This window comes from Musca autumnalis, unplaced genomic scaffold (genome assembly GCF_047663935.1).
Source record: "Musca autumnalis isolate F117 unplaced genomic scaffold, ASM4766393v1 scaffold_3, whole genome shotgun sequence".
Taxonomy (NCBI): Eukaryota; Metazoa; Arthropoda; class Insecta; order Diptera; family Muscidae; genus Musca; species Musca autumnalis.
Genome location: NW_027411866.1, coordinates 167,639,802 through 167,783,980, shown reverse-complemented (window position 1 = coordinate 167,783,980; position 144,179 = coordinate 167,639,802). Strand labels below are relative to the sequence as shown.

The window sequence follows — 144,179 nt, the reverse complement described above, 5'->3', positions numbered from 1 at the left end:
TTCCGGTACCTCCCCCACAAAAGTTCGAAAATGTTGGGAAAATTTGTGCGCACGATAACTCTTGAAGGAAGTAACAAATTTGGTCCATACTTTGCACATCGTAAAATTTCTACAAGACTTATATGAGGTTCGAATATGGACTCAATCGGTCCACTCCTTCGGGTACCTCCTACACAACATTTCGGAAAAGTTCAGTTTAGGACCTGGTCTCGAATCGCTTTGATATTTGTTGTAACAACTTGTACTCACCGCCCCCCATACGACGGTACAAGTTTCATCAGGGGCAAGCCCAGACTTCCTGAGAAAATAGTCTGAAAGGTACAAATAACCTCTATGACACCCGGTATAGTGCTTGGAGCGCAATAACTCTCGAACGGATCTGCAGATTCGGTCCAAAATGTGGCCCCACAAAAGTTCAAAAATGTTCGGAAAAATTGTGCGCACGATAACTCGATGGGAGTAACCGATTTGGTCCATAGCTTACACATCTTTATAAATCTACCAGGTATAGATTAGTTTCGAATATGGACTATATTTGCTCACTCCGGTCCGGTCCTTCCTGTACCTTCCCCACAAAAGTTCGAAAATATTCGCTAAAATGGTACGCACGATGTATCATAGACTTTGCAACCGATTTGGTCCAAACTTTAAATCTCTAAGTATTGTCAAAACTTAGTTTACGTTCAAATTTGGGCCCTATCTGTCCAAACCCACATAAATGTTCAACATTTTTGTGTGGTTAAGGGTCTGTTCTATGATCCTTTGGACATTTTTACCAAAGTTTCCTAGTGGCCCTGTCATAAAAAGCCCTATCTATCGATGTCCCCGCAAATGTTTGAGCTTTAATCCTATTTATACTCTTGTCGCTTCATAAGGCCAAAATTTTTGAAAACCCCCTCTAAATACAAAAGTTTTTTGGAAAAAAGTACTTCAATCCACACAGGCTGAGGGTATATCTATGTCGGCAAAGCCCACCGATACTTTTTTACTTTTATGTAATTTGGATTCATATTTGTCCATAGAACATTTAGGGACATTACACACAAGCACACAACATTTTTGACTAAGCTTCAGTGTAAGATCTGGTATTGGTTTAATAAACTTATAGCTAAAAGCACTAGCGACTACGGCTATCGGCTTTTGTTAATGTATTTAGGCTTATTAATCTGATTCATTCTGGTATACGTCAACAACAGAACGCCAGCAATTGCAATCACTGTATAGTTGATAAAAGTCAAAGAAGTTGTGCGTCAATCTAAATTCGAATCATGGGAGGAATTTGGAAACTTCATGGAAGAAAATTACAATCAGAACCTAAAACTTTTTATAAAACCCTAAAAAACCCAGAAGTCCAAACGAGTGTCCGATTAAATTCATCTGCAGTAAAGAAGATAATAACTCACGAACAAAAGATAATGACACGTTGACGGAAATATTTTAGTGAGCTGCTAAATGGTGACTGCACCCCGATTACAGAACAAAAACCAGTTCCCCAAACTCAAATAAGAATTCAAGATCTTACAAAGGCATTACAAAAAATTAAACTGGGAAAGCAGGACATTATGGAACTATTGAAATTCATGGGTGAAACATGTCCTAATAAATGCAGCATGGACGACGGCCACGATACCCAACGACTGGCAGGTATCCAGAATCAACCTGAAATTCAAAAATGGTGATAATCAACTGTGCCAGAACCATATAGGAATATGCCTCCTATCACTGGCTGGGAAAATCTACTCCAGAATTTTAACACATAGACTGATGGAAGGATCGAAGGCGCTCACAACAAAAATCTAAAGCAGAATTCAGACTGCAGAAAAGAAATATCTGCGGCGAGTTGCAGGAAAAACTAGAATAGATAGAGTGCGAAATGACACTAAAAGAAACACTCTAGAAATTGAGTCCCTATAAACAGATTTAAACAAAATAGTCTAAGATAGTTTAGACATGTTTCCAGAACGCAAGATATATCCGATATATCGAAAAATAAAACAAATAAGAAAGCTGACTGATGTCAGCTGTGCTGACGGAGATACAACCTCAGCCTCTGATCAAAAAAAAAAAAAAAAAAAAAAAAAACAAGTAAAAAAGTATCAGTCAGCTTTGCCGACAGAGATATACCCTCAGCCTGTGTATATTGAAACAATTTTTTCCCAAAAACGTATGTATTTAGGGGGTCTTAAACATTTTGGATGTATGAACCGACAAAAATGTTCATTAGGATTAAAGATCAAAAGTTTTGCGGAGGAGATTCTTAAAGGAATGGATCGACATTGACCATTATGGAAGTGGATATTCAGCCATTACATATGGTGCCATAAGGGGTTTTTGCACCCTTCGGACCATCGTTATTGAGGCGGCGAATGCAAGTTGCTTCAACAAAAATCAAAGTGATTCGATTGCAGGTCTTAAAGTGAACTTATCCGAAATTTTGTGTGGGAAGTACCGGATGGAGTGGACAAATATAGTCCATATTTAAACCTGATCTATATCTGGTAGATATATTAGGATGTGTAAAGTATGGTCCAATTCGGCCACTCCCTTCAAGAGTTACGGTACGAACAATTTTTCCGAACATTTTTGAACTTTTGTGGGGGAGGTACCTGAAGGAGTGGACCGATATGGCTCATCTTTGAATTTAAACTATTTTTAGATAAAATATTACTAAGGCCAAATTTTGGACCTATTGAGCACATCCTTTCGAGAGTTATCTTGCGCTCCAACCACCTCACACGGTGTCATAGGGGTTTTTTGCAACTTTCAGGTTATTTTCTCAGGAAGTGTGGACTTGCCCCTGATGAAACTTGTACCGTCGTATAGGGGGCAGTGAATACAAATTGCTGAAACAAAAATCAAAGGGATTCGAGAGCAGCTACTAAACTGAACTTATCCCAAATTTTGTGTGGGAGGTACCAGAAGGAATGGTCCATATTGGAACCTCATCTAAGTCTGGTAGACATTTCACGATTTGCAAAGTATGGACCAAATCGGTTACTCTCTTCAATAGTTATCGTACGTACCTAATTTCCGAACATTTTCGAACTTTTGTGGGGGAGGTACCGGAAGCAGTGGACCGATATAACCCATCTTCGAACTTAAACTAAGTTTGGACAAAATATTACGAATGCCAAATTTTGGATCGAATCGGTTGATCCGTTCGAGAGTTATCGTGCGCTCCAGCCTTGCTCAATCGACTCCAAATTGTCTGAAACACATTTCGTCCAAACATACTTGGGGTCTAAAACCATTATTTCGAATAGGCACATTTTGTCCGTATGAAAGTGTATATACCCTCGTTAGCATAAATGCTGAGGGTATAAAAAAAGAACAAACACTATAATTATGCCGCATATAAAATAAATTGATTTTGTATCACGAGTTTTCTTCAAAATGCATGGAAGCTGTAGTTACCGGAATGTGCGGATATACTAAATCATTGATATACATTGATTTTTAGTAAGTAAACTTCTGATTCACTCTGGATTTTTGGCCATTATCTCAGAAAGTATGGACTTGATCCAAAAAGTACAGTCGTAACGGGGGCCGCAATTATAACGTGCTGAAAAAATTCAAACCGATCCGAGAAGAGCTCTTAAGCTTTACATTCTTCGAATTTTGTGTGGTAGGTACCCGAAGTAGTGGACCGATATAATCCATATTCGAAACCGATATGATGTGCAAAGCTTGCACCAAATTGATTGCTCCCTGCGAGAGTTATCGGTTACAGAAAAATTTCAAACTTTTGTGATGTAAAAGAATACAAAATAAAAGTAGAAGAATGCAAAATGAAGACTACTCTTCCAATAATTCATTTTCTTAAATCTCCACTACATCCACCTTTTATGGATGCTCATATTTTGAAGCCAGATTTTAGATAACTTTTCTATTTTTGATCTAAATGCGAAGCGCAATAGTATGATTAAAGTACTTGCGATTACGCATAATTTGATATATATATTGAGTATGTATAAATATTTTTGAAAATGTAGGGACTATAGCGTTTTCTGTGGATCTCTTTTTCAATGAAGAAACTGACACATCACACGTTTTTGCGGAAACATTAGCTTTAAAACTTAATGGTATGGAAGCTGTATCCGATATATCCCAAAAATAGATTGCGAATGTACATCCACGGCTTTTGATTGATTTACTAAAACTATTACCTATTTAACCCAAAATTTATTTGAACGTCTTTAATATTTTCCTCAAGATGTTTGCGTTAATGAAAAAATAAATTTAAGAATAACTCCGACCTATTTCCCTATATTTTAGTGGAAACTAACAAAATAAATTTGAAAAAATATTTTTTTCTTACAAATATTTTTTTAAATTTGCCCAATTTATTTATTTTTTTCTGCGATTATATTCGAACTGGTAAACAGACTTTTATATTTTTGGTTACATTTGAATCTTAGCAATGTTTAGATTACGTACATATTTTTTATTACATACAGAAAGTAACAATATCGAGGTGTATAAATTTACTACTGGAGGCTACAACGTTCATTTTCTTCAAATTTTATCACGCTAATATCATTATCTAAAAAAAACAAAAAACATTATCTTTAAAATCCATTTTTATTGTTATTGGTGTGATTAACATTATGGTGGATAGTTTATTTGCTTTTATTAAGTTATTTGTTTGAAGGGTTTATTAGCAATTCTACTCAAATTAATATGTTAAACTTTCTTAAGGGCAGTGGTCCAGCACACATGGTAAAAATCAACCAATCCGAGTTTGACCCATTCAGAATTCGCGAACTGTTTAAGTGTCCTATATAGTATGACTGAAATTCTTTTAAATGAAATGATTTAGGAGATATTCCATAATGTCGACCATTAAAATTAATTTTGGTGGATAGAAGCTGTGTTGGCATCAATGTAGAAAAATGGGTAAAAATGGTTGAAGCCAACAATTTTTTTATGTTCCTTCCGATTTCTGTCTTAACCCTACATTTTATCGACCAATGTTCAAAGAAAGACTCAAGGAATACTCCATGTGCAACAAGTTACTACCCAGCAAAAATCCTCATTAAAAACCTCCATTCCCACCCATTATTTTAACAAGGGCATGTCGCGCGAATTTTCTGGTTATTTTGTAACCACTGAAATATGTAGATACTGAGTAGATTCTGAATACTTATTTCAGTGGTTACAAAATAACCAGATACTTCGCACGACATGCCCTTGTTAAAATAATGGGTGGGAAAGGAGGTTTATAATGAGGATTTTTGCTGGGTAGTGTATGATGTATGACTACTTATTTCAGTGGTTACAAAATAACCAGATATTTCGCGCGACATGCCCTTGTTAAAATAATGGGTGGGAAAGGAGGTTTGTAATGAGGATTTTTGCTGGGTAGTGTATGATTTTTCAATATAATCACTGCATCCACCTAAAATTCATTCTGACATTTTGAAGTCGGAATTTCGGGATTTTAATGTGTGTGTCATAAGTGAGTTCCGTACAGCATCCTAGTAGTTGGAGTCTAAAGGCCAAAATTAGAAGCGTGAATTTTCTTAAAAAAAACTATTTTTGCGTTAAAATTTACAAGTGTCATTCAATTTCCTTTGAATCCCGCGTAATGAGCCCTTTCGCGATCGAATCCATCCACTAAAACGGAGGATATAAATACCTTGGAAGTAGGAAAATCAGCAAAAATATATTTTGACAAATCCGCTTACTAAACCGCGATTTTCTTTAACATTTTTTACATAACTGGAATCCTTTATAAGCGATTATAATATATGCAAAGACGCGTGTCATAAATTACAGAGATACGCGAGCAATACGGTTCTTTTACGAAAAATATAATGTGGATGAACATCCGCGGTTCTATTTGAAATAGGTGTATATTACGTACGTATTTTTGATGGGCGCTAATGAAACCGGATGCGCATCAAAATCGCGATTTTACCCACTTTACGGCTTTTTAATTTTCACATTTTATGAATGATTGTAATTTCAATATCACTCTTAGTATTCTATCCTTATATTTTGTTATTTTTAAAAATTTCAATAGAAAAATTTTGATATTTTTGGGTGATTTTATATATACATATGTTTGACATATTTGCATATAATATGACAAAATATGTAAAAATGTGCCAAAATATATTAAAAAACTCGCAAGAATATCAAAGTATTCCTGTTTGAATTTTTGAAAAATATGCAAAATCCGATGTCTACTTTCGCGTTGGTAAAACATATTTCTTGATGAAGTTTTAGCAGTATATGTACATTAATTACACTGTGCGACAACAAAAAAATGACAAGAAAAACTGAATAGATTATAAAAATAGAGCTAAAAATATGAGACACGTGTATCGGCGTTTTTAAAGTTTACATCGGAAAGTAACCAAAATAGGCGGTGCAATTTCCGCCCATTTATAGTTTTCTTTTTCGAAATATTCGAGTTAAGATATTATGGAATCCTTGCATTTAAGGTATATAGTGTCTTTGGCAACTGTACAGAGGTGGATGTGAGCAATATTTTTTTTAAAAATTTTAACCCTCATCCGGTTCATCAGAGGGGTCTTTTTGGTCCTTTTTTCGAAAATCTTTCAAAAACTTTTTAAAATGTGATCACATCAAATCCAAGTATTATACAAAATTGTTTGTTATAAAATTTTACTATAGGTCTCAGAATACACCAAATCTGTAAATCTTATCTAATCCCCAGAAAGGGGTCTTTTTTTTAACCGGATGAGGGTTAAAATCTTTAACAAAAATATTGCCCACATCTTCCTCTGTAAAGTTGCCTAAGACATTTAAATCTAAAATGCAAGGATTCCATAATATCTTAACTCGAATATTTCGAAAAAACTAGAAATGGGCAGAGTTTGCCCCCTTTCATAATCTAATCGGTTCTTCCCATCATTTTGAAAAAAAAAATTGAATTTTGTTGCACAGTGTTATTGTATGGGATTTTAGCGAAATAGTTGGAGAACTCCCAAATACTTTTTTTCTAATTTTTCTAATCGAACCAAAAAATATATTTGAATAATATTTTAACAATAACTTTTTTTCTCTTTTGTTGTTGTTATAATATGTAATTTATAAAGCCAATGTTTATAATTTTGATTTCATATTTTTACGCGTTGCCTAGATTCTTTGCGTATTTTTAATTTATTTTTTAGAGGTTTATACGGACACTGAGGTAGTATAATTTAGATTTGCTCCTAGATTTTTTTTATTTTCCGCGAAAATGAAAACAAATTTTAGAAATTATGGTGCATCTACGAATGGATATCAAATGCTGTTACTGATATATGCATACATTACATACATGAATACAACAAATAAGACATTTTAAAATATTTTTCTTTGTAAGAGAATAAAAACCGCTATAACTTTTGGGAGCAATCGTAGATGTGCTCGCAAAATGTTTTTAATTTTTTTTTTCAATTGGAATTGTGAAGGAAAGTTTTTTTACCATATGCAGAATTCCAAATAATATGCACGCTTAACAAAATTATATCAAAATGTTCAAGGTTTTTAAAACAACATATTCCGTTATGAATTGTAGATACGCAAGTGCGATTCAATAAAAAATAATATGTAAATATTTGCATGGCCTCTTAATTTTCAATAGAATTTCGCTTCTTTCTAAAACAACATATTTGTTCATTCTCCAAAAAAGACATACACATTGTGTACTTATATTTGAAGTTTTGTATTTGTATTCCAAGTGTTTTTTTAAACAAACAGTTTTAGTTTAACGTATAACTTTAAATTGCCATCTGCAAATTATAACTAAATTGGCAACAAAATTTTTGTATAAATAGCGTTAATTTGGAGTTGTTTAGTATCAGAAATTAATCGTTTCTTCAAAGTCAAAGTAGAGTTTAAACATGAAATTCTTTACGCTATTTCTTCTTTTGGGTCTCTTTATGGTGGCTTTAGGCCAACCTATCCCAGAAGATGCAGCTGCCACTGATGTTGCAGCAGCTGAAGAAACTCCTGCTCCTGAACCATCTACCGATGCCGCAGCTCCCGAAGAAGAAGCAGCAGAAGAGCCTGCACCTGAAGAAGAAGCGGCAGAAGAGCCAGCACCTGAAGAAGAAGCTGCAGAAGAGCCAGCACCTGAAGAAGAAGCAGCAGAAGAGCCAGCACCTGAAGAGGAAGCAGCAGAAGAGCCTGCACCTGAAGAGGAAGCAGCAGAAGAGCCTGCACCTGAAGGAGAAGAAACTGCTGTCGAAGAACCAGCTGCCGAAGAACCTGCTAAAGATGATACTGCTGTAAAACCTACCGAACAGGCTCCTGCTAAGGGAAAAGCCAAGGGCAAAGGAAAGGGTAAAGGTAAAGGCAAGGCCAAGGGAAAAGGTAAACCAAAGAAGGCCAAGGGCAAAGGCAAACCAAAGAAGGCCAAAGCCAACAAGGGCAAAGCCAAGGGCAAAGCCAGGAAACAAGGTTAAATTCAACGCTATATAAAATGTTAAATTTTGTAACATTTTTCTAAAAATACTTGAATAAAGTGTCAAAGCAGATTAATATTTGGAGTTCTTATTTTAAAAAGTTTCTTTAACGGTTGATTCCAATAAAATGTTGATTTGATATTTAGGGAACAGATTTAATGGTACAATTACAAACTTGTATATATGTATGTTTACGTTACTTTCTTACAGTAAACACATCAGATTAGACTATTTTTTCGATATCTGCATCCATAATGAAGTTATAGTTCTTTAAATCTGTACACGGAAAAAAGTATCAGTCGGATTTGCTGACGGAAATATACCCTAAGCCTACATGAATTGAAACTTTCGCCTACGGACAGATCGAATGTATTTGGGGTCACAATTTTGTAGCCCTTTTTGGACATTTGAACTTGTTGACAAAAATGTGGAGTAGGATTAACGTTCAACAGTATTTCGGTGGAGTAGCTTAAAGGAATGGGCCGACATAGTCCACTATGGAAGTGGATCTTTTTTTTTTGAGACATATCTTTTCGATAGATACCGCACCCACTAGTCATTTCAGTGGGTCATAGTATAACGTTTGGACCAGTATGCCAGGAAGCATGGACTTGTCCACGGAAACATATATGTATACATATAATATCACTGTAAACAGGACAACAACGAACAGCATAGGTATACATTTCCAAAGAATATTCAAACATACCATAAACTGATAGGGTCAAGAGATATCCTGCATACCTTTTAGTGACATTTTTTATACCCTCCACCATATGGAGGGTATAATTAAATTTGTCATTCCGTTTCTAACACATCGAAATATTCGTCGGAGACCCTATAAAGTATATATATTATTGATCAGCATAAAATTCTATGTCGATTTGACCATGTCCGTCTGTCCGTCCGTCCGTCTGTCTGTTGAAATCAAGATACAGCTCGCAATTTTAAAGATAGAGAGTCAAAATTTGATACAGAAGTTTTTATTGCTTAGGGATGGTTGGTATTGAAAATGGGATATATCGGTCCACTTTTTGATATAGCCCCCACAGAACGGTACCTCCCGATTTTCGGTATTTTTAAGGTTTTAGCTTCATTATCGTACCAAAATGGCTGAAATTTGGTACGTAGTCCTATTTAGGGGTATAAAACTTTACCCCAGAATTTTGTCGGTGTCAGTCCACACCTTCATATAGCACCATAGAACGGTACCTCCCGATTTTCGGTATTTTTAAGGTTTTAGCTTCATTATCGTACCAAAATGGCTGAAATTTGGTACGTAGTCTTATTTAGGGGTATAAAACTTTACCCCAGAATTTTGTCGGTGTCGGTCCACACCTTCATATAGCCCCCATAGAACGGTACCTCCCGATTTTCGGTATTTTGAAGGTTTTAGCTTCATTATCACACCGAAATGGCTGAAATTTGGTACTTAGTCTACGTTGGTGGTATTAAACTTTTCCCCAGAACTTTGTCGGTATCGGTCCATGCCTTCATATAGCCGCCATAGAACGGTACCTCCCGATTTTCGGTATTTTGAACGTTGTGGCCTTAATATTCCACCGAAATGGCTAAAATTTGGTATTTAGACTTCGCTCAAACTTCCCCCTTAAATTTGTCGGTATAGGTCCACGTCTTCATATAGCCCCCATGGAAAGGTACGTCCCGATTTTTCGTATTTTGAAGGTTTGTCTTCAATATTCCACCAAAATGTTCGCCAGAAATATGTCTGTACAGGTCCACGCTTTCATATTGCCCCATTTCTGACTAAAATTCGTCGGTATAAGTCCACGTTTCGATATAGCCCCCATAGAACGGTACCTCCGGATTTTCGTAATACTGAAGCTTGTGACGTCAATATCCAACCGAAATGGCTGAAATTCGTTATTTCGTCTTCCAAGAGTTATAAAATATTCCAGAAGAGTATTATCAGTATAGGTCGACGTCTTCCTATATCCCCATAGAAGCGTACTTCTTGATTTTCGGTATTTTTTAAGTTTTAGCCACATTCTCTTACCGAAATATAGGAAATTTAATATTTAGTCTTATTTAAGCCTAAAAATTTTTCGTCAGAAATTTGTCGGTATAGATCGACGTTTTGAAATAGCCCCCATAGAATGGTGCCTCACATTGTTTTACCGAAATTGCTGAAATTTAGTATTAAGTCTTCTTCATACACGAAAGGAAACTAATTATTCCATTTTACTTATAATAACAAGTTCGGCCCGGCCGAACTTAACGCCGTTCTTACTTGTTAAATATTGACGGGAAGAACCGGAAGTTCTTGACCGGTATTGCCCATCTTCGAACTGAAACTAAGTTTGGACAAAATATGACGAAGGCCAAAGTTTGGACCAAACCGGTTGATCAGTTCGAGAGTTATCATCCTCTCCAAGAACAAAGTATGGTGCCATATGGGTATTTTACAACTTTCGGGACATTTTCTCAACAAGTATGGATTTGCCCCTGAAAAAAACTTCTACCGTCGTAATTGAGGCAGCGAATGCAAGTTGCTTCAACAAAAATCAAAGTGATTCGAGAGCAGGTCTTAAAGTGAACTTAGCCGAACTTTATGTGGGGGTACTCGAAGGAGTTACAAATATAGTCCATATTCGAAACTGATCTATATCTAATAGATATTTTACGATGCGTAAAGTATGGACCAAATAGGTAACTCTCTTCAAGAGTTATCGTACGCACAATTTTTCCGAAAATTTTTGAACTTTTGTGGGGGAGGTACCGGAAGGAGTTATACCAATATCGCTGAAATACGTACATAAATGGGGTCTATATCCAAATATGAACTGATTTTTGTGAAAATCGGAAAAGCTACTCAGGGGCCTATGAAAATAACACATTTTCGATTTTTGTTAAAATCAGTAAACCTATTCAAGGCCCTAAGAAAAGATCACATATTAAATTTTAAGGCTATTCGATCACAATTTACCGAGTTATAGCAAAATCAGGAAAGATATAAATGGGGGCTATATCCAAATCTGAACCGATATGAACCAAAGTTGAAAATGTTCATTACTATGCCATCATAAGTACTTGTGCAAAAATTCATCAACCTAGGCCAACTCCTTCTATTTTTGTCCACTTTTGTATGGAAGCGGAAACACTGTGCTACGTCAAAACGGCCACTGTATCTTTCGGTCAAAAGTACATAATGTCCTCACAAATATTGGCTACTACTCATAAATCTGGGAACGATAGTTAGTTATATTGGACCCAAATTTATTCGGTCGAAAATATTTATGAGTTTGTGGTATCAATTGCGTGAAATCGGCCGAAAATATATATGAGTGCCATATCCAAATGATAACCGATTTCAGTATTTGGCGGAATTATTTGTTGACCAAAATTTGTTACATTTACCAATTTTCGACGGACGTAGGGTGTTTGGGGCGTCAAATATATGAAATCGGGCAAAAATATATATAGAAACTGTACCCAATTCTAAACCGATTTCATTATAATTTGGAGTATTGTTTTCTAGAATTTTCTGAAGTCCGACAAATCTACCAAATAGTAAGACATCAAACTGATGGATTTGGCACAGGCACATCCTCCTGTAGAAACCAGCAAGGTAATTTAGTAACATATACAGATAGTTACATAGGATATGGAAATAACATTTCTTCAAACTTTTGGTATCCAGTACTACACGCAGAGAAAAAAATATGATTGATCCAACAATATTCGAAGAGCAAAATATGTATTGTAAAGATATTGTTAAATTCCAACAATTGGGTTTTGTTAAATACAAAAATTGTTTTTGTCAACTGGACTATAGTTCTCTCTTTTCTTCGACAATTTTTTCTCTTTTCTCGCTATTCGATGCCGTGTTGAAAAAAACAATTATGGTGAGTTTTGTTTGTATGACATCATGCCTTTATCTTTGTTTTTGTGTGTATGTATACCAACAAGGAGACTCTTGTTTTATTTGTTTCTGTTTTGTTTCATTCTTCTATCTTCATTGTGCTTTGAGGTTTGGTGTTATACCGGAGTTTGTTATGGTGTTTAATTATTCCTTATGCTGTGGTGGGTGCTTGTTGCTTTTTGTTTGTCTTTGTTGTCAGCCAATGCAGTAAACCATGTATTGTGTTCATCAATGTGTGCAATATTATACGCGACATTTATATCCAAGTTATGTGAAAAGTGTATATGAGAAGTATATACACTCAAATCAAAAATTTCTGGGCTGGTTTTCTGGGTTGACAATACTTTTTGTAAACAAAATTAGATTATGATAGTTCCTACAATCGGTATTGTTAACGATTTTTACAATATTGCGGAAATTCGAAAGTTGTTTTTGTTTTCTATGTTTGGAACAAAAGATGGTATTTTTGGATTTGGATTACAATGTTTGAACAAAACAAATACATTTTTGGAACCAAAACAGATATTTTTATTCCAACAAAAGCGAAAAATATTTTTTCTCTGCGTGTAGCGAAGACGACGAAAATACTACAGATCCAATACAAGAAGATGGTACTGATTGTATAATACCCACCCAAGATGAGGTAAAGACAGCAATTAATAGGTTGAAGAATAATAAGACAGCAAAAACAGATGGCTTACCAGCAGAGCTCTTCAAAACTAGAGGCGACACGCTAATAGGGAGTATGCATCACCTGGTTAGCACCATCTGGCAGGAAGAACACGTACCCGACGATTGGAACTTGAGCATTCTGTATATGTCCACAAGAAAGGAGATAAGACTGTGTGCTCTAATTATGGGGAAGGTATTATAACTTGGTTTTGGCCAAAAAGTTTGTAACGAATCGAAATAATGGTCGTAGACCCATACTTATATAATAATTACAGGTAGTCCACAGCTAACAGTTGATTACATTTTTTTCTTATTGTGTCCTATTCTGTCAAAAGCAGGGTTGACATTTTTTACTGTTGTTGACATTATGCAATAATAAAGGTAGATGCATCAGAGAATTGTTCCACAAAAAACTTCTGCTGAAACGCTATATGTTAAAATTAAAAACAAATATTGATATTAATTGAAATTTGTTCCAAAAGTACGGGAATGCCAGCAATCACGTTGTTAGATCAGCTAAACTTGTCAAGTAGAAAATCAGAGAATGAAATTTGTTTCACTGTCATAAGCTTGGGAACAACTTTTGCTATTTTTGGAACACTTTTCTAGTAACAATATTCTGGAGCCCCACTATGAGGGGAGGGTATTATAAGTTGGTTTTGGCCAAAAAGTTTGTAACGAATCGAAATAATGGTCGTAGACCCATACTTATATATATAGCAAAATGAATGTCTCGACGAGCTGAGTCGATCTATGTGTGTCCGTCCTTCCGTCTGTCCATCTAAACCTTGTAATCACGCTACAGGTCGCAATTTTGATCAGATCGTCACCAAATTTTGGGTGTTGAAGAGACTCCTGGAGGGGAAGAAGCCTATTGATTTTGGTGAGGGTCAGAATGGGCAAAAAACTTATTTGGGGAAAAGCCAACGTTTTATTTCAAAGCGCATATCTCCGCATCTATAAGGCGTATATCAACCTGCTAATGAAAGTACTGTCATACTGTGCGGACGTGGTTTTGACTCGCTCCAATAAATCGTTAATTTACGCTGCTTCATAACATATAATAGCAATAACAATCTGAAAAACAACTTGCGTCGTGTCTCTAAGTCGAAGTGTTTTCGAGTACATACTTATTCTGACGCTGTTAGCTTGTTATTTATCAACCAACATACTATAAGGAATTAGTGTTTTCAATCAGCGTTTTTCCTTTGTGCTTCGTTTTCGTAAAAAGAACATTCTAAAGTTTAACAAAAGCTTTTTCTTCAACTTGTCATCAATCATTACATCAATTCCCATTCGTTGTTTTGCTGTTATCGTGAATGTTGCATTCACATTGAACATTTCATTGGTTTATAAATATACTAAAGCTCTACTGTTATTATTGTGATTGGTTGCTGAACTCGATAAATAATCACCATAAGCTTTTTGATCCTGCAAATTTACAGTGTCACGCAAAAATTTTTAAATAAAACTACCAATATGAGTTGTTCTCAAATTAATTGCAAAAACCTTTCGTTAAACGATCCTATGGTAAGCTTACCTTGATTCCTATCACTCTAAATGTATTGATTTAGCCTCTAGAACTGTTGATAATTTAAGAGAAGATAAAGGTTTGCGTTGGTGTTGCCGTAAATGCCGATCTTATGATGCTGAATTTTATTCATTTTTTTTTAATACACGCTTAAGTCTTTTATGGATAGGTTCATGAAATATAAAGAAATGCTTGAGAAAACTACCTGTCTGGATCAATTTCTCCGTTCCCCAGATGATTCATCTCGCAAAAGGAAAAAAACACAAAATATGAACAACCAAGTAATTCGATTGCCTCTCCCGACTATCAACATCCAAGATACTGAAGATTCTTCAATAAATAATACACCAAACACTGTGCCTACAATTGATAATAACAAAATAAACGATGACACTCCGTCTTGTTCAAATGTTTTCTATTCTCCGATAAACACACCAAAATCTCCAATTCCAAGGTCTCCAATATCACAAGGTCATAATTTGAAAGTGGTTGTCCCTAAAAAGACTATATTTGCTGGTCGATTCTCCTCAGATACAACAGAAGAAGACGTTTCATCTTATATTAAAAACAAAATTAATAAAAATCTATATATTAAAGTATATAAATATACATATGCTACAAAACGTAGTAAGGCTTCCTTTACAATAACGGTTGATGAAATAATTTTAAAACCATTGTAAATCCATCTTTTTGGCCTGATAATGCTATAATTCATGAATTTATTTATAAAGACATCCCAAATTCTGATATTGCTTATTTACCTAAAGCTCAATCAAAAAACTAAATAGTATACCTTCCATCAATGATATTAGTATAGCATATGAACTCGAAATTATCATCCCTTTTTATCGAAAGTTTTGAATTAAATTTTGATATAATAGCATTTACCGAGACTTGGGTTAACAACAATGTACCCGATACTGAAATTCTTTGTCATAAATTTCAGATCTATAGACATGATCGTTTTAACACTTTTAAAAGCAGAGTCGGTGGAGTCCTTCCCAGTTTCCTTCTGAAAAAATTTGTTTGCCTTTAGCATGTGATATAGAAATTGTCGCTGTTAGAGTTAGTTTACAAAACTTTTCAATATATATATATAACTTGTTCGTATGTACCACCATGTAGGTGACGTAGGGGATGGAAGATACCAAGGAACGGTCTTGACCGGTTATAACATGGCAAAGCCCAGGATTCATCTTGGTCCCTCTTTCATTTCAAGTGGACACTGACCTCCCCGTGGTGTCACCTGGGGAACTACCTTTAACACCCGTTAAAGGTAGTGAGCTAATATGTACCGCGCGTTCACCCATAAGAACGTTAAAAACTTGGGTTTGGGCGTCGGGTTAGTAACCCTCCCCTAGCAAAAACAGCCTACTATGAAAAAAACCGAAAGAAAAGGAAAATAAACCCCTCTAAAGTTGACAAACCTCGCAAACGTTTTAAGGACCATGATCTGCGAATCTGCACCTGGAATGTTCGCACTCTTTATAGAGAAGGTGCAGTCTTCGCATTGGCAGACGTACTTGAAAAGTACAAGACCGATATTACTGACATACAGGAAATACGATGGATTGGGAAAGGCGTCACAACAACACCTAAAGGTGACGCACTGTATTATAGCTGCCATGACGTAAAGCATGAGTTTGGTTGCGGATTTGTAGTTAGTCGGAAGCTAAAACATCTGGTATCAAGCTTCACCCCAGTGAATGAAAGACTTGCTGCAATTCGAATAAAAGCTAAATTCTTCAACATCAAGATAAGGACGAACAGACCAAAGATATATTTTACGAGCGCTTAGAAGAAACATATGACCGTTGCCCTGCCCATGACATTAAAATCATTCTACGCGATTTTAATGCCAAAATTGGAAAGGAGAATATCTTTGGCCCAACAGTCGGGAAATTCGGTCTTCACAGTGAAACATCTGACAATGGTATGAGGCTGATAGACTTTGCAGCTGCAAAAAACATAATGGTCGTAGACCCATACTTATATAATAATTACAGGTAGTCCACAGCTAACAGTTGATTACATTTTTTTCTTATTGTGTCCTATTCTGTCAAAAGCAGGGTTGACATTTTTTACTGTTGTTGACATTATGCAATAATAAAGGTAGATGCATCAGAGAATTGTTCCACAAAAAACTTCTGCTGAAACGCTATATGTTAATATTAAAAACAAATATTGATATTAATTGAAATTTGTTCCAAAAGTACGGGAATGCCAGCAATCACGTTGTTAGATCAGCTAAACTTGTCAAGTAGAAAATCAGAGAATGAAATTTGTTTCACTGTCATAAGCTTGGGAACAACTTTTGCTATTTTTGGAACACTTTTCTAGTAACAATATTCTGGAGCCCCACTATGAGGGGAGGGTATTATAAGTTGGTTTTGGCCAAAAAGTTTGTAACGAATCGAAATAATGGTCGTAGACCCATACTTATATATATAGCAAAATGAATGTCTCGACGAGCTGAGTCGATCTATGTGTGTCCGTCCTTCCGTCTGTCCATCTAAACCTTGTAATCACGCTACAGGTCGCAATTTTGATCAGATCGTCACCAAATTTTGGGTGTTGAAGAGACTCCTGGAGGGGAAGAAGCCTATTGATTTTGGTGAGGGTCAGAATGGGCAAAAAACTTATTTGGGGAAAAGCCAACGTTTTATTTCAAAGCGCATATCTCCGCATCTATAAGGCGTATATCAACCTGCTAATGAAAGTACTGTCATACTGTGCGGACGTGGTTTTGACTCGCTCCAATAAATCGTTAATTTACGCTGCTTCATAACATATAATAGCAATAACAATCTGAAAAACAACTTGCGTCGTGTCTCTAAGTCGAAGTGTTTTCGAGTACATACTTATTCTGACGCTGTTAGCTTGTTATTTATCAACCAACATACTATAAGGAATTAGTGTTTTCAATCGGCGTTTTTCCTTTGTGCTTCGTTTTCGTAAAAAGAACATTCTAAAGTTTAACAAAAGCTTTTTCTTCAACTTGTCATCAATCATTACATCAATTCCCATTCGTTGTTTTGCTGTTATCGTGAATGTTGCATTCACATTGAACATTTCATTGGTTTATAAATATACTAAAGCTCTACTGTTATTATTGTGATTGGTTGCTGAACTCGATAAATAATCACCATAAGCTTTTTGATCCTGCAAATTTACAGTGTCACGCAAAAATTTTTAAATAAAACTACCAATATGAGTTGTTCTCAAATTAATTGCAAAAACCTTTCGTTAAACGATCCTATGGTAAGCTTACCTTGATTCCTATCACTCTAAATGTATTGATTTAGCCTCTAGAACTGTTGATAATTTAAGAGAAGATAAAGGTTTGCGTTGGTGTTGCCGTAAATGCCGATCTTATGATGCTGAATTTTATTCATTTTTTTTTAATACACGCTTAAGTCTTTTATGGATAGGTTCATGAAATATAAAGAAATGCTTGAGAAAACTACCTGTCTGGATCAATTTCTCCGTTCCCCAGATGATTCATCTCGCAAAAGGAAAAAAACACAAAATATGAACAACCAAGTAATTCGATTGCCTCTCCCGACTATCAACATCCAAGATACTGAAGATTCTTCAATAAATAATACACCAAACACTGTGCCTACAATTGATAATAACAAAATAAACGATGACACTCCGTCTTGTTCAAATGTTTTCTATTCTCCGATAAACACACCAAAATCTCCAATTCCAAGGTCTCCAATATCACAAGGTCATAATTTGAAAGTGGTTGTCCCTAAAAAGACTATATTTGCTGGTCGATTCTCCTCAGATACAACAGAAGAAGACGTTTCATCTTATATTAAAAACAAAATTAATAAAAATCTATATATTAAAGTATATAAATATACATATGCTACAAAACGTAGTAAGGCTTCCTTTACAATAACGGTTGATGAAATAATTTTAAAACCATTGTAAATCCATCTTTTTGGCCTGATAATGCTATAATTCATGAATTTATTTATAAAGACATCCCAAATTCTGATATTGCTTATTTACCTAAAGCTCAATCAAAAAACTAAATAGTATACCTTCCATCAATGATATTAGTATAGCATATGAACTCGAAATTATCATCCCTTTTTATCGAAAGTTTTGAATTAAATTTTGATATAATAGCATTTACCGAGACTTGGGTTAACAACAATGTACCCGATACTGAAATTCTTTGTCATAAATTTCAGATCTATAGACATGATCGTTTTAACACTTTTAAAAGCAGAGTCGGTGGAGTCCTTCCCAGTTTCCTTCTGAAAAAATTTGTTTGCCTTTAGCATGTGATATAGAAATTGTCGCTGTTAGAGTTAGTTTACAAAACTTTTCAATATATATATATAACTTGTTCGTATGTACCACCATGTAGGTGACGTAGGGGATGGAAGATACCAAGGAACGGTCTTGACCGGTTATAACATGGCAAAGCCCAGGATTCATCTTGGTCCCTCTTTCATTTCAAGTGGACACTGACCTCCCCGTGGTGTCACCTGGGGAACTACCTTTAACACCCGTTAAAGGTAGTGAGCTAATATGTACCGCGCGTTCACCCATAAGAACGTTAAAAACTTGGGTTTGGGCGTCGGGTTAGTAACCCTCCCCTAGCAAAAACAGCCTACTATGAAAAAAACCGAAAGAAAAGGAAAATAAACCCCTCTAAAGTTGACAAACCTCGCAAACGTTTTAAGGACCATGATCTGCGAATCTGCACCTGGAATGTTCGCACTCTTTATAGAGAAGGTGCAGTCTTCGCATTGGCAGACGTACTTGAAAAGTACAAGACCGATATTACTGACATACAGGAAATACGATGGATTGGGAAAGGCGTCACAACAACACCTAAAGGTGACGCACTGTATTATAGCTGCCATGACGTAAAGCATGAGTTTGGTTGCGGATTTGTAGTTAGTCGGAAGCTAAAACATCTGGTATCAAGCTTCACCCCAGTGAATGAAAGACTTGCTGCAATTCGAATAAAAGCTAAATTCTTCAACATCAAGATAAGGACGAACAGACCAAAGATATATTTTACGAGCGCTTAGAAGAAACATATGACCGTTGCCCTGCCCATGACATTAAAATCATTCTACGCGATTTTAATGCCAAAATTGGAAAGGAGAATATCTTTGGCCCAACAGTCGGGAAATTCGGTCTTCACAGTGAAACATCTGACAATGGTATGAGGCTGATAGACTTTGCAGCTGCAAAAAACATGGTAGTTAGCAGTACCAGATTTATTCATCTCGATATTCATAAGGGCACCTGGTTGTCTCCATATCAAAGGACAAGTAATCAAATTGATCATGTTGTGATGGGTGGAAGACATGCATCGAGCGTGTTGGATGTACGATCGTTCCGAGGCACAAACATTGATTCGGACCACTACCTTGTTGCAGCAAAGTACGCACCGGCTTAAACGTAGCAAACAAAGTACGAACAGACACAACACGAAAGGTAGACATCGGTAAGCTGCAGTCACAACAGATAGCCGCAGCATATTCCACTCAACTATGCAAACAGCCGCAAAATCCATACTTGGATACCAGAGACCTCCATCAAGGAATCCATGGTATGGTCGGGAGTGTCGTGCTGCCACCGAAGAGAAAAATGCGGCATATAGGGCTACTTTACAATCCGTAGCAACGCTTAGCGCACGAGAAAGATACAGGGAGAAAAGGAGAGAGGAGAAACGTCTTTTCGGCAGGAAAAAGAGAGAGATGGAAAAGCGGAGTGTGAAAAAATCTAGATGTACAGGACCCAGAATGAAGTCCGAAAATTCTACCAAAGAGTCAGATAGTGTACTCAGGATATGGAAAGAACATTTTTCAAAACTGTTGGTATCCAATAGCAGGGAAGACGACGAAGATACCATAGTCCCAATCCCAGAAGATGATATTGAATGTATACCGCCCAGCCAAGATGAGGTAAAGACAGCAATAAATCGGCTGAAGAATAATAAGGCAGCAGAAGCCGATGTCTTACCAGCCGAGCTGTTGAAAACCGGAGGCGACACGCTGATAAGGTGTATTTATCAGCTAGTTAGCACCATCTGGCAGGAAGAACGAGTACCCGACGATTGTAACCTGAGTATCCTTTGCCCCGTCCACAAGAAGGGAGATAAGACTGTATGCTCTAACTATAGGGGCATAAGTCTACTCCCTATTGTCTACAAGATCGCGTCAGGGATATTGTGCGAACGACTAAAGCCTATGGTCAACGAGATAATTGGACCATACCAATGCGGCTTTAGACCTGTCAAGTCCACCATTGACCAGATATTTACCCTGCGGCAAATCCTGGAGAAGACCCAAGAGATGGAGATCGACACCTACCACCTTTTTGTCGATTATAAAGCAACCTTCGACAGCCCGCTGCGTTCAAAGGTATTTCAAGCCATGTCTGAATTTGGTATCCCCGCAAAGCTCATCCGGCTTTGTAAAATGACTTTAACTGACACGAGGTCCTCAGTTAAAATAGGAAAGAACCCCTCCGAAGAGTTTGGTACCAAAAGAGGTTTCAGACAAGGAGACAGCCTTTCGTGTGATCTCTTCAACACACTGCTTGAAAAGGTTATACGAGAGGCAAACGTCAAAAGAAGTTGCACAATCTACACCAATAGTCACATGTTACTTGCTTATGCTGATGATATAGACATCATGGGCCGATCAGTAAAAGAAGTAACTGATACCTGTATGAAGGTCGAAGAAGAACCTGGTAAAGTGGGTCTGGCGGTAAACGGTGAGAAGACCAAATTGATGGTGTCGACGCGCAATGCGTCCATTGAGCTCGGACCGACTGTGGAAGTTGGTTCCTATAATATTGAGGTATTTAAACGACTTCGTCTACCTCGGCACCGTCGTAAATACAACAAACGACATCAGTTGTGAAATAAAAAGAAGAATTGTATTGGCGAACAGATGCTATTTTGGTTTAAGTAAGCAGTTTAAAAACAAAGCCACATCTCGTCAAACAAAAACCACTAAGGAAAAGATCAAAGTCGGGCGGACCGACTATGTGATACCCTACACCACTGTGAATATGTAAAATATAAATCGGATAAATCGAGTCCATTTAATTCTGCATGAAGAACTACAGATGAAAAAGATTTCTGCAAGATGGGTGCCGCATTTGTTAACAGTCGATCAAAAACGCATAAGAATGAACATTTCTCAAGCTTGTTTGGATCGTTTTAAGCGAAATAAAATGGATTTTAAGCATCGTTTCATAACTGATGATGAGACATGGATGCACCACTATACTCCAGAGACAAAAGAACAATCCAAACAATGGACTGAAGCTGGAGGAAGTGCCCCAAAGAAGGCAAAAACAATTCAATCGGCTGGTAAGGTTATGGCAACGGTTTTTTTGGGACTTCAAAGGTATTTTATTGATTGACTATCTGCAAAAGGGTAAAACCATAAATTCAGAGTACTATTGCAACCTTTTGGATCAACACAAAAAAATAACAAAAAAAAAAACAAAAAAATAATGTTTCATCAAGACAACGCACCAGCGCACAAGAGTGTTTTAATAATGGCTAAAATCAACGAATTAAAGTACGAGTTGCTTGACCACCCACCTTATTCTCCTGATTTTGCTCCCAGTGACTTTTATTTGTTCCCAAATCTAAAAAAATTGATTGCTGGCAAGCGTTTTACCTCAAATGAAGATGCAATTACAGTTGTAAATCACTATTTTGAAGACCTTGAGGAAAACTATTTTAATCAAGGGATAGACTTGCTAGAAAAGCGTTGGACTAAGTGTATTGAAGTTTCAGGAGATTATATTGAAAAATAAAAATATTTTTGAAAAACTAACTATTCTCTTTCATTGATAGACTAAGGAGTTTCCGAACCGCCCTCGTAGTTTCTATATGAATGCTTGAAATTAATAAGTTTTTGTATATAATTAGTTAGTAGTTTAGTCGGTAAGGATTTTGTATCTATAGACTTAAATAAATAATAAAAAAAGAAACTATCGCATTTGCAACGATGTATAGTAGGTTGTCGTAGGTGTTAATACAACGAAGATATCGCAAACGTCGCTAATACAATCCTACTTTTCATTTTTGCGATTTTGATTATAATGACGAATATCACAGCTTTGGATGGGGAGCTTCCTAAAGCAAAGCCTGACTATGAAAGTAGAATATCCCACCTTTACAATGATGCAAAGTAGGTTGGCGTAGGTGGCCAAATAACGGAGATATAGCAATAGTCGGTAATGCATCGCATTTTCCGGATCGTCAAGAATTTTTTGGGAGTTGATGCGGGTCCCACTGAGGAAGAAGCATATTAAGTTTGGTGATAGTCGGATAATATTCAGGGGTCGGAATAAGCAAAAAGCTTATGTGGAGAAAAGTCAACGTTTTTTTTATGCGAATATCTCCGCTTTTGGTAGGTATATTCCAAAAGGAAAGTCCGTCAGTGGAAGAAGAAAAGATCTCCTTTATATTGATGCAAAGTATGTTGGCGTAAGTTGGCAAACAACCGAGCGAGATATCGAAAATCAGTATTATATCCAATTTTTCCATTTTTAATCACGCAACAGCACTGTGGTTTAGCTTGTATGGGAGAGAGCGACAAATATATTTCTAATCAAGGTATCGATCGGAAATTTTTACCGTAAACTCGTAGTGAGTAGAAGATTATTTTTCCCAAAAATCGACATGATTGGGCCACTTTTAGGTACAGACCCCCCATAATGGTACTTCAAGTTTTGTAATATTTTCACGATTTTGTCAATACTTTCAAAGTTAATTCTCTGTAATTTGAAATTGTTCTTTTGTGATGGTACTTAACATCTTTAAAAATATTGGTCCAGAGGTCCATGTTTTGGTACATCCCCCATATAGACGAACCTCCCGTTTTTTATAGTTTCACGATTTTGGCCATATTTTCTTACTAAATGTGATGCAATTTCACATTTCGAGTTTATAATCTGTATCAAACGTTCTCGTCAAAATTTATCGATATACATATGTATGTCCACATATGTGGCATATTTAACTATTTAGCCTAAATCTTCTACAAGAACGTTTGTAAAAATCATGACATTTTATGCATTTTATTTATTCTTGAAAATGATTATCTGGTAAAAAGTATCAACAATATAAGGCACAGAATATCCTTACTAGGTGGGTTAAAATATGACGAAGGGCGTACCAGATTATATTAGATGTAAACAATTTGCTATAGCTCTCAAACTGAGAATATCTGAGAACTAAAACGTTTTATGAGATTTATAGTTCGCGATGATAGGTGTGCATCTATTACAATGAATACTTCCTACACTATATATAGATTTGGATTGTTGCCAGGTTGAATAAAATGTAGCAAACAGGCCACCGAAGTTTGTTGCTTGCCAATTAACTATTCAATATTGTTTAGTTTTTGTGTAGAGCTTTAGACATCTTTTGCAGAGATATTTCAAAAATATAATAACAATTGTTCCAAAAACATCCCAGATTGGACAAGGGAGTCTTTTCTCATTTTCAAAAACATACAAATGTGAAAACTCACATTCATAATTTAATCCTAAAAACATAATTTTTTATAAAATAAGATCGAAACAAAATGCAAAACAACGACACCGATTGCTTGAAAACACCCAATAACCCTACACCAAACACTGACAAAACTCTTAATATACTCCGTATAATTAAAATTCAATACCGATAGGCAACTTTCGGCAGACGAGATAATTTTTTTCTATTTCTGGACACTTCCTCGAACATTAAGATAAAAATTACGTGAGGATCCGTGGGAATCCAAGGTACCAAAGTCTCAATTTCTTTAAATTGAAATGTTGACTTCGGTTGCTTCGCTTTAGCAAGTACCGTTAGAAGTTGTAAAAAGAAAGCCGGAATATTTAAATTTGATGTGTGTACTAAAGAAAGTACAGGTACAGGTTGTACAGCTTGAAATTTTGATCGGATAGTCACGAAATTTTGGGGGTAGATGGGGGTCCCACAGAGGAAGAAACCTGTTTATTTTGGTGATATATATTTAGGGGACGGAATGGGGAAAAACTCATGTGGAGACAAATTTAAAGTTAAATTCTTTGTGAATATATCGGCTTCTAGTAGGGATATTCCAACGGCAAAGCCTGTCGATGGAAGAAGAAAATATTGCCTTTAAATTGGTGTAAAGTAGGTTGGTGAAGGTGGTCAAACAAGGGAGATACCACAATAGTCGGCATCCAATACATGCATCGGATGGTCACGAAATGTTGGTTCTTATGGGGGTCCCAGAGATAAAGAGGCATATTATGTTTGGTGGTAGTCGGATTATATTCCGTAAATGAAAAGTTTACCAGTGAAAAGCTTATACACAGGGGTAGAGTATCATATGGTAGGGTATAATAGGGTCGACCCGTCCCGACTATAGCCATTGCTCACTTGTTTTTAAGTGTTTTTAAGACCAGAATGTCTTCTATAATATTGGTCACTTTTGTGAAATATTCGTTATTACTATTAATTCATATCCGCGACATCCTCTTAAAAAATGCGTTAGTAAGGTTTTTGTAATGAGTCATTTGCTGGGTTCCATTAACAGGCTTTGCTTTTGGAGTACTGACTTGAATATTTCTCAACATATTTGTTTTAAGTCGGGTAAACGATCATTATTTCCATGTGTTAAAAACTACTGAGCCCGAACATAGTCACTTTTTATGCCCTCCACCTGTTACGAAACTACCAATGCCCACAATTATAGGTGGAAAAGTTTTTTGACCACTGGGTCAGCTAAAAACTTTAAAATACCTGACATCGGGCTGTACTGTTATATGGGGCCATACTTCAACTTAAGCTTATGTCCACAATTGTTGATGGGAAATTTTTTAATTATTGGGAACCATGAATGCCACAGAACTTGCCCGAAAATTTAGATAAAAAAGTATCAGTCGGCTTGGCCGACAGGGTATATCTCAGGCTCGGACCTAAAGAAAAGAAGTAACACACAATACTTCTGACGTCTATAAAATACGATGTGCAACGTTTGGACTAAATCAGATTTTCTGTTCGAGAGTTATGATTTTAGTTGTTGCCGAAACATTTTTTTGTTGCTTTTGGGTCATAATCTCAAGAAGTAAGGACTTGCCTCTGAAAAAGACATGTACCGTAGTAATGGGGAAAGCGAATAAAAGTTGTTACACCAAAAAGCAAAGGGATTCGAAGTCTAAGTTTTGGACTGATTCGACTGATCCGTTTGAGAGTTATCATTCGCTCCAGCCACAACACATGGTGCCATAGGGGTTTTATAAACATTTCGGACTATTTTCTCTGGAAGTATGAACTTTCACCTGAAAAACGTATACTCTCGTAATGGAGGCAGCGAATAGAATTATCCGAACATTTTCAAACATTTGTAGGGTAGGTACCTGAAGGAGTGGACCGATATGGTCTATCTTCCAACTTAAACTAAGTTTGGACAAAATATTATGAACACCAAATTTTAGACCAAATAGGCTGATCCGTTCGAGAGTTATCTCCGTCGTAATGGGGGCAGCGAATACAAGTTGTTACAACAAAAGTCAAAGCGATTCGATTGTGTGGGAAGGAATGGATAGAGTCCATATTGGAATTTCATCTATGTCTGAAAGAAATTTCACGATGTGCGAAGTATGGACCAAATCGGTTACTCGCTTAAAGAGTTATCGTGAGCAGAATTTTTCCGAATATTTTTGAATTTTTGGGGGGGAGGTACCTTTGTATAAAATATTACTAACGCCAAATTTTGGACCAAATCGGTTCATCCGGTCGAGAGTTATCGTACGCACCAGCCTGCCAGAGGGATGGACATGGCTAAATCAACTCCAAATTGTCTGAAACACATTTCGTCCTCGTAAGCATGAATGCTGAGGGTATAACTAGATGAACTGAATTCAGTGGAACAGTTGCATGAGGCCATATCAAAAGGTGGGTTGATCATTTTAGTGTAGAATTTTTGTGACCAATAGGAACCCCAAGTGTAAAATTACAGGCAGAGCTCCGATTACTCGTTTTTACTCGCGAGTGAAAAGTATTCGCGAGTGGGAGTACTCGAAGAGTGCGAGCAAAAAGTCCGATTTGCTCGTTTTTACTCGCGAGTGAAAAATACCTGCGAGTGGGAGTATTCGAAGAGTACGAGTTTTAAAAGAAGTTTACTCTCCACTCTTTTGTTTTATTTGCGAGCACTCGCGAGTACTTCTGGTTTAAAAATAAGAGTGGGAGTGAAAATACTCGAAATAGAATACGAGTTTACTCGAAGAGTAAGGTCGAGTAGGAAAAATTAATTTATTTTTTTGCGTTTGTGTGTTCGTGTGTGTGGTAGCGACAGTTTTTGATGTTGCTGTGGACTGAAGGTAGAAAGGGCAAATTGTTCGGCGGAGGGTGGTCGTAAGTCTGGTTGTAGGAGGTTCGGAGGAAAATGGTCGGAGGTCCCGAGGAGGGTGATCGGTGGTTCAGAGGATGGTGGTCGGAGGTTCAAAGGAGGGTGGTCGGAGGTCCAGAGGAGGTTGTTCCGAAGTTCGGAAGAACAACCTCCTCTGGACCTCCGACCACCCTTTTCCGAATATCGGAAAGAACCTCCTCTGGACCTCCGAACAACTTGCTCTTTCCATATTCAGTCCACAGGAACCTCAACATCTGTTCGCTACTACACACGCAACAACACAGAAACATCAAAACAATATTTTTTACTCCATTTTACCCTTCGAGCAAAGTCGTACTCTATTTTGAGCATTTTCACTCCCACTCGTTTTTTCTTGCAAAACTCGTACTCTTCAAGTACTCGTACTCGCAAACACTTTTCACTCGCGAGTAAAAACGAGCAAGTCTGAAATAGGCTTCACGAGTGACGAGTAAAAATAGAGTATACTCGATTTATTTTTTCTACTCGCGCGAGTACTCCCGCTCGGAGCTCTGATTACAGGTAGTTTGATAATAAAAAACTGTGAACGTCAAATGTCTAATTACAGGTAGTTCGGTCCGAAAATATAGCAAAAATCCTTAAAATACTTTAGATCGGGATCTACCGGTATATGGGACCTATGTCGACATTGTTTGGTGAATACGTTTTTGACCACTGGGACTGTGTGGTGTAGGGTATAAAAACAAGTATGTATTGTAGGACGGCGACTAAATGAATTCCAATAAACACCTTGGCTTGTTGTTCTTATTATTTATTAATTCTTTTCTTATTAGCACTTGAGCGTGCGTAACGATGTACGGTGTGTTTGGTAGTCAAAATCAAACTGACTCCTTCGTTCCATTCGCCCTTGTTTTGGGATGGTTAGCTGCTACACATAAACCAAACACACACAACCGTTCATCTTTACCTACGCTCAAGAGAGTAGTCACAATTGAGTGTTTGTTATCTTATGATTAGATCTACATAAATACAGCATATTACACTATCTTACAACTATTTACATACTAAATCTCGGCCTTCCTGACTACAAAGATCTCCTGATTCTTTCCGACACAATTGCCTTCTGGAACATTATCGTTAGTTTGTGGATCTGAATGGAAGTCTAAATCTTGGCTTGAGGCTAACTCAGCTTGTTGTGAATTTTGGGAATTATTTTGGTCTATATCACGGTGGTCTTTATGCCAATGTTTCATGTTGTGTGCTGCCCAAACCCCTTTGTAGGGTATTCTGCTCTGTTGAAAACCTTCTACATCTTGTAAAATATAACGATCATTTTCTAACACTTCTGTTATCACAAACGGGCCTTTAAATTTTGGCATAAATTTTTTAGACGTCCCTATGGTAGCATCGATATTTTTTATTACGACATAATCACCTCGTTTGTACAGTATTGGTGGTTTTCTTTTAAGGTCTGTATAATTTTTATTGTATTGTTGTGCGGCACGTTGTCTGTCATCTGCATGTTGTCTTATTAAATTCAAATCTCTAACATCTTCGTTCATAATATGTTCTCTAATCTGGTCTGGAATTTTGCCTTTTTGGTTTACACCGAATAACATTACGCTTGGATGTTCGTTAATCATTCTGTGGCGGGAATTGTTTAACGCAAACTCTACTGTTTCTAATGTTTTTACCCATGTAATATTAGTTTCTGTGTCTATGAGTTTAGCAATCATTGGACCTAAACTTCTGTTTACCCGTTCTACTTGACCATTTGCTTGTGGGGAAAAGGTGGCTATTTTAATGTGTTGGATGTTATTTTCTTCTATAAAAGTCTTGAAGTCATTAGAAGTAAAACAAGACCCTCTGTCGGAAACAATATACCGCGGTCGGCTGTAATATCGGAAGTATTCCTGTAATGCATTTATGACCTCTTTGGTGGCGGTAGTTTTAGTAGGATATAGCTTGACGAACTTGGAGCAAGCATCAATAACCACAAATATATGTTTTTTAGAATTGTCTCTATCTACGGGTCCGTAATGATCTATGTGTATCATTTCGAAAGGTTTCGTGGGTTTTGGAATGTTGTGTAAAAATCCTTCAACAGGTCCGCTTTTAGGAGAAAAAACTATGCACTTCAAGCAGTTTTGGACGTGCTCTTTAACCTTGTTATTAATGTGGGGAAACCAGTAAGTCTTATTAATCAACTCTATAACTTTGTTAATTCCGATGTGTCCCATTTCATCGTGGTACCTAAAGAGGACATGGGATTCCATTTGAACAGGGACGACAAAAAGTAATTTTCCGGTTTTAAGTTTTCTGTACAGTACACCATTTCTCATTTCATAATATTTGTGATTTGTTGTCTGTAACTTTTCTTTTAGCTTAACGATGTCGGTATCTTTATTTTGTGCAATAATCAGATTTTCTTCAAAAGTATTGGTATCTACAATCAAAATGTCTAGCGACCTGCTTAACGCATCTACATGTTGCATTCTTCGTCCTTCTCTGTGTTGTACTGTATAATCATAATTTTGTAGTTCTAAGGCCCACCTGGCAATCCTAGGGTTCAGTTCCCTCTTGTTAAGTGTCAAAGTTAACGAGTTGCAATCGGTTATTATTTTAAACGTTTTACCGAACAAGTAAACCCGAAATCTACGAAGTGCATAAACTATAGCTAAAGTTTCCAACTCATAGCTGTGAAATTTGGACTCAGCCTCTGATGCTCTTTTGGAGAAGTAAAATACAGGATGCCATCTATTGTCCTGTTTCTTTTGCATAAGTATAGCACCGAACCCTAATGCGCTAGCATCGCAATGTAATTCTGTTTCTGCGGCAGGGTCATAAAGGGTTAAAACTGGCGATTCTAAAAGTTTACTCTTTAACAATTCGAATGTTTCGAGCTCTAGTTTTCCGAAAGTGAACTTTTTGTCTTTTCTGGTTAAGTCATAGAGTGGTTTAGCGAGAATTGAAAAGTCTTTGATGAAACGTCTAAAGTAGGAACAAAGACCAAGAAAACTTTGTACGGACCTTACTTTGTCCGGGACAGGGAAATTTTGTATTGCCTCTAAGCCTTTGTCATCGGCTCGTATTCCTAAATGATCAATCGTATAACCTAAGTACTTTATTTTGTCTTGCATAAACTCGCACTTATCTAAACGAAGCTCTAATTTGTTTTGTACTAATCTCAACATAACTTTTCTTAATATTTCTAAATGACGTTGGAAGTCAAACGTCGCAATCATAATATCATCCAAATATATTATTACATCTCCCGTTCTAATTAGGTCTTTGAAGACACTGTTTATAAACATTTGGAAAACTGATGGGGCATTTTTTAATCCAAAGGGCATACGCACGAACTCAAATTGTCCTAGAGGCGTAATGAACGATGTATATTTAATGGAATCATCACTCATAAAAACGTGATGAAAACCATTTTTGAGATCCAATTTAGTAAACACTTTTTTGTTTGCTAAACTTTCTAAGAGATCATCGATCAACGGAATTGGGTAATTATGTTTAACAGTAACCTTATTTAATTTCCTAAAGTCTACGCACATTCGCAATTCTCCTGTTTTTTTTCTGACTAATACTATGGGTGAAGCAAATTCAGATTCACTGCACCTTATTGTGCCCTTTTCCAGATAATCGTCTAAAATTTTCTGTAATTCTTGTTTCTCGGAATAAGAGAGTCGCCTCGGCGGGCAATTGAAAGGTTTTGCGTTTTCTAATGTTAACTTCATTTCATGGCGTACCTCTGGTAACAGGGGGGGTGTCATGTCTACATAAGTTTCTTTAAACAAAGCATAAAATTGTTTCAAAATGTTATGGTCCACGGTATCGCCCACTTTTAAATTGTAGTCTGTAAAATTTGAAGAGACATCTATCGCCAATATATCGTTTTCAAATGCAACACAATCCTGATCATAGTTTGAATCGACGGCTGTGGTTTTATTACTTAGCTCCAAATTGTCTGTAATATTTTTTTGTTCCAACCTGTTCATAATTTTCTTTGATTCTGTAGGTATCAATTTATTTCCCAACTCCAATTTGTCCACAATCTGTTTTGATGTACTAACTATCCGTTTGTTATCTAACTTTGATTTGTTTGAGTTATGTTGATGGGGTTCTGTATCAATTTCGCCACCGAACAACAGTAATTTGCTATTGGTCTGTTCCAAAAAATCCCTTCCCAACAATACTGAGTATTTCATAGAAAGTTTATCTACCACAATCATTTTAAGTTTGAAGAATTTATTTGATAATTTCAAAAACGAAAAGCAACATCCAATTGTTTTTAATAAAGAAAAGTTTAAACCATAAAAAGTTGTATTATGAATAGGGAAAATTTTTGTTCCAAATGGCAATGCGTCCTCTCTAACTAAGCTTACTGAGCTACCCGAGTCTATTAGGCTTTCTAAATAAAGATTAAAATTATTTCTGAAATTAAATGCATAGGTAAAATATCTTACATAAGGATTCTCTAATTTTGTCATAATTTTCTTCTTATTTTGTTCGCAGCCAGACACTGTGTGGTCGCTGCCACCGCAAGCATAACATGTTCCTGGCTGTCGTCTTGGTTTACCGCAGTCAGCTGCATAATGGCCTAGGGTGTTACAATTGTAACACCGGACGTCTAACTTGGTGGTTGAAGTAGCGCGGCCACCGCCACTCGACTTAGGCAATGTAATTACTGCGAACGCTTTGCACATCTCCGTCACACTTTTGTATTGCTGCAACATTGTTTGTCGTCGTAGCTGAACATTTGGTATGCCCTCGATGACATACTCCAACAATTCGTCTTCATCTAATTTTAGTTTGCTCGCCAAACGGACTTTATCATTGCAGTAGTCATTGAATTGTTCATCAGACTTCCAAAGTCGACGTTCAAACTTTCTACGCAACTCCAACTTGCTTTCGTTGGAACCGAACACCAAACAAAATTGCTGAAACATTTCAGTCACTGTTTCTGTAAGAGTATTGCGGCGAGTGTGTAGCCATGTTAATGGTCTGCCCACTAGCTTCTTCGCAAACAGCGCTCGTAACATTTCATCGGTCAACTTGTACGTCTGCTGCAAATCTCTCAGCTGCGTTACCCAAAACTCTGCGTCAGTGTTACCGTCGAACTCTGGCAAGAAGTTGCTAATCAGAGACAAAGAAACGGCACTGTCTGTTGGTTGTGCGTTGCAGCGTAACCGCTGGAAAATTTCAAAAAGTGTCACAAAAAGTATCATTTCTGAAAAAAAGTGGCACACGTCTTTCGAAAAAGTAGCACGCTTTTTTATTATTAAAATCTGAAAACAATATAAGAGCATAACAGAAACAATTCGTGTACATATACATAAGTAGTAATGTATAATATATTAAAACATAGATTATATCACATTTTCTTTGAACTTCTAAGGGTTAATAAGTTATCGGACAGATAACAGGTTTTTTATTCTTACAAGTTTGCTTGAAGAATAAGTGTCAGATAACTTAAAAGGAACTTCGCTTTCCTTTTAAAAGTGAAAGTGAAAAAGATACACCAAAACCATGGAAAATTTGACAGCAAATTCAAATCAACCCATCATAACGTGCAACTATCTTGAAGTTTTACCATTTTTACTCGAAAAGCATTTCCTTATTTCAGATACCATACAATTCATATGAGAGTAGTTCAAAAATTTGCTACTATTACCATTTTTAAAAGTGAAGGGACAGACCAAATCTTACATGAGATGTAATAAAAAATCTCTGGTAATGCGAACTTTATTCCTTACTTGTCTTAAAGTAAGGGATAACAATTTACTATAAAGATAAGATATAAAGGTCCTAAATGCATTATCCGTAGAAATTCTCACAAAACTCTTCTACGGAAAGTTATGACAGTCTAATGTAGACAGGATGGCATTGCAAATATCTTCACTTGATTAGAAAAAAAGAGTCTTGAGTGTAGCCGTTATGCGGATCAAACTGTCTGACTACCATTACCAAACATTTTGCTTCATTCCTATAGATGAAAATATCTCCTAAAATACAACCTAATTGGTAAACGTGCCGCATATGTTACTTCAACTCCCTAATTCAGACCCGTGTAGTTGGACGATTTTTCTACTGCTCTTAGTGATTTAAGTAGAGAGTTTTCATTACAATGTATTTAATTTAAAAATAGTGGCACAAGGTATGAAAAAGTGGCACATTTGGTATCAAAATAAAAAAGTGTCACAGAAGTATCAAAGCCGAAAAAAAGTGGCAAAATTGATACTTTAGTGGCACAACGGTCACGCTGGTGCGTTGTTGTTGTTACCTGAGAATAGTTTTAAGATATTATTCTCTCTCTCCAACAATTCTTTCTCCTTCTTTAATAATTCATTTTCTTTTCGTAACAACTGCAGCTCTCGTTCTCTTATTTCTGATGCTGTACTCTTCTCGGTATGTTTTTGTTGCAGCGGTAATTTTATTTCACCGAAGGTACCATCTGTAATTTTTAACTTTGTCTGCATTTCGTTTGTTTGGGTGTTTTGTTGTTTCGGTGACTGTAGATTTGTTTCACATAAGGTGGTGTCGGTAATTTTTGTTGGTGTCTTCATCTCATCTTTTTTGCAAGCATCAAAACCGGTTGATTTCTGAATTTCTTTTTGTTCCATAAATTTCGATTCTTTTTGTGTCGCTTGCATTGACTGTACCTTGTCCGTTATTTCCGAGACTGCACTTTGTTCTTCTTCACTATCCACCAACAACGGCATAATAATTTTCTTTGACCGCAACGTGACATTGTCGGTACATTTATTTTCTCCATCTGTAACATTGTTTAATGTGGTGACGTCACACAGCAGTTGATCCTCCACTTTATTCGCAGCCATTTTTCACTGACTTTATTTATTTTATTTGTTAGCGAAAGGAAAACAACAGCGTTGCGAGGTAATGTGTTTATAAGCGCGAAAAAACCACTTCTGAAAATGTAGGACGGCGACTAAATGAATTCCAATAAACACCTTGGCTTGTTGTTCTTATTATTTATTAATTCTTTTCTTATTAGCACTTGAGCGTGCGTAACGATGTACGGTGTGTTTGGTAGTCAAAATCAAACTGACTCCTTCGTTCCATTCGCCCTTGTTTTGGGATGGTTAGCTGCTACACATAAACCAAACACACACAACCGTTCATCTTTACCTACGCTCAAGAGAGTAGTCACAATTGAGTGTTTGTTATCTTATGATTAGATCTACATAAATACAGCATATTACACTATCTTACAACTATTTACATACTAAAGTATGTATATGGCTTTTATGGTTCTTTCAAAATAATATCCATCTTTTGGTGAATACGTTTTTGGCCACTGGGACTGTGTGATGTAGGATATAAATAAAAATAGGTAAAAAAACTTTTTAAGTTAAACGGTTTTATGTTAAACATACATTGCAATGTTTAAGATAAATGTACTAAAAACCAAAAAATAATAAAATAGATACAGTCGTGGGAATTATAAACATATGCATAGACTAGACTAAAATAAAACCGTGGGGCACGTCAATTGTCTACAATCGTTGATTAAAATGTTTGTTTTGTAATGTTACACTATAATTAGGCAGTTGTTCAACCGACAACGATGGACGTGTGATAAGTAGGGCTAGAATGTGGAAGCAAGCTAGCAAGCTCGATTATAAGCGGGTTTTATTGTTTCATAGTGGTGAGCGAGTAGTACTTTGTCGATTAAAGACAAACTACGAGCAGTGAAACGCTTCCTCGCCAAGCAGCAGTGTGAATGTCCAACGATAAACTAGTTGAAACATCTCTTTTATTTACATGGAGTGTATAACTATTGGAATTTCCATGAGCAAGAAATATTAAGTAATTTCTGCGGGCCAACTGCCTAACGACGAATTAAACGATTCTTCTATCGCACATTAAGTCGATAATTTGTAGACAATTGACGTGCCCCACGGTTTTATTTTAGTCTAGTCTATGCATATGTTTATAATTCCCACGACTGTATCTATTTTATTATTTTTTGGTTTTTAGTACATTTATCTTAAACATTGCAATGTATGTTTAACATAAAACCGTTTAACTTAAAAAGTTTTTTTACCTATTTTTATTTTCTAGTTTTTAGTTTTTATTTCGCATTCTGTTTAATTCGTTTAGTGCTTCACTATTGCAAGGTTTCTTGCCCGTTAGTTTATTGCAGTCCAACTCCTCTATACGTAGGTCCCTGCAAAGATCTTACTCTACTAAGAGCCACGTAGGCTTCTTCAAACAGTTTCGCACCTAAGTATACGACTGCGTGATCTACAGTGCTGCCGTGCATTTTATGTATAGTAGAAGCCCATGATAGTATTAAAGGCAACATTCTTCTTTCAGCCGTCCCGTAATTGTACTTAGCTGGAAACTGTATGGCTTTCGGGTGTATAAGATGTACTGTATGATGCACTGTATTCTTCTTGTCAAGCCCTTTTATTTGATACCCATATTGGTGGGATTGATAAAAAATTGTTATCAGCCATTTGGTAGCGGCGGCCATCTTAGATTTCAATTTTTTATAGTATATTGTATTCTGCTTGTTGAGCACTTTCATTTGATACCCATATTGATGGGATTGATAAAACCTACGTTATCAGCCATTTTGTAGCGGCCGCCAACCTGGATTTCAATTTTTTATAGTATATTGTGTTCTGCTTGTTGAGCCCTTTCATTTGATACCCATATTGCTGGGATTGATAAAACCTACGTTATCCGCCATCTTGGATTTCAATTTTTTGTAGTATATTGTGTTCTGCTTGTTGAGCCCTTTCATTTGATACCCATATTGATGGGATTGATAAAACCTACGTTATCCGCCATCTTGGATTTCAATTTTTTATAGCATATTTTATTCTGCTTGTTGAGCCCTTTCATTTGATACCCATATTGATGGGATTGATAAAACCTACGTTATCCGCCATTTTGTAGCGGCCGCCATCTTGGATTTCAATTTTCATAGTATATTGTTTTCTGCTTGTTGAGCCCTTTCATTTGATACCCATATTGATGGGATTGATAAAACCTACGTTATCCGCCATTTTGTAGCGGCCGCCATCTTGGATTTCAATTTTTTATAGTATATTGTATTCTGCTTGTTGAACCCTTTCATTGGATACCCATATTGATGGGATTGATAAAACCTACGTTATCCGCCATTTTGTAGCGGCCGCCATCTTGGATTTAAATTTTTTGTAGTATATTGTATTCTGCTTGCTGAGCACTTTCATTTGATACCCATATTGATGGGATTGATAAAACCTACGTTATCAGCCATCTTGGATTTCAATTTTTTATAGCATATTTTATTCTGCTTGTTGAGCCCTTTCATTTGATACCCATATTGATGGGATTGATAAAACCTACGTTATCAGCCATTTTGTAGCGGCCGCCAACCTGGATTTCAATTTTTTATAGTATATTGTGTTCTGCTTGTTGAGCCCTTTCATTGGATACCCATATTGATGGGATTGATAAAACCTACGTTATCCGCCATTTTGTAGCGGCCGCCATCTTGGATTTAAATTTTTTATAGTATATTGTGTTCTGCTTGTTGAGCCCTTTCATTTGATACCCATATTGATGGGATTGATAAAACCTACGTTATCCGCCATCTTGGATTTCAATTTTTTATAGCATATTTTATTCTGCTTGTTGAGCCCTTTCATTTGATACCCATATTGATGGGATTGATAAAACCTACGTTATCCGCCATCTTGGATTTTAATTTTTTATAGCATATTTTATTCTGCTTGTTGAGCCCTTTCATTTGATACCCATATTGATGGGATTGATAAAACCTACGTTATCCGCCATTTTGTAGCGGCCGCCATCTTGGATTTCAATTTTCATAGTATATTGTTTTCTGCTTGTTGAGCCCTTTCATTTGATACCCATATTGATGGGATTGATAAAACCTACGTTATCCGCCATTTTGTAGCGGCCGCCATCTTGGATTTAAATTTTTTATAGTATATTGTATTCTGCTTGTTGAACCCTTTCATTTGATACCCATATTGATGGGATTGATAAAACCTACGTTATCAGCCATTTTGTAGCGGCCGCCAACCTGGATTTCAATTTTTTATAGTATATTGTGTTCTGCTTGTTGAGCCCTTTCATTTGATACCCATATTGCTGGGATTGATAAAACCTACGTTATCCGCCATCTTGGATTTCAATTTTTTATAGTATATTGTGTTCTGCTTGTTGAGCCCTTTCATTTGATACCCATATTGATGGGATTGATAAAACCTACGTTATCCGCCATCTTGGATTTCAATTTTTTATAGCATATTTTATTCTGCTTGTTGAGCCCTTTCATTTGATACCCATATTGATGGGATTGATAAAACCTACGTTATCCGCCATTTTGTAGCGGCCGCCATCTTGGATTTCAATTTTCATAGTATATTGTTTTCTGCTTGTTGAGCCCTTTCATTTGATACCCATATTGATGGGATTGATAAAACCTACGTTATCCGCCATTTTGTAGCGGCCGCCATCTTGGATTTAAATTTTTTATAGTATATTGTATTCTGCTTGTTGAACCCTTTCATTTGATACCCATATTGATGGGATTGATAAAACCTACGTTATCAGCCATTTTGTAGCGGCCGCCAACCTGGATTTCAATTTTTTATAGTATATTGTGTTCTGCTTGTTGAGCCCTTTCATTTGATACCCATATTGCTGGGATTGATAAAACCTACGTTATCCGCCATCTTGGATTTCAATTTTTTATAGTATATTGTGTTCTGCTTGTTGAGCCCTTTCATTTGATACCCATATTGATGGGATTGATAAAACCTACGTTATCCGCCATCTTGGATTTCAATTTTTTATAGCATATTTTATTCTGCTTGTTGAGCCCTTTCATTTGATACCCATATTGATGGGATTGATAAAACCTACGTTATCCGCCATTTTGTAGCGGCCGCCATCTTGGATTTCAATTTTCATAGTATATTGTTTTCTGCTTGTTGAGCCCTTTCATTTGATACCCATATTGATGGGATTGATAAAACCTACGTTATCCGCCATTTTGTAGCGGCCGCCATCTTGGATTTAAATTTTTTGTAGTATATTGTATTCTGCTTGCTGAGCACTTTCATTTGATACTCATATTGATGGGATTGATAAAACCTACGTTATCCGCCATTTTGTAGCGGCCGCCATCTTGGATTTAAATTTGTTATAGTATATTGTTGTTGAGCTTGTTGAGCCCTTTCATTTGATACCCATATTGATGGGATTGATAAAACCTACGTTATCCGCCATTTTGTAGCGGCCGCCATCTTTAATTTATAATGATAATGAATAAATATAATTGTATTGTCACCAAAATCCAAAGTGTATACAAAATTTCAGATTAATCGGTTGACAGGAAGAGGGTGAAATTTGAATTACTAAATTTGACCCAAGAATAAATAATAAATAAAAAAAAACAAACGGGGTGAGCTAAATAAAACCATTTAAAAACAAGTACACTCCACGTCAGTAGAATAGAACACCTAAATTTCTGTTAATGTTAGCTTATTTATCCCGACGCTAATGAATCTACGTTTTTAATCTTGTAAAAATTTAAAGCCTATGATGTTCCGCATTATGTTTCTAGCTTTTCGGGAAATGATTTTCTGATGATTTTTCCGATAGTACTATGAAAAATATTCATTTATTTTCGGTCATCAGGATAGAACAGTCATTTTATTTTCGGGAATTGTGAAGATATTAACGCCGAATTTTCTTTCAGTCGATAAAGCGGGGCTTTCTAATCATTTTTCAGCAATAAAACCATATAAACAATTCCGCGGACGGCGAAATAGCAGCGTAAACGGGTTTAAAATGACAGATAATTGAAACATCTCGGAATATCAATAAGAGTCGCGTAGTTATGTCATATTTCTTCACAAAAAGATAGAACATGACACAGACAATCTCGACGGATACAATCGAGTGCTTCGGATGCTGAAAAAATGGAACATTTTCAAAATAAGTATGAAAAACGTCAAAATTTCTTATAAAAACATTGATGTTTTGTTCAATAAAATGATTTTTCCGCGAACAAGTCTGCCGTTTAAAGGTTTGGAAATATGCTCCACATTTAGAGGAAGATAATCTGATATGAAAACAACCGCTATTTTAATACACTGAGCGAAATTGTAGTACTTTTTAAAATCACCTTACGCCACCTAAAACCTCAATTTCCATGACTTTGGTTTCCCGCGAAAACGGGGCTTTTACATATGCGAGTTCAGTTAAAAAACGACTAATTCGTAAAGTTCGGTATGGAGAGCATAACCTGGTCCATTATTATGGTAACATAACACTATTGAGAACAGTAGCGGACGCCGAAATCAGAACACATATAAAATGCAAAGTCAAAAGGGTGTGTTCAATTTGAAAAATGTACTAAAATTTCCCTCAGTGTATTAAAATAGAGGATGTTTTCATATTAGATTATCTTCCTCTAAATGTGGAGCATATTTCCAAACCTTTAAACGGCAGACTTGTTCTCGGAAAAATCATTTTATTGAACAAAACATCAAGGTTTTTATAAGAAATGTATGTATATGGCTTTTATGGTTCTTTCAAAATAATATCCATATTTTACAATATTTTCTTTCAGAAACTAGTTTTTGTGCTATCTTCATTGCCCTGCATTACAATACAAACTATATGCACCCCCCCTCTTACCAATAGACTCCATAAAACTTTACTTTCAATTAATATCAGAACTTAAATCAAAAACATCCCTTATATCCCTAGTTTAACCACAACATAACTTGTTTTCATTGTTATCATGTGTGCAGCAACCCCTTCTACGATATCTACTTGGAAGCCAAAACCGGAACTTGAAGGGATGGTGAAGCAAGCTACATCCGAAAACGAAAGATAAGGTTTGTTTACATTTTTCAAAGTTGGAAGAAGAAAATGAGAACAAAAAACAAACACAGGATGATATGAAAAGACCGCATTTGTTTTCAAAACAAAGAACGATGGTAATGAAACAGAGTAGCAACAACAAAATGTAAACAAACAACACAGAATGACGCTGATGTTTCAATTCCAAAAAGAAAACCTAAACAGCTGATTTCACAGATAAGAAACTCCGGCGCACATATTGATTTTTTTGGGTTGTTGTTGCTTTTGGGAGGGGGACCAAAATGGTAGTTGAAACAACTTAGAAATGCACCCCCAGAGCGCAAGCACTTCAGAACAAGTAAAGCTCGTGAAGAACAAGGAAGGTTCTTAGTGTTATTAAGCGTTGTCCCCTCATAATATTGTACAAGTGCAGATTATGTAGAGACAAAATACCTACCAAATGGATAAAAGTAAAACGCATAATTAGAACACAGCCAGCAGGAAATATTAAATGTGTTCAAAATAAGATCTTTGTGTCAATGAAAAAAGGAAGAAAAAAGTAATAGAAATCCAAAATAAGATATCCTGCAAAATTTTCTTCGTTAAAATACATATTTGCCTGATGATTTTTACAAAGTGATATAAAGTGTTAATTGTTGCAAATAATATTTGTTGTTAGTAAATGTGTGCATGTGTATTTGTGATTTTGTAATATACAAGCTTTTAACTTTTTCTTTGCCCAATAACAAATAAATGCTGCTGGCAAATATACAACAATTACCCACACCCAAATTTTTCTTGGGTCATCTTGTAACTGTGTTGTTGCTATTGTTATTACCCTCCTCTTCGCTGCTGATGATAGTGTCTCTTCTGTTTCAAATGCTAAATTATTAAACAGGGCATCAAATGAACCGAGCCGAGAAAAAATCCACTTAAAAGTACAAATTTCCAATTGTCGTAACCTGTAATACCATTTTCAAACATTCACGTCTTAATTGCGTATGTTGGAGGCCGCTGTGGTGGAGGTGTCGTTTGACAGTTGACACAGACCCTCTCTCTCTGCCTCCTCTGGAAAACAGTAAAGTGCGCCGCGTCGCGTATATGTTTCGTGTGGGAAGTAAAGTGAAATTCTTCCTCCCTTTACAACGAACGTATCAATTAAACGAGAATCCAATCATAATAAATTAATCAATTCAAACCACAGCCATCATCAATATGGATATAAATCTATCAATGTTAATATTGTTAAGTTTTACATTCTTTGTAATCGGTGCCGTGTTTATGCTGCTATTTCAATACTATGTGTATATGAAATTTTCCCTGTTGCCCGAGGAAACAGCCGAACAAAAGGATATAAATGCCAAATACACACTACCGAAGGTGAGTACCTACCTGTCAGCCAACCAGCAAACCAACCAAACGAAATACATACAGACAACCTTATGCATATTCAATAATTTTTAATAATACTAAAGAGACTACAGGGTACACCAAAAGCGTTTTTAGTGTGACACGAAAGATTTGTGTTTATTTGTTTAACATTATGAATTCGTAATGATTATGTGTTTCTTTGAAGCTTAAGGTGAAACTATTTTTAGTTGGTCCTTTGTGCATGTTGTTGTCCTTGTTTGAATATAATGATACATGTGGGTCAAAAATGTTTTTAGATATTTATTTTCAAAAACAGTTCAATGGCAAGACCAATTAAGTTGAGAACTTTAAGCCACTTTAATAAATACCTTAGTACGAGTATTGTTTCGGCATTTGATTTTTTGTTTCCTATTTAAAATCGTATCCCTTAAAGAAGAAATACAGTTTGACAACAAATGTATTGCAAAGGCCAAAATTGTAAACAATTACATATTAATTGTTCGCATATGGCAAGAAATTATGTAAAAAACTATACGGTTTTTTGTTCACGATTCTTGTTGTTGGTCCCCAAGACAATATTCCGTCGAAATATACAAAGTTTATTTGCAGTTTATAAGAAATACGGACTAAAATAAGAATAAGAATAAGAAAACGTATGAGACCATATTGGCAATAAACAATGACGAATCGACGGCAGACAAGTATGCAAAGAACGAATATTTGAATACATCGAAATACCTCTGGACACTATAAGGTAAAATAGACCCTCAGTGTATTATTTTGTATTATTATTTTTTTTATATTTTTTACAAAGCAAAAAAGTATGCAAAATCGGATTCACGGACATAATAATGATTGGGAATCCATTAGGAAATATTTAATAGTCATTATTCTGAATGTAGGTAAAAAGTGTCCAAAAAGCTCAAACACGTTCAAATACCACCATTCCAAAGGCCAGATCATGACATATTAATCTTATTTGTGTAAGTTGCTGATGTAATATAACAAAACTAAACTGAAAAATACCTCGGGCCAAACACCTGATATCAACCCTTATAATTTTTTGGGTCCAGTTTAAAAAAAAACTCGAAAAAAGTCCTCCAACGAAAGATCAAGATTTAATAAAAATTGGGGAACCAGTACCCTTAGAGTGTAACATGCCGATCCTTAAATGTTGGTTTAACTAAGCTCATTGCTGCTCTAATGAATGTTCAAAGTGGATAGACAACTCATTAAGGAACATAACTTTGGTAATTCCCCCAAAAACCTTAGATTTGGTAATTTTTGCAATACATTTATTGTCACCTCCAACTAGTAGTTTATGCTTATTTTTGATCGTATTTTTATAAATCGCAAATAAACTTTGGATATTTTGACGGAATATTGTTTTGGGGACCAATAGCAAGAGATTTGCACAAAAACCCGTCTAGTTTTTATACCCTCAGCATTTATGCTAACGATGTTATATACACTTTCATACGGGCAAAATGTGCCTCATCGAAATAATGGTTTTAGACCCAAGTATGTTTGGACGAAATGTGTTTCAGACAATTTGGAATCGATTTAGCAATGTCCGTCCGTCTGTCTGTCTGGCTGGCTGGTGCGCACGATAACTCTCGAACGGATGAACCGATTTGGTCCAAAAGTTGGCTATAGCAATATTTTGTCCAAACTTAGTTTAAGTTCGAAGGTGGGTAATAACGGTCCACTCCTTCCAGGTACCTCCCCCAAAAAGTTCGAAAATGTTCGGAAAATTTGTGCGCACGATAACTCATGAAGGAAGTAACCGATTAATTTCATACTTTGCACATCTTGAAATTTCTACCAGAATTAGATGAGGTTCTAATATGGACTCAATCGGGCTACTCCTTCGGGTACCTCCCACACAAAATTTCGGAAAAGTTCAGTTAAGGACCTGCCCTCGAATCGCTTTGATTTTTGTTGCAACAACTTCTATTCACTGCCCGCCATACGACGGTACAAGTTTCATCAAGGGCAAGTCCATACTTCCTGAGAAAATAGCCTAAAAGTTGCAAAGAGCCCCTATGACGCCGTGTGTAGTGGTTGGAGCGCAAGATAACCCTCGAACGGATCTGCCGATTCGGTCCAAAATTTGGCCTTCGTAATATTTTGTCCAAACATAGTTTAGATTCGAAGATATGCCATATCGGTCCACTCCTTCAGGTACCTCCCCCACAAAAGTTCAAAAATGTTCGGAAAAATTGTGCGCACGATACCTTTTGAAAGGAGTGACCGATCTAATCCATACTTTGCACATCCTAATATATCTACCAAATATAGATCAGGTTCGAATATGGACTATATTTGTCTACTCCTTCTGGTACCTCTCACACACAACTTCGGATATGTTCACATTAAGACCTGCTCAGGGGCAAGTCCATATTTCTTAGGAAAACAGCCAGAAGGGTGTAAAAAATCCTTTTGTCACCATATGTGGCTGTCGGAGAGCACGATGACTCTCGAACTGTTCAACCGATTTGGTCCAAAATTTGGTCTTCGTCATATTATATCCAAAATTAATTTCATGGGGCAATACCGGTCCACAACTTCCGGTACTTCTGCCCAATACTTAAAAAATGGCACTAAAATGCGAGTGGCAACCAATTTGGTCCAAACTGTGGATGTCCTAATATTTTGTCAAAATTTAGTTTAACTTCTAAAATGGCCCATATCGGTCCTCCCTAAGGGTACCTCCCCCACAAAGGTTCGACATTTGTGTCTTAGTGCAGTTAATTCCTAATCCACATTTTTGTAGGCAAGTTAAAATGTCCAAAAAGGGCCACAAAATTCTGAAGAGTACTTAAATGCATTCAATCTGTCCGTAGGTGAAAGTTTCAGTTCACATTGGTTGAGGTTATATATCTGTCGGCAAAGCCGACTGACACTTTTTTACTTGTTCTTTGTGAGACCCTCAAAATTTCGTGACGATCCGATTTCCGTGATTTCGAAACCAAACAAGATAAAAAGGTTGAAACCGGCTTTGCCGACAGAGATATACCCTCAGCCTATGTGAATTGAAGCTTTCATCTACGGACAGATCAAATGTATTAGGATTTTTTAAGAATTTTGTGGCCCTTTTTGGACATTTGAACTTGTCGACAAAAATGTGGATTAGGATTAGACTTCAAAAGTTTTGCGGAATAAGTTCTTAAGGGAATGGACCGACATAGTCCATTATGGAAGTGGATCTTATTTTGGGAGTCATATCTTTGAACAAAATATAACGAAGGCCAAATTTTGGACCAAATCGGTTGATCAGCTCAAGAGTTATCGTGCTCTCCAGTCACTACATATGGTTCCATAAGGGGTTTTTTACACCTTTCGGTCTGTTTTCTCAAGATGTATGGACTTGCCCCTGAAAAAAACTTTTACCGTCGTAATTGAGACAGCGAATGCCACACACAGAAAAAAATGTCCTCTCTTACATATGTCCCAAACATATTTTGCAGCAAACATATATTTGTGTGAAAGCAGTCCCAAACATAACAATGCTTTTCATAAAGCAAAAAAATACTGGGGCCTAATTATGTGATTCGATATCGAGTTGTTTCGAACCGAGTACTCAAAGTTGAGATGACAACATTCGTTATCGAGTAAAATTATCGAGTTATTGAGCATAAATTTGCGAGAAATTACTCGTAGCTAAATTGCCTATAGTAATCTAAAAAAAATAAATATTTCTAATTGTCTTTTTGATTAAAATGTAAAAATTTGTAATTAATTCTCTTTCGAGTTGAGCTGTTAGGCCTTTAGAGATACATTGAAAAATTAGGAGTCTACCGAAGTCCCACGCATCCAACCATTACACTACGTTTTACGGGTGGTAAAGCCGATCTTCATGTGTATTAGGATGTTGTTGTTGTGGCAGACGAAGGAAACTTTTGTTTGTTGTCTGTTTATAAAAGAAAAATAAAATTAGTAACTAAATCTCAGCATATTTTTTACACAAGATAACAAGAAAAAGTGGGAAAAGTCGTTTGCACTCGTTTGAGAAATAGTAATAAAATTAGAATTAAAATAAATATACAAATTTATGCGTACATTCGCCAAAATTTACTGTTTGCAGTCTTTAAAAATAATTCGAAAAAAGTAAGCATTTCCGCAAAAAAATTTAATATTAATAGCATTTCTATAGGTGAACAACATTTACATAAATAGAATATATCCGCCGTTGTTTACCAAAGGAAATATTCTCTCAGAGAGGCTAAGCAAAAAACTCACCGAATTCTCTCTCATTTATTTTGACAGAGAAAACTATTAAGGTAGATGTATTAACAATCTGTTACAACAATACCAAAAAGGTTTTGTAAACATAAATAATTTTCCTATTTTCTTAGCACTACTTCATTCAGAAATTATTATACAATGTATTGTTCAACAAATTCCATAAATATTCACATTTTCTCATTCATAATTTTGTTTTCTTTTAGTTTTTGTTTTAAAATAAATACATTTTTGGCATGTACCTTCATAATGTTCCTTAAAGGACACAGCGGTTTCCATAGTTCGATTACCGGTTACTACCGAAAAAATCGATAACATTGCTTGAACGTTTTTGATCGGGACTTGTCATGCCGTTTGTTTATCGTGTCGAAAACTTATTCACGAGTAAATTCTCGATCGATTCGAATCACGTAATTAGGATTAAAAAAAAACAATTTTTGGGAAGTTTTTGTTTTTATTGACTAACAACCACCACACACCACCAAACAACAAAGCAGAGACAAATTTTGCTGTTTTTTATTTTATTAATACATATTTTATTGTAACTTACCGTTTCTTCTAAAGATTTTCACTGTAGTTGTTATCGTCTTGTAAGCATAGCAGAACAATATGAATTATACGTACATACATGATAAGTAGACATCGGATTTTGCATATTTGCATATTTTTTTAATATTAAAGATACGAAGATTCTGATTGGACCAAAATTCGTTTGAAAGAAATCTAAATTCAATGGCAGGGTCATATCTCGTATTTATTTTGCATATTTGCATATTTTGCATATGCAAAAAATATGCAAAATATGCAAAAATATGCAAAAAATATGCAGAATATGCAAAAAATATGCAAAATATGCAAACAGATTTTGGCCGAAAATCGTCATAAAAGTCGTAAAATTTTCATTTAAAGTTGGAAAAACCATCAAAAAATACATAACAGTGTTCTAAACTAAGACTGTGACGTGTGTCCGTCTGTCCATCATAAATTGTAATCAAACTCCAGGCCGCAATTATGGACCAATCGTCACGAAATTTGGTATGGAGGTCGGTTTCACATCAGAATAGATCGCTATTTTAATTGGTGATGATCGTAAAATATTTAGCGGGTGAAATGGACCAAAAACATAATTTTTATCCGATTTTGTAGCTGCTCTGTAGGTAGCAATAATAGTCCGATCGCCTCGAAATTTTAAATAAGGTAAGAGTATATGACAAAGAAGAAGTTTGCAATTTGAGATGGCGATCAGATAATATTTAGAGGGTTAAATGGACCACAACTTTTGTGTGAAAATTGTGAAAATTTTTAATAAACAGCTTATATCTTTGTTCCTGAAAGACAAATTCCCCACTCGTGAGTTATATCTGGAAGACGATCTCTTGACCTTTCAATTGATGGCAATTATGTTGATGTACGTGATCAGATAACAGAGTAACAGTCTAATATATCCAGTTTTTTGTTTGCAGTGTAATCAGAAACCCGCTAGAGGTCGCAATTATAGCTCAATAGTCACGAAATTTTGCACGAGGTAAGAGTTTAGGTTGAAGAAAATGCCTATAATTTGGCATGATGATCTGATATTATTTAGCGGATGACATACACCATTACTTTTGCATGAAAAATATACAAATTTTATTTTTGGTTCATATTTTGATTCCTGGAGGGCATATACCGGCAAAGTAGCCTACATATGGAATAATAACTACTGACCTTTCCCCTGATGCAAATTGCAATAATGTGTCTGCTAGATAACGCACCTACTGCCGGATATATAATGTGTTTTGTGCAGAGAACCACAATTTCCTCCCATGCTACAAATTGTCTCTTTCATGACAGAGAAATTTTCAGTTCAGTTGTCAAATTGGATTTTTATACAAATATTGCAACATGGGGCCGCCTCTCCACCTATTTTATACCTCAGGATTTAGGGTAAAGGGGGTACAAACAAAATACGACCAAATATGTGTCTCATCGAAATATTGGTTTAGACCCAAGTATATTTGGACGAAATTCGTTTCAGACAATTTGGAGTCTATTCAGCGCTGTCCGTTCATCTGTCTCTCTTAATGTCTAACTGGCTGGTGCGCACGATAACTCTCGAACATATCTACCGATTAGAACCAAATTTTATACAACGTAATATTTTGCCCAAACTTTGTTTAAGTTCGAATGTATTGAATCAAAATTGTTTTCGAAAAATTGTGTGAACGATAACTGCCGAACTGAGTAATCGATTTTCACCAAACTTTCCATATATTATTATTCCTTCCAGATATAGATCGGATAAGACTATATCGGTCCTTAGGGTACCTCCCACACAAAATTCGGAAAAGGGAAATTTAAGAGTCCTCTCGAATTGTTTTGAATTTTCTTCAGCAGATTGTACTTGCGCCGCAAATCCGCAAGATAACTCTCAAGGGGTTTTTCTGACTGGTCGAAATATTGCACATCGTATTATTTCATCCAGTCATGTGTCAGGTCAGAATATGGACTATATCGGTCCGTCTTTCGAGGATCTCCCACACAAAATTTGGGAAAAGTGCAGTTTGAGGACCCGTATCAGCTCAATTTGATCATTATTTTATTTTATTTTATTTTTTTTTTTTGAAGAAGAATGTTCTTTTTACTGTCCCTATTCTGGTCCATTTCCCGGGGTAAGTCATACTTCCTGAGATTATAGTCCAGAAGTTCCAAAATCCCCTGCCGGCTCCAACTAAAATTACAAATCTGAAAAAATAATTCTCAAACTTTTCCAAAACTCAGAAGTTAGCTTACTAAAATTGATTTGGTATAGCCCCATACCTACAGATTCCACGTATTTTGAAGCAAACTCGTGTTACATCTTCTATCTTCTTTACTGTATAATTGAACATGAATAATTTTGGGATTTATAAATTTGTTTGCAGGCATGTTTTTGAATTTCTATTCATTGTTATTTATTTCTACCGGTATAAAATATATTTTTGATATCACAATATATTATTTTCGAATATTTTTAAAAATGTAAAGTTTATATATTTTTCCAGCGTGCAAGGCGGTTGCACATTGCTAATTCCTGCAGGTTGTGGTGTAGGGTATCACATGGTCGGCCCCGTCCGACTATAGCCTTTGCTTACTTGTTTATTATTAAACTATGTAAAAATATAAAATTTGATAAAATATCAAACGTTTTATGTAAAATTCAATATTTTCGTTTTTGGTTTTAACTCAAAGGACCAACTGGATCTCGGATTTTTAGCCGGGAGCCGCCTAAACCTTTTAGTATTGTTAGATTTTAAGATTGCCTAGTCACGTTTTTCGGGACATTGGCTTTATTATCTCGAATTCTGTAATAACTAGTTAGTATTAGATTTATTATATATACTTATATTTTGTTGTTCAGCAAGAAATGTTAAGAACAGAATGGCCTTTAATTTAATGCTTAATATGGACAAAAAGCTTTAACCATACCAGAGAAATGGGTCGCGAAATCGCTAAATAGCAAAAAATCGAGATTTTCATAATGTCGAGGCCCCGGTGGCACATGTTAACATATTCCAATTGTGCTCAAACTTTGACAGTCTGATCAAACTAAAAACTTTATGCGGTTGCCGCCTTAAAAAATCCGACATCGATTTGTTCCCTTTGAACAATAACCAGCCCAACGCTACAAATTATAACAAAGAAAATATTATATTTTACATAGAACGTTTGATATTTTATCAAATTTTATATTTTTGCATAGTTTAATAATAAAAAATTGTATTACAATACCATACTTTTATACCCAACACCACACTGTCGTAAGAGGTCTCGATAACACAATAATCTGCTAAAAAATCAACGTTAAACGGCCAACTATCTTAATTTAGAACATTTTGAAGATTTTTCTAACATTAATTGACAATTTTACGACTTTTATTACGATTTTCGGCCAAAAACTGTTTGCATATTTTGCATATTTTTTGCATATTCTGCATATTTTTTTGCATATTTTGCATATTTTTTGCATACTTTTTGCATATATTTTGCATATTTTTTGCATATTTTTTGCATGTTTTTGATATGACCCCAAATATCGAAAAATTGACCCTTAAAACGCCTAGATCCAAAATTTGAGTCCAATCGGATGAGAAATATAAAACATGCAAAAATCCGATGTCTAATGATAAGCCTATCAGCGGTAGGTTGAGATATTAGATGTTGCCTTTATATTAAAGAAATTTCAAATGTGTAGTGGCGAAGTATATGACTATACAAACTTTGTTTTTGCGACACCAAACGTACTGTAGTTGTTTGATTTGTCGGTTTGTCAGTTAACTAACAAAAATTGTTGCGACAGCGGCAATTGTTGTATGTTTGTGGTTTGTTGATAAAGTCTCAATGTTAAGGTGAGACGATGGTGGGGGTTGTGTGGGTTGTGTTGTGGTTTGTTGATACATTGTCAATGTGATGGTGAGACGATGAGACCGATGAAAATGTAGGGAATAACAGCCCAGCAAACCAATCGTAACGAAATCGGAACAATGCACGTGCACACAGCTCTTTATTATAAACCAGCATTCCGCAGCTGCGAGAGCCCTGTTGTTACTCTCTTTGACCAAAATCCTCTCCACCCATAAAAAAATATGTTCTAACACAGCGTCAGGCAAGAGAGCGCACACGTGCTCTCAGTAAACGGTTCTCCCTCCACACACACAATTCAACTAATTGGAAAAGCATGCACTCACACAATTACACCCCCAAAGTATGCAATAGAAAAAGATGCTGCCTATTGCTGTTCTAAAATAAAAAATATGTTGGTATCCAAACATATTAAATTGACATATGTTACAAACATATGTATATTTGTTTGGACACAAACAAATTATGTTTAGATCCAAACATATATTTGTTTGCAATCAGTCCCAAACAAATATTTGTTTGGATCCAAAAATATTTCTAACATGCGTGTAGTTGCTTCAACAAAAATCAAAGTGATAAGAGGACAGGTCTTAAAGTGAACTTATCCGAAATTTTGTGGGAGGTACCCAAAGGAGTGCACAAATATAGTCCATATTAGAATCTCATCTATATTTGGTAGTTAAGATAGAATGTGTAAGGTATGGACCAAATCGGTAAATCCCTTCAAGAATTAACGTGCGCATAATTTTTCCGAACATTTTTGAACTTTTGTGGGGGTGGTACTTGAAGGAGTAGACCGATATGACTTATCTTCGAACTTAAACTATGATTGAACGGATCAATTGGGGAGTTATCTTGCGCTCCAACCACTGCACACGGTGTCAAAGGTGTTTTTTGCACCTTTCAGGCTATTTTCTCAGGAACTATGGATGACAGCGAGTTCAAGTTACAACGAAAATCAAAGCGATTCGAGAGCAGGTCCTAAACTGAACATTTTCGAAATTTTGTGTCGGAGGTACCCATAGGAGTGGACCGATTGAGTCCATATTAGAACCTTATCTAAGTCTAGTAAAAATGTCACATGTGCAAAGTATGGACCAAATCGGTTACTCCCTTCAAGATTTATCGTGCGCACAAATTTTCCCAACATTTTCAATCTTTTGTGGGGAGGTACCGGAAGGAGTGGACCGATATAATTCATCTTCGAACTTAAACTAAGTTCGGACAAAATGTTACGAAAACCATATTTTGGGCCGAATCGGTTGATCCGCCAGCCAGACAGACAGACGGACGGACATGGCTAAATCAACTCCAAATTGTCTGAAATGGATTTCGTCAAAACATACTGGGGTCTAAGACCATTATTTCAATGAAGCACATTTTGCCCGTATGAAAGTGTTTATACCCTCGTTAGCATAAATGCTGAGGGTATAAAAAATTGAAAAATGGGAGGTATTGTCGTTATTTGACAACCTACGCCAACCCACTTTACATCATTGTAAAAATGAAATTTTCTACTTCTTTCATAGTCAGGCTTTGCTTTTGCAAGCTCCCCAACCAAAGCTGCGATGTTCGTCATATAATTAAAATCGCAAAAATGAAAGGTTGGGTCTCATTAGCGACTATTGTGATTAATTCGTTGTTTGACCACATACGACAACCTACTTTACATCGTTAGAAAGGTGATATTTTCTTCGATCATTGATATTCGCTTTGGAAAAAACGTTGTCGTTTTGTCCAAATAAGTTTTCTGCCCATTCCTACCCCTGAATATTATGTGGCCATCACCAAAATCAGTAGTTCTCTTTCCCTCCGAGACCCCCCATTAACCCCCAAAATATCGTAATGATCCCATAAAAATTGCGACCTGTAGAGTGATTGACAAAAAAAAAAATGGAAAAAATAAGATGTATTACCGACTATTGCGATATCTGCGTTATTTGGCCACCAATCTTTGTATCTGAAAAGTCCCCTTCCAAAGCTGTAATATTCGTCGTTATAATTAGAATAAAACAAATGGACTTTTGCGATATGATCGTTGTTTGACCACCTGCGACAACCTACTTTACATCGTTAGAAAAGTGATATTTGCTTTGGAAAAAACTTTGTCTTTTGCTCCAAATAAGTTTTTTGCCCATTGCTATCCCTAAATATTATCCGACCATCACCATAATATAGACTTCTTCCTCTCCGGGACCCCCATCAACACCCAAAATTTGGTGACGATCCGATCAAAATTGCGACCTGTAGTGTGATTAGAAGGTTAGATGGACAGACGGATGGACGGAGGGAGGGACGGACAGATCGACTCAGCTCATCGAGACATTCATTTTGGTATTTATAAGTATGGGACTACGACAACGTTGCCGGCAGTTTTTGATCGAAAATCGTCGAAAAAATCGTGAAATCGCCAAAAAAAATGTACAAAATCGTCAACATGTTCCAAAGATAAGTTTGGTTACCATTCATTGCGATTTTTACGCTGACAGTTATATCAATGAGACTGACAACACAACAGACAACAGGGCTCTCCAGTGAAAAAATTCATCACGCCACACAGTGTCACGACCGTGGCAAAAATGGTCACAATCAAGTACTTCAGAATAAAAATTTATTTATGAGAATTTACTCGTATAGTAAACATTTCAATTTGAAGGAATTTGAATTATAGTAGTGATTTGTAGAGTAGTTTTGTCCATGTGAAGGTTCAAATACGATAATTGTTGGAAATATGCATTTTTGTTCTTATTTTACTAAAATTAATAACTTTTATTGTGCTCCACTATTTTCACATTTAACGTAATTTGACTTTCTAAAATAAATTTTATAGTTGCTTTGGATGTAATAAACATGGATTTAATTTAGTTTGGAAGTAAAATGTGATCATGTGGTGTTTACACCTACCCAATAGTACATCGATTTTGTGCACCAAATGTTTAAATTAGTGGAGTGGAAAAAAATTGTATAAAAGTGTATATCGATATTATTTGCTGTGTGAGTTGCAAAAAGTGATTACTTCAAATGTATAAAGTTTCCAGCTGCAGAGGTTTGTAGACGAACATGTTATTTCTCATTTTCAGTGACCACCTCACTCACTTAACAAAGCGTTTTGCGGTGTTGGCTATAGCTCGAAAACGAATGGACCGATCATGATATATTTTTGTGGGCTTATTAAGTACGAAATATTGTTGCTTTTGAAAAGAGACACTTTTAAAAATAACAATTAAAAAAATGGTGAAAGTCAAAGTTCGATTTTTTACAAAAAACGGACCGTTTTTGACCATTAATCGGCCAAAAATGTTTTCAAAGGGAAATCCTCATATCTAAAGACAATTGTTTGATGTATTCATTAAGCTCATAAAAAATATGAAGACTGAACACCAAATTTCAGTCATTTCGGGTTGATATTGAGGCCACACCCTTCATAATACCGAAAATGGCGAGGTACGGTTCTACGGGGGCTATATGAAGGTGTGGAACTATACCGACAAATTTCATATGGAACTGTTAATACCCCAATAAAGACCAAATACCAAATTGGAGCCATTTCGGTGGAATATTGAGGCCACAACCTTCAAAATACCGAATATAGGGAGGTATATAAAGTCTTGGACCTATACCGACAAATTTTTAGATGAAAGTTTTATAACCCCAACGAAGTCTTAATGCCAAATTTCAGCAATTTCGGTGTAATAATGAGGCTAAAAGCTTCAAAATACCGCAAATCGGGAGGTACTGTTCTATGGGGGCTATATTAAAACGTGGACCTACACCCACAATTCTCTGTTGGAATGCTGAATACCTCTGCCGAAGACTAACCACCAAATTTCAGTCATTTAGGTTGGTCATTGTGACTAAAACTTTCAAAATACCGAAAATCGGGAGATACGGTTCTATGGGGGCTATATCAAAACGTGGACCGACCATCCCAGTTTTTTGTCCTGGAGATTATAAGTCAATAATAAGGACGTGTACCAAATTTGAAACACCTACGATAACTCTTTCTATTTTTGGCCACAGTTAATATGAACTCGCGATATAGTGCGCCATAACTCAAAAGTTCGACTCACGGCGGATTTGCCCTTTGGGGATCTGTATATACTCGTCAAGGGCTTTCACCCCCAAAAGGAATTTTCCACCTCCCCAAAATTTCGGTTCACAGTGTTATTTAAGAACGTAACGAAAAACAAGTAAGAACGGCGTTAAGTTCGGCCGGGCCGAACTTGTTATACCCTCCACCACAAGTTGTATTGAAGCAAAATGGAATAATTAGTTTCCTTTCGTGTATGAAGAAGACTTAATACTAAATTTCAGCAATTTCGGTAAAACAATGTGAGGCATTTTGGTGGAATATTGAAGACACAACCTTCAAAATACGAAAAATCGGGAGGTACTTTTCCATGGGGCTATATGAAGGTGTGGACCTATACCGACAATTTTAAAGGGGAAGTTTGAGTACCCCTAACGAAGTACCCCTAACGAAGTCTAAATACCAAATTTCAGCCATTTCGGTGGAGTATTGAGGCCACAATGTTCAAAATACCGAAAATCGAGAGGTACCGTTCTATGGGGGCTATATGAAGGCATAACCGATACTGACAAAGTTCTGGGGGACAGTTTTATACCACCAACGTAGACTAAGCACCAATTTTCAGCCATTTCTTTGTGATAATGAAGCAAAAACCTTCAAAGTACCGAAAATCGGGAGGTACCGTTCTATGGGGGCTATATGAAGGTGTGGACCGATACCGACAAAATTCTGGGGGAAAGTTTTATAACCCTAAAGAAGACTACGTACCAAATTTCAGCCATTTTGGTAGGATAATGAAGCTAAAACCTTCAAAATACCGAAAATCGGGAGGTACCGTTATATGGGGGCTATATGAAGGTGTGGACCGATACCGACAAAATTCTGGGGGAAAGTTTTGTACCCTTAAAGAAGACTACGTACCAAATTTCAGCCATTTTGGTAGGATAATGAAGCTAAAACCTTAAAAATACCGAAAATCGGGAGGTACCATTCTATGGGGGCTATATGAAGGTGTGGACCGATACCGACAAAACTCTGGGGGAAAGTTTAATACCCCTAAAGAAGACAACGTACCAAATTTCAGCCATTTTGGTAGGATAATGAAGGTAAAACCTTAAAAATACCGAAAATCGGGAGGTACCGTTCTATGGAGGCTATATCAAAACGTGGACCGATATATCCCATTTTCAATACCAACCATCCTGCAAGTAATAAAAACTTCTGTACCAAATTTTGACTCTCTATCTTTAAAATTGCGAGCTGTATCTTGATTTCAACAGACAGACAGACGGACGGACAGACGGACATGGTCAAATCGACATAGAATTTTATGCTGATCAATAATAGAATACATACTTGCATACGATCGGTGCCTGAACTTTTTTAACAGTGGGGGAACAGTGACAACGTATTTCTTCATATTTTTATATGTGGTGGTATTTTTAATAATTGCAAACAAAAATTTGAAAAATTATAATCCTAATATACACTTTATACGATGAAAATGTGCGACATAGTTGTTTTACCCCCATTATTACAAGTCTTCTTTTGTTATATTTTGGATTTACCGAACAGATTTAGAGCGTTCCGCTCAACTTAAAGTTAAAAGTGATGAATGTAAAAATTATATTTTTAATGCCCCTAAATTGGTTTATTTTGCGTTTTCAAATCCATCAGATAGTAAAAGAACACATATAATAATGGCCCTTAGACTTCAAAAAATTGTTTCTCGTAATACTTCATCTAGAAATCGGTACACTCTTTTAGGTATCTCGCATCTATCGTATCATTTTGAAGTTTGTTCTTGGGGCACCTATTACAATAATACAACGGAAAAAATGCCGCTTATGTGCAGCTTAAGGGCTGTACGAGAACCGTTTTGAAATTTTTAGCGAAGGTACTTGTGGTCCTGACATACTTTTTGGCATAATTGTCTAAAAGCTTTAAAAGAGCCTATGGTTACCAAGAAGAATGAGTGCTGAAAGACTTTACTGACATTCGTCCAAAATTGATTTGGATTTGTCCAATCTTCACTCATATGTTGCAATTAATAAATAGTTACAATGAACTTACCGAAGATAATATCGACGCCTCCAAACAATAGTATGCTAAGTCGACTTAGCATGTTTTCAAGTTCTTTACATTTTTATATTTAACGTCCTTTAATTTAATTTTGTAAAATTTTGGTAATAATCGGACAATCCGAACAGAAGTTATAAACAAATATTTACTTAGCATAGTACTAAAGGTCAAAGAAATTTCCAAACTTTTAGAGCTTGTCCTGCAAAACTCACTGTTCAGAATTAGCAAACTATTATTTGGAGGTGTCGAACGTCCTTTAACTTAAATTCTGTCAAATTTTGGTAATCATCGGTCAATCCGAACAGCAGTTATAAATAAATATTGACTTAGTATAGTACTGAAGTTCAAAAAAATGTCCACACTTTGAGAGCCTCTCCTGCAAAACTCACTTTCTAGACTTAGCATACTATTATTTGGAGGTGTCGATAAAGTATGTTGAAGATCCGTAAAAGAGCGTAGAAATTACAATAATCTGCATGGTAAAAAGTAATTACAAATGACAATATATTCATATTATGAAATATGTAGTGGGTGGGGCGCCAACGCCTTGATAGGGGTGTGGTGTGTTAATGTGGGAAATTTGCCAGGTTTAGTTTAAATTGTTTATTCCATAGGCAGACCACACTATAATGTGAAGTTAAAATCGAATATCATGCTAAGCGTATTTTATTTTAAAAATCTTATGATTTTTGTATTTATTGTAGAAATACTTTAGAATTATCTAGATATATTATTTTAGAAATAGTGTTATTTTTGTACCTAGATTCAAGGTACCTACTTCAATTAACTGCAAGAATCTTTTTTTTGTAAAATTTAAAATCATTTTTGATTATTCAATGGATGACATGTTCCTTTTTAGAACAATGTTGATATTTAAGAAAGAAGTATTTTAAATTACTTTTTTAGAGTTCGTTGGTTAATGTCCCATATCGCTGGCGAAATTTTACATGAGTGGGAGACTTTACCACTTTTTAGATTGTTTTTAGAAATTCTCAAAAATAATATTTTAAAAACAAAATTATAACCATTTATATATAAACTAATTGTCAAATTGTCAAGATATGCTAATATTTTTAACAAACATAATATTTGAAAAAAAAACCTTTAATGATGTCGACATGAGAACAATTTGAACAGAAACGTGGCTAAGGTGTCCCATGTTACCATAAATAAATGGGACGAATACATCTAGTACTAAAAGTAATTTTTATATTTGTAATAATTGAATTCAGAAGTAATATTCATAGAAAACATAAAATCTTCTAAACACAATGAACTCATTTTAAACAATTGAATTTTTTAACACCCTGTTATTTTTCACATGATGGTCTACTATATTCACAATTCATTTTGTTTTTCATTTTCCAGGCACTACATCAGACAGCACGTACCATCAATCAAACACCATCTGCAGTAACGGCAAATGCCTCCTCTGGCAGTAGTGGTGGTGGTGCTACAGCAAAGGATGCCGATGCATCGTCGTTGATGTCATTGAATTTTGTTATGCAGTTCCTATTTCATGAATTGAAAAATTCAAATCGCGTGCGAAAGTGGTTTTATCGTAAACTTTCACTAGAGTTGGATGAGCTGATAGCAAAAACAACAACTGGGAAATTATTCGACAAATTAACGGTACGTACATGTGCTCCTCACTTAGCAGGTTGCAAACAACAGAAGCAAGAACAACGATACGAGCAGAAAAGTGTATGATTGTAGTCCAAATAAATATGACCTATGGGAAATTATCAGGTTTGGAAGGTTACTGCATGCAAAACTGGTATCAAAGTAAATGTCATATTTAGGATTATTTATTGTTGTGTGAAAAGTTTCAAAGTAGGGAGAAAATATATTTATCGTGGGACTAGCATGTAAATGTTGTTTAAAAATTCGCGTTTATCGGATATAGCCCTTAAAATATTGTTTGCACAATCCACGATTATAGCCCTGATGGTGTTAGAAAAAATATTTTTTTAAATCCACATTCAAAGCCCTGATGGTATTTGAAAAATATTCTTTAAAAATCCACGTTTATAGCCCTGATGGCCTTTGAAAAAATATTCTTAAAAATTCACGCTTCTAACCCTGATGGTCTTTGAAAAATATTCTTCAAAAATCCAAGTTTATAGCCCTGATGGTCCTTGAAAAAATTATTCTTTAAAAATTCACTTTTATAGTCCTGATGGCCTTTGAAAAAATATTTTTAAAAACTCACGCTTATAGCCCTGATGGTTTTTAAAAAAATATTCTTTAAAAATCCGTATTATCGCCCTAATAACCCCTAAAAAATATTGTTTAAAAATCCAATGTTTATTGACCTGTTAGCCCTTAAAAAATATTGTTTTGAAGATCTAGGATTATAGCCCTGATAGATTTTGAAAAAATATTCTTGATGGTTTTTTCAAAGACCATCAGGGCTAGGTTTTTGAAAAAAATATTCTTTAAAAATCCTCGTTTCTAACCCTGATGGTCTTTGAGAAATATTCTTTAAAAATCCAAGTTTATAGCCCTGATGGTCCATGAAAAAAATATTCTTTAAAAATTCACGTTTATAGTCCTGATGGTCGTTGAAAAATATTCTTAAACATTCACGTTTATAGACCTGATGGTTTTTGAAAAAATATCCTTTAAAAATCCGTATTATCGCCCTGATAACCCCTAAAAAATATTGTTTAAAAATCCATGTTTATTGACCTGATAGCCCTTAAAAAATATTGTTTTGAAGATCTACGATTATAGCCCTGATAGTTTTTGAAAAAATATTCTTGATGGTTTTTCAAAGACCATCAGCGCTAGGTTTTTGAAGAAAATATTGTTTAAAATTCCACGTTTCTAACCCTCATGGTCTTTGAAAAAAATTCTTCAAGAATCCAAGTTTATAGCCCTGATGGTCCTTGAAAAAATTATTTTTTAAAAATTCAATTCAAAAATATTCTTTAAAAATCCGTATTATCAACCTGATGACCCTTAAAAAATATTGTTTAAAAAATCCATGTTCATTGACCTGACAGGCCTTAAAATTGTTGTTTAGAAGACCTGGGATTATAGCCCCGACAGTTTTTGAAAAAAATACCCTTTAAAAATCCTTGAAAAATATTCTTTAAAAATCTATGTTTATAGCCCGAATGGTCTTTAAAAAATATCCTTTAAAAATCCTCGTGTATCGCCCTGATGTTCTTTGAAAAATATTCTTTAAACATCCACGTTTACAGCCCGAATGGTCTTTGAAAATATATTCTTTAAAAATCCACGTTTACAGCCCGAATGCTCTTTGAAAAAATATTCTTTAAAAATCCAAGTTTACAGCCCGAATGGTCTTTGAAAAAATATTCTTTAAAAATCCAAGTTTACAGCCCGAATGGTCTTTGAAAAAATATTATTTAAAAATCCAAGTTTACAGCACGAATGGTCTTTGAAAAAATATTCTTTAAAAATCCAAGTTTAAAGCCCGAATGGTCTTTGAAAAAATATTCTTTAAAAATCCAAGTTTTCAGCCTGAATGGTCTTTGAAAATATATTCTTTAAAAATCCACGTTTACAGCCCGAATGGTCTTTGAAAAAATATTCTTTAAAAATCCACGTTTACAGCCAAAATGGTCTTTGAAAAAATATTCTTTAAAAATCCACGTTTACAGCCCGAATGGTCTTTGAAAAAATATCCTTTAAAAATCCACGTTTACAGCCCGAATGGGCTTTGAAAAACTAGTCTTTAAAAATCCACGTATACAGCCCGACCCAGCAAAAATACTCATTACAAATTGGCCTACTTTCTCATTATTTTAACACGGGCATGTCATAGGGAGTAAGTACTTATTTTTTTGAACTTAAAAGTAAATAAAAAAAGTACTTAAATAAGTAGTTACGACTTGAAGTAACCAGGGAGTAACTACTTATTTATCTACTTTTTAGTGGCCAAAAAATAAGTACTTACTCCCTATGACATGCCCGTGTTAAAATAATGAGAAAGTAGGCCAATTTGTAATGAGTATTTTTGCTGGGGAATGGTCTTTGAAAAAATATTCTTTAAAAATCTACGTTTACAGCCTGAATGGTCTTTGAAAAAATATTCTTTAAAAATCTACGTTTACAGCCTGAATGGTCTTTGAAAAATATTCTTTAAAAATCCACGTTTACAGCCCGAATGGTCTTTGAAAAAATATTCTTTAAAAACCCACGTTTTCAGTCCGAATGGTCTTTGAAAGAATATTCTTTAAAAATCCACGTTTACAGCCCGAATGGTCTTTGAAAAAATATTCTTTAAAAATCCACGTTTACAGCCTGAATGGTCTTTTAAAAAATATTCTTTAAAATGGTCTTTAAAAAATATCCTTTAAAAATCCTCGTGTATCGCCCTGATGTTCTTTGAAAAATATTCTTTAAACATCCACGTTTACAGCCCGAATGGTCTTTGAAAATATATTCTTTAAAAATCCACGTTTACAGCCCGAATGCTCTTTGAAAAAATATTCTTTAAAAATCCAAGTTTACAGCCCGAATGGTCTTTGAAAAAATATTCTTTAAAAATCCAAGTTTACAGCCCGAATGGTCTTTGAAAAAATATTATTTAAAAATCCAAGTTTACAGCACGAATGGTCTTTGAAAAAATATTCTTTAAAAATCCAAGTTTAAAGCCCGAATGGTCTTTGAAAAAATATTCTTTAAAAATCCAAGTTTTCAGCCTGAATGGTCTTTGAAAATATATTCTTTAAAAATCCACGTTTACAGCCCGAATGGTCTTTGAAAAAATATTCTTTAAAAATCCACGTTTACAGCCCAAATGGTCTTTGAAAAAATATTCTTTAAAAATCCACGTTTACAGCCCGAATGGTCTTTGAAAAAATATCCTTTAAAAATTCACGTTTACAGCCCGAATGGGCTTTGAAAAACTATTCTTTAAAAATCCACGTATACAGCCCGACCCAGCAAAAATACTCATTACAAATTGGCCTACTTTCTCATTATTTTAACACGGGCATGTCATAGGGAGTAAGTACTTATTTTTTTGAACTTAAAAGTAAATAAAAAAAGTACTTAAATAAGTAGTTACGACTTGAAGTAACCAGGGAGTAACTACTTATATATCTACTTTTTAGTGGCCAAAAAATAAGTACTTACTCCCTATGACATGCCCGTGTTAAAATAATGAGAAAGTAGGCCAATTTGTAATGAGTATTTTTGCTGGGGAATGGTCTTTGAAAAAATATTCTTTAAAAATCTACGTTTACAGCCTGAATGGTCTTTGAAAAAATATTCTTTAAAAATCTACGTTTAGAGCCTGAATGGTCTTTGAAAAATATTCTTTAAAAATCCACGTTTACAGCCCGAATGGTCTTTGAAAAAATATTCTTTAAAAATCCACGGTTACAGCCCGAATGGTCTTTGAAAAAATATTCTTTAAAAATCCAAGTTTACAGCCCGAATGGTCTTTGAAAAAATATTCTTTAAAAATCCACGTTTACAGCCCAAATGGTCTTTGAAAAAATATTCTTTAAAAATCCACGTTTACAGCCCGAATGGTCTTTGAAAAAATATCCTTTAAAAATTCACGTTTACAGCCCGAATGGGCTTTGAAAAACTATTCTTTAAAAATCCACGTATACAGCCCGACCCAGCAAAAATACTCATTACAAATTGGCCTACTTTCTCATTATTTTAACACGGGCATGTCATAGGGAGTAAGTACTTATTTTTTTGAACTTAAAAGTAAATAAAAAAAGTACTTAAATAAGTAGTTACGACTTGAAGTAACCAGGGAGTAACTACTTATATATCTACTTTTTAGTGGCCAAAAAATAAGTACTTACTCCCTATGACATGCCCGTGTTAAAATAATGAGAAAGTAGGCCAATTTGTAATGAGTATTTTTGCTGGGTCGGGCTGTATACGTGGATTTTTAAAGAATAGTTTTTCAAAGCCCATTCGGGCTGTAAACGTGAATTTTTAAAGGATATTTTTTCAAAGACCATTCGGGCTGTAAACGTGGATTTTTAAAGAATATTTTTTCAAAGACCATTTGGGCTGTAAACGTGGATTTTTAAAGAATATTTTTTCAAAGACCATTCGGGCTGTAAACTTGGATTTTTAAAGAATATTTTTTCAAAGACCATTCGGGCTGTAACCGTGGATTTTTAAAGAATATTTTTTCAAAGACCATTCGGGCTGTAAACGTGGATTTTTAAAGAATATTTTTCAAAGACCATTCAGGCTCTAAACGTAGATTTTTAAAGAATATTTTTTCAAAGACCATTCAGGCTGTAAACGTAGATTTTTAAAGAATATTTTTTCAAAGACCATTCCCCAGCAAAAATACTCATTACAAATTGGCCTACTTTCTCATTATTTTAACACGGGCATGTCATAGGGAGTAAGTACTTATTTTTTGGCCACTAAAAAGTAGATATATAAGTAGTTACTCCCTGGTTACTTCAAGTCGTAACTACTTATTTAAGTACTTTTTTTATTTACTTTTAAGTTCAAAAAAATAAGTACTTACTCCCTATGACATGCCCGTGTTAAAATAATGAGAAAGTAGGCCAATTTGTAATGAGTATTTTTGCTGGGTCGGGCTGTATACGTGGATTTTTAAAGAATAGTTTTTCAAAGCCCATTCGGGCTGTAAACGTGAATTTTTAAAGGATATTTTTTCAAAGACCATTCGGGCTGTAAACGTGGATTTTTAAAGAATATTTTTTCAAAGACCATTCAGGCTGAAAACTTGGATTTTTAAAGAATATTTTTTCAAAGACCATTTGGGCTGTAAACGTGGATTTTTAAAGAATAGTTTTTCAAAGCCCATTCGGGCTGTAAACGTGGATTTTTAAAGAATATTTTTTCAAAGACCATTCGGGCTGTAAACGTGGATTTTTAAAGAATATATTTTCAAAGACCATTCAGGCTGAAAACTTGGATTTTTAAAGAATATTTTTTCAAAGACCATTCGGGCTTTAAACTTGGATTTTTAAAGAATATTTTTTCAAAGACCATTCGTGCTGTAAACTTGGATTTTTAAATAATATTTTTTCAAAGACCATTCGGGCTGTAAACTTGGATTTTTAAAGAATATTTTTTCAAAGACCATTCGGGCTGTAAACTTGGATTTTTAAAGAATATTTTTTCAAAGAGCATTCGGGCTGTAAACGTGGATTTTTAAAGAATATATTTTCAAAGACCATTCGGGCTGTAAACGTGGATGTTTAAAGAATATTTTTCAAAGAACATCAGGGCGATACACGAGGATTTTTAAAGGATATTTTTTAAAGACCATTTTAAAGAATATTTTTTAAAAGACCATTCAGGCTGTAAACGTGGATTTTTAAAGAATATTTTTTCAAAGACCATTCGGGCTGTAAACGTGGATTTTTAAAGAATATTCTTTCAAAGACCATTCGGACTGAAAACGTGGGTTTTTAAAGAATATTTTTTCAAAGACCATTCGGGCTGTAAACGTGGATTTTTAAAGAATATTTTTCAAAGACCATTCAGGCTGTAAACGTAGATTTTTAAAGAATATTTTTTCAAAGACCATTCAGGCTGTAAACGTAGATTTTTAAAGAATATTTTTTCAAAGACCATTCCCCAGCAAAAATACTCATTACAAATTGGCCTACTTTCTCATTATTTTAACACGGGCATGTCATAGGGAGTAAGTACTTATTTTTTGGCCACTAAAAAGTAGATAAATAAGTAGTTACTCCCTGGTTACTTCAAGTCGTAACTACTTATTTAAGTACTTTTTTTATTTACTTTTAAGTTCAAAAAAATAAGTACTTACTCCCTATGACATGCCCGTGTTAAAATAATGAGAAAGTAGGCCAATTTGTAATGAGTATTTTTGCTGGGTCGGGCTGTATACGTGGATTTTTAAAGACTAGTTTTTCAAAGCCCATTCGGGCTGTAAACGTGGATTTTTAAAGGATATTTTTTCAAAGACCATTCGGGCTGTAAACGTGGATTTTTAAAGAATATTTTTTCAAAGACCATTTTGGCTGTAAACGTGGATTTTTAAAGAATATTTTTTCAAAGACCATTCGGGCTGTAAACGTGGATTTTTAAAGAATATATTTTCAAAGACCATTCAGGCTGAAAACTTGGATTTTTAAAGAATATTTTTTCAAAGACCATTCGGGCTTTAAACTTGGATTTTTAAAGAATATTTTTTCAAAGACCATTCGTGCTGTAAACTTGGATTTTTAAATAATATTTTTTCAAAGACCATTCGGGCTGTAAACTTGGATTTTTAAAGAATATTTTTTCAAAGACCATTCGGGCTGTAAACTTGGATTTTTAAAGAATATTTTTTCAAAGAGCATTCGGGCTGTAAACGTGGATTTTTAAAGAATATATTTTCAAAGACCATTCGGGCTGTAAACGTGGATGTTTAAAGAATATTTTTCAAAGAACATCAGGGCGATACACGAGGATTTTTAAAGGATATTTTTTAAAGACCATTCGGGCTATAAACATAGATTTTTAAAGAATATTTTTCAAGGATTTTTAAAGGGTATTTTTTTCAAAAACTGTCGGGGCTATAATCCCAGGTCTTCTAAACAACAATTTTAAGGCCTGTCAGGTCAATGAACATGGATTTTTTAAACAATATTTTTTAAGGGTCATCAGGTTGATAATACGGATTTTTAAAGAATATTTTTGAATTGAATTTTTAAAAAATAATTTTTTCAAGGTCCATCAGGGCTATAAACTTGGATTCTTGAAGAATTTTTTTCAAAGACCATGAGGGTTAGAAACGTGGAATTTTAAACAATATTTTCTTCAAAAACCTAGCGCTGATGGTCTTTGAAAAACCATCAAGAATATTTTTTCAAAAACTATCAGGGCTATAATCGTAGATCTTCAAAACAATATTTTTTAAGGGCTATCAGGTCAATAAACATGGATTTTTAAACAATATTTTTTAGGGGTTATCAGGGCGATAATACGGATTTTTAAAGGATATTTTTTCAAAAACCATCAGGTCTATAAACGTGAATGTTTAAGAATATTTTTCAACGACCATCAGGACTATAAACGTGAATTTTTAAAGAATATTTTTTTCATGGACCATCAGGGCTATAAACTTGGATTTTTAAAGAATATTTCTCAAAGACCATCAGGGTTAGAAACGAGGATTTTTAAAGAATATTTTTTTCAAAAACCTAGCCCTGATGGTCTTTGAAAAAACCATCAAGAATATTTTTTCAAAATCTATCAGGGCTATAATCCTAGATCTTCAAAACAATATTTTTTAAGGGCTAACAGGTCAATAAACATTGGATTTTTAAACAATATTTTTTAGGGGTTATTAGGGCGATAATACGGATTTTTAAAGAATATTTTTTTAAAAACCATCAGGGCTATAAGCGTGAGTTTTTAAAAATATTTTTTCAAAGGCCATCAGGACTATAAAAGTGAATTTTTAAAGAATAATTTTTTCAAGGACCATCAGGGCTATAAACTTGGATTTTTGAAGAATATTTTTCAAAGACCATCAGGGTTAGAAGCGTGAATTTTTAAGAATATTTTTTCAAAGGCCATCAGGGCTATAAACGTGGATTTTTAAAGAATATTTTTCAAATACCATCAGGGCTTTGAATGTGGATTTAAAAAAATATTTTTTCTAACACCATCAGGGCTATAATCGTGGATTGTGCAAACAATATTTTAAGGGCTATATCCGATAAACGCGAATTTTTAAACAACATTTACATGCTAGTCCCACGATAAATAAAAAAAGTACTTAAATAAGTAGTTACGACTTGAAGTAACCAGGGAGTAACTACTTATATATCTACTTTTTAGTGGCCAAAAAATAAGTACTTACTCCCTATGACATGCCCGTGTTAAAATAATGAGAAAGTAGGCCAATTTGTAATGAGTATTTTTGCTGGGGAATGGTCTTTGAAAAAATATTCTTTAAAAATCTACGTTTACAGCCTGAATGGTCTTTGAAAAAATATTCTTTAAAAATCTACGTTTAGAGCCTGAATGGTCTTTGAAAAATATTCTTTAAAAATCCACGTTTACAGCCCGAATGGTCTTTGAAAAAATATTCTTTAAAAATCCACGGTTACAGCCCGAATGGTCTTTGAAAAAATATTCTTTAAAAATCCAAGTTTACAGCCCGAATGGTCTTTGAAAAAATATTCTTTAAAAATCCAAGTTTACAGCCCGAATGGTCTTTGAAAAAATATTCTTTAAAAATCCACGTTTACAGCCCGAATGGTCTTTGAAAAAATATCCTTTAAAAATCCACGTTTACAGCCCGAATGGGCTTTGAAAAACTATTCTTTAAAAATCCACGTTTACAGCTCGAATGGTCTTTGAAAAACTATTCTTTAAAAATCCACGTTTACAGCTCGAATGGTCTTTGAAAAACTATTCTTTAAAAATCCACGTTTACAGCCCGAATGGTCTTTGAAAAAATATTCTTTAAAAATCCACGTTTACAGCCCGAATGGTCTTTGAAAAAATATTCTTTAAAAATCCACGTTTACAGCCCGAATGGTCTTTGAAAGAATATTCTTTAAAAATCCACGTTTACAGCCCGAATGGTCTTTGAAAAAATATTCTTTAAAAATCCACGTTTACAGCCTGAATGGTCTTTTAAAAAATATTCTTTAAAAATCCACGTTTACAGCCCGAATGGTCTTTGAAAAAATATTCTTTAAAAATCCACGATTACAGCCCGAATGGTCTTTGAAAAAATATTCTTTAAAAATCCACGTTTAAAGCCCGAATGGTCTTTGAAAAAATATTCTTTAAAAATCCACGTTTACAGCCTGAATGGTCTTTGAAAAAATATTCTTTAAAAATCCACGTTTGCAGCCTGAATGGTCTTTGAAAAAATATTCTTTAAAAATCCACGTTAACAGCCCGAATGGGCTTTGGAAAAATATCCTTTAAAAATCCACGCTTACAGCCCGAATGGTCTTTGAAAAAATATTCTTTAAAAATCCACGTTTACAGCCCGAATGGTCTTTGAAAAAATATCCTTTAAAAATCCACGTTAACAGCCCGAATGGGCTTTGAAAAAATATTCTTTAAAAATTCACGTATACAGCCCGAATGGGCTTTGAAAAAATATTCTTTAAAAATCCACGTTTACAGCCCGAATGGTCTTTGAAAATATATTCTTTAAAAATCCACGTTTACAGCCCGAATGGTCTTTGAAAAAATATTCTTTAAAAATCAACGTAAACAGCCCGAATGGGCTTTGAAAATATATTCTTTAAAAATCCACGTTTACAGCCCGAATGGTCTTTGAAAATATATTATTTACAAATCCACGTTTACAGCCCGAATGGTCTTTGAAAAAATATCCTTTAAAAATCCACGTTAAGAGCCCGAATGGGCTTTGAAAAAATATTCTTTAAAAATCCACGTTTACAGCACGAATGGTCTTTGAAAAAATATCCTTTAAAAATCAACGTTAACAGCCCGAATGGGCTTTGAAAAAATATTCTTTAAAAATCCACGTATACAGCCCGAATGGTCTTTGAAAAAATATTCTTTAAAAATCTACGTTTACAGCCTGAATGGTCTTTGAAAAATATTCTTTAAAAATCCACGTTTACAGCCCGAATGGTCTTTGAAAAAATATTCTTTAAAAATCCACGTATATAGCCCGAATGGGCTTTGAAAAAATATTCTTTAAAAATCAACGTTTACAGCCCGAATGGTCTTTGAAAATATATTATTTAAAAATCCACGTTTACAGCCCGAATGGTCTTTGAAAAAATATTCTTTAAAAATCCACGTTTACAGCCCGAATGGTCTTTGAAAAAATATTCTTTAAAAATCCACGTTTAGAGCCCGAATGGTCTTTGAAAAAATATTCTTTAAAAACCCACGTTTACAGCCCGAATGGTCTTTGAAAAAATATTCTTTAAAAATCCACGTTTACAGCCCGAATGGTCTTTGAAAAAATATTCTTTAAAAATCCACGTTTACAGCCCGAATGGTCTTTGAAAAAATATTCTTTAAAAATCCACGTTTACAGCCCGAATGGTCTTTGAAAAAATATCCTTTAAAAATCAACGTTAACAGCCCGAATGGGCTTTGAAAAAATATTCTTTAAAAATCCACGTATACAGCCCGAATGGTCTTTGAAAAAATATTCTTTAAAAATCTACGTTTACAGCCTGAATGGTCTTTGAAAAAATATTCTTTAAAAATCCACGTTTACAGCCCGAATGGCCTTTAAAAATCCACGTTTACAGCCCGAATGATCTTTGAAAAAATATTCTTTAAAAATCCACGTTTACAGCCTGAATGGTCTTTGAAAAATATTCTTTAAAAATCCACGTTTACAGCCCGAATGGTCTTTGAAAAAATATTCTTTAAAAATCCACGTTTACAGCCCGAATGGTCTTTGAAAAAATATTCTTTAAAAATCCACGTTTACAGCCCGAATGGTTTTTGAAAATATATTATTTAAAAATCCACGTTTACAGCCCGAATGGTCTTTGAAAAAATATCCTTTAAAAATCCACGTTAACAGCCCGAATGGGCTTTGAAAAAATATTCTTTAAAAATCCACGTATACAGCCCGAATGGTATTTGAAAAAATATTCTTTAAAAATCTACGTTTACAGCCTGAATGGTCTTTGAAAAATATTCTTTAAAAATCCACGTTTACAGCCCGAATGGTCTTTGAAAAAATATCCTTTAAAAATCCACGTTAACAGCCCGAATGGTCTTTGAAAAAATATTCTTTAAAAATCCACGTATATAGCCCGAATGGGCTTTGAAAAAATATTCTTTAAAAATCCACGTTTACAGCCCGAATGGTCTTTGAAAAAATATTCTTTAAAAATCCACGTTTACAGCCCGAATGGTCTTTGAAAAAATATTCTTTAAAAATCCACGTTTACAGCCCGAATGGTCTTTGAAAAAATATTCTTTAAAAATCCACGTTTACAGCCCGAATGGTCTTTGAAAAAATATTCTTTAAAAATCCACGTTTACAGCCCGAATGGTCTTTGAAAAAATATTCTTTAAAAATCCACGTTTACAGCCCGAATGGTCTTTGAAAAAATATTCTTTAAAAATCCAAGTTTACAGCCCGAATGGTCTTTGAAAAAATATTCTTTAAAAATCCACGTTTACAGCCCGAATGATCTTTGAAAAAATATTCTTTAAAAATCCACGTTTACAGCCCGAATGGTCTTTGAAAAAATATTCCCTAAAAACCCTGATGATCTTTGAAAAAATCCACGTTTATTGCCCCTATGGTCTTTGAAAAATAGCTGTCATAGCTTTGACAGTCTTTCAAAACATATTTGCATCGAAACATGTGTAGAATTTCATTCAAAGGACAATAAAAATTGTCTGTCATTCTCTTTTTGTAGTTTACCTTATCAATGAGTCATAATTCCTTTTAGAAACCATTGACAAAAAACTTTAAATTAATTGTGACAAACCCAACCACATACTGCCACAAAATCGGAACAGAACACAAATCTGTGCGTTTATTGATGGCCGTTACGAAAGAAAAGTAAAAATGTTATACTCAAAAAAAAAAACTTTCTTTCCATATAAGCTGATTTATGGTTTGATATTCAACTTTTTAATTTCCCTCAACATCAGAGAGAACAAACAAAAGTGAAATGTTTTCATTTCATAGACCACCAGCAGCAGCAACAGCAGCAGCAAAATCTAAAAATAGTTGAATACAAATTGTGTTTATTCAGCTGGAAGCCTTTTGAAATTCAACTAATTTTTGCACTCAACTCATCCACATTCTGGATGATGTGGGTTAATAGAAACAATGCCATTGTCGTCATTATTGCCATCGTTATAGGCAAATGGACGAAGGACGGAGTGCTTGTTACAGACACACGCATGCTTCGACTACCGCTACGTACACTCAAGAATCCTTATACATAACAATATTGTGTTTACTGTTCTTTTTTTTTTGAAACCACCACATGGAACTAACTTTTATTTTCATTATACCACACCACACTTTCCTCCCCAGCTAGTCTCCCTTAGAACTTCATGGTTGTGCAGATATTTAGATCAAAGATATTGTGTTTGTTGTGTGCACTTCGTCGTCCTTTTGTGTGCCATCTTCCAGTCTAATGCCTTAGTTTTCTTTTTTTCCGGACGAAGACAAAACACACACACGTTTAACTATAATGTGGTGAAACAGGCAGAAGCTGGTGCAATACTTGCACGTCAAGTATGTTTATTGTTAACTTGTTGTGTTTTCCTTAAACAGGCCTTCGTTCTTGTCATTCGCACTATATTCTGACAAATATCCTTAGGTTGTACAGGAAATAATAAGGAATGTTAGTATAATAAAAACAAAAGTAAAAACCATATACATATAGATGTGCCTTTTTATGTTTAGAACTTTAAAATGTTGAAATGATTTTGTGTAAATGGTTTTAAAATAAGTAAAAAAACAAGTAAGAACGGCATTAAGTTCGGCCAGGTCGAACTTGTTATACCCTCCACCACAAGTTGTATTGAAGTAAAATGGAATAATAAGTTTCCTTTCGTGTATGAAGAAGACTTAATACTACAAAGAAGACTAAATACCAAATTTTCTATATTTCGGTAAGAGACTAAAACTAAAAAAATACCGAAAATCAAGAAGTAAGCTTCTATGGGGATATAGGAAGACGTTAACCTATACTGATAATACTCTTCTGCAATATTTTATAACTCTTGGAAGACGAAATAACAAATTTCAACCATTTCGGTTGGATATTGACGTCACAATCTTCAGTATTACGAAAATCCGGAGGTACCGTTCTATGGGGGCTATATCGAAACGTGGACCTATACCGACGAATGTTAGTCAGAAATAGGGCAATATGAAAGCATGGACCTGTACAGAAATATTTCTGGCGAACAGTTTTATATCACATTGAAGACTAAATACCAAATTTCAGCCATTTTGGTGGAATATTGAAGACACAACCTTCAAAATACGAAAAATCGGGAGGTACCTTTCCATGGGGGCTATATGAAGGCGTGGACCTATACCGACAAATTTAAAGGGGAAGTTTGAGTACCCCCAATGAAGTCTAAATACCAAATTTCAGCCATTTGGGTGGAATATTGAGGCCACAACGTTCAAAATACCGAAAATCGGGATGTACCGTTCTATGGGGGCTATATGAAGACCGATACAGACAAAGTTCTGGGGTAAAGTTTTATACCACTAACGTAGACTAAGTACCAAATTTCAGCCATTTCGGTGTGATAATGAAGCTAAAACCTTCAAAATACCGAAAATCGGGAGGTACTGTTCTATGGGGGCTATATCAAAACGTGGACCGATATATCACATTTTCAATACCAACCATCCTGTAATAAAAACTTCTGTACCAAATTTTGACTCTCTATCTTTAAAATTCCGAGCTGTATCTTGATTTCAACGGACAGACAGAGGGACGGACGGACAGACGGACATGGTCAAATCGACATAGAATTTTATGCTGATCAATAATATATATACTTTATAGGGTCTCCGACGAATATTTCGATGTGTTACAAACGGAATGACAAATTTAATTAGGGAGGGTATAATTAAGATGTGTAACGATTACAAATCCAAAAATATGTAATTCTACAGCTAGTGACATTTTACAGTCTTCGAAAGAGAAGAACATAAAATTGTTGAAGAAAAGTTAATAACATTGTCCAATTGTCGAAAATAACAATACTACATACCGACTCTAACAATATCTTTACAATTCTTAATAAGGGTAAAATTCTGAGTCGATCCATGCATATCAGTGCGTCTGTGGTAATCGTTTTAGGATCCAAACAAATTGAAACAGGACGCTAAATGCGTCTTTTGTGTGCAGGAGGTCAAGTTCGAAAAAGGGCTATCGGTCCACGTCCCACATATAACAACAGTACCACCTAATTTCACGCATTGTGGCGTTTTTAGCTTTATATTTTCAGAATTAGCTCTCATTTGTCATTTGCGGTTCGTAGTAATCAAAAAAACTTCACCACTGAAACTTAGGCACGGTTCAGCCCGATATCATGAACTTTGATTTTTGTATGCATCTTTTCTTCTCAAATTGGATTAAATTTGGAATTTAGAGTTCAAAATGGTCACAAATTATCTCCAAAAAAAGTTGGGGGCTTGGGCTCACGTTTTGAAATAGCCCCATATATCATAATTTTCGCCCCAAATCTGATGTAGTTTGGTATTTGGTGTTCAATGTGGTTAAAAACTTGGGGACATAGGTCCAAGTTCTCATACAACGTTCTGGTTCTGATATAGCCCCCATATAACGGTACATCCTGATTTTCGACATTTTCAAGGTTTCTTTCACCTTATCTAACCGAAATGGCTAATGTTCGGAATTTTCTTGAGGATATATCTATTTTGAGGATTTTAGGTTATATTTTATATTAAATTAGCCCTAATTCGACATTTAAGGTTCCAAGAAGTCAAACATTTATCTACGAAAATTGGCGCAATATTTCCACTTTTTGGTATTACCTTCATATCACGGTTACTTACGATTTTAACTACTTTGGGAACTATATCTACGTTTTCCGACAAAAACAGATTAAAATTGCAATTTAAGGTTTCTAGTGGTTAGGATAGTTATCCACAAAAATTGTAGATACACAAACTTGGTATAACCCCCAGTTGCTGTAATTTTTTACAGCGGGTTCTAAGATTGGAAGGTAAAGGATAACGGATTTTTCTACCGAAGTTGCTAAAACTTTGTATTTCACGCAAAAAATTATCGATATGTGCATACTTTGCTATATACCCCTTATGAAAATACCTGCCGATTTTACAAAATTTCTTCTAGGGGATTTCCTAACCCCCCAATTTTTTTCCATTTGATCCAAAAATCATATATATGAAATTTTATGGCGATCGGTTAATGTTAACCCGTGTTTTTAACGAAAATTCTATGAAACAATCCTAAAAATTGCGAAAATCGAATCGGATTTTGGCTCTATATAGCTATAGCAAAATCCTATCCGATTTTCACAAGTTTTTGTAGGATTGGTTTTCAGCCCCAACAATGAACTGGGAATGTTTTTTTCAGCGATTGGACCATAATTCTGGCCTTTAGAATATTTTTATTCAAATTACTATGGAAACAAGTAAAAAAGTATCAGTCGGCTTTGCCGACAGAGATATACCCTCAGCCTTTGTGAATTGGAACTTTCATCTACGGACAGATCGAATGTATTTAGGGTCTTTTCAGAATTTTGTGGCACTGTTTGGACCTTTGAACTTGCCGACAAAAATGTGGATTAGGGTTAAATTTCAATGGTTTTGCGGAGGAGGGAATGGATCGATATAGTGCATTACGGAAGTGAGAGTCTAATCTTTTCGATAGATATCGCGCTCACTAGTCATTTCAGTGGGTCATCGTACACCTGTTGGATCAGTATGCCAGGAAGCATGGACTTGTCCACGGAAAACATAATATGGCTGTACATCATCAGTATAAATTTCCAAGGGATCTCCGAACAGACCCTAAACTGCACTTGGTCACAAATGTTGAACTTCTGTGGGGGAGGTATCCTAAGGAGAGGACCGATATGCACCATTTTAGAAGTTAAACTAAGTTTGGACAAAATATGACGAATGCCAAATTTTGGACCAAATCTATCAGTTCAGGTCTATCAGTTCGAGAGTTATTGTGTTCGGTGTCATAGGCGTTTTTTACAATTTTCGGGATGTTTTCCCAAGAAGTGTGGACTTGCCAATGAAAAAACTTTTACCGTTGTAATTGAGACAGCGATTGCAAGTTGCTTCAACAGAAATCAAAGTTAGTCAAGAGCAGGTCTTAAAGTGAACTTATCCGAAATTTTGTGTGGGAGGTACCCGAAGGAATGGGAAAATATAGTCCATATTCAAACCTGAAATATATCTGGTAGATATATAAGGATACGTAAAGTATGGACCAAATCGGTCCGTCCCTTTAAGAGTTATTCTCAGCACAATTTTTCCGAACAATTTTGAACTTTTGTGGGGGAGGTACCTGAAGGAGTGAACCGATATGGCTCATCTTCGATATTAAACTAAGTTTGGACAAAATATTATGAAGGCCAAATTTTGGATCGAATCTGCAGATCCGTTAGAGAGTTATCTTGCGCTCCAACCACTACATACTGTGACATAGGGGTTTTTTGAACCTTTCAGGCTATTTTCTCAGGAAGTATGGTTTTGCCCGTGATAAATCTTTTACCGCCTTATGTGAGGCCGTGAATACAAGATGCAACAAAAATCAAAACGATTCGAGAGCAGGTCCTAAACTGAACTTTTCCGAAATTATTGAGTCCATATTGGAACCTTATCTAAGTTTGGTAGAAATTTCACGCTGTGTTAGTGAACCAATTAACCCATCTTCGAACTTAAACTAAGTTTGGACAAAATATTGCGAAAGCCAAATTTTGGACCAAATCGGTTCATCCGTTCGAGAGTTATCGTGCGCACCAGCCAGCCAGACAGACGGACGGACATTGCTAAATCGACTTCAAATTGACTGAAACATATTTCATCCATACTTGGGTCTAAAAAAATTATTTCCGTGAGGCACATTTTACCTGTATGAAAGTGTATAAATGCTGAGGGTATAAAAAGATCGCCCCGGTGGCCTGGGTTAACCTTAATTTCATATATAAGGTTTTTGTATCAAATGGAAAAAAATATGGTCGCTCTATTGTACACACATCGTCCATTGACATGACGGAAGTGCTTAGGAAGGATAGGAAGGAATTTAATACCCCCAGACTTAAACCCCAAGTATGTTCGTACGAAATTTGTTTTAGGCAACTTGGAGTCGATTTAGCCATATCCGTTCGCTCTGTCTGATTGCCTGTCTATCTTGCTGGGAAGTGCGCACCATAATTCTTGAACGCATCAACCGATTCAACCAAAATTTGGCATTCGTAATAAAGGGTGTTTTTTTTAGCCCGATAGAACTTGAAATTGTAAAAAATAACACAAAAAATTAAATTGTAATCAAATTTTTTTTTATTCGAAAGATCAATACGTGACATTAACATTTGAAAATGATTTCGGGCATATGGGCAACGCGGTTGTTCTTGACGAAGTGCATTCTGGACGTCCAATTTTTGGCCACTTTTTCGAGCACTGCTGGCCGTATGTCACGAATAACACGAACAATGCTGGCCTCCAAGGCATCAATTGTTGCTGGTTTATCAGCATAAACCAGTGACTTCACGTAGCCCCACAGGAAATAATCGAGAGGTGTCAAATCGCACGACCTTGGAGGCCAATTGACAGGTCCACTTCTCGAAATCAATTTATCGCCAAATTTTGATTTCAATAAGTCGATGGTTGCGTTCGCCGTATGGCACGTAGCGCCATCCTGTTGAAACCACATCTCCTCCGGATCAATTTCATCCATATTTTCAAACAAAAAATCATTGATCATGGTGCGGTAACGATCTCCATTGACCGTAACGCGAGCTCCGGCCTCATTTTTGAAGAAATAAGGTCCGATGATGCCACCAGCGTGAAAACCGCACCATACGGTGCATTTTTCTGGATGTAATGGAGTCTGTAGGGTCTCTTGTGGATTGGTCTCACTCCATATGCGGCAATTTTGCTTATTAACAAACCCGTTAAGCCAAAAATGCAGCTCATCGCTGAACGCCATACAAATGACGAAGTCGTCTATAAGTTGCGCGAATCGACGACTGATTTTCAAAGTAAATTTGGATAATTTCGTAGCGTTGTTCAAGCGTGATGATTTGTCAGAGTATACTGAAACAAATAAAAGAAAAGTTTCATCAAAATTAAATTTTTTGTGTTACTTTTTACAATTTAAAGTTCTATCTAGCTTAAAAAACACCCTTTATTTTGTCCAAACTTATTTTTTGTACCCCCACAAAAGTTCAAAATTTTTCTGTAAGGGAGTAGTCGATGTGGTCCAATCGTTGCCCAGTGTATTACTAGATCCGCTTCGAATATGGACATTATCGGTCCACTTCTTTGGGTAAGAGCACCTCTCTGGTCATTTTGAAATTTATTTCAGCAGATTGTACGGCGGTACCATTTGTTCGGGGGCAAGTCTATACTTCCTAATGGCCTAAATGTTCCCAAAACCCTGACGGTACCATCTAAAATGGCAAATGCGCAAGATAACTCTTGCAGGGAGTTTCTGATTCACCCAAACTTTGAACAACGTATTATTTCATTCAGTCATGTATCAGGTTGGAATATGGAGTATATCGGTCCGGTCATTCGGGTACATCACACTCAAAATTTGGGAAAAGTTCAGATTGAGGTCTCGTCTCGGATCTGTTTGAAATTTTTTGCAGAAAGTTGTTTTCGGGGTTCCTATTACGACGGTATATTTTTCCGGAGTAAATCCATAATTCCTGTGAAAATGGCCCAAAAGCTCCAAAAACCCTGCCGGCACATATTAAAATGGCTAGGTGCAAGATAAGTCTAAAACTTTTTTAGAGAATTAATTCAAACTTCCGAATCTAGTTTAATGTAATTTAATATTTTTGACTTGGCATAGCCCCACATTACGCTACCTTCAGATTCCTGGTATTTTGAAGCAAACTCGTGATACAAAATCAATATATTTTATAGACGGCATAATCATTGTGTTCCTTTTTTGTCAGAGGCTTATATTTTCGTCAGCACAGCTGTCTGATACATTCTAACTTATTTTACTTTGCTTTTGGTGCATCCCTCGCTATAAAAACTTTTGACAGCAAGAGAAGATTAAGGCCTGGGTGCCCCATTCGGTGCCACCTTACTTAGTACGTCTTGATGTGTCCTTTGAAACCTTTATAAATTTACCATTTTCTTCCCTAGTACTTAAAAACTAAATGAGACATTCATCGGCGAATACTGGCGTCTTACATTGGTTCAGAATCATTTTTTCCTGGTCAAATTTCTGAAACTTATCTCTCAAATATAAGTGTACAAAACTAAAGTACCCCCAATTTAAAGAAAAAAAAAAACAACTTGAGAAACCAAAATTGCGCTGCGTATCCTCTATTCTAGATGACACACGCACATCTTGTAGGAATAGAGGATATTCAATTATTAATTATTTCAGGCTCATGTGATTGAATCTTCAACAACAACGAAACCAAAAACAGCGAAGGCACGCGCAAAGGGAATTTTAAATAAATTCGAACAACTCAGTTAAAAATCAGTTCAGATTTATATCTCCCACATATATATTACATATTCACAGTGGTGTAGGGTATCATATAGGCGGCTTTGATCCTTTCTTTAGTGGTTACCCACTTAATTTCAATAAATTAAAAAAAAGCATCTTGGTCAGTAAGCTCGTCTCTAACGAGAAATTAATTAAAAAATTAATAAAAAATTACCTTCGCCTAATAGGCAAAATTTTCAAATAAAAATAAAAATCAGCTTGAGCCAGGCTGGGGTTCGAACCCACGTCCTTGAAAAACACATGGAAAAAAGTGTTGTCACGGCGTGTTAGTGTTCAGAACCAAACTCATAACTTTCATAGGCTACGCTAAGCGTTTGTCATGAAAGCCATACAAAGATTTGAACAAAAAATTCAACTTTGTAAAAAAAAACAAATTGCATTTGAAAGAGGAAATAAGTTAGAGGATAGCAAAGCCGCCCTACAGTCGATGTGTCTGAGGAGCCTTCCTAAACCAAAGGCGAAACATGCATGTCACACAGTGGTGATTGTGTGGGTTCGTATCGTCGGCTTTCCTTTTTCAAAAAGCATCTTGGTCAGTAAGCTCGTCTCTAACGAGAAATTAATTAAAAAAATGTAAATGGACGGAACGGGCGGGTACAAAAGTATATATGGGATGAAAGAGGATACTCTCGGATATCATTTTGCGAATTTTTGAAATTGTGTACCATGTTGTTCCCTAAGAGTTCTACTCCACTAAATTTGGAATTTCACTAAAATTTAGTTCCTGAGGAAAAGTAATATAGCTCAATGCGTGTAAATGCTACGTTAATTCATTAAAATACCTGTTAAAGCTTTCGACAAATAGCTTTAGACTTCTCTAGAAAATTGCAAAAATGAGGTATTTTCCAAATTTGTGAAAACTGTCGTCTCAAGGAGCACACACACATTTCAATATGTTGACCTATACCTTTTTCAGATGTAATTCGAATTATTTTAATTGTAGTTCGAACTATTCCATTTCAAATTCGAATTATTTCATTTGTAATTCGAATTATTTCATTTGTAATTCGAATTATTTTATTTGAAATTCGAAAAAGCAAGGTGTAATAGCAATACAAACAAGTAAGAAAGTATCAGTCAGCTGAGCCGACAGAGATATACCCTCAGCCAATGTAAAGCGAAACTTTTACCTCCAGACAGATTGAATGTACTTGCCGACAAAAATGTGGATTAGGAATTAACTGCACTAAGACACAAATGTTGAACTTTTGTAGGGACAGGTACCCTTAGGGAGGACCGATATGGGCCATTTTAGAAGTTAAACTAAATTTTGATAAAATATTAGGAGATCTAAAGTTTGGACCAAATTGGTTGCCCATTCAAGCGATATCGTCCTAGCATTTTAGTGACATTTTTTAAATATTGGGAAGAAGTACCGAAAGTTGTTGACCGGTATTGCCCACGAAACTAATTTTGGATATAATATGACGAAGAAGAAATGTTGGACCAAATCGGTTGAACACTTCGAGAGTTATAGTGGGGGTTTTTTACACCTTTTGGGCTGTTTTCCCAAGAGATATGGACTTGCCCCTGAAAAAAACTTTTACCTTCGTAATGGAGGTAGCGAATGCAAATCGCTTCAACAAAAATCAAAGTGATTCGAGCGTAGGTCTTAGGATGTGCAAAGTATAGATTATATCGGCCACTCCCTTCAAGAGTTATCGTGCGCAAAATTTTTCCGAACGTTTTTGAAGTTTTGTGGGGAAGGTACCTGAAGGAGTGAACCGATATAGCCCATCATCGAATTTAAACTATTTTTTGATATAATATTAGGAAGTCCAAATTTTGGACCGCATCGACAGATCCGTTCGAGAGTTATCTTGAGCTCCAACCACTACACAAGGTGTCATAGGGGCTTTTTGCAAATTTCTGGCCATTTTCTGAGGTAGTATGGACTTGCCCCTGAGGAAACTTGTACCTTCGTATAGGGGACAGTGAATACAAGATGTTACAACAAAAACCAAAGCGATTCGTGAGCAGGTCCTAAACTGAACTTTTCCGAAATTTTGTGTGGGAGGTACTTGAATGTGTTTACCGATTGAGTCCATATTGGAACCTCATCTAAGTCTGATAGAAATTTCGTAATGTGTAAAGAAATGACCAAATAGGTCACCTCAGGAAGTATGGACTTTCCCCTAATGAAACTTACAGCGTCGTATAGAGGACAGCGAATACAACGTGCGTAAACAAAAATCAAAGCGATTCGAGACCAGGTCCTAAACTGAACTTTTCCGAAATTTTGTGTGGGAGGTACCTGAAGGAGTGGACCGATTGAGTCCATATTGAAACCTCATCTAAGTTTGGTAAAAATTACACGATGTGCAAAGTATGGACCAAGTCGGTTATTCCCTACAAGAGTTATCGTGCGCACAAGTTTTGCGACAATTTTTGAATATTTGTGGGGGAGGTACCTGAAGGAGTGGACCTATATGGCCCATCTTCGAACTTAAACCGAATCTGGACAAAATAATCGAATCGATTGATCCGTTCGAGAGTTATCGTGCGCACAAGCCAGCCAGCCAGACGGACGGACAGACAGACAGACAGATGTACTAAAAATTGTCTGAAACGGATATCGTACAAACATACTTGGGGTCTAAAACCATTATTTCGATGAGGCACATTTTTGGTCGTATCAACGTGTAAATACCCTCTTTAGCCTAAAGGCTGAGGGTATAAAAATATATTGTATCGATAAAATTTCAAATAAAATTATTCGAATTACAAATGGAATAATTCGAATTACAAATGGAATAATTCGAATTACAAATGAAATAGTTAGAATTACAAATGAAACAATTCGAATTTTAAATAGAATATTTCGAATTACAAATAGAATAATTCAAATTTCAAATGGAATACAAATGGAATTTATGAATTGCAAATAAAATGTTACGAATTACAAATCCCAGCGAAAAGTTTGCATCCAAAGAGGCAGTTAAATGATATGAACAAGTGATTTGGAAGTGCATCAATTTATGCATTTTCACTCATGATTTTTACAAGGGAGTGACCCCGGAAAGAGGCACTCCATTGCACCGCATTTTAACTGACCCTTTGGCATTGCATTTTAACTGACCCTTTGGCATTGCATTATAACTGACCCTTTGGGGTAGAATAGGAGGCAGTCCAGAGCACGTGTATTGAATAACAAAATAAAATGCATTTATTATTTGTGTAAAACAAAAATATTAATACCTTTATTAAATTAACACAAATTATGAAAATTCTCTAATGAATTCATCCGCAAACATGTGTGTTTCCTTCGCTCTTCATTTATTCCAAACTTAAGTGCTTTTGCTTCATCTGCTAAATGGGTTTGATATTGTCTTCCCATCACCAGTTAAGATTTCGACATGTACTCCAACAGCACTCCATTGGAAAATTTTCTTCTCGTGAGTTACCGGAAAAATGTTCACAAATTAAATATTATTTAGTTTGTATTAACAAATGTTTGGAAATTTTAACACGATTATCTCTTTTTGTAATGTATTCCGCAGCCTGTAGAGATGTATAAACTGATTTATGTACATGTAGGGATCTCTAACAACTGCTAACAAAAAGTAGTGAACGGAGTGCCTTCTTCACGACTCCGTTTGCACTGCATCCGGATGCTGTTAAATTGTAAGGAATTGGAGTGCCTTTTCCACGACTCCGTTGAACTGCCTGCGGATGTTGTTAAAATGTGACAAATGGATGTGATTCTTTGGATTGCATCCAAATGCGGTTAAAATGTGAGGAATGGAGTGCCTTTTTCACGACTCCGTTTGAACTGCATAAAAACATGCCGTGAGAGAACTAGTCTACATTGCACTACTTCCAATTTATTTTGCTGGGATGGAATTCTCAAATTACAACTAAAATGGTATTGGTCAGTATTTAATTGCAATTTCTTAAATTTTCCTAGGAATATATAAATATTTCTTTAGCATACAATTAAGCGCACAGCACAAAATTGTAAAACATTTAAATCCCTTCACCAATATACATTTCGTTATAACCTATTACTATGCAAACATTCTTCCAATTATAAGCCCGCGTTGTAAGCCTTTATGTGTCTCATTATCCTTTGAGCTTTGAGCACACCAACAATTAACGACGCTCTCTCTCCCTCTCTATTCTCAATGTGTTATTAGACATCAAACTATTGTCGTTGTGGGTCTTAATGTGTGCTAAACTTGTCACAATTGCTTTGTGTCGTTGTCATTGCCGTCCGTCCTCTAACACGTACATAAATACTTATAACGTCTGCCATTTAAGTATAAAGGTGTTAAATTGTGACAGAAATTGGTTTTGTGATTTGTTTTCCCATTAGGGGTTTGTGTGATGCATGCAGTCACTGTTGCTCTCTTCTTGAATAGAATGTTGATGGGATGAATGGAAGGATGGAGGGAGGGAGGGAGTGGGTTACTAGGGAGGTCCTTTCAATGCTAATTATGTACATTGTTGTTCATTTTTTGTTTTCTATTATTGCTATCTTTGCAGATTAAACAACTTGAATTGGGTGATCAATTTCCGGAGATAAAAACCCTAAGAGTTCATAATATTGAATTAGATGAGAACGGTGAACGTATTGAGAATTTGGATTTATTAATGGAAATTCATTATATGGGCAATTTCCGGACATCTATTGATGCTGATATGGTGCTGGGCAAAAAGGGGTCATTGACACTGAAGGGTAAGTAAGTTGTCGACATTTATTTTGCAGCATAACATGATTGATGATGATTTTAGCAAGAACTTTTACTTCCTTTAACAACATGGTCTTGTTGAATGTTTTTCTTTTGTAATGTTTTAAGAAATGAAAGATTGATAGTTTAAGCAAATGCTGCAATACTCTTTAGGGAAACATGGTCATATTTTCATATTGGAAAAAAGGATGTTATGATGTCATACGCAGACTTCAAGAAATAGTTTTTATAAATCATAGATAAGATAATGCCATGAATCGTGGACGTTGACAGGAGGAATAAATAAAGCATAAGACTATGGATTTTCGAAATGTGCTACACATGTTTGTATGTACTTATAAAGACATAGGTCACTTTAAATCATCGAAACAAAAAATGTGGTGTAATGCCCAGTTCTAAGCACTGTGTTGATGCGGAGGAACCTTCGACAAGGGGCCATCACATTAAGAATTATGTGTTTGTGTTCGTATATTTATTTCGTCATGGGGAGGCAATATATCCTGAAATGCTTACTCTTTTGGATCCAGCCGATCGGTTTCGTTTGATAAATCCTTATCCGCCACAAGTCAAACATCGATGAGCTGTAATGAATGTAGGAAATGGATGCACTTCTGAGGGTGCTCTGGTCTTAGCCACTTCCAGGAGTACTGCAACAGGAGTTACGTTGCTGCGCCAGAGGATCTTCCAGCGTGTCTCCAACTTCGTCATCGTTGAAATACGAAACACCCCCAACAACAACAACAAACGCAGCATCTAACCCCACAGGTTCTTGTTTCTCGACCCGAAAATACGTACTTCCTGCAATTCTACAGGAACAGTATCTACCACAAATTCGGTGAAATTGTAGACTTTATGATTCGAAGAAACATTTGGCAGTAGCGGTCCAGGAAACAAAACACATATTTACCTGTAGATTGTAACGTTGTGATGGTAACTACTTTTTGCGGAAGGATCGTAAATTAAACGGAGGAAGAAGACCTTCCCTATACACTTCGGTTTTGAAGGTCAATAACCGTCTGGTGGTAGGGGACTTCAATGCTCACCATGAGCTTTGGCAATCCGTCCTAGAAAATGACCAGAAGCATGCGATGCACAATGTCGCGAGTTCATATTAACTGTGGCCAAAAATAGAAGGAGTTGTCGTAGGTGCATCAATTTTGGTACACGTACCTATTATTGACTTACAATCTTCAGGACAATAAATTGGGTTGGTCGGTCCACGTTTTGATATAGCCCTCATAGAACCGTACCTCCCGATTTTCGGTATTTTGAATGTTTTAGACACAATGACCAACCGAAAGTATTCAAATTTTGTGGTTAGTCTTCGCCAGAGGTATTAAACATTCCAACAGAGAATTGTGGGCTTATGTCCACGTTTTGATATAGCCCCCATAGAACCTCCCGATTATCGGTATTTTGAAGATTTTAGCCTCATTATTACACCGAAATTTGGTATTTAGTCTTCGTAGGTGGTATTATACCTTCACCTTGAAATTTGTCTGCATAGGCCCACGCCTTCATATAGCCCCCATAGGACGGTACCTCCCGATTTTCGGTATTTTGAAGGTTTTAGCCTGATTATCACACCGAAATGGCTGAAAATTAGTATTAAGTCTCCGTTGGGGGACTTATAACCTTCCACCAGAAATATGTCGGTATAGGTCCTCGTCTTCCTATAGCCCCCATAGAATCGTGCCTCCTCATTTTCGGTATTTTGAGTGTTGTGGCCTCAATATCCACCCGATATGACTGAAATTTGGTCTTCATATTGTTTGTGAGCATATTGAATATATCAAACTCTTGTCTTTATATATGAGAAATTTCCTTTAAATTTTTTTTTGACCGATTAGTAGTCAAAAAACGGTTAATTTTTTGTAAAAAATCGAATTTTGATTTTCGCTGTTCACAATTTTTTTTAAAAATTAATATTTTTAAAATTCTCTCGTTTTAAAGCAAGATTATCAGGTACGTTATAAGCCCACAAAAATATATAATGATCGGTTCATTCGTTTTCGCGCTATAGCCAACACCGCAAAACGATTTGTTAAAAAGGGGGTATCCTCTCAGTGAGGTGGTCGCTGAAAAAGAGAAATGACACATTCGTCTGCAAACCTCTGCAGCTGGGACCTTTATATATTTGAAGCACTCACTTTTTACTACTCATACAGCAAAAAATATCGATATACACTTTTATACAATTTCTTTCCACACCACTCAATTTAAAATTTGCTTCAGAAAATTAATAAATTTAGTAATACATGTTTGGGTAAATGAAAACACCATATGATTAATATTTACATGCAAACAAAAGTGTAGCCAAGTTTATTACATCCCAAGAGAACTTAGGAACCATTTTTGCAGCGACCGTTACTTTTAAATTTTAAATATTAACGCATAATATAATTTATTAATTTTAGAAAAAAGTATTTAGTTTTTACCATTTTTGGCCACGGTCGTAACAATGTGCGATGTAGTGAACGAAGACACTCCCACGAGGATAAGGTCTGTCCTGGTATCCCATAATTTCCCTTGGGTCAGACCACTTTCTTATCATCAGGCACTCGACTTACCAACCTCTCACGGACATACATTTCTGAATCATTGAAAATCTTGTTGACGATGGGTCAATGAATTTAAAAATCACCGCTTCAGAGAAATGTTCATTTCTCGAGAGAATTTTTCAGGTTTTCTTCACAGTTGCAGCTGCTCACTATATACCTGCTACCGAATACCCGAACTTAGACCACATGTCCGAACGTATTGAAATTAGGCCACAGAAACGACGAGACTAGCAAATGAGCGTCATACGCTCGCTGAAGACCCAAGAGTTAAGGAGCTTACTCTTGACATCAGTTTGGAGCAATGCAACATTGGCTCATGATTAAATAATTTGTGGGTACCGGTTAAATTGCTTTCAAATCTGGTTAAGAAGGATGATAGAACGAAGAGGCGCGTGTGTTATTTTTTTATTTATAGATCTCTCCGAGAGTAATAGGACAAATTGAAGCGTGCTACGTATAAGAGTCCTACGTACGTATAAGAGTCCTACGGACGTAAAAGAGTCCTCTGAGCAGAAGAGGTAAAATCTATCGTTAGCCACCCATATTGCACAAGAAGCCTGGAAAGTGGATAGTCTCGCTACTGAAGCCAGGCAAGGATGCTGGCAGAGTCGAATCGTAACATTCCATTTGTAATTCTATTATTCCATTTGTAATTCGAAGCAATTCAATTGTTTTTCGAGAATTCCATTTGTAATTCGAATTACTCCATTTTTACTTCGAATAATTTTATTTATAATTCGAATTGCTCTATTTGTAATTCAAATTATTCAAATTCAATTGTTTCATTTGTAATGCGAATTTTTCTATTTGTAATTCGAATTATTCCATCTGTAATTCGAATTATTTCATTTGTAATTCAATCTATTTTATTTGTACTTCGAATTTTTAAATTTTAAATTCGAAACAAAAACTACGACATTTTTGTTCCATTGGTTTTATATTTGATTTTTCGTAATACAAATAAAATCATAACAGAGAGTTTCCCAAGGCGAGGTGATATCTCCGGAACTGTTAAAACTCTACCTATCTGAAATTCCACACCCTCTAGATGCTAATGATTGTATGTGTGATAGTTTGAATACCTACATAGCTGATGTAGCGCAGTTCCTCCAACTGCTGATGTAGCGCAGTTCCTCCACTACCTGGACGGATAAAATGAGGCTGCCCCTGAACATATTGATTGATGGTGTACAGATTCCGACCACTAACTACTCCAACGTTCAATAGAATGTTTAAGTCGCCCGCACAAGCATCTCCTAGTTGCGATAAGATCAGAAGTAGGAACAAGTTCCTCAAGTCGCTGGTCGGCAGCACTTGGGGTGCTGACAAAGAAACCTTGTTCACATCATACAAAGCAACATGCCGGACGTTAGTAAGCTATGCGTAGCCAGAGTGGTATGGAAATGTTAGCGCTACATAGCAGAAGAATATTCAAACCTGCCAGTATGCCGGCCTGAGGATTCCAACTCGGTGCCTACTATGACACCTTTGGACCATCTCCATGAGGGGACGAACATTTTCAGGCGCAGCAGCACAACAAGATATTGTCAATGCAGTTTCTGCTTGGGTGTTACCGCCGTGAGTATCCCTGCTACAATCTAGTGGAGAGTTTATGCTTCCCAAGCTTGGAAGTAACATCGTCTTGAATAATTTTAATGGCATGGGTAGGACACCGATCTAGGGGCTCTAATATATGGCCAAAGGGTCAGTTCGGCCCAGCAGATTTTTTTTTTGTTATACATATTTAAACCTCCGATCGTCGTGCTTTATATTATGGCAGCGACAATAAAGTGTATCACCGTTAGGTGTTGTTATGGCGCCTTTCCCAATAATGTGTATGTCAGTAATATCGGTCTTGTACTTTGCAAATACATCTGTCAGAGTGTAAATTGCGCCTCCTCTATAACGAGCACGAACATTCCAGGTGAAGATTTTCAAATATTAACAACGTTTACGGGGTCGTCAGATACAGCTCGATTTGTTTTACTTTTTCTTTTTGGACGTACTCGATAACTCACTAACTTTAACGGTTTTTAATGTGACCACAGTGTAATCAAGAAAAAATCCCTATAATAACAAATATGCATTTTTTCCATTTTTCAGTGAAACAATTGTCTGGTCTGGCTCGCTTACAGTTCACCCGTAACCCGTACACACATTGGTCGTTGAGTTTTCTCGGTGATCCTGAACTCGATTTAGCCATTGAATCCCGTTACCAGGGACGACAAATGCAATCGAATATCACAAGTCTTATATCAAATCAAATACGTAAAGCTGTGCGACGCAAGCACACTTTACCCAACTATAAGCTGCGCTATAAACCATTCTTCCACAAAACTCCCGAAGAAGATGTAGGTGAAGGTGATATACAACCCAACGGTACGCTAGAGGTAAAAATTTCCGAAATATCACGTCTTATGTGTCCTACACACCTGACCGACATCTATTGTACAATAACGATGGCTTCACTGGCCTTTGTTGAGGCATGGCAACAGGATGATCGCCATGTGAAGGTATCATTAGACGTGGAAATACACAAAGCTAAGAATCAGCAAATTGGCATTATATTTAAACAATCAGCTGTCGATTGTGTGGAAATTGAGGCTGTATTACCCAATACTCCGGCATGTAAATCAAATCTGAAAGTAGGCGATATCTTGCTGGCCATTGAGGGAAAACGTGTCAGCTCCATACAACAGGTTGCGAAGATTATTAAAAGTTTACAGGCAAATGTGTTTTGTTTGCGTATTGATCGCGTAATTCCAGGTATCATACGCAACGATGCCATCCTCGAAGATCTTGATATTTATGAAGATTTGGGGGATGCAAAATCTGGTTATGGTTCTGTGGTACAAAAAACCCCAGAACCCGGTGTGCCGGCTGCAGCAGGAGTCGCTGCAATACGTCCAACAACAGTGGCGGAAAAGAACACCAGCAGTGAATCGAGTTTAAGTAATACACCCACAAATTCCCCAAAAAAGACAAAGCTGATAGCCAAAGCTCTAAAGAAAACCATAAGTCGTGATCACGGCGATGGTTCGTCCAAAGATGATGACGGCAAATTGAAACCCTCAAAATTGGCTGCTAAACAACAACTGAATTTACCCAAAGTTCCTTCACGAACAAATTGTGAGAGTCTCCTGGCCAACTTGTTACCCACCAGTCTTACGGCCGCAGCTTCGGGAGTCCATGATGTGGAGCATTATTATCAGCATTCTACCGTCGATTGTAAATTATCACGACTAATTCACATGGAAGATATTTGCAATTTCAAATTGGATCCGCATTGTCGTTATTTGAATATTTCCGTGTATGGCAAGAGTTCGGGAGAAAATCTCTTGCTGGGTTTCACCAACATTCCAATTTATCAAATATTGGCCGAATGTTGTGAAACTAGTTTGAGTCAAAGTTTTAAGGCATATGAATTGAATCCTCCCATACCAGATGATTTGTAAGTTGTTGTCGAGTAACACGTCTAAGTCTTTCAAAAATTTAATAAAAATTCACTTTCGTTGCAGAAAAAATCATCATCTGTCCTCACAGTCGGGATTTAATCCTAATCTATGTTTTGGTGATATTTTGTTGGCTTTTACCTGGGATGGTAATCCGAATTTGTCAAATACAGAAACACCATCTAAACAACAGACAAAAACCAAATCAAAGTAAGTAGAAATTTGAAAAAGAAACACAAAAGAAAAGCAACGATCGAAAACTCATATTTTCTCTTTCAGGTCCATTAGCTCCGTAGACAAAACCGATGACAGCGGTTACTCTGACAATATTTCCATCAAATCTACGGACACCATACCATCACAGCCACGTGCCCACAACTTTGTACGTACCCATTTCCAGAGAGCCACACAATGTGATTTTTGCGGTAAGAAAATATGGCTGAAGGATGCCATGCAATGTCGTGAATGTTTCATGTGTTGTCACAAGAAATGCATAAACAAATGTCAAAATGCCACAGTTTGTGGTCCGGTAGATTGTTCAACGGCCCTACAAACACAGACACAAACACCATTGGTACAAACGCCAGAATTTATGGTTACGGAAGCGGATATAGATGTTGCAGTAGAGCCTGATTGTGATACTGCTTCAAATGCTGGTGCTGATAATGCGGGAAAGGTGAATGTGGTCAACAACAGTGGCAGCAGTATTGCCACAACTCCAAGTAATTTAGAGGTACATCGTTCAAGTTTGACGGGGTTATTTGCACAAGGAATTAAACGAGTGAATTCAGCGAATAATCTTGCCATACCTGGCATAGTATCAACAATAGCTGGAGTTTCCGCCAGTTCAGCATCGACAGCGGCATCAGGTTCAGCCAGCGGAAGTAGTACGGTGACACCAAGTTCCATTGCAAAAAGTTTACCACCAAGTCCACAACATACTCCATGTCGGTGAGTTTTTTTAACCTGTACTTTGGGTATTAAATGGGAATACGTTATTCTTTTTCCCTTAGGAAAGCGTCTTTAGCACCATCAGCCCCAAACACATTCGATTTAGTTACCCAGCGTTTAGAAGCATTGCCTGTCGATGTTGCTAGTTTTACACCCGAGCAAGTTGTTTCTATAACCGAACATATTATACAGCTATCGGTCGATGAAGATGTCATGAGTCTGGCCAAAAACGCCAGTAAGCAGTTGTACGGTAACTTAAGTGGAAATGAACGAGTTGAGAAAATCAATTTACTGGTGAGTTGAAAGTGAATGGTTCTGTGGTTTTGTTACACTGTGCAACAAAATGGAGCTCGAAGTCTGGGGGATGGAAAATTCCTTTTGAAAGCCCTTGATGAGTATATACAGAACCCCAATGGGCAGATCGGCCGTGAGTCGAACTTTTGAGTTATGGCGTGATGAATTTTTCACTGGAGACCCTATAAACCATCAGAACTTAGCTTTATATTTTTGTTCACGATTGTTTTGGCATATTTTTGATATGACATGTCTTCAGCCAAATCTAATGAGGATCTTTTTCGAATAACATTTCGACCTTCCAACTCGCTTCCTTCCATGTCCTTTTCGTCCTTTATTTCAAGAATCGCAATAAAAGTACCACAAGATGACATTAATTAGCTTCGACATGTTCTGCAAGAATTTCGCTTAGGTACGGCTCTTATTGACAACTAATCAATATTGTCGCGTTTTTATGGTCCTTTTTGCATTTACCCCGTTTTTGTTCAGAAAAAACTATGTTTTGTGTTTTTGCATATTCTGTATATTCTAACAACCAACAAAAACGAATATACAGAAAAACAAGTAAGCAAAGGCTATAGTCGGACGGGGCCGACCATGTGATACCCTACACCACAACCTGTCGGAATTATGTCCGGGTTCGATTCCCATCAAATTGACAATGGTGGCAAAATACCCCTTAGTAATGTTGGCGATATTTGCTGAGTATTTCAGCCATGAAAAACGTCTCTACAACTTAGGACACTATCAATAACTTAATATGAATCCATTGATATAAGAGAAGCCTCCCTTGTCCCTATTGGGATGTTTGTGGAAAAGTATATAAATTATACATTTCTAAATAATATTCGAAAATTGGAAAATTTACATTGATTAGCCCCTCCTGCTACATCTTCAAATTGTCTTTGAGTATCAGGTTCCTCTCTGGAATGCACCTAAAATAAATACATATATACCACGCAATTTGGTATATTTGATTATTGGGAAAATTGGGAGTTTATTGAAGATCTATCGTCCAAAATTGTGCACTTGTATTTCACATATGCTTCGAAAATATATTTTATATCGGTAGAAATAAATAATAATGAATCGAAATTCAAAAATTTTGCATGCAAACAAATTTATAAATCCCAAAATTATTCATATTCAATTAAATAGCAACAAAGGGAGTATAAGTCAGCGGCGCTAACGGTGATATACCTTTAGCCTCTAAAAATATATTTATTTTGTAACACGAATTTGCTTCAAAATACGTGGAATCTGTAGGTATCGTAATATGGTGTATACCAAATCAATTTTAGTAAGCTAAATTCTAAGTTTTGGAAATATTTGAGAATTATTTTTTCAGATTTGTAATTTTAGTTGGAGCCGGCAGGGATTTTTGGCACTTCTGAACTATTATCTCAGGAAGTATGACTTACCCCGGGAAAGGGACCAGAATACGGAACGTAAAAAACCTTCTTCAAAAAGAAAATAATAATTAAAAAGAACCGATACGGGTCTTCAAACTGCACATTTCCCAAATTTTGTGTGGGAGGTACTCGAAGGACGGACAGATATATTCCATATTCCGACCTGACACATGACTGGATGAAATAATACGATGTGTAAAGTTTCGACCAATCAGAAAATCCCCTTGAGAGTTAATTTGCGGATTTACGGCGCAAGTACAATCTGCTGAAAAAATTCATAACGATTCATAGGGACTCTTAATTTTCCCTTTTGCGAATTTTGTGTATGAGGTACCCTAAGGATCGATATAGTCTTATCCGATCTATATCTGGAAGGAATAATAATATATGGAAAGTTTGGAGCAAATCGATTCCTCACTGCGCCAGTTATCGTTCACACAAATTTTCGAAAACAATTTTGAACTTTTTTGGGAAAGGTGTGGACCAACATAGCCTACATTCGAACTTAAACAATGCTTGGGCAAAATATTACGAAATATTAAATTTGGTTCTAATCGGTAGATCCGTTCGAGAGTTATCGTGCTCACCAGCCAGCTAGACATTAAGAGAGACAGGTGAACGGACAGGGCTAAATAGACTCCAAATTGTCTGAAACGAATTTCGTCCAAATATACTTGGGGTCTAAGACCTATATTTCGACGAGACACACCTTTGGTCGTATTTTGTTTTTATCCCCTTTACCCTAAATCCTGAGGTATAACATAGGTGGCGAAGCGACCCCATGTTGCAATATTTGTATAAAAATCCAATTTGACAACTGAACGGAAAATTTCTCTGTCATGATAGAGACAATTTGTAGCATGGGAGGAAATTGTGGTTCTCTACAAAAACACATTATATATCAGGCAGAAGGTGCGTTATCTAGCAGACACATTATTGCAATTTGCATCAAGGGGAAGATCAGTAATTAATTTTCCATATGTAGGCTCCTTTGCCGGTATATGCCCCCCAGGAATGAAAATATGGACCAAAAATAAAATTTGTATATTTTTCATACAAAAGTAATGGTCTATGTCAACCGTTAAATAATATCAGATAATCATGCAAAATTATAGGCATTTTCTTCAACCAAAACTCTTACCTCGTGCAAAATTTCGTGACTATTGAGCTATAATTGCGGCCTCTAGCCGGTTTAATATTACACTACAAACAAAAAACTGGATATATTAGGCTGTAACTCTGTTATCTGATCACGTACATCAACCTAATTGACATCAATTAAAAGGTCAAGAGATCGTCTTCTAAATATAACTCACGAGGGGGGAAGGTGTCTTTCAGGAACAAAGAATAAGCTGTTTATTAAAAATTTTCACAATTTTCACACACAAGTTGTGGTCCATTTAACCCTCTTAATATTATCTGATCGCCATCTCAAATTGCAAGCTACTTCATTGTCATGTACTCTTACCTTATTTAAAATTTCGAGGCGATCGGACTATTATTGCGACCTACAGAGCAGCTACAAAATCTGATAAAAATTATGTTTTTGGTCCATTTCACCCGCTAAATATTTAACAATCATCACCAATCAAAATACCGATCTATTCTGATGTGAAACCGACCTCCATACCAAATTTCGTGACGATCGGTCCATAATTGCGGCCTAGAGTTTGATTACAATTTATAATGGACACACGGACGGACGGACGGACACACATCTCAAAATCGCTTTATCTCGCCGAGATATGAAGATTGATATACCACATTGGGGGTCTCCGACGAATATTTCGCGGTGTTACATGAATTTTTCCCAAAACAAACTTATAATACCCTTTCCACATAGTGGTGTAGGGTATAACAAAGTATAGTTTTTTTAGACTCTCTTTGGAGTTCGGTATATACTCATCAAAGCCTTTCACCCCTAAAGGAATTTTCCTTTAAATTACAACAACTAACAAATTTTCAAAAACGACATTGTTGGTATTGAAAATTAATTGTCAAAGAAAATATTGAATAATAGAAAATAGAAATAGATAATAGAAATTATAAAAAAAGAGAAAAAATTTGAATCAAAATGTAAATATATGGTCTGTTCCTTTACTTCTGAAAATGGTAAAACCGGCAAAAGTTGAAAAATGCTCCCATATGAATTGTATTGTGTCTGAAGTAAAGGAACGCTTTTCGAGTAAAAAGTTGTAAAACTTGAAGATTCTTGAACGTAAAGGAACAGGGCTATAAAGAACTGTCGTAGGTCATTTTTATTACACGTGTAGGATGAAAAGCAGAATTTTATGGTAGCAACTTTCAAATTTCATGAGTAGACCCTATTACATTTTTAAAACTAAATTTACAAAAAAAAGTAAGAATACATCAGATTGTCACTTCTACCTTATATAATTATGCCTTGATATAGACCCTATTTTAAAGTTCTCGGTGACAGGTACTCGACCTCAAAATACTCATGTTATTGGTTCATATTTTAGTTTAATGTGACATATCTAATTCTATGTGGACAGGAAATATCCCTATCATATTTATTGGCAAAAGTTCGCATTTATTCGCAACATCCACAATCGTCAACATAAATGTTCATACTTCCTGAAAAAGGCACACAATTTTGGACAAAATACATAAGTTCGGGAAAAAAGAATTTCGGTTGTATACAGTCAGTCGCACAGGCTGAGGATATATTTATACCCTACACCACTATGTGGGGAGGGTATTATAAGTTGGTTTTGGCCAAAAAGTTTGTAACGCATCGAAATAATGGTCGTAGACCCATACTTATATATATCAAAATGAATGTCTCGACGAGCTGAGTCGATCTGGCTATGTGTGTCCGTCCGTCAGTCCGTCCGTCCGTCCGTCTGTCCATCTAAACCTTGTAATCACGCTACAGGTCGCAATTTTGATCGGATCGTCACGAAATTTTGTGTGTTGATGGGGGTCCCGGAGGGGAAGTTGCCTATTGATTTTGGTGATGGTCGGATAATATTTAGGGGTCGGAATAGGCAAAAAACTTATGTGGATAAAAAGACAACGTTTTTTTCCAAAGCGAATATCTCAGCTTCTATATGGGGCATACCAAAAGCAAAACCTGACAATGAAAGTAGAAAATATCACCTTTCTAATGATGTAAAGTAGGTTCTTTTAGGTTATCAAATAACGAAGATATCACAATAGTCGCAAATAAACCCCAAATTTTCATGTTTGCGATTTTAGTTATAATGACGAATATCACAGCTTTGGCTGGGGACTTTCCAAAAACAAAGCCTGACTATGAAAGTAGAAGATTCCACCTTTACAATGATGCAAACTAGGTCGGCGTAGGTGATCAAATAGCGGAGATATTACAATAGTCGGTAATTCATCCCATTTTTCCATTTTTTTGGAAATCACGCTACAGGCCGCAGTTTTGATCGGATCGTCACGAAATTTTGTGAGTTAATGGGGATCTCAAAGAGGAAGAAGCCTATTGATTTTGGTGAGGGTCGAATAATATTTAGGGTTCGGAATGAGCAAAAAACTTATTTGGATAAAAAGACAACGTTTTTTTCTAAAGCGAATATCTCAGCGTCTATAAGGGATCTACAAAAAGCAAAACATGGCAATGAAAGTAGAAGATATCACCTTTACAACGATGTAACGTAGGTTGTCGTAGGTGGTCAAACAACGGAGATATCGCAATAGTCGCTAATAAAACCCAACTTCTCATTTTTGCGATTTTAATAGTAATGACGGATATCACACCTTTGGTTGGGGACCTTCTAAAAGCAAAGCCTGACTAAGAAAGTAGAAAAACCCATATTTGAAATTATGCAAAGTAGGTTGGTGTAGGTAGTCAAATAATAGAGATATCGCAATAGTCGTTAATGCATCCCTTTTTCCACTTTTTCTGCAATCATCAGCCTATTGATGTTGGTGATGTCGACAGTAGTCAAATATAAAATTAAATATTAATTATTTTGGTTCAGTTCGCCTTAAGTCATTTGGTATAGAAGATAGGTGAAAACTTTCGTATCTCCATAAACGAAATGTTTTCGAGTGAAAAGATTATTCACAGAGGTAGTGGTGTAGGGTATCACATAGTCGGCCCCGTATCGACTATAGCCTTTTCTCATTTGTTATATCTGTCGGCTAAGCCGAATGATAGTTTTGTGCCTGTTTTTTGGCGTACCTGTGGCGTCCAGTAGCTGGCGAAATATTTATTTAGCTAATTATATATTTTTTAACTAGAAGGAATTTCTCTTTAAGTAGTATAAGAATATTATTTTGGAAAATATTAGAATACTGTTAGGAGTAAATTTGAATTTTTCGATTTTTTCATTGCAGGATATTTTGCAAAGCATACCTTTAGGGATTTAGCTTCCATTTGACAACTCCGTAAATTTGACAAATTATCTTTTAGCTACACTACGCATTCAAAAAACGTCTAGCATTCATTTTTTGAAAGTACATATAAATACTAAAAACCGCAAAATTGGTTTTACTTATTTTCTTATCTAATATACGACAAAGCCCAGCCTAAAGGCTGGGTGTACCTTTAGTCAGATGGCAACATTTTTGAAAATTTAACATAGTTGAAGCCAAAGTTTACCCTTTAATAACTCACGAATTGTGGTGGTATATTATACATATTAAATGCTTTTGGACAAAATGAAATGTTTTTAAGCTTGGCAAACAATATTGACCTTAAAACTTAATTTGCGTGGAAGCTGTGGTTATATTTATGTTAACAAATGGGTAAAAATGCGTTGAAAATAGTTTTTGAAAGTCTCTTTCGTGTTTTTTTTTTTTTTTGTTTTTTTCGTGATTTGTGATTAAACCACACATTTTACGGTTTTCCTGTAAAAGTAGAATCCAACTAAACAAGGATAATCTTTCCAATGTATAACTTTTCAAAATTTGTTCTGCGTTTACCATTAAATGATGCTGACTTTTTGAAGCTAAATTTTAAGTGTTTTTTGAAATATTCTTCTAATTTCGTTCCGCAAACAGGTTTTTCAAAAAAAAATTTTGTGCGAACATTTTTCTAAGAATCATAGTTTTTGGGCCTAATTTTTACAATTGTTGTACATGATTGCAAATTTAAGATTTTTACGTTTCGGATCTAATAAATCATTACTCGTGAAAATCCATCTACTAAAACTCGAGAAACGAGAAATTCCAAAGTAGGAAATTCACCTAAAATTGGTTTTGAAAATATAGCGTATATTATCGCGTTTTCTGCAATGAAAAAACTGGTGCAGCACCTTCGTTTTTACGGAAACAGAGATTTAACAAGTGAGAGAAGGCTATAGTCGGTACGGGACCGACTATGTGATACCCTACACCACTACCTCTGTGCATTATCTTTTCACTCGAAAACATTTCTTTTAGGGAGATACGAAAGTTTCCACCTATCTGGCTTTTATACCAAATGACTTAAAGCGAACTTAACCAGAATAATTAATATTTAATTTTATATTTGACTACTATCGACATCACCAACATCAATATGCGTCTATCTCCGTGAGAAAATTTCGTGATGATCCGATCCGAAAAAGGGATGTATTACCGACTATTAATTGACCACATACGCCAACCTACTTTGCATCATTGTAACGATGGGATCTGCTACTTCCATAGTCAGGCTTTGCTTTTGGAAAGTCCCCAATCAAAGCTGTGATATTCGTCATTATAATTAAAATCGCAAAAATGAACATTTTAGTTTTATTTGCGAATATTGTGATATCTTCGTTATTTGATCACCTACGAGAACCTACTTTACATCATTAGAAAGGTGATATTTTCTACTTTCATTGTATACTTTTGGTATACCCCATACAGAAGCTGAGATATTCGTTTTGGAAGAAAACCTTGTCTTTTTATCCACATAAGTTTTTTGCCCATTCCGACACCTAAATATTATCCGACCATCACCAAAATCAATAGCTTCTTCCACTCCGTGACCCCCATCAACATGCAAAATTTCGTGACGATCCGATCAAAATTGCGACCTGTAGCGTGATTACAAGGTTTAGATGGACAGACGGACGGACACACATAGCCAGATCGACTCAGCTCGTCGAGACATTCATTTTGGTATATATAAGTATGGGTCTACGACCATTATTTCGATTTTGGCCAAAACCAACTTATAATATCCTCCCCACATAGTGGTGTAGGGTATAAAAACTTCACTGATAAGGGAGCCATATTCATTTTATCACAAAAAAATAATGTGTGATGCTACATAAACTGATCGTCTTGATAAAAATATACACTTCACCCCTGTTATTTACCTCTCTGCTTAACTGCCTTTCCCGTTTAATTGCCTCACAATCTAAATCCCCAAATTTTTCTCATATAAATGAGTTCAAACTGTCCCGGTTAATTACTTTTCTATAAGTACCCAAATCGGATATTTACCTGTCAAATATTTTCCCAAAAAGAACATTTATTAATACTTTTCTCGGTTTATTACCCGCAATGGTAAATTTCTGAGACAATCGATTTCGATGACTACGTGAATTGTGATGAAGATGTCCAGTGTTATATTATGGTGTTATGATCACTGATGAATAAATTTCTTATTGATTAAATAATATAACTTACATTATACTCTTAGACTTGGTCTTATTTTTTGACTTATTGTTTTCTAATTGTTGTCATTTTTGTAAGGTTGAGATGAGATTTCTGTAACTACCCACATGAGGTAGATATGCGAGATTTTCGTAACTACCTTTCCCGCATAACTACCCCAATTTTTTGGAATTTTATGAAAGGTAGTTAACCGGGGTGAAGTGTATATCGATGTACATTTTCATGGTGACACTGAAACCGGATGCGGACAAAAATTTTATGCATTTTTTTATAGGTTTTTTAATGTTACATCTTAGCGCCCAAATTATATTTCGAAAAATACATACAAATTAAGAGATATGAACATCACATGCGGAAAAAGTGATTTTGAGAATTATGCGTTTTACACATATTTTAAAAATACAAATAAATTAAAACGGTTTCTTTGAACTCTATTTCAGTTTAAGAAGCCTAATGATTTATCTCAACAACCCGATAATTTTCCTCATTGGGAGCCATTCTATGTGAATGTAGATAAAGCAAAGTCCGCCCATTTCTCCTAAAAATTTTTTCCAATATTTTCAACTCTAGAACGCATGTGAAAACTATTTTATCAAACCAAAATTTATTTTTTCTTATTCAAATATGTGCTGATTTTTGCTACAACGTCCTAACTATTATCCCGATCATTATAATTTTGGTATAATTTGATTTGATACGGGGATAGTTTTTATACAGAATTATTTTTTTTAATTTTTGGCGGTTAAATTGACCTATATTTCGAAAAAAGTCAGATTGCATTTAAATTTTTTTGTAAATTCCGCGAATACTGAGTAACATTTTACAAATATGATGCAATCTGCTACCTGGCGTCCCTTCGTGATAACTTTTTAGTGGCAATTGTGCTCATTAAAATATTTAGTGTGTTTATAATAATTTATTCTTAAAAGCTGGTGTAAACCCACGATAACTTTTTCAGCCCGCGAGCGGATTGGACTAATTAATTTTTTCTTAACCTATGTACCAAAAATCGTTGACGTAGCGTGAAAAGAAAAATTTAAATTGTTTCGAAATATTATATGAAACAATTGGCAACATTTCCCGTATACAGACAGATTATATCGGTCGAATGTCTCCGCACTAAAGTAAAAATGTTTACTAAAATGGTGCGCAAGATAATTCTTCAAGGGAGTAACGATTTTGTCCAAACTTTTCACATAGGGACTATATTGGTCCTCTCCTTCAGGTACCTCTCACACAAAATTTTTCTCAAAATGCAGTTTAAGGACATGTTCCGGATGGTTTTGAATTTTTTCGTAGTATGTTACCCCTGCGGACCCCATATTCATACTTCAACCTCAAAAATCCAACTAACATGACTGTTGACCAGGATACTTTACAAATTGAATATCCGATTTGGTCGAAACTTTGCACATCCTAAAATTTCCTCCAAACGTACATTAAGTTCCAAGAAGGTCTATATCGGACAACATCTTTGGGTAAAGTCAAAACCAAAGGGAGTCAAAACCGAGCACTGACTTGTGCCCTTAAAAAGAAGCTTTTAAAAATTATGTGTAAATAAATAAAGTTTCAATTTTCACATGCTGATATTATGTGTACTTTTTTACGTTTTATGTATACACTCCACGTCAATAGAATAGCTCTTTGCGAAATGATTCTTTGATCATTTTTCCGATAGTATTATGAAAAATAGTTATTTATTTTTGGTCATCAGGATAGAACAGTCGTTTTATTTTTGCGAAATTTTGAGATATTAACGCCGAATTTTCTTTCAGTCGATAAAGCAAGGATTTCTAATCATTTTTCACCAAAGATAACCTAAAAATAATTCCGCGAACACCGAAATAACAGCGTAAAAGGGTTTAAATTGACAGATAATTGATACATCTCGGAATATCAATAGGAGTTGCGCAGTTATATCATATTTCTTCACAATAAGATAGAATATGAATATGACTGACAACCTCGACGGATACAATCGAGTGCTTTGGATGCTGATAGCATGGAATATTTTCACAATAGTTATGAAAAACGCCAAAATTTCTTATAAAAACAAGATGTGTTTGTTCAATAAAATGATTTTTCCGCGAACAAGTCTGCCGTTTGAAGGTTTGGAAATATGCTCCACATTTATAGGAAGATAATCTGATATGAAAACATCTATATTTTAATACAGTTTATTGTGAAGAATTACGACATAACAGCTCGGAATTATTTAAAGGTTTTCTTTGGTGAAAAATGATTAGAAATTCCTGCTTTATCGACTGAAAGAAAATTCGGCGTTGATATCTCAAAAATTCGCGAAAATAAAACGACTGTTTTATCCTGATGACAAAAAATAAATACCTATTTTTCAAAGTACTATCGGAAAAATGATCAGAAAATCATTTCGCGAAGAGCTAGAAACATAATTTTTTCTGTGTTTTATACGGAATATCATAGACTTTAAATCCCTACAAGATTAAAAACGTAGATTCATTCGTTTTGGGATAAATAAGATAATATTAACAAAAATTTAGGTGATCTATTCTACTGACGTGGAGTGTATGTACATTTACATCAGGTATGGACTTTTTCCAGCAAGATGTTAAATAACACTGTGTAACAATTTTAAGGTAATCTTGTGCAAACAATTTGAGCTGAAGATTTTTTGAACGTACGACGAAAACCCTAGTTTGGTTTTGTTATGTCAGATCCAGCTTGGATTTTATGGCCCCATCTAAAAATGGTTAAATATTGACTTTTTAAAGCAATTCTGGGCTATATCTCTGAAATCTATGTGAATCTTCATCTGACATATGAAGTAAATTTGTAGATAAGGGCAATATGAAAATATTTGAAAAAATAATGAACTCGAGAAACTATATTTATTGTCTCTAATTTTATAAAATATAGAAAATTTCCATAATTTGTATACATTATCTACAAAACCCCGAATTTTTTCATAATGTTTTCTTTTGGAAAAATATTCGCTGGAATATAATGCACAGAACATTTCATTGTTGTAAAATGTCTCTATCACGTTGTTTTCAGTATATTTTTCAACGACAACATAATATGTCAATAATGTGGTAAAATCCGAAATCAGATAATAAACTGTTTGTGTGAACAGTGTTTGAAATAGGTGTTGTAAAATATATGATGCAAAATACCACTGAAACAACATGAAGTAAGCATTTCAGAGTTTCAGAATTTTCAGAAGAATTGCTGAGAATTTTATTTGGAAGATTTTTGCAGAAGGTTACTTGGTTCAACTCCCAATAGTTTAGATGATGCAACTATATACAATTTTCTATATTTTATCGATGTTGATGCCTTAGATGGAGTTTTTCTTGTGTGGTCTTTTCAAAAGATAAATTCTACTATTTTAGGGCTACAATATTGGCAAAAGCAGCAAGGTCAACTTCCTAATCGTTTCTGAGATAAAAGCCCAATAAATGCACAAAACTGTTGTTTTTGTAGTCTCAATACACTCATACCTCTTTTTACGGCATTTCTCTAAAACGGCCTGTTTAAATTATGGAACACCTTCGCTTTACTGCGCTTTGTGCCTCGTTATACGGCCAGAAGAAATCGTTAATTTAAGAAGAACATCAGAGAAATGTTATACAACCGACACTGGACAAATTTTTTACAGCTGTTCCATGAAAAACTTGATTTAAATTAAACTTATTACATATTTAAAATATTTTCATACACACTATATGAATTGTTTTGGTTTTTTGTTATTGCATACACACCTAATTAATTTTCATGCTTTTCTTGTTTTTATTGCTTTACATATTGATTTGTATTAAAACTAAGATGTAAAAGGCATATTTTCGCTTTACGGCGTTTCGCTTTACGTCCGACATTTGGGGAACGTATCTATGCCGTATAAAGAGGTATGAGTGTATGTACTTTCCAAAAAATGTGTTGTGTGGAGTTGTTTGCATTTTCAGTGTTGCATAGTGTAAGTCACAAGAAAACTATCATCTTATCTGAAACCTTGTTTGCTATTAAAAGGCCCGGAAATGTTCTTTGCTATTTTAACTGCTGATCTTGTGTTATTTAATGTTATTCAGCATAATCGTTATAATTTTGCAGGAATACCAAACTCAGAAATACCTTTGCACACCTTTGAGTTTCTTGGTCGACAAACTGTTGGTCTGTGTCTATATTTTTTCTCTAAGACTTCGCCTAAACTAAAGATTTGGTCTATTGTAGATTTCCCAGGTCTAACAATTCGGCAGGCAGCCCATCAACTCCTGTTGACTTTACTTTGGCTTTATGATTTTATTTAATTCTCTTTCGAGTTGAGCTCTTATGACCTAAGAGTTGCATTGAAAAATTAGGAGTTCACCGAACCGAAATCACGCTACAGGCCGCAATTTTGATCGGATCGTAACGAAATTTTGAGAGTTAATGGGGATCTCAAAGAGGTAGAAGCCTGTTGATTTTGGGGAGGGTCGAATAATATTTAGGGGTCGGAATGGGCAAAAAACTTATTTGGATAAAAAGACAAGGTTTTTTTCCAAAGCTAATATCTCAGCTTCTGTAAGGGGTATACCAAAAGCAAAACCTGGCAATGAAAGTATAAAATATCACCTTTACAGCAATGTAACGCAGGTTGTCGTAGGTGATCTAACAACGAAGATATCACAATAGTCGCTAATAATACCCAACTGCTCATTTTTGCGATTTTAATAATAATGACGGATATCACACCTTTGGTTGGGGACCTTCTAAAAGCAAAGCCTGACTAAGAAAGTAGAACATCCCATCTTTGAAATTATGCAAAGTAGGTTGGCGTAGGTAGTCAAATAATAAAGATATCGCAATAGTCGTTAATGCATCCCTTTTTTCCACTTTTTCTGCAATCACACTACAGGTCGGAATTTTGAACGGATCATCACGAAATTTTCTCACAGAGATAGAAGCCTATTGATGTTGGTGATGTCGACAGTAGTCAAATATAAAATTAAATATTAATTATTTTGGTTCAGTTCGCCTTAAGTCATTTGGTATAAAAGCCAGATAGGTGAAAACTTTCGTATCTCCATAAAAGAAATGTTTCGAGTGAAAAGAGGTAGTGGTGTTGGGTATCACATAGTCGGCCCCGTACCGACTATAGGCTTTTCTCACTTGTTTTTAGATGGAGGTGACGGTAGATCACAATTTTGCTGCAATGGTTATACGAGTGCGCACCTTGGTTGCTACAAGGAAATGACCCAAATCGTTTTCGCTCCTTAATTCGATGGGATGTAGAACACACACTGGAAGACTGTCTTCCGTCTATCAGAACATGATCTATCTGCTTTCTAGGTATTCCATCGAGGAACATCCCCGTGGCCTTGTGTAAGTGAAGGTGTTTCAACCTGATGCTGCTCACTATAATGATCGGTAAAATTGAGCAGCCTCATTCCGTCATGACAGCTGAAATTGGAGACCGGGCCACCAAAGATAATTTGTTCTCCCAGAACAATTTTATTGTCCAGGCTAGAGCAGCGTTTATATATTCTCTAGGCGCTCGTAGAATATATTTTTTATCTGTTAATCTTTCTCTTCAGATGGGACATAGATATTCGATGAGACTGACGTTAAAGAGCTTTGTTTTTACACGGATTATGGCTATTCTCTCATCCACCGGAGTCAATCGAAGACCAGGTTTTCAATTCTCCACTTTAACATAATGCTCAAAGCAGTTATAATGCAGTGCGTGATCGTTTGTCACATTTACGACGATTCCTTCGCACTTCCTGTAAGGTGACAATGTCAGGTTTTTATTCTAGCGTCGGATCGGATTGAAGTAGGTGTATAAAATTTTGGTGAAATGTATTGTAGGTCCTTAGAACGAACTTTATATTTTTATATAGGTCCACTTTCTTGTATAGCCCTTATAGTTTTAATCAACCAAAAATTGTAAACATACACAAAGGGAAAAAGTCGATCCAAAATCAACTCCATATGGTGTCAACATGATCACAAGCGTGTTCAATTTTTTTTGACCATGGCTGTTGTCATTTTTTGAATTTAACCACTAATGGTGTCAATAAGAGCACATACGTGCTCCGACCACAAACATGCTCACTTTGTCCACGGGACGTTGTCAGTTCTCGAAACCGTTTGCAACGGCGTGCTCATTTCGGGCACAAACGCTGTTGATACACTATCGGAACGGATGTGGTTAGTCTAAAGACGTGTGGTGTAATTTTTTCTCTTGGTGTAGGTCCACGTTTTTCTATACTTTTAACGTTGAGGTCAGTGTCCAATTAATATTAAAGATGGACATAGATAAGTCTTGCGCTTTGCTATGTTAAATCCGGTCAGGACCGTATCATGGTATCTTCAACCTTCTCTACAAAAATTCCGATAAACCGATTAAATACTTTCATTCCTAAGATTAATGCACAACGAATTCGTATATAACCATAAGAAGAAGGAGTAAGTGTGGTATAGAAATTACAAATTCTCACAACGGTACATCTACATATGAGGCGCTCAGTGCACACTTCGACTAACTCCACTTTTTGAAAATTTTGAGATTTTAGTGTCAAAGCCTTTGATATCGCCATATCTATTTATGATTATAATATCTTTTCTGAATAATAAAGATGAGCACCTTTAAATAACAAGTTTTTATTGACCACTCAATAATATGCAACTTTTTTCAGTGCACACTTCGATTAACTCCACATTCATATGTAGCTCTGCTCGCAACGTGTACATTTTTACATGCAATGTCCTTTCGGCTTTTGTTGAAACCATAGATGGCCTTATTATGACGTATATAACATACATTTTTGACGTATATTACATACGTCGGAAATGTCGTAAACCTAGCCATGAAGAATGAAGAATGACGCTAACATAAAGCTAACATGAATTAATTACAAATATTGTTTTATAACTGAACTGCCAACATTAATTTTTATGTAAAACCTGTTATATATGTGTAAAAAACTAAGTTTTTCGTTAATAAAAAAATTCAAGACCTAACTTTATTACTTTTTTCAGTGCACACTTCGATTAACTCCACCATTACCACAACATTACTAACGATTGTTTGTTGACTATTGTTTTTATTTTATTTTATATACCGTTAGATGAAAGCTATACCTGCTATTATGCATTCTACATTATATATTTGAATCCATATAATCAGGGGAATTTTAAAAAACAATATACATTTCATCATTGCTTTTCTCAACTTTTTGTTTTATGGAGTTAGTCGAAGTGTGCTCTGAACGCCTCATATGTGAAAATTAATATAAAAAATTAGAATTTTCTTAATCCGATTTAAGCCATTCCTCATATTAAATCCTATTTATTGCAATAATTTCGTATATTTACAGTTAACCAAACTTCGTATGGCCCTGGACAGTGAAACAGCAATACACTCAACATTGGCAGCATCCATCAAGACTACCGCTAACGATACCACAACAAATAATACACCGTCGGCAGATAATGCAATACAAAGCAGCAAATCAAACATTTTAGGGAAATCTGAGGAACGCATACAGGCTCTAAGCGTCATTATGCTGTACCTCTGCACCGGACTGCAACATGCCCAAGGTGTGGCAATGCAATAAAAATTCAGGAAAGAAAAGCAAAGGCGGTTCCTTCGATTTATGAAACGCAAAACCACTGACACAATGACATAGTACGACGGTCTGTTACTCGTATAAAAAACAACAACAACTATACACACATAAGGCTGAATTCATTTCAAAAGAACAAACAAAACAAACCGATTTAAATTTTATGGAATTTTGAAGTAGTCAAATTAAAACAAACAAAAAAGTATTAGAAGAAATAGCTAATTAGGATATGAGAACCTATCTATACAACACACCATACATACAAACACACACAATAAATAGATAACCCGCTGGATACATGTTAAAATCCAATATCCAATAGATCTATGATATTTAATCAGTAGTAATTATATCTGAATGTATGTATGTGTATTCGTACGTAACATAAGTGTGCGTAGTTATGGCCAGCAGAGGAATATAAAGCCTGACATACAAATATTATTTGAGAATTGTGTGGAAAAGGAAATAAAAATTACCGAACGCAACCGAAATTCATTAATTTCAAAATATTTCCCAAATTCCAAATAAGTTTGTTACTAACAATTGCTTAATGTTGTATATTGAATGTGTTTTACAATAACGGAAAACAAATCTAAAAGGTATGCACCAGTTTTTATGAACATTTACCCTATTGTTTTTAATCCAATAATAAATAAATACAAATTGTTTAAAATTTTATTAAAATGAAATATGAATTGTTTTCAGATAGCCTTTTTTGAGCGCAGAGTGAATAAAAATACCAGACACTATGGAAAAATATATGAATATAAATATAACAAAATATTTCAATTTAGTGTTAAACATACACCAACTATAAGAGATTTTTAATTAAATTATTTACTTAAGAATAGAAAAGAAAGCATATGTTGAAACTATATACGACATGTCCTTACACAAATTGGGAAGTGAAAATGGTAATACGCAAATCAGTCTAAATATTAATTGAAACAGTATTGAATAATAATTTTAAAACCCATGTTTTTATATATATACAAACAAAACACATAAAGTGGTAGTTTCCTTTTTTTAAAGAAATGTTATAAATCTATTATGAACTTATCATTGGGCAGAGAAGAGCTCTAACCCTAGCAACAATTATAAAACAGAAATTGTTTGTCTTTCACTTTTAAACAACAAATAAATGAAATAGCATAAAACTAATAAATACATGTTATGACTTTATTTTAAAAGGAGGAAAGTAGAATCGGTCGGGTTTGCCGACAGCTACAAACGCATAGCCAAATGTTCATAGGCTACAAAAGAAGTCCTTGCAGTTTTTATCGTAGAATTTCAAGCATTGCGAGATAGGTATCATAAAAAATGCAAAAAATGTAAACTTCTAGTTAGTCCACTGATATATCCAATCAATACAGTCCGCACGAATAAAACCCATTATCCTTCAAATACCACATGAACCTCTATTTTGAAGGAAAATAAAATTATAACGTTACTAGCAAAGTGTCCACTACTTCGTATGCGGAAAAGATATAAAAAAATATTTAATATTGAAATGGAAATGGCGAGCACTAAAATTGTTGTTGTACTAATACCAATTTTAATCAATATTGAATTTTATTTAAGTACTATCTGTACCACTTTATTTCGACTTTTCAAACAAATCAGCCGTATCTTACTCTTACACATCAACAGCGATCCACATTTTTGAGGCATTTTAATTAAGGGTTTTCTGCCCTCAGAAGGAAACATACCCAAGACTAATTTTGATATAATTTAGTACTTTGTGTAGCCTTATAGTAGGCATTTCCATTACCAAAAACATAGAACTGTAAAGACTGGAAAAGATGCATAATGCACAAATGTTTATGAAACAAAGTATATAAACATTTTATCGACAACAGGGGTATGTTAATGTTATAAACCCCATTAAAGCGCAATTGGGCTTATACAAATTGAAGGAAAGCAACGATTTGGACTCAGGATTGTATTCCAGAGCAGTTTCAAGTTCATTGAGAATGAATTTTGTGGCTAAAATCGCCTGAAATGGTAAACTACGTAACAGAATGTTGTTACGATATCATAACAACAGAGCTTAACTCCATCTATTGACAAATGTTAACAATTGTGTTTTTTAATCTTAATGTATTTACATTTTTGTCAATACCATTTACATTGAAAAAGGAAGGTTCATAATATAAACGAAATCTTACTTTCCATCAATGAAATTTGTCATTGATTTTTAAATAACGCACGATGGAGCCAATGACAGGTTTTTGAGGCAAAAAGTAGTTTTTTCAGTGATTGAAATCAAATAATAACGGAATTATATTCTTAACACTTTCAAACCTCCAAAACCCAAAAATTACAATCTGGCAACGGCCCACGGCGACATGCCAATCTGCCAAAAATGTCATAATTTTCATCCCATTCATTTCTAACATTCAGTCGCAAATAAACAATTTAGGTATTTTGGCATCAAAAACTTGATCTGTTGATATTATATATTTTTTACAAATGGAAAATAGGGGTAATGATATGTAAATTAAGATTATTATTAAAAATATAAATGTAATATTAGAAGTGGTCAATAATTTGTTGTGTCAGTAAGTGATGTTTTTTATGTAGTCTGTGGTATAGTCCATGTGTTCTTTGAGTAGAACTTTCGGTATCGGGGCGTATATATATATATATATATATATATCACCGACGTAGCCAGGGGGGGGGCCCGGGGGGCCCGGGCCCCCCCCGAAATCATTTTCGATCCCGAAGGATATTAGCTTACGCTACACATTTTTTTTAATTTTTGAATAAAATTTTAAAATGTTTTAAATTGTTCAAGAAATATGTAAAGTAGTTGGAAGTATTACAGAGAATTATTCAACTACGTTGGTATACTTATTGTCCATCATATTTAAAAGTATACAAATAATGAGCGGGTTTTAAGGTGTTGTTTAAGCGTTTAATGGGAATTTTAGGCTGACTGTAAGTGTTACTGAGTTCAGAACGAAACGTTTATTTGTATTTATGGAAGGTTTGTAACATATTACGTCCAATACTTTGGCTTATAAACAACATGCAGAAAAAACATTTTTGCGATATTTTGTTTTTGAAATTTTTTATAAGAGCAATTCAACAATAATAGATAAAACCGTTGCTTAATCTTTGTGGATTTAAGTGTTTGTGTATTTCCTCTAACACGTTTTATAATGAACTGTTTTGAAATTCATAACATTTACAAATTCTTTTTTATGTTTGAAATTTGCAATAAAAAAACTACATCAACCATATTTTATGATATACATCATTTCTGTTCCACCGCAATGTCGTAAATGCCTATTGGACAAAAGGATTTTTCTGTCGAATTTTTATGTTTTGTTCGACCATTCGAATGTTAATAAAATCAAGATTATTGAGCTTGAGGTCAATGTTTATATTTTACTAGCTGAACCCGAAGCGCTCTACCCCGAATAAGGTAAAATATAGTTTGACAAATTTTTTTTGTAAGCCAATTTTCGTCACTCATTCCAACTTTCATTAAAATCGGGTATATAAAGCGTGTTTGGTCCATCAAATACATGAAATCGGACGAAAATATATATGGGAGTTATATCCAAATCTGAACCGATTTCAATATAATTTAGGAAATTTATTTCTAGACCCAATTCCGCCACACACTCCAAATTTCATTGAAATTGGACATACATAGCGTGTTTAATGCATAAAATACATGAAATCGGCCGAAAATATATATGGGCGCTATATCCAAATCTGAACAGATTTCAATATAATTTGACAAATGTATTTCTAGACCAAATTCCTGCACACATCCAAAATTTGGAGACATTATCTGTTACCATTCTATAGATATTTGCATAAAAAATCTAATTTTTTTGGAGGTACCTCCGATTCTGATGATATATCTCCGGATTAACGCGGAATTTCAGAAATTTGTATAGCCTATGTTACTTTCAGGCCATGTAGTGATATACTCTAAAAATTTCAGGAAGATCAGTTCAACGGTTTTTGATTCCATAAACTTCAAACAAGTAAACGTACAAACATTTTTCTACTTTATATATATTGATTTATTACATATTATTTTCAATATTTCAAAATTACAATGAATTTCATCTTCAGCGATATATCTGTCGATTACTCTTTGAATAAAACCAGAAGAAAACGTCATAGAAATCCACAGCAATTGTATTTTGATAAGTAGTTCCTTCGGTAAAGGACTTTGTGACGACAAACCAAATCTACAAACTGATCGGAAACAGGTTCTTCTTCGTCAAAATCTCAACAAGTACCACTCGACTTTGCGGACAAGAATATACCCTGTGCCTGTGTGAATTGAAACTTTCATCTATAGACAGATCGAATAGCGGCTACACAGCCAAAATCCTTAAACCCAAAAACTATGTATTAGGAGATTTTCAGAAATTTGTAGCCATTTTCGGACGTATAAACTTGTAAACAAAATATGGATTTGTATCATTGATCACAAGTGTTGCGGAGGAGGTATGGAGAAATGGACCGGACCGATATAGTTCATTTTGGGAGTAGATCTTATTTTGGCAGTCATTCATATTAAAAGATATTGCGCCCACCAGTCATTTCAGTTTGCAACAGTATAATTTTCACCTTTTGACCCTAATGTCAGGAAATATGGACTTGCCCACGAAAAACATAATACCGCTCTAAACACAAGGAATACCTCCAGTAAAAATTTCTAAAGATCCTCAAATACACCTTAAACTGCACTTAAACAACTATTTTGAAGGTTTGTGAGGGAGGTACCGCATTTTCGAGCAAAAACTAAGTTTGGAAAAAATATTACTAAATCCAAAGTATGGACCAAATCTGTTGCAAGAAAACTCGCGCATACCAATTTTTCTAAAATTCTTGAAATTTGGAGGAAAATACCAGAAGAATTAGACCGAAAAGCACCATCTTCTAATTTTGTGTATATAAGGCTCGCTGAAATATTGCGATAAACAGAGTTTGGACCAACGCAGTATCCGGTTCGAAAGTTGTCGTGCGCATTAGCCACAACACATGATTGCCTTAGGTGTTCTTTACAGCTTTCGGACCATTTTCTCTGGAAGTATAGACTTGCCTCTAAAAAACTTGTACTGTAGTAATAGGGGCGGCCCGAGAACACTTGTTGCAAAAAAGCAAAGCGTTTCCAGAGAGTTCTTTTTATTTATTAATTTATTTATTTTATATTTTTACTTATAACTAAATTATTAGCATAAAGGAAGTGAAGCAATGGTCATTGATGTCTTAAGCTTACACAGCTTATCCAGGGAGGTCTTAAACTGCACTTCGCAGCTACCCAGACGAACGGACATAGCTAAGTCGACTCCAAGTTTTCTGAAACAGATTTCATCCAAACACACTTTGGCCCTAAAGCCATTATTTCAATGAGGCACATTTTGGCTAAAGGCTGAGAGTATAAAAAATTTAGATTTGGGAAAAATTGTGTTTATGCATTTTTGCTAAAAGAATGTATACAGCTATAGACCTTGGATTGGGCGACATAATTTCATTTTAAAAGAATTTAAGACTGGATTCCAGAGTTTCCCTTGTTCCTGATCAATTTATGAGAAGCTCCAGGATAGGAAACCAGAATTTCTACAAGTGAAGCCCGACGATTGGACGCCAAAATTAGTCTATTGACAGATGCACGATTTGGCGACAGAATTTCTTGATGGATAGACTAACTATTGCTCAGCATAGGTTCTCGGCATTCAGAAATTCTTTGTGATAAGTAGACATCGGATTTTTACATATCTTTGAAAATTATAATGTAAGATATTTGAAAATTAAATATTATGATATTTCTAAGGTTTTCCGATTGTATTCGCTTTCTTTTGGTCTTACCGAAGTGATATCACTGAATTTCATAACATTCACTGTAGTTGTGAATTATTTGATAAATGATACGCCCAAAAATATATGGGATTATTAATATATTCATTGTTTTGACCATATATTAACTGTGACATATTGTCAAAAAATTCTAAAAACAAGATAAAATTGGCCAAGAAGCTTTACGCCATTTGAATTAAAAAATAGTAATGTAAATTATTTCATCAGTAAAATAAGTCTAAAATAAGGTTTACATCTTTGCTAAGTAAGACATTTTCGCTAACATGAACTTTAAAAATTTTGGTGGTGGGCCCCCCCCGAAATGAAATCCTGGCTACGTCCCTGATATATATATATATATATATATATATATATATATATTCGGTGAAAGACAAGAGCGAGAACCTAAACATGTTATAGACTGGATTTCTGCGAAATTTAATAGAGGTGTTAAAGACAACTGCATGACGGGAGTTAAACATCAAATTATAAACACGCCTTAACCAAATAAAAAACTTCTGTGCGCAGGAAAAGACCAAAATCGGACGGGGCTGACTATATGATACCCTATCTTATCAACATAACATTAAATAGGATGAAAATATTTAATGGGGGCTTTAGTTAACTCTGAACTGAATATAACACAATTAGACCGACTCTACTCTTGGCTGAATTCGGCCAGAAGTTCCGAATTAAATCCGAATCGGACTTATTTTACGAATTTAGTGTACAACAAACATCAAATCGGATGAAAAAATTTTATGGGAGATATATTCAAATCTGAACCGATTTATATAAAACTTGGCAAACTTATTTATTGGCCGAATTCCGCGAAATTTCCCAATTTGCATCAAAATTAGACAGAATTTGCGTATATGGTGCAACGAATACCTCACATCATGCGTATATATATATGGGAGATATATCCAATTCTGAACTGATTTCAATATAATTTGGTAAACTTATTTATAGTCAGATTTCGGTAGCACAGTCCAAATTTCATCATAATTGGACGGAATTTGCGTGTTTGGTCCATCAATAACTTGAAATCGGGCGAACATATATATGAGAGCTATATCTATATATAAAACGATATCAACCAAATTTGGATTCGTTTTTAGGTCGTTTATAAACATCTGCACGAAATTTTGAAGGCCTAGCTTGCCCCACATAGTGCAACGTAAAGCTTCATTGAATACACGAAAAAAACTTCAATGAGTTTCATTGAAGCGAATTTGTTCATTAATGCAATGAAACATCATCATTAATGCAATGAAACTTGTTCATTAATGCAATGAATTTTCTTATTGATGCAATGGAATTTCTTCATTGATGCAATGAAAACCATTCATTAATGCAATGAAACCTCTTCATTAATTAAATGAAATACTTTAATTGATGTAATGAAATATGAAATGAAATACTTTATGCAGCGAAATATTTTCATTAATGTAATGAAATACTTTCATTAATGGAATGAAACACTTTCTGTAATAAAATGAAATGCTTTCATTAATTCAATGAAGTATTAATGTAATGAAATACTTTCATTAAAGCAGTGAAGCATTACTTTGGTTCAAAATCAATGATACATTTCATTGATGTAACGTACGATTATATATTATGTTTAATTCATTTTCCATGGATACAACACGTCACTTTTAATTCGACAGGTAATAACTACATACATTAATCATACCATTGGCCGTTGTCATCTGTAAGTAAAATTTAAATAATAAACAAATTGTTAACAAATTAACTGGTTTCCTAAACAATAAAATACCTTCATATTTAGAGCTGAGTCATCCCCTATGTACGTCCATGATTTTTTTATACAACATACAAAATTCACATAAAAATACTGTACACATAAAACCTACATGAAATAGTTTAAGTTTAATATTTGTATTTTCTTTTCACATGAAACACTTCATAACTACTTTCAACGAAGTTTATGGTTGCGTTGTCACCAGCAAGTAAAATTGAAAACAACAAAGTCTGGCATTTTCTCCATCTTTCCACTCTTCTTTATTGCTTGCATCTATTACAAAGAAATAAACTAATAAAGGAAAATTCACTTAAATAAACAAATGAACACATAAAACCAACCAAAAACATCAAATATATCAAAATTTTCGCGATTTTCTTAAAAGATGTTTTATGTTCTAGTTTTTTGACAAATACTAATTAGCATAACCTCAATACTCACATACTTTTCTTAAATTTAAAGAAATATAAATTTTCATTACATCAATGAAATCTGTTTCATTTATGCAATGAAACCAAAAAACATTAAATTTTAGGTAACGTAAGGTTTCATAGCATGAACTAAACATTTCATTGTATTAATGTAACATTTCATAGCATCAATGAAAAATAATCAATGAGACTCGTTCATTGATACAACGAAGTCTTTTTCTTTCAGTGTAAGCCATAAGCAATTCTCGTACCAAATTTCATAATTTGTAAGCATTTCAAAAAACTTCTTATATTATCGTTCATGCAATAACAAAATAGTACCAAATTTAGTACTTTTCGTACACCTGGGTATAACCTTAAAAAATTAACTTCTTATATCAGCCATTTATACAAACCGCGAATCTTATTTCCAGTTCTATCAGTTCTTCCAAACACAATAAAAGTTTCTACAAATAAATACATACCTCTTAACACTATAACAAATTATATCAAATTTTGTACCATTTAGTACTTTTTATGATATGCATTTCCAACACCATCTCCATATCTTAACCCCACTTACCAACAGTAACTCTAAGAACAAATTTTAGAATTCCAGCTCTGTTTCTTCACCCGATACAACATTAAGACCGCTGAAGGTACGTATTTCTTAAAACACGTCCATATACGAACGTTACACACTAATACTCACCCCAACTCCAAAAAAATAAAAATTCCAGTTCTGTCCCTACACCCAACAACAAACTGAGTACCATTTAGTATGGTACGTATTTCGACAACCACATATCGTCGGTGTCATGCTTAATTCTATTCTAGCTCTTCCTGATTGTCTAATTCAAAGGGTATCTTATTTAGTACCTTTTAGTACTTTTCGTACCCTTCCAGTTCGATTTTGCAAAAACCAGGCATATCTCACCCCTTCACACCAACAGCAATCTACTCTCAAATTCTTAAGCTTCTAGCTTAAGTCGTTTCGTCTGGGTGATGATCTGTCAGTCAGCTGGAGAAGGGGATATATCATCATCGAACTTGATTTAAATTTGAGAAGCATCTAACGATGTACAAAGGATGGATTAATGCACTATTGTTAGGTATCGATTAGGATTTATTTGGAAAAAGTGCCCAGAATCATTATACCTTCAGCCTTAGGCTAAATAGCGAATATACACTTTCATACGGGCGAAATGTGTCTCATCGAAATAATGATTTTAGACCCCAAGTATGATTGGGCGAATTCTGTTTCAGACAATTTGGAGTCGATTTAACAATGTCCGTCCGTCCGCCTCGTTGGCTGGCTGGAGCGCATGATAACTCTCGAACGTATCAATCCATTCGGTTCAAAATTTGTCATTCGTATTACTTGGCCAATTTTAAATCAAGTTCGAAGATGGACCAAACGGTCCACACACCAAAAACAGTTGCAAAATGTTTGTTAACATGATGCGCACGATAACTCTCGAAGGGGGTAACCGATTTGGTCAATTCCTTCCACTTCGTGAAATTTCTACCAGACATAGATGAGGTCCCAATATGGACTCTATCAGTCCACTAGTAGTAGTATCTCATCCGCAATACTTTTGAGCAGTCTTCCAAATCCATGTTTCTGTCGACAAGCTCATACGTCCAAAAAGGGCCAAACCACGTTATTTACAGGACTTGGTCCCATCTGACTTTTTCTTCTCCCCAAAACTGAATTTAAAAGACCTCGTATGTTGATAATATTTGTCAAAGAACACCTCTCCACTGCAAAAGCGCATCAAAATAAATCTGAAGCCATTTTAGTTGGTCACCGTAGTAGTTAGAGATTTGTCAGGAAGGATGGACTTGGCCACGAAAAATAGAATATATCTGTAAACACGACTACAAGGAGTACTTCTAGTCTAAATGCCGAAATGATTCCCAAACAGTATTTGTAAAAAACAAATTTCCTTTGCAATTCCATTTAAAAAAAATTAAAAATTTTTTGCGAGCACATCTACAATTTTTGGTATAGAGGTTAAGGAAAAATTCTGGAATTAAATCCGTTCCCGTTCACAAAATTGGACGATGCGCGCAAAAGTTATAACGGTTTTTATTCTCATATAAAGAAAAAATATTTAAAAATATCTTATTTGTTGTTATGAGAAAAATCCGAAATTCCGGCTTCAATTTTAGGTGGATGCAGCGGATATATGCCCATGGAGTATTCTTAGAGTCTTTCTTTGGGCTTAGGTCTATGAAATGTAAGGTGAAGCCATAAATCGGATGGGAACATAAAAAACTCGTTGGCTTCAAGCCATTTTTCTACATTGATGCCAACACAGCTTCCACGAAAATTAATTTTAATGGTCGACATTAGGGGATCTCTCCTAAAACACTTCATTTTAAAGAATTACAGTCATACTATATAGAATATGTTAATAGATCGCGAATTCTGTAAGGGTGAAACTCGGATTCATCGATTGTAGAACATTTTTGGTTTTTACCATTTAAAATTCACTTATGTTGAACTTTTGTGAAGGAGATCCCCTCAGAAGTTGTCCACACATATCTTCTTGGAACGTAATGTACGTTTGGAAGTAATTTTACGATGTGCAAAGTTGCGGCCAAATAGAATATTTGCAATTTTGAATGAAAAGGACAGGACCGATATAATCCATATTCCAACCTCATTTATGAAATAAATTTAATTTGACCAAAATATTATGAGATGTAAAACTTGGATTAAATCGGTTAATCCGTTCGAGAGTTATTATGCGCTTCAGCCAGCCATACAAACAGAGAGCAGATGGTCGGACTGTGCTAAATGATTCCATATTGTCTTACACGGATTTCGTCCAAACAAATCATTATTTCGATGAAGCTTATTAGTTTGGTGTCAAAGTGTATATAACCTCGTTACACTAAAGGCTAAGTACATATAGCAGATTTTAACAGGGGCCCCAAAAAAAAAAAAAAAAACTTGGAATCACTTAGACTTTAGTCATGTGGTAGTTCTTTTTAAAGCTCAAATTAACGGGCCGTATGTGCAGAGCCCTTAAAGGTGCCAGATGCAGAGGTTTGCAGACGAACATGTTATTTATCTTTTTCAGTGACCACCTTATTAAGGGGTAAAGGCCTCGGCACATACTATCCGTTGTGTGACTCTTTGCGCATTGAAAACAACAACCACATGAAAAATGTGTACGTGGTGCCAAGTTCGTTCTTAATGTGTTCATGTGGTTGTTGTAACGTGGCACTCAACGGATCGTGTGTGCAGTGCCCTTTACTCCCTTTTTTAACAAAGCGTATATCCGTGTCGACCAAAGCACGAAAACGAATGTGGGCTTATTAAACACCTAATAATCTTTCCTTTTCTGGGTGATGTAGGGGATGGAAGATACCACCATTAAAGGTAGTGAGCTAACATGTGCCGCGCGTTCTCCCATAAGAACGTTAAAAATTTGGGTTTTGGCGTCGGGTTAGTAACCCTCCCCTAGAAAAAACAGCCTACTATGAAAAAACGAAAGAAAAGAAAAACGAACCCCTCTAAAGTTGACGAACCCCGCACACGTTTTAAGGACAATGATCTGCGAATCTGCACCTGGAATGTTCGCACTCTTTATAGAGCATGTGCAGTCGTCGCATTGGCAGACGTACTTGAAAAGTAGAAGGCTGATATTACTGCCATACAAAAAAAAAAACAATGGATTGGGAAAGACGTCACAACAACACCTAACGCACTGTATTGTAGCTGCCATGACACAAAGCATGAGTTTGGTTGCGGATTCGTAGTTAGTCGGACTAAAACATCTGTTGTCCAGCTTCACCCCAGTGAATGAAAGACTTGCTGCAATTCGAATAAAAGCTAAATTCTTCAACATCAGCTTTATTTGCGCTCATGATCCCACTGAAGAAAAGGACGAACAGACCAAAGATATATTTTACGAGCGCTTAGAAGAAACATATGATCGTTGCCCTACCCATGACATTAAAATTATTCTAGGCGATTTTAATGTCAAAATTGGAAAGGAGAATATCTTTGGCCCAACAGTCGGGAATTTCAGTCTCCACAGTGAAACATTTGACAATGGTATGAGACTAATAGACTTTGCAGCTGCAAAAAACATGGTAGTTAGCAGTACCAGATTTAATCATCTCGATATTCATAAGGGCACCTGGCTGTCTCCAGATCAAAGAACAAGTAATCAAATTGATCATGTTGTGATAGATGGAAGACATTCATCGAGGGTGTTGGATGTACGATCGTTCCGAGGCGCAAACATTGATTCGGACGAGTACCTTGTTGCAGCAAAGGTACGTACCCGTCTAAACGTTGCAAATAAAGCACGAATAGACACAACGCGGAAGTTGGACATCGATAGAGGCTGCAAACACAACAGATAGCCACAGCATATTCCACCCAACTAGCCTAATTGCTTAATCAAAGCACTCCTCATCCCGATAACATATCAGCGCAATGGCATAGTATTGCCCACTTCATGCAAACAGCCGCAAAATCCATACTTCGATACCAGAGACCTGCACCAAGGAATCCGGAGTGTCGTGCTGCTACCGAAGAGAAAAATGCGGCATATAGAGCAACTTTACAAGCAGTAGCAACGCGTAGCGCACGAGTGAGATATCGAGAGAAAATTAGAGAAGAGAAACGTCTTTTCCGCAAGAAAAAGAGAGAAATGGAAAAGCAGGAGTGTGAAAAAATCGAGATGTACAGGAGCCAGAATGAAGTCCGAAAATTCTACCAAAGAGTGAAGCATCAAACAGATGGCTTTGGTACAGGCACATCCTAATGTAGAGACCAGCAAGGTAATCTGGTAACAGATACAGATAGCGTGCTCAGGATATGGAAGGAACATTTCTCCAATCTGCTGGTATTCAATAGTAGCGCAGACAATGATACCACAGATCCAATTCCAGAAGATGGTATAGAATGTATACCGCCCGACCAAGATGAGGTAAAAACAGCAATCAACCGGCTGAAGAATAATAAAGCAGCAGGAGCCGATGGCTTACCAGCCGAGCTGTTTAAAACCGGAGGCGACGCGCTGATAAGGTGTATGCATCAGCTAGTAAGCACCATCTGGCAGGAAGAACGCGTACCCGACGATTGGAAACTGAGCATCCTGTGCCCCGCCCATAAGAAAGGAGATAACACTGTATGCTCCAACTATAGGGACATAAGTCTTCTCCCTATTGCCTATAAGATACTGTCAGGGATATTGTGCGAACGACTAAAGACCTGGCAAGTCCACCATTGACCAGATATTTACCCTGCAACAAATCCTGGAGAAGACCCAAGAGATACAGATCGACATATATCACCTTTTTGTCGATTATAAAGCACCATTCGACAGTCCCCTTCGATCAAAGGTATTCCATGCAATTCCTGAATTTGGTATCCCAGCAAAGCTTATCCGGCTTTGTAAGAAGACTTTAACTTGTCCTAGGTCCTCAGTAAAAATTGGAAAGAACCTCTCCGAACAGTTCAGTACAGCCTTTTATGTGATCGATTAAACATTTTGCTGGAAAAGATAGTACGAGATGCAAATGTCAAAACAAATGACACAATTTACACCAATAGCTACATGTTACTTGCTTATGCTGATGACATAGGCTTCATAGGACGATCAGTAAAGGAAGTAACTGATACCTTTAGGAAAGTCGAAGCAGAATCTGCGAAAGTGGGTCTGGCGGTAAACGGCGAAGAGACCAAATTGATGGTGTCGACGCGCAAAGCGTCCATAGAGCTCGGACCAACTGTGGAAGTTGGTACCTATAATTTTGAGGTAGTTAAAGACTTCGTCTACCTCGGCACTGCCATAAACACAACAAACAACATCAGTTGTGAAATAAGAAGAAGAATTGTATTGGCCAACAGATGTTACTGTGGCTTAAGTAAGTAATTTAAAAACAAAGCCACCTCTCGTCAAACAAAAATCACACTATACAAAACGCTGATTCTACCAGTGATAATGTATGGCTCCGAAGCGTTGACGGTGAATATCGACGTCGTATGAACCACGAGCTATATCAGCTATACAAAGACATGAATATTGTTAAACTTATCGAGATTCAACGATTGCGTTGGATAGGCCATATCATAAGAATGAGCGATGATGAACCCGCTAAAAAGGCGTATGAATACATGCCACATGGCGGTGCACGCAGAATCGGCAGGCCTAAGCTTGGATGGAGCATACAAGTGGATGAAGAAATGAAAAGGCGCGGTATTCCAGAAACCGAAGCGAAAAACGGAGAGAATTGGAGATATTTTCTTAGTTCGGTCTATGGAACAAATGTTCTGTAATGGGCTAGCTAAGTAAGTAACTAAGTAATCTTTGTTTTCAACGAGGGATTTCGAAAAATACCCATTATTTAAAAAAAATGTTGAACTGTAAAATTAAAAAATTCTTATTTTTATACAATACGCCCACAAAATATCAAAATCAAATAATGTGACTAAATAAACCCATCAAAATATAGAAAATAGGGCGTGAACCAACATACACAATTCTCTGTAGGATTGTTTTGTAACCCTATCAAAGACGAATCACCAAGCTTCAGCCATTTCCGTTGGATAATGTAAATAAAATCTTCAGAATACCGAAAATCGAAAATCGGGGGTACACTTCTATGGGGGATGTGTAAGAGCGTGGACGCTGTTTTTTTCCTCTAGTTGTAAGCGACAAATAAGCACTTGTGTCAAATTTGATAACCCTACGACAACTCCTTATAATTTTGGCCACCGTTAATATGAACTCGCGACACAGTGCGACGTAAACTTTATAATGCTAATGTTTATGAAAACAAACATAACTTCCATAGCATCTTAAAAGGTCCCAATTTCTTTAATATGTTAAATTAAGAATTACCAAAACTTCCATTGATGAAATCTAAAGTTCATTGGCATTTCCTTTTTTTTTTTTTTTTTGTTCCGCAACATCGCATTTTGCAAATTTTCTCTCTAGTCGATCGGTCAATGTAGTGTTGTGAAAATACGTTTCTGTTCTATGGAAAATCACCTCAGTCTCGATTTGGGTTCTTTGTGTTACGTTTGGTGGCAATGCGGGGCATCTTTAAGAGAAAAAAATCGTTTGTATTGCTTCTGTTCATAATTTATTAATTGTTTACATTGTTTTTATGGTTCCTACTTGGCCCCCCTTGATTCCTGCATGCTTCCTTGATTTGTCAGTTCCTGTTATTGGTCACTTCCAAGTCCACAAAATAAAGCAAAACAACAACAAGAAATACAAACACACACAACACAGTCAGTCACTTACATATAATCGCAGTAGGAAAAATAATGAATATATATGTACATGGTGCATACATATATACCAAAAATTATTGACCGAGTCACAGCTCTCAGGAAATATTGATTCGTTGGCACTTGGCCAAATAATATTTACGTTTTGGTCTAATAGTCAGAATTTTGTGTTTTTGTTTCATTCAATTTCTGCAAGAAGAAAGTAAAACGGAAAAAGTAGAAATATAGTGCAAGCAAAGTTTAAAATTGTGCCATTCTCGTGCAAAGTTGCTTTGTGGATTTTTTGTCTTTTTGGGTGTTGTATCATTTATACATGGTGGAGACGATTGAAGATATGTTTAAAAATGCATTGTAAAGTCATTTTATTTTGAGAATGTAAATAAAGATGATAGAATTGGGCTAACAAGTTCCTTTGAAAAACAGAAGAAAGATTTTATAAATTGTAATAAACAAGAAAACACTACTTTAACCAATTTCCCATTAAACGCTCGTTGACTCGTTTACAATAGTAATACAAGAGGTACTAAAAAACCTTCTGGCCTAGGCAAAACGCAGTGTCGCCAGGAGTCATTTGACATTTTTTTGGAAAGTTTGGCGGTTTTTATTTTAAGCGTATTCAGGATAGTTTGACATACGACCATGTGTTGGGTTGTTTACAGTGGCTTGATTGACACACCTCCAAAACATGGTTTTTGAAGGCTTCTTTTACCACATCTACTGGCGACGAAAATCGTTGACCACACCTTTTTTCTTGATGTGCTGGAATTAGATGAAGTCATTGGATTCCCAGTCAGGGCTGTACGTTTACAATAGTAGTACGAGGGGCCAGGGCTGACCCATCTATTCCACGTTTTGTCTGGCCCAACAAGCGGTTTGAATAGATGTGTGAGAGCTCGCATTGTCATGATGCTGAACGATTCGTCTTTTCCTGTTCGTTTTTTATACCCTCAGCATTTACGCTAACGTGGGTATATATGGTTTTAGACCCCAAGTATATTTGGGCGAAATGTGTTTCAGACAATTTGGAGTTGATTAAGCCATGTCTCTCGAACGGATTAACCGGTTCGGTCCAAAATTTGGCTTTCGTAATATTTTGTCCAAATTAAGTTTGAGTTCGATGATGGGTTATATCAGTCCACTCCTTTCGGTACTTCCCCCACAAAAGTTCAAAACTGTTCGGAAAACCTCTGCGCACGATAACTCTTGAAGGAAGTAACCGATTTGCTACATACTTTGCACATCGTGAAACTTCTACCAGACATAAATGAGGTTCCAATAAGGACTCAATCGGTCCACTCTTTCGGGTACCTCCCACACAATATTTCGGAAAAGTTCAGTTTAGGGCCTACTCTCGGATCGCTTTGATTTTTGTTGTAACAGCTTGTGTTCACTATCCCCTATACGACGGTACATGTTTCATCAGGGGCAAGTCAGCCGATTCGGTCCAAAGTTTGGCCTTCGTAATATTTTGTCCAAACTTGGTTTAAGTTCGAAGGTGAGCCATATCGGTTCACTCACCCCCCACAAAAGTTAAAAAATGTCACTAAAATGGTACGCACTACATATATCTCTAAAACGGGCATGTCGATTTGGTCCAAGGGGATCCAATAATCTCCTAATATTTTATCCAAATTTAGTTTAACTTCCAAAATGGTCCATATCGATTTTCTCTTTAGGGTACCTTCACACAGGCTGAGGGTATATCTCTGTCGGCAAAGCCGGCTTACTTGTGAGTTCCTCAGGAGACTTCAGGTAAACAGGTTGTAGTGTAACACTCAGAATTAACCGTTCTATATTTCCCAAGCCGTATAGTCGCCTCACGATCAGTTTTGTCGAAGAAACAGGCAGCCATTTGCTTCGTAGGTCTTCTTGCCTGAACAACTTTCGTTGGATTTGGCTCGTTTTCGAAGACCAAACAATCGATTCATGTCTTGTTTCGAGCTCCTTAGCATAGATCCAAGATTCGTCGTCTGTGACGATCACATAAATGTTGTGTGAAGCAAAGCGATTGTTTTTTTTCACAATTTCCTTGCACAAAATTACAAGAGCGTTTTGTTGAGCGATTGGCAAATTTTGCTGGATGTAGCGAGACAAATCCATTTTTGCGGTCAGGTGTACATGTAATATCAAATGTTAGTTGGTGGAAGAAATGTCCAATTGTGCCTCTATCTAACGGTATGTAACAAGGCGACCTGCATTTTCCGTTCACAAACGGCTTAATTTTGTTCTGGTACAACGGCCGATTTTGGGCGACCCTTACGACCTTGGTTTTTTGCAAGTGTCGGCCACCATTGAATTCATTAAACCAGTTTCTCATAGTGATATAGGATGTCCCGTTATCGAAATACAAAGATTTATTTTAATCGATGCACTCTTGCCGTGATTGTCCACGTCGTAAATTGTAACAAATTATCGGACGAAAATGGTCACAAGTAAATTTCATTTTTTGCATAGATTTGTTTTTAAGTCACTGTAAAAAACCCAACACATGGTCGTATGTCAAACTGTCCTGAGTACGCTTTGGCTAAAAACTGTCAAACTTTCCAAAAAAAAAACAAGTAAAAACGTATCAGCCGGCTGTGCCGACAGAGATATACCCTCAGCCTATGTGAATTGAAACCTTAATCTACGGAAAAATCGACATAATTGTTGAAATTTTGTGGGGGAAGTACCATAAGGAGAAGATCGATATCGGTCATTTTATAAGTTAAACTAAATATGGTCCAACGTTCTTGTTCCAGGGACATCGTGCATACCATTTTAGTGACATTTTTTAAATATTGGAGTTGTTGCCAATCTTCGAACTGAAATTAAGTTTGCACAAGAAGTATGGACTTGCCCCTGAAAAAGTATTTACCGTCGTAATTGAGGCAGCGAATCCAAGTTTCTTTAACAGAAATCAAATTGATTCGAGAGCAGGTCTTAAAGTGAACTTTTCCGAAATTTTGTGTGGGAGGTACCCGAAGGAGTGGATAGACACATTAGGTAGATATATTAGGATGTGTAAAGTATGGACCAAATCGGTTACTCCCTTAAAGAGTTATCGTGCGCACAATTTTTCCGAACATTTTTAAAATTTTTGTGGATGAGATACCTGAAGGAGTGGACCGATATAGCTAATCTTCAAACTTATACTACGTTTGGACAAAATATTAGGAAGGCCAAATTTTGGACCGAATCAGAATTTACATCTTCGAACTTAAACTAAGTTTGGACAAAATATTACGAAAGCCAAATTTTGGACCGAATCGGTTAATCCGTTCTAAAGTTGTCGTGGGCTCCAGCCAGACAGACAGACGGACGGACATGGCTAAATCAACTCCAAATTTTCTAAAACGGTTTTCGTCCAAACATACTTGGGGTCTAAAACCATTATTTCGATGAGGTACATTTTGCCCGTATAAAAGTGTATATGAGTTAATATCAAAAAAATTTAGTTACCATGAAGCCAAGGTTTGCACTATTATAATACGCGAACTATTGCAATTTACCAGTAACCATGACCATGGCTAGATCAATTCAAGGATTTTTGAACAAAGCTCAAAAATTTGGCAAAATAATTTAATTTGCGTGAAAGTTATGACCGCGTAAATGTATAAAAATAGGAAAAAACCAGTAAGGAAAGGGTCAAAGTCGGGCGGGGCCGACTATATGATACCCTACACCACTGTGAATATGTAAAATATAAATCGGAGCTATATCCAGATCTAAACCGATTTTGATATAATTTGGCACATTTATTTCCAGACCGAATTCAGTCACACATTCCAAATATCATTGAAATCGGACTTATATACCGTGTTTGGAGCAGCAAATACGCAAAATCGGCCGAAAATATGTATGAGTGCTATATCCAAATCTGAACCGATTTCGATACAATTTGGCACATTTATTTCTAGACTGAATTCAGTCACACTTTCCAAATTTCATCGAAATCGGAAATATATAGCGTGTTTGGTACAGAAAATACGTGAAATCGGCCGAAAATATATATGGGAGCTATATCCAAATCTCAACCGATTTCTATATAATTTGGCACACTTATTTCTAGACCAAATTTAGTCAAACATTCCAAATTTCATTACAATCGGACGTATATAGCGTGATTGGTGCAGCACATACGAGAAATCGGGCGAACATATATATGGGAGTTATATCCAAATCTGAACCGATTTCGATATAATTTGGCACATTTATTTTTAGACCAAATTCAGTCACACATTCCAAATTTCATCGAAATCGGACATATATAGCGTGTGTGGTACAGAAAATACGTGAAATCGGCCGAAAATATATATGGGAGCTATATCCAAATCTGACCCGATTTCTATATAATTTGGCGCACTTATTTGTAGACCGAATTCAGTCACATATTCAAAATTTCATCAAAATTGGACGTATATAGCGTGTTTGGTGCAGCAAATACGTGAAATCGGGCGAAAATATATATGGGAGCTATATCCAAATCTGAACCGATTTTCACCAAAAGCAATAGCGTTCTTCCTATGGGTAAAAAAGTTGCAGTCCCCAATTTTCAGCTGAATCGGACAAAAAATGCGACCTGTACGTTGCGAACAAAAATACATGGACAGACGGACGGACAGACAGACAGACAGACGGACGGACATGCATAAATCGACTTAGAAAGTGATTATATGTATATCCCCAAAAGGAACTATGGGTCTATTTCGTTTCCTTTTGTATGTTACATACAAATGCACAAAGACATAATACCCCTTACCACTGTGTGGTGTAGGGTATAAAAACGTTAAAGCTAACGAGGATTTTTACGTTACTATTTGATTGCTGATTAAACCGTTCAAATGACGGACATATGTCCAAAGTAAAAGTAGAAGAATACAAAATGAAGATTACACTTCTAATGGATCACTTTTCGAAATTTCCACTGCTTCCACCTTTTATGGATGATGACATTTTGAAGCCGGATTTTAGGTGTTTTTCGTATTTTTAATTTAACTGGAACGCGCATTCGAGTATTCCAAAAAATAATTAATATTATTAAAGTACTCGCAATTACGCATAATTTGATATGAATATTGGCTATGTAGCCCACACAGCAGCAGAGTAATCTACTGCCAAAGACCAAAATTTAGTGCGATATTTTTTCTAAAAAACATATTTTTTGGGTACAGTATTTACAATATCTTTTTGAGTGTGCTGGTACCCCGCGATATTTTAGTTTTTCGGCGGTCCGGATCATATAAATCATAGATCGTGAAAATCCATCCCTTAGAACGGCGAAAACAGAAACTGCAAAAACCGAAAAATGTGCGAAATATCGCGGATTTAGTCGCATTTTCTGTGGATCGTTTCCTTGTCTATAAAAAACTGACACATCATTCGCGGTTTTGCGAAAACAGCGGTTTAAAAAATTTAGTGGCATGGGAGCTGTATCCGATTTATCCCAAAAATAGTGTGTGATGCTACATCTACGGTTCTTGATGGATTTGATCGAAATAGGATTAGATCGATGTATTTTTCCACGGTTGGTAGTGAAATCGGATGCGCATAAAAAGTGTATGCACTTTGTGCAAATTATAAGCGTTATACAGATTGTTGTACACTAAACTGCAGACGACGCTACATCTTAGCGGCCAAAGTAAATCCTGGCAAATGTGTACAAATTAAAAGAGAAGAATTCACCGTATTTTGAGGATTTCGCGATTTACACGCATTTCAAATGATACAGTTTTATTTGAAGATTATACCGCATTCAAAGGAACCCAACATTTATTTGAACGTTACCCATATCTTCCGCTAGATGTTAGCGTGTACTCGAAAAGTGATTAGAATAAAAAACGTGATTTTTTGCGTGAAATTTAACTGAAATAGAAGAATAACTCCGACCTAATTTTCTTACATTTTCTTCAACTAACTCACAAAAAAATTTGAAAAATATTTTCTCTTACAAAAATTTTATAACTTCCCTCAATATATTTTTTTTTTGTTTTTGCTAAAATGTGCCAACCGCTAAACAGATTTATATATTTTTGGTTCCATTTGAATCGTCACGATGTTTAGTTTACGTACATATTTTTAAAATATTTTTCCGATGCATAAACAGCTTCAATTTTATTAAAACAAGTTGCAAGCAAGCAATTTTTTAATTCTTTCTTAATTTCCGCGAAAATTTACAACTTTGTCACTAATGTTATGGGACCTCAGTAATCATATAGTACGTAGGAAGCCCTTAATTAACAATGTTTCGCAATATAATGAATAGCGTTGTTTTAAGATTTATTTCTTATTATCAGAATTAAAAATGCCATAACTTTTGCGCGCAACAACCAAAATTAGTATCTCGAACAGATTTGAGAATCGGAATTTTTTCCCAATCTATGTACCAAAAATATTTCATGTAGTTTAAAAAATTGTTTTTAATTTTTTTTTTATGGAAAACTAAAAAATTTTGATATTTCCTTTTGATATACCCTCGTTAGCATAAATGCTGAGGGAATAAAAATGTCAAAAGACGACTGGCGACACTGCGTGTTGCCTAGGCCAAAAGGTTTTAAGTGCCCTTTTTAAAAATGTCATGTAATTAGGATCATATGCATGCATCCAAAAGCGATAACTGTAGCACACAAATGATTTCACTATTGATCTAAAGTCAAACTTCTCTATAACGTAGCTTCTTAATTAGAAATTAATACGTTGTATTTTGTGTGACTGTAATTTTGTTTTTCATTTGTATCTGTGGTCACTGTTTGTTTCATACACAAATGTGAATCAAAACGAACCACCCAAATATCATGAAAGATGCCGGTAATCATCAATAACAATTGTGAAATTCCTCATTCAAGGAAACGCAACCATTCACTACTTTGTTCGTATTTATATGTAAGCTTATCTAAATGCGGGCGCTTAAAAATGTAAATTCAGAATGACAATTAAAATTAAATTTTTAAAAATCCTGCATTTTCTAAAAAAAAACATTTTCAATTAGAATTATAACAACCCAGCAAATGGACATAAATATAAGTAGTTATTTTTAGGACACTAAAGTAAGTAGTTAATCTTTGATTACTTAAAGTCGTAACTAATTATTTTGTTGGCCAAGAAATAGCTACTCAAGGACATTTTTTAATTCAGTGTGGAATTTCTGGAAATACCTTTTATCTCAAGTGGACACTGACATTACCGTGGGGAGCTGCCTTTAACACCCATTCACTTCTAAGAATGTTGGTTGGTTGGGCGTTGCGCTAGTAACCCGACCTTTCGAAAACATCGTACTATGAAAAAAAAAGAACAAGTAAGAAAGTATCAGTCAGCTGTGCCAACAGAGATATATTGTGTCATTATCTCAAGAAGTATGGACTTGCCCGGAAAAATTTTACGGCATCCAAAATATGGTACGCACCAGCAAGACAGACGGACCGACATGGCCAAATCCACTCCAAATTGTCTGAAATGAATTTCGTTCAAACATACTTTGGGTCTAAACCTTTATTTCCATAAGACACATTTTTGATCGTCTCAAAATGTATATACCCTCGTTAGCCTAAAGGCTGAGGGTATAAAAAGAAAAACAAACCCCTCAAAAGTTGACCACACCCACAAAAATTGTAAGGAGCATGATCTGCGAATCTTCAAACGGAATTTCCGTACTCTATATAGAGAAGGTGCCGTTTACACACTGGCAGATGTACACATGTACATGGCAAGTGCAATTGCTATATTACAGCCATACAGGATATAAGATGGATTGGGAAAGGCGTCACAACAACACCTACAACACCTGAAGGTGACGCACATTTATTATAACTGCCATGACATAAGCATTAGTTTCGTTGTGAATTTGTACTTGGTCGGAGGTTACAACATGTGGTCTTCATCTTCACTCCAGTGAATGATAGACTTGCTACAATACGGATATAAGCTAAATTTTTCATTATCAGTTTTATTTGCACGACAAGGACGAACAGGCCAAAGATATATTCTACGAGCGCTTAGAAGAAACATATGACTGTTGTCCTGCCCATGACATTAAAATTATTTTAGGCGACTTTCATGTCAATATTGGAAAGGAGAATATCTTTGGCCCAAGAGTCGGGAAATTGAGTCTCCACGGTCAAACAGCTGCCAAAGGAATGATGTTGATCGAAGAGAAGGATGTGTCATACAGTGCTAATACAGTCTACAGACAGTAGTACCGGGAGAAAAGGAGAGAGGAGGAACGTCTTTTACGCAGGAAAAAAGAGTAGTGGAAAAGCGGGAATATTCAGATGTACAGGAGCCAGAATGAAGTCCAAAAATTCTACCAAAGAGTGAAACATCAAACTGACGGCTTTGGCACTGGTACATCGTCCTGTAGAGACGAGCAAGCTAATGTGGTTACAGATACTTAAATCGTGCTCGGGATATGGAAGGAGCATTTTCCACACGGTTGGTATCCAATAACGAAGGCGAATAAGTTACCACATTTCCTATTAGATAGATATCAGAAGATAGACAAGATGGGTTGAAGACTGTAGCCGATGGCTTACCAGCCGAGCTGATTAAACACGGAGGCGACACGCTAATAACGTGTATGCATTACCAAGTTAGTACCATCTGGCAGGAAGAACGCGTACCAGACGATTGTAACCCGAGCACCCAGTGACCCGTCCACAGGAAGGGAGATAAGACTGTGTGCTCAAATTACAGGGGCATAAGACAGTTCCCTATTGCTTATAAGATTGTGTCACAAAAATTGTGTGAACACCTAAGCATATGGTCAACGAAATCCACAATTGGTCAAATATTTCGAAACTGACCTGCCTGCAAACAAAAGACGCATCTTTCCAACATTTCAGCGTCCTATCTCGTTTTTTGTAGATGCTACAGTGATTACCATAGACGGACGGACTTGCATAAGAAACCAAAAAACACAAAAAATTTAATAACTCTTTTTTCAACCGATTTCATTGGTTTTTCCTATTTTTGAAAGCTAACTGAATTTCCTACATGGTGACAGTAAATAATTACACTACACCAAGACCCCACTTTCGTCGTTAATACGTTCCAAAACAACGCGACTCAAAGTGAACCGACGTAAAACGAATTATGATTTTCAATGGAAAACCATGTAAGGTTTTTCAAAAAAGAAAATTACTGTAATAAGACAGTTCTCTTTCGCTATATATTGGTAAAATGTTTCTTGAACAGTATATAGTCATTGACACCGCCATATTGGGTCAGGGTAAGAAAATATGAATAAATGAGTTGACAGTGCGTCACCTTAAGGTGTTGTTGTGACGTCTTTTAGAATCCATTGTATTTTCTGTATGGCAGTAATATTGGCCTTGTAAGAACTGCTTATCACTTGTTTGTGTTCGAAAAACACAACAAAAGATTGTGACAAATGTTTCTTTTTCGTATCTTTAGTAGGGTTAATTTTTTTGCAATTGTTGAAAATACCAGAAAATAAAGTAACAGTATTATATAATGTTGTATATGGGAAATGTTGCCAATTCTGTTTGGTTGTTGCGGGCAAAAGTTATGGCGGTTTTACTTCTGTTTTTAAGAATAAATTGTTATAAAAACGCTAATTATTGTTTTTCAAAATAGTCAGACTTAATCACATAGTCGTTGTTTTAATATTTTATTATTAAAACAACTTTAATTTATTAGTGAGAAAAATTGGCGATCCTAACCAAGGGGTAAGGCAGGGAAGACTATAGTTTCAGATCTCGCCAGAGATCTTCATCAGTTCCCTTGTTTCTTGTTTTTCAACAAGAAACATTTTATACCCAAGCGTCAATTGCTCGCTTAAATAGATAAGTGTCAAAAGAAACACTCTGATCGAGAATTCCTTTGGCACTACCTAAACTCGAGCAACTTCATTTGCAAACTTATTATTTTAATAAGCACAATTGTCACTAAAAAGTTATCAGGAAGGGGCGTCACTGAGTAGATTGCATAATATTTTTAAACTGTTACTCTGTATTCCAGGAATTTACAAAAAATGGACAAAAAAAAACAAGTGAGCCAAGGCTACAGTCGGGTCGGGACCGACTATGTGATACCTTACACCACTACCACTGTGCATAAGCTTTTGACTGGTAAAATTCAAAATATTAAAATTGGGATAGCTTAGCGCCTTTGCTCTGAATGTCTTCATTAATACAGGTCAATTTTTTGAAAAGCATTTAATTGCATCGTTAGTACAACTCAAATAAAACAAGTGAGCCAAGGCTATAGTCGGGTCGGGTCCGAGTATGTGATACCCTACACCACTACCCCTGTGCATAAGCTTTTGACTGGTAAAATTCAAAATATTAAAATTGGGATAGCTTAGCGCCTTTGCTCTGAATGTCTTCAGTTATACAGCTTAATTTTGTTGAAACGCATTTAAGTGCATCGTCAGTACAACTCAAATAAAAAATTTAAAAGTGGGATGTATGCCAACAATCAAGAGGCTTCTTTCTCTGTGAGACCCCATCAACCCCCAAAATTTCGTAAGGATCCGATCAAAACTCCGACCTGTAGTGTGATTGCACAAAAAAATGGAAAAAGATATGCATTACCGAAATTTTTGGCCACCTACGCCAACCTACTTTGTATCATTGTAAAGATGGGATTTTCTACTTTCATAGTCAGACTTTGTTTTTGGAAGGTCTCCAACCAAAGTTGTGATATTCGTCATTATTATTAAAATCGCAAAAATGAAAAGTTGCGTTCTATAAGCGGCTATTCCGATATCTTCGTTGTTTGACCATCTTGCAACCTAAACATTGTAATCACGCTACAGGTCGCAATTTTAATCCGATCGTCACCAAATTGAGGGTGTTGATGAAGGTCCCGGAGGGGAAGCCTATTGATTTTGGTGATGGTCAGATAATATTTAGGGGTCGGAATGGGCAAAAAACTTATTTGGCGAAAAAGTCAATATTTTATTTCAAAGCGAATATCTCCGCTTCCATATGGGGCAAGACTTGCTAATGAAAATAGAAAATATCACCTTTGCAACGTTGTAACGTAGGTTGTCGTAGGTGGTCAAACTATGAAGATATCGCAATAGCCGCTAATAGAACACAACTTTTCATGTTTGCGATTTTAATAATAATGACGAATATCACAGATTTGGTTGGAGACCTTCCAAAAACAAAGTCTGACTATGAAAGTAACAAATCCCATCGTAACAATGATGCAAAGTAGGTTGGCGAATGTGGCCAAATAACGGAGATATCGCAATAGTCGGTAATACATCCCATTTTTCGATATTTTTGTAACCACGCTACAGGTCGCAAGTTTGATCGGATTTTGGGTTTTAATGGGGGTCCTACAGAGGAAGAAGCCTATTGGTGATGGTAGAAAAGTAGAAAATATCACCTTTGGAACGATGTAACGTAGGTTGTCGTAGGTGGTCAAACTACGAAGATATCGAAATAGCCGCTAATAGAACACAACTTTTCATTTTTGCGATTTTAATAATAATGACGAATATCACAGCTTTGTTTGGGGACCTTCCAAAAGCAAAGTCTGACTAAGAAAGTAGGAAAACCTGGCAAGGAAAGTAGAAAATATCACCTTTTCAACGATGTGAAGTAGGTTGTCATAGGTGCTCAAACAACAGAGATATCGCAATAGTAGGTAATGTATCCCTTTTTCCATTTTTTGTACAGGTTGGAATTTTGATCGGATCCTCACGAAATTTTGGGGGTTGATGGAGGTCTCACAGAGAAAGAAGCATATTGATGGTTGGCGTACATCCAACTGTTCCTCTTTTATACCCTACACTACAATGTGTAAAAGGGGATTATAAGTTTGTTTTTCGAAACAATCATGTAACACCGCGAAATATTCGTCGTAGACCCCCAATGTGGTATACCAATCTTCATATCTCGACGAGATAAAGCGATTTTGAGATGTGTGTCCGTCCTTTGTACGCACAGGCGGCAACTATGGACCTATCTTCACGAAATTTTGTATGGAGGTCAGGTTCAGACCAAAATAGATCCCTATTGTTATTGGCGATGATCGTGAAATGTTTAGGGGGTGAAAAGGACCAAAAAGAAAATGTTAATCCAATTTTGTAGCGGCTCTGTAAGTCGCAATGATAGTCGGATCTTTATGTAAGGTTTGGGTTTACGACAGAGAAGTAGCTTGCAATATTACGTGATGATCAGATAATATTTAGCGGGTTAAATAGGCCAGAACTTGTGTGTGAAAATTGGTAGAATTTTTAGTGAAATGACTATATCTTTATTCCTGAAAACTATGTTAAACCATTGTAAGTTATATATAGGAGAGGAACGCTTGACCTTTCCATTAATGCTAATTACGTTGATGTACACGGGGATCCCTCCATTTTTAATTGTGGGTAGTGTCCCCTTGATCACGCTGGAGATCGCAGTTATAGTTCAATATTGACAAATGTTGGCACGATGTAATAGTTTCGGTCAAGGATAGTGCCAATAATTATTGATAATGATCAATGTAGCAGTTAGATATAGGAATTACTGTCTAACATCCCGGTGCGCCTGAGCCAACTCTATATAAAAGGTGCTTACATCTGAGAAGTTTTTGCAGATTCTGAATGTTCATAGATGAAAAAAATAAAACAAGTAAAAAAGTATCAGTCGGCTTTGCCGACAGAGATATACCCTCAGCCTATATGAATTGGAACGTTCATCTACGGACTGATCGAATGTATTTATGGTCTTTTCAGAATTTTGAGGCCTTTTTTGAACTTGCCGACGAAAATATGGATTTGGATAAAAGTTCAAAAGTATGGCAGAGGCGAACAGACCTTAAACTGCTCTTAGATACAAATGTTGAACTTTTGTGGGGAGATACTCTAAGGTACCTCCATTTTAGAAGTTAAACTAAATTTGGACAAAATATTAAGAGATCCAAAGTTTGGACTAAATTTGATCAAGATATATCGTGCATGCAATTTAAGTGACATTGTTTAAATATTCGGGTGAAGTACTGGAAGTTGTGGATATGGTGTCATATGGGTTTTTTCATCCTTTGGGCTGTTTTCTCAAGAAGTATGGACTAGCCCCTGAAAAAACATTTACCGTGGTAATTGATGCAGCGAATGCAAGTTGCTTCAACAAAAGTCAAAGTGATTCGATAGCAGGTCTTAAAGTGAACTTATCCGTAATTTTGTGTGATAGGTACCCGAAGTAGTGGACAAATATAGTCCATACTCGAACCTCATCTATATCTGGTAGACATATTAGGATGTGTAAAGTATGGATCAAATCGCTCACTCTCTTCAAGAGTTATCGTGCAAACAATTTTTCCGAATATTTTTGAACTTTAGTGGGGGAGGTACCTGAAGGAGTGGACCGATATGGCTTATGTTCGAACTTAAACTATGTTTGGACAAAATATTAAGAAGGTAAAATTTTGGACCGAATCGATCTGTCGAGAGTTATCTTGCGATCCAACCATTACACACGGCACCTTTCAGGCTATTTCCTCAGGAAGTATGGACTTGCTCCTGATGAAACTTATACCATCGCATGGGGGGCGGTGAATGCAAGTTGTTACAACAAAAATCAAAGAGATTCGAGAGCAGGTCCTAAACTGAACTTTTCCGAAATTTTGTGTGGGAGGTACCCGAAGGAGTAGACCGATTGAGTCGATATTGGAACATCATCTAAGTCTGGTAGATATTTTACGATGTGCAAAATATGGACCAAATCGGCTACTCCCTTCATGAGTTATAGTGCGCACAAATTTTCTGAACATTTTCGAACTTTTGTGGGGGAGGACCAAATTTTGGACCAAATCGGTTCATCCGTTCGAGAGTTATCGTGCGCACCAGCCAGCCAGACAGACGGACGGACATTGCTAAATCGATTCCAAATTGTCTGAAACACATTTCGTCCAAACCTACTTGGAGTCTAAAACCATTATTTCGATGAAGCACATTTTGCCCGTATGAAAGTGTATATACCCTCGTTAGCATAAATACTGAGGGTATAAAAACAACAAAAATCGACGAAGGGATTTTAAAATAAATCGCGATCATAGTTCATATGTTTAGCGTTTCACGATTTTGATTGGAAACTGCAAGTTCTATCGAAATGGGACTAAAGGAAATGTTGTAGTAGTGAAAACCTAGAAGAACCTAAAAATGTGGCCTTTGACCGCGATTTATTTCAAAAATGTTGAAGAAATATTTATGTATATGTAACCAAAATGGTCCATCTGTCCATTACGAAATAAAGAAACTAATATATTGCGCGTCGCAATCATACATAGATACATTCGTACATATATATATTCCTACAACATCCCCAAAGGAACAAGGGAGACTTCGCAATCACATAAATAAATTCCGGGTATCATATGGTGAGCCCCCTCCGACTATAGCCCTCTTTTACTTGTTTAACCTAAATGCAGCCACAGCTTCCACGAAAATTAAATTTTAAGGCCAATATTTTTTGCCAATTCTAAAAACAATTCCTTTCATCCAATTTTTGGTTTTTATTTAAAAAAATCGCGAATTTTATGTTTATAATCACACTGTGCAACATTTTTAAGGTGATCTTGTGCAAACCATTGGAAGTGAGGATTTTTTGAAAGTACAGACCCAAACGTTGGGTTTTGTTGTGTCAGATCCAGCACGCATTTTATGGCCCCATCTAAACATGGTTAAATATTGAGTTTTTAATGAAATTCAGGGCTATATCTCAGAAAACAATGCGAATCTTCTTCTGACCTCTGAAGCAAATTTGTAGATAAGGGCAAGAATAAAATATTTGGAGAAATAATGAACCCGAAAAACTACATTTATCGCCTTAAATTTCAAAATATATGCAAAAATTCCACAATTTTTATACATTTCGCACCGTATCTCCAAAACCGTTAATTTTTTCTGAATATTTTCTTTTGGAAAAATATTCCCTGGAATGTAATACATAACTCTTCAGAACATGTCATTTTTGTAAAATGCCTCTATGTCGTTGGTTTCAGTAAAATTTTCAACGACGATTTAATAAAATGTCAATAATGTAGTGAAATCCGAAATGCGAAAATAAACTGTTGGTGTGAAATGTGTATGAAATACGTGTTGTAAAAGATATGATGCAAAATACCGCTGAAACAACATGAAGTAAGCATTTTAGCATTTCAGAATGTTCTAAAGAAATGTTGAGAACTTTATTTGGAAGATTTTTGCAAAAGGTTACTTGGTTCACCTCCCAATAGTTTTGCCGATACTGACCAGAATTTCAGCAATAATGTAAAATTTTCTATATTTTATAGATTTTGATGCCCTAGATGGAGTTTTTCCTATTTGGTTTTTTCAAAAGATAAGTTTTACTAGTTTGGGGCTACAATATTGCTAAAGACAGCAAGGCCAAATTCCTATTCGTTTCTGAGATAAAGGCCTGATAAATGCAAAAAAAAGTGTAGATTTAGCCCGGTTTAGATGAGGCCATAAAATCCGAACTGGATCTGAGAGGACAAAATCCTACTAGGGTTTTTGTAGCCTAAGTATGTTCTTTCAAAAAATGCATACTAGAAGTTGTTTGCATTTTCAGTGTTGCATAGTGTTATTGTACCTATCGGACAAGAAAAAGTTATATACTGTTTTCACTGATTTGGCCTGTGAGAATCGTATTTATTTTGTATAAATGCATATTTATTCAAATGAAGCAAATTTAAATTTTTAAATACACAAAATATCAAAAGGGTTAAGTAATCGCAGTCGGTGCCGAAACTTTTTTCACCGAATCGAACTAAAACACCCGTTTTCTTTATCAGGTCAATATTCCGCACATTGTACTAGCGTAGTGTTTTTTGGTTATAGCTCTAGTGTACAGCCTTTGCCAAATGAGTCTTCTAGACCACAGTAATAGATGGAACCTTTATGACTTCATCCACCCCTGTAATAACTAAATAAAAAAGAACAAGAGTAGAAGGAAAGAAATGTCAAACGACAAAATCCAATAACTATACCAATTTAATAATAATAAAAATTCCTGATTTCAACTGTTTTTTCCCAAATCACTAGCATCAATCAGCAAGTGCTAATAGCTTGTTTATCACAATGACTTCTTTTTGTGTTCAACTCGTGCTCTCGTAATCACATGACATTTACGTTGCTACAACATCCCCAGAGCGATCTTCAGCGAACACCGGCTGGTTGCCATTACAATAAAACAACAACAACAAAATAACAATGCGTTGTTCTTGCTTTCTAATTTCAAACGAGACAAAAAAATAAATAAAATTGAAAATTTGAATAAGAAAATAAAACTATCTAAGAAGTGCGTGCCAACATTTTCTAATTGTTTAAAAATAAATATTGGCACGTTTACAAAATTGGCGCACTTCTTGCACTCTGCAATTAAATAATACGCTTTAAATAAAATCAAAACACAATAAAAAGAATAATAACAAAGAAAACTGTCAGATCACACGAGTGCATATAGCGGCCGATGATGAAAGTATTTATGTATTCGAGGAAAACTAAAATAATCGAAATGTACCTGAATGAGTAGCGAGCGGATGCACCTTCAATGCAATCACTTGCAAGTGATTTAGTATATATGTATGTATGTACGCGACTGTTTTCAGAGAAGGGCAAAACAGTTTTCTCTCTCTTGGCCATACATTTTGCAAACGTTTTGAAGTGAACAACGCAAAAACTGATGAGAACGATTAGTAATACTCGAAAGATTACCAGAGTTGCCGCAATTTATATATTTTTCACTAAGACGATTCAAATTCGTTCGACCTAAGACCAAACTTCTGTTTAAAAGAAATATTTGATTTGATTTTGTTTTCAATCAAACAGAACTTTTCAAAAAAACAGGAGTTTAATAATAGTTCGAATGAAATTGAATTCGTACACAGAAAAAAAATCCGGCGATAAAAAATTTTCATATTGAGTATCATAGTTTGTATCAGCATTCAGTGGTTGTTAGAATAGCTACCAATGAACATTAGGGTTATAACATTTTTGCAATTTTTGCAATTATCAAAAATACCACCGCATAGCCGCGTAGAGCACGAAAAACTACTATAAAATACGGTGTAATTTGTTCTCTATCGCGAAAAAAGTTTCCGCACCAAATGCATTGAAGTTCAATAATGCATTATTTTATTTGTTAAAATGACATATACGCTTTCCGTAATAACTTATTAATAGTTTTAATCTTATTTAAAATCAATATCGAACCATTCTCGACCAATTTGGCTTTTGGGGTTGTAATTAATAAAAAGACAACAAAATAATTGTAAGTATGAACATTTTTTATCGATTGAAAAAATGTATTCAACAATTTTTTTCATCAAGAAAATAGTTTGTTTTATCAAGCACAATGTGGAATATTTTGATAAATTCTTTTGTCAAAATGTGAAATATTTGATCAGATATATGTTTACTTTGTGATCAAAGAATTTTATCGAATTTCGTCAATACGACAATATTTTTATCGCCGAAAAATCTATAATTTTTTGATTGAATCTTTGAATTTTTTTATCAAATGGCTAAAAAGTTTTTCTGTGTAGTCTTAGAGAAACTGGGCATAAGTGGTATTTCTGTTTGTTTGAGATGTGGCTTTGTTTTTAAACTACTTAAGCCAAAGTAGCATCTGTTGGCCAATAATATTCTTCTTATTTCACAACTGATGTTTTTGTGTGTTTATGGCGGTCCACATTGGTCGCAAATGTGAATTCTTTGGCCAAAAGTCAGTTTTTTGACATTCTTCTTTTGAGCTTTTTCGCAATATTAAAGTAAACACTCCAAAACAACAAAAACAAAGATTGTTTATTCCAAATTTACATTTACCGTTAGACGAGAAGGAGTAAAAGTAGAGATTTGTTTACTGTGTTATTAATCAAGTTGAGTGCGCAGTATTTTGTGATAATTTGTGGGTTATAAAATAGCAATAAGTAAAAATGTTAAGTAAAACTCAATTGTTCCTGACCGAAATAGTTTTGATCGCTAGTGGTCGATGTTAGAAAATAACTAAAATTACTTTGATGTGTATACTTTAATAAAAAAATCATTTCAAGGTGCGATTCGTTGCGATAAATGATACACAATTTTTTTAAGGCTACAGCAAATTCCGAAATATTTCATATTCAGCTGGTACAAATTTAATTCAATAAAACACAATTTGAAACCGATTTTCCTGAAAACTTGGTATTTTTATTTTGAGAGTCCAGAAATATTTCAACCAAAAATTGTCGACATAGGTCCACGTTGGGGTATAGCCCCCATATAAGGGTACCCCCAATTTAAGATAATTTGAAAATGTTAGCATTTTTTAAGCCGATTTAGCTGTTATTTTGCATTTTGATTTCATAGAAGATATGAACCCTTCGCACCAAAAATTATAAACATAGGTTGAAGTTTTAGTTTAGACCCAATACAATGGGATCACCCTGTTTAATATATTTTAAGTTTTTTTTTTGTTTTGGAAATTCAGGGTGAAAATAATTCTGAATTAATATTTGGTGACAGTAATTATAAATAAAAACCAGTAAGGAAAGGATCATAGTCGGGCGGGGCCGACTATATGATACCCTACACCACTGTGAATATGTAAAATATAGGAGATATGTATCAATTTGAACTGATGTATATACATATATATACACATCCCAAATTTCATCAAAATTAGACAGAGCGGGCGAAAATATACATAGGAGCTATATCCAAATCTGAACCGATTTCGATATAAGTTGTTACACTTATTTCTAGACTAAATTCAGTCACACATTCCAAATTTCATCAAAATTGCACGTAAATAGCGTGTTTTCAGCAAATACGTCAAATCGGCCGAAAATATATTTGGGAGCTATATCCAAATATGAACCGATTTCGATGTAGTTTGGGACATTTATTTTGAGACCGAATTCAGTTACACATTCAAAATTTCATCAAAATCGGACGTATATAGCGTGTTTGGTGCAGCAAATACGCCAAATCGGCGGAAAAATATATGGGAGCTATATCCAAATCTGAACCGATTTCGATATAATTTGGTACATTTATTTATAGACCTAATAAATTTAAATGTCAAATTATAGCTACATCGGTCTGAAAATGTAGCTACAAACGTCAAAACACCGCAAATCGGGGTTACCGTTATATGGGGGCTATACCAAAACGTGGACCTATGTCCACAAGTTTGGTTATATAAGTTTATTGACACTTAAGAACCCTAAGTGTCAAAATATAGCTAAATCGGTCTGAAAATGTAGCTAAAACTGTCAAAATACCGTAAATCGGGGGGTACCGTTATATGGGGGCTATACCGAAACGTGGACCTATGTCCACAACTTTTGTTATATAAGTTTATTGACATTTAAGAACCCTAAATGTCAAATTATAGCTTCATCGGTCTGAAAATGTAGCTAAAAACGTCAAAATACCGCAAATCGGAGGGTACCGTTATATGGGGGCTATACCAAAACGTGGACCTATGTCCACAAGTTTGGTTATATAAGTTTATTGACACTTAAGAACCCTAAGTGTCAAAATATAGCTAAATCGGTCTGAAAATGTAGCTAAAAACATCAAAACACCGTAAATCGGGGGGCACCGTTATATGGGGGCTATACCAAAACGGGGACCTATGTCCACAACTTTTGTTATATAAGTTTATTGAAACTTAAGAACCCTAAATGTTAAATTATAGCTACATCGGTCTGAAAATGTAGCTAAAAACGTCAAAATACCGTAAATTGGGGGGTACCGTTATATGGGGGCTATACCAAAACGTGGACCTATGTCCACAACTTTTGTTATATAAGTTTATTGATACTTAAGAACCCTAAATGTCAAGTTATAGCTAAATCGGTCTGAAAATGTAGCTAAAAACGTCAAAATTCCGCAAATCGGGGGGTACCGTTATATGGGGGCTATACCAAAACGTGGACCTATGTCCACAAGTTTTGTTATATATGTTTATTGACACTTAAGAACCCTAAATGTCAAATTATAGCCAAATCGGTCTGAAAATGTAGCTGAAAACGTTAAAATACCGTAAATCGGGGGGTACCGTTATATGGGGGCTATACCAAAACGTGGACCGATATATCCCATCTTCGAACTTGATCTTCCGACGGCTAAAAAAATGGTATTCCCCAATTTTCAGCGAAATCGGTCAACAAATGCGACCTGTATGTTGCGAACGGACGGACGGACGGACGGACGGACATGCATAAATCGACTCAAAAAGTGATTCTATGTATATCCCTAGAAGGAACTATGGGTCTATCTCGCTTCCTTTTGTATGTTACATACAAATGCACTAACACATAATACCCCTTACCACATAGTGGTGTAGGGTATAATAAATATCAATACAAAAGGACGCACAAATAGTTTTGGCCAGAAAAATTGGATTTCAGACCAGTGTGCGGTGCCGAGGTAGACGAAGTCTTTAACTACCTCAAAATTTAAGGAATCAACTTCCACAGTTTGTCCGATTTCTAGGGACGCAATGCGCGTCGACACCATCAATTTGGTCTTGTCGCCGTTTACTGCCAGACCCACTTTAGCAGATTCTCCTTCAACTGTCCTAAAGGTATCAGTTACTTCCCTTACTGATCGTGCCATGATGTTTATATCATCAGCAAGTAATATGTGACAATTGTATATATTGTGCCATTTTGACGTTTGCTTCTCATATAACCCTTTCCAGCAGGATATTGAAGAGATCACATGAAAGGCTGTCTCCTTGTCTCAAATCTCGTTTGGTATTGAACTAATCCAAGAGCTTCTTTCCTATTTTAACTGAAGACCGGGTATCAGTCATCTAACAAAGCCGAATGAGTTTTGTGGGACCTACAAAATTAGACATGGCTTGGAATATGTTGCTGCCGAAGGCTACTCTATAATCGAAAACATAGTAAGTTTTGATCTACATCCCTTGGGTCTTTTACAGCATTTGCCGCAGGGTAATTTTTTGGTCAATGGACTAAAGCCCCATTACTATGGCCAATTATTTCGTTGACCAAAGGCTTTAGTCGTTCGCACAATATTCCTGACACTTATAAACAATACAGAGCATAATTTTGCCCAGTCTTATCTCCTTTCTTGTAGACGGGACACAGGACGTTTTGGTTCCAATCTTCGTTTACACATTCTTCCTGCCAGATAGAGCTAACTAGCTGAAGTACACACGTTATCAGCGTGTTGCCTCTTGTATTTTTCTGGTGTTTAGACGCCCAACCAAAGCTTATATCGTTCTTATGGGTGAACGCTCGGCACATGTTAGCTCACTACCTATAATGCGTGTTATCTGCAGCACCCCTGGTGACACCTCGGGCAGGTCAGTGTCAACTTAAGATCAAAAAGGAACCAAGATAAATCCTGTGCTTTGCCATGTTAACGTCGACGTTGCTTGGTATCTTTCATCCCCTACGTCAGAATCGTTTTTTTCTGGTTAAAATTTTGTAACTTTTGAACGGATAGAGATATTTTCATAATGTTCCTTAATTCTAATTCGGTCTAGTAGTTGCAGAGGAAGTCAAGGTCAAATTTAAAAATTTGAGTTTTTTTTCATATTTTGGATCAAAATGTGAGTGTTTTTTTTTTTGAGTTTTTCATATGTTCTAACCATGGACAAATTACACTGTGCAACATTTTTGAGCCAATCGCGTGCAAACAACTTCTGTCCAGAATTTTATGAAAGTAGAGGACCAATAGGCCAAAACCATATTTGGGTTTTGTTTTTTTAGATCGGGTTCGGTTTTTATGGCCCCATCTAAACATGGTTAAAGATCGAATTTTTAAAACAAATCGGGGCTGTATCTCTGAAACCAATACGAATCTTGTTTTGACATCTGCAGCAAACTTGTAGATAAGAGCAAGAACAAAATATTTGGAGGAATAGTGAACTCGAAAAACTGCATTTATTGTCTCAAATTTTATAATATATCTAAAAATTCTATAATTTGTGTATATTTCGCAGCGTATTTCCAAAAATGTTAAATTCTGCTTAATGTTACTTTTGGGAAAACATTATCTGGAATGTAATACTTAACTCTTCAGAACATTATATTGTTGTAAAATGCCTCTATCGCCTTGTTTATAGCAAATTTTTTAACAGCAATTTGGTAGATATTTCAATAATTCATTGAAATCCCCAACATGAGAATAAACAGCCTGTGTGAACATTGTTTGAAATAAGTTTTGTAAAATGTATGTTATAAAATACCCCTTAAACAACGTGAAATAACCATTTTAGAGTTTCAGAATGTTCTGAAGAATTGATGGTCACATTATTTGGAAAATTTTTAGAATGGTTACTTATTTCAACTCCCAACAGTTTAGTTGTTACTGACCAGAATTTCAGAAATTATGTAAACTTTTCTATATTTTAACGAGTTCGATGCGCTAGATGTAGCTTTTCCTTGTTCATTTGTTTGACACATAAGTTCTACTACTTTAGGGCCACAATATTGCTGAAGACTGCAAAGCAAAATTCTTATTAGTTTCGGAGATAAAGGTCCGATCACTGGAAAAAAGGCTCATTTTAGGTCGGTTTAGATGAGGCCATAAAATCTGAACCCGATCTAAGAACACAAATCCCAATTAAGGTTTTTGTAGTCTCAATATGTACTTTCAGAAAATGCCCATTAGAAGTTGTATGCATTTCCAGTGTTGCACAGTGTTATCGTATATAAAAGAAATGCTCATGTTATATGCTGTCAACCGACTCAAACAGAAAAAACTCAAAATTGTACGAAGGCGATTTTGGGGGAAAATGGAAAGATGCTCGTCTATATTTCTATCTGAGGATGTAGATTTCGAAAATGATATCGTTTTCGAAACTTGTGGCAAACATTCGAAAAATATCAGCAACTGATATGGTGGGATATAACAAAAATGTCAATTTGTGCAAAAAAGCTATCGGGCATGTTCTGAGACACACTTCATCTTTCACATCACGCCTAAAGCATTGTGTTCACCATGGGGTACATGGGCTCTGGGGAGGAAACTCTCGGGCATCATTCTGTGAAAACGGAACTTTCTTCCCATCTGTTCTCTAAACGAATTTCACTGTATGTAACCGCTGTGGTAATTTATTCTTAAATACAACAATCCTACTTACCTAACAAAAACAATGAACACAATATATCTAATAGTTTCCGGGAAAAAGCTATTTCTTTCTCAAGAAATTTGCCAAAATTACTTATTTTCCAAAATTGCCCACACCTTCCAATATTTTGACCTAATTATACCCTACACCACTATGTGGAAAGGGTATTATAAGTTTGTTTTGGTAAAAATTCATGTAACACCGCGAAATACTAGTCGGAGACCCCCAATGTGGTATACCAATCTTCATATCTCGGCGAGATAAAGCGATTTTGAGATGTGTGTCCGTCCGTCCGTGTGTCCGTCTGTCCATTATAAACTCCATGCCGCAATTATGGACCGATCGTCACGAAATTTGGTATGGAGGTCGGTTTCACATCAGAATATATCTCTTTTTTAATTGGTGATGATCGTGAAATATGTAGCGGGTGAATTGGACCAAACACATAATTTTTATCCGATATTGTAGCTGCTCTGTAGGTCGCAATATAATATGGTAAGAGAATATGACAAAGGAGAAGCTTGCAATTTGTGATGGCGATCAGATAATATTTAGCGGGTGAAATGGACCACAACTTTTGTGTGAAAATTGTGAAAAATTGTAATATACAGCTTTTATATTTATTTCTGGAAGAGACATTCCAGGCAAGTAAGCTATACTTGGAAGAGGAACGCTTGACCTTTCTATTGATGTCAATTGTGTTGGGGTACATGATAAGATAACAGACTTACATCCTAATGTACCCTGTTATTTCTTTGTAGTGTAATCATAAGTCCCGGGCCACACTAAGAGTAATTTCACTGAAATTTTGACATGAAAGTAAAAGAAAATGTAAAATAAACCGGTATGTTTGTTTCATACGAATATTGCAACAAAGCAAAATTGCAGAACACATGAAACCGTGTACACTAGTTTCTTGAAATTATGAATTTTCCCAAAAAATGCAGTTTCATGCCAACATTTTCTTGAAATTACTCTAGTGTGGCCCGGGACTAAACACGCTAGAGGTCGCAATTATAGCTCAATAATCACGAAATTTTGCACGAGGTAAGAGTTTAGGTCGAAGTAGATGCTTACAATTTTGGATGATAATCTGATAATATTTAGCGGGTAAAATGGACCAATACTTATGTATGACAAATACAAAAAAAATTGGTCTATATTTTATTTCTTGGAGGACATATACCGGCAAAGTACACTACATATGGAAATAGATCTACTGATATTCGTGTCTGCTATATAACGGGCCTACTGCTTAATACATAATGGGTTTTGTGTAGAGAAACACATTTGCCCACTCCGCTTTTATTGTTTTTTTTTTTTATTGTCC

General features: G+C 35.5%; 1 protein-coding gene across 1 annotated transcript; it reads left to right on the top strand.

Moving 5' to 3' along the window:
• Positions 1-40,095: 40,095 nt before the first annotated feature.
• Positions 40,096-105,710, top strand: LOC141396597 (PDZ domain-containing protein 8-like). Its single transcript, XM_073972172.1, has 8 exons — positions 40,096-41,124; positions 57,221-57,484; positions 81,502-81,694; positions 86,372-87,719; positions 87,787-87,930; positions 88,000-88,671; positions 88,734-88,965; positions 104,297-105,710. Exons 1-8 carry the CDS (start codon positions 40,960-40,962, stop codon positions 104,534-104,536), a joined length of 3,258 nt encoding a protein of 1,085 aa, XP_073828273.1. The 5' UTR covers positions 40,096-40,959; the 3' UTR covers positions 104,537-105,710.
• Positions 105,711-144,179: the final 38,469 nt, after the last annotated feature.

Excerpts from the sequence above, each read along its gene's own strand:
- LOC141396597 (XM_073972172.1), top strand. The coding sequence starts at position 40,960 with ATGGATATAAATCTATCAATGTTAATATTGTTAAGTTTTACATTCTTT. Across the intron at positions 41,125-57,220 it reads CCAAATACACACTACCGAAG|GCACTACATCAGACAGCACG; the intron begins GTGAGTACCTAC and ends TTCATTTTCCAG. Across the intron at positions 81,695-86,371 it reads GGGGTCATTGACACTGAAGG|TGAAACAATTGTCTGGTCTG; the intron begins GTAAGTAAGTTG and ends TCCATTTTTCAG.